Source organism: Labeo rohita, chromosome 22 (genome assembly GCF_022985175.1).
Source record: "Labeo rohita strain BAU-BD-2019 chromosome 22, IGBB_LRoh.1.0, whole genome shotgun sequence".
NCBI classification, from domain to species: domain Eukaryota; kingdom Metazoa; phylum Chordata; class Actinopteri; order Cypriniformes; family Cyprinidae; genus Labeo; species Labeo rohita.
In genome coordinates, this window is record NC_066890.1 from 37,267,612 (window position 1) to 37,411,790 (window position 144,179).

General features: G+C 37.9%; 6 protein-coding genes and 1 long non-coding RNA gene across 8 annotated transcripts in view; 3 read left to right on the top strand and 4 right to left on the bottom strand.

The window, feature by feature from the left end:
• Positions 1-18,398: 18,398 nt before the first annotated feature.
• On the bottom strand, positions 18,399-67,155 carry bcor (BCL6 corepressor). 2 transcript variants are annotated; one of them, XM_051094726.1, is made up of 14 exons: positions 66,335-67,155; positions 57,618-57,697; positions 53,823-56,828; positions 52,562-52,618; positions 51,948-52,155; positions 49,857-50,144; positions 48,361-48,750; positions 41,933-42,237; positions 39,164-39,442; positions 26,880-27,046; positions 26,055-26,200; positions 23,076-23,153; positions 21,979-22,129; positions 18,399-19,781 (listed from the first exon to the last, which is right to left on the bottom strand). In XM_051094726.1, the coding sequence occupies exons 2-14, from the start codon at positions 57,618-57,620 to the stop codon at positions 19,487-19,489; spliced, it is 5,373 nt and encodes a 1,790-aa protein (XP_050950683.1). In that variant the 5' UTR covers positions 57,621-57,697; positions 66,335-67,155; the 3' UTR covers positions 18,399-19,486. The 2 variants fall into 2 exon arrangements, with proteins under 2 accessions (XP_050950683.1, XP_050950685.1); XM_051094728.1 differs by lacking the exon at positions 52,562-52,618 and having other exon boundaries at positions 66,335-67,153.
• Positions 67,156-74,598: 7,443 nt separating this feature from the next.
• On the top strand, positions 74,599-82,777 carry atp6ap2 (ATPase H+ transporting accessory protein 2). The gene is made up of 9 exons (XM_051094893.1): positions 74,599-74,737; positions 75,625-75,755; positions 75,830-75,958; positions 76,276-76,371; positions 76,923-77,060; positions 80,777-80,830; positions 81,149-81,298; positions 81,671-81,790; positions 82,503-82,777. Exons 1-9 carry the CDS (start codon positions 74,686-74,688, stop codon positions 82,695-82,697), a joined length of 1,065 nt encoding a protein of 354 aa, XP_050950850.1. The 5' UTR covers positions 74,599-74,685; the 3' UTR covers positions 82,698-82,777.
• An 888-nt stretch (positions 82,778-83,665) lies between these two features.
• LOC127153673 (uncharacterized) lies at positions 83,666-86,414 on the bottom strand. Its single transcript, XM_051094891.1, has 5 exons — positions 86,322-86,414; positions 85,883-86,215; positions 85,529-85,663; positions 85,253-85,347; positions 83,666-84,953 (listed from the first exon to the last, which is right to left on the bottom strand). Exons 1-5 carry the CDS (start codon positions 86,347-86,349, stop codon positions 84,807-84,809), a joined length of 738 nt encoding a protein of 245 aa, XP_050950848.1. The 5' UTR covers positions 86,350-86,414; the 3' UTR covers positions 83,666-84,806.
• A 4,227-nt stretch (positions 86,415-90,641) lies between these two features.
• LOC127153674 (uncharacterized) lies at positions 90,642-92,415 on the bottom strand. Its single transcript, XM_051094892.1, has 5 exons — positions 92,388-92,415; positions 91,729-92,058; positions 91,421-91,540; positions 91,222-91,316; positions 90,642-90,812 (listed from the first exon to the last, which is right to left on the bottom strand). The coding sequence occupies exons 1-5, from the start codon at positions 92,413-92,415 to the stop codon at positions 90,732-90,734; spliced, it is 654 nt and encodes a 217-aa protein (XP_050950849.1). The 3' UTR covers positions 90,642-90,731.
• Positions 92,416-94,046: 1,631 nt separating this feature from the next.
• Positions 94,047-95,480, bottom strand: LOC127153948 (uncharacterized). Its single transcript, XM_051095268.1, has 5 exons — positions 95,431-95,480; positions 95,016-95,348; positions 94,754-94,855; positions 94,503-94,597; positions 94,047-94,411 (listed from the first exon to the last, which is right to left on the bottom strand). The coding sequence occupies exons 1-5, from the start codon at positions 95,456-95,458 to the stop codon at positions 94,322-94,324; spliced, it is 648 nt and encodes a 215-aa protein (XP_050951225.1). The 5' UTR covers positions 95,459-95,480; the 3' UTR covers positions 94,047-94,321.
• Positions 95,481-111,263: 15,783 nt separating this feature from the next.
• Positions 111,264-114,280, top strand: LOC127153975 (uncharacterized). The gene is made up of 7 exons (XR_007825387.1): positions 111,264-111,331; positions 111,477-111,509; positions 111,675-111,723; positions 111,805-111,880; positions 112,199-112,322; positions 112,414-112,497; positions 114,124-114,280. It is a non-coding gene; the product is annotated as an uncharacterized LOC127153975 (long non-coding RNA).
• Positions 114,281-128,588: 14,308 nt separating this feature from the next.
• Positions 128,589-144,179, top strand: part of LOC127153394 (GTPase IMAP family member 7-like) — a 16,561-nt gene continuing 970 nt past the window's right edge. Inside the window, exons 1-2 of the mRNA XM_051094452.1 lie at positions 128,589-128,595; positions 140,942-141,616. Coding sequence (XP_050950409.1) covers positions 128,589-128,595; positions 140,942-141,616 — 682 coding nt within the window. The remainder of the gene's footprint in view (positions 128,596-140,941; positions 141,617-144,179) is intronic.

Consider the following 144,179-nt stretch of genomic DNA (forward strand, 5'->3'; position numbering starts at 1 on the left):
AATATAGTAATAATAGTTTTTTGTTACCACCATTGTACTCTCTAACTTACAGTGGTATTGAAATTCATGTACTATGGTGTTTACATGGTACTCAACAAAACCAAGGTAGTACCATGGTACATGGCCAAAAATGGTAGTACCATGGTAATGTTTTGTATGCAAATATTTTTGGTCATTTACCATGTCTGTAAATCTGTAATATTTTATTTTGTCATTAACATGGTATATGAACATAGGAATCATGGTACATATCAAAATATCACAGTTTTACACACACACACACACACACACACACACACACACACACAAAGTACAACGGTACAGCATGAAATTGCATGGTACTTCCAAAAATACCATGGTGCCATCTCCAGTGTTTTTATATTTAACTTAAATTAAAACTATTTTAAATGGTAATTTTTGTAATGAAAATTAAGCCAAAATAAATTATAAATATCAGATGAGAAACTAAGCTTAAACTGATTTAAAAAAAACAAACAAAAAAACTGAATGCTAAAAAAAACTAATAAAATTGACAGAAGTACATGACACAATGACAAAAACTTAAAAAAAAATGTGATGAAAAATAAAAGTATAAAAAAAAGTTATTCCAAAATATCAACAGATACAAAACAAATAGTATAAATAATGCTAAAATAACACTGGTAAATATCACATGAATTTCAGTACCATGGTAAGTTCAAAAGTACCATAGTATTACCATACATTGGAAGTACCAGCATTGAACTTTGTGTTAAGTATCTAACTTAATATCACATTTACAAAACTAATAACAGTATAAGCTATGTTTCTTAAAAATGCATAAAAAATGTGATGTACATCTTCAAAAAATAATAAGAATTACAATAAAAATACACACCCTCATATCATTCCAGTTTCTTTCTTTTGTGTTTCACAAAAGAGATGTTTAGCAGAATGTCTGAGCTGCTCAAAAATCATGTCTAGATATATAAAATGTATACATTTCAAGTTTTGAGGTCATACATTTTGACTGGTCTGACCAAGCAGAAATTTAAGTTGCTATTCACTGAAAAACTACTTTTCCACGGTAGCTCTAAAATGCCGATTGGGCTTCTGCATATTAATGACATCAACGATGTCATCACGTACTTCGTGACTGATGTGTTTGAATAATCCGTCGCGATGACACCTGAGAGTCAATCCTTAAACATTCCTCAACCCTGAGGGGTTTCAAAAACTTACACAGTTATTGGAAGGTCTAATTGTGTTAAAATAGGTGGAGGTCAGAGGTCGCCGACCTTTGGAGACACGTCTGACGCAGGCCGTCGTGTTTCAAAGCATCGGACAATAATGAGTTCCTCCTCCCTGTCAATCAAGAGTGTAACACTAGTACACGGCACGCATCATTACACACACGTACACACACACAGGCTGCTTGTGCGTTTCAGCGTGAGCGTGCAGGGGACGTTTTTCACGCAGTTATAAGGAGCGTCTCTCGTGTGCGGAATAATCGAATCGCGCTGTCATACGGAAAGAATTATTCCCCTCGTATCGCCGTGCGGGCAGTAATTGGATACAATTTAACATTTGCAGCTGCTTGCCTGTCTGTTCCCCCTCACACACACACACACACACTGTCGTGCGTGGAGCATCGCGCAGGGAAAAGGAGAGGAATAATTTTTCAGCTCTCAGGAAGCACGCTCACCGTGACAAACGGATTAACGTGAGTGCTCCGTGTGTGTGTGGCAGACAGATAGAGAGCTATATAAATTATTATTTCTATAAATGTTGAAAAATGTCACCAGAATTTAGCTAAATGTGAAAATCTTATTGTGGGGACATCCTCAAAAGAAAACAAAAGTAAATAAAAAAATAAATTACTAAATAGTTTGAATAAATTACAATTTTTTTTTGTAACATATATATTTTTTCTATGAATATACTATAGTAAATATAAAAAAAATATTATAAACTTCATATAGTAAATATTATAAACAATTTTATACAAAAGGGTAAGTATTATTGATAAATTACTAAAACATTTTTTATGTTTGTATTTATAATAATATACAATTATATATATATATATATATATATATATATAATTTGTAAAATTAGCATTAATAAACTAAAATGTTTTATTTTTATTATATTTTATTATGTGCTAAACATGCAATTATATATAAATTACTAAAACTTTTTTATATATATATATATATATATATATATATATATATATATATATAAAATCAGCATTAATAAACTCAGTTTTTAAATAAAAAAGTTTAATACTTTTTTGTATTTTTATTATATTTTATTACATACTAAAGTTATTTACATTTGTTATGTGCTATAAGGATATTTATATATTTATTTTTTTGTGTGTATATATGTATATTTATTTATTTATTTATTTGTGTGTATATAAAATATTATAATAATATATACAATTTTATATATAATTTGTAAAATTAACATTAATTAACTAAATTTTAGTATATAATAAAATATAATAAGTTAAGTATTAATCTTTTTAAACTTTTTATATAAAATGAGTTTATTGATGCTCTCTCTCTCTCTCTCTCTCTATATATATATGTGTATATACACACACACACACACACATACTTTTATATTTAAAATATTTTATAAATAAAATATCAGAAAATATTAATATGATAAAATACTTTTCAGAAGACTTGAACATTCATGGAAAATAATAAATCTTGGTGCTTTGATATATATACACTACTTCTTTTAATATCTCTTAAAAAGTAATGTGGTGGTAAAACCAGGGTACTTTAAAAAATACCATGGTACATTTTTGAAATACCATGGTAATACAATGTGAAAATCATAATAGGCTACTACAGTTTTCCATCTCTTCAATGTACCTTTGGATAAATAATATAACTTACAAAAATTAACCATGGTTTTACTACAAAATAAACCAAAAATATAGTTAAGCCATGGTAACCACAAATTAATCACGTTTTTGCTAAAACTAACCATAGTTTAACCATGGTACTTGTAGTAAAACTGTGGTTATACAAATGGTAATCAATACGCCAAAAAACATAGTTACGACACTTTTACTACAATAAAAATCATGGTTAAACATCATAGACTATTGACTTTATGTAGCCTCGCCCCTTTTAGCGCTGCGTTTGTTGTCTTCTGTCTTCCGGTTGTGTTTCCACAGTTATCTCACGGATTTATGAATTTAAAAGCGTTTAAAAATCTTCCGGTCTACTGACATTTGTTAAGACATTTGCTTTAAACATTACAATGCTCACGACAATTTTCGTCAACTCTACAATACATTAATCCACCAGCTAAATGACTCTTAAGACAGTGATGCCAGAGAAATATACAGAGCTACCGCACAAACGGAAGTTCAACGACAATATTCTAAAGATGGCGACGCGCTTGTTCCTCTGGAGAATAAGGGCAATATATCAAAGTTAAAAGTACCACAGTAATATTACCTTGAATTAAACACCCCTTTGCATATATTGGACTTTAGCACTTTTGTATTGCTCTATGAATCTGAAGTAGCTATAGCTACAGAAGCATATGTGTGTGTATGTGCTGTATTCTCACCTCAGGTTTAAAAACATTTGGTCGCCAAAGGCAGCGGCGAGTTAAAGCGCTGAAGAAAGAAAAGAGAGATAGCGCGCGAGAGCGTGAGCGAGCGTGAGGGGGAAATTGAAAGCAGCAGCTGGCGGTGGGAGTGAGATCAGCCCGGGCAGGAAGCATTAAATCTGAGTCTTTAGGGGTTCTGCAGTCTGTGTGCCGCTCGCGTATATGCGTGTGAGTGGGACGATAAAGGAGCCTCGTAAACCGGCGCTTTAACGACACGCTGCGCTCGTTAAACCCGACAGCAGCCAGAGCGACAATCTGCAATCAGCTCACGTGCGCGCGCTCTAGAATCAAACCAGAGCCCTTTCTAGAACGGATTGTTTTTTAAACTACAATAGTTTGTGCTACACTGTTTGAATAAGTAGTGTTATGTTTTTAAATCATGACCACGGTTTCCATTACAAACAGTGACATATACCTTGGTATTTATATGGTACTCCAAGGCCCAAAAAACTATAGTAGCAACACGATACGTTTTAGTATGTGTTAAGTATCTAGTACCATGGTAAAGCCATGGTATTTAGACGTTTCTACCATTCAAAAGTATGAGGTCAGTAAGATTTTTTACATTTTTTTAAAATAAGCAAATAGGCTATATTTATAAATTTACAAAATATCTTAATGGAACATGATCTTTACTTAATTTTCTAATGATTTTTTCCATAAAAGAAAAATCAATAATTTTGACCCATACAATGTATTTTTGGCTATTGCTACAAATATACCCCAGCGACTTAAGACTGGTTTTATGGTCCAGGGTCACACACATATATATATATATATATATATATATATATATATATATATATATGCAAATTTTCACCTTACCATAGCCTATATATTAATATACCTGTCTGATACTAGTAATTGTAAAAGGTAGACTTCTGTTGTTAGACGTAAGTCATACAAGCTAATTATGCATTAGTATGGAATAAAAAAATTAAAAGCAGTTTTTATTATTATTATTACTACTACTGTGGGTAGATAAACCATAAACTACAATTTTCTAACTATTTTGTGAGATTTAGAACGAGAAGTGTCACTGAATGTGTAGCTAGGTCAGAAGCACACACGATATGACAAAGGTTTCTCAGCTCCAGTCAAATACTCTTATTGTTTATAGGGGTTGGCCGAGAAAAGCGCAGATTTTTAGAGGCGCAGGCGATGCGTGCGCGTGTGTGCGTGCAATAACACAGAGAGGCCTCTAATGCCGTCACAGGGGAGTTTCCAGAGGGACCGGCCCCTCGCGAAATTCATGTCAGTGCTCGAATTTACTGCCAAGCACGCGGTCCGCCCCTCCTCCTCCTCCTCCTCCTCTTCATCCCCCTGAGCGCTTTTCTTCTTCTCTTTGCTCTCGCCGCTCAAGTAGCCTGTAACGCAAACATGCTGTGGGCGAGAGGCGTCAGGGATTTTGAAACGGTTGGGAAAAGCTCTGGTACCAGTTTTGTGCACACAATGTCAAGGCAATTAACAATTAATGGGCCTCGGTTATGAACCAGGTGTCGCTGGATACACAACACTGACTTCCCTGTGAAAAATTGTGGTGACAGTTTATAAATGACACGCCATTAACTAACACTTTATCAATCTGAACCCATCAGTACTTGATACTAGTTTGAATATTAAAATTTATGAATCAAAGTGTCGTGAAATTTGAATGCAGCAAATATTGAGCATTTTAAAATGCGCACCTCCAGTCCTGGCATCTGATTGGTTAATACTGCATTCCAGCTGTGTGAAATGCATTGAGTCATTCATTCAACCGATTAGTTCAAATAGCTGATTGATTCAGTAAGGAAACCTCTTCAAGTATTGCTCCCAAAATAGTTCTGCTGTGGCTTTGTTTGTAACTATTTTCGTCATGGAAATACAGCAAAAACAAGAATTGTTGTGTCTAAAATGTAAGTCACTTAATATTAACATAACATCACATTTGCAATCATGCTGATATTTGGAGAAAAATGTCATTTTTTTGTCTGATATTAACTATAGCAGATAATATCAAAGACATATAAAAGTCATATGGGGCATTTTTGCCCCCTTATCTTAAATTTTATAGGAATTTTGAATGATTTTAACAAACTAAATTACGCATTAAATGTGAGAACTCTAAATGTGCTCTCGCAGTTGTCTTATAGTGTATGTGTGTACTCTTTGGGTGTGTTTTTGTTTGTTTTTTGTGATATACTAGATAATGTCAAATCGCATATTGTTTATACAACAGTTACGATATTATCATACACAATATCGCACACCACTATTTAAAACATACTTTATACTGTTAAACTTTTGTGTTTATCTGGCTGTAACATACCCCAGTACTCAAGGGGGAGAATGTCTTGGCTTTTCAGGTAAGTTAAACATATACAGGGTGGGTCAAAAGTAACTAGGCATTAAAAATTGGTATTCTATATCAATACCAGTCTATATTACTAATACAAATTTATTGAAACAAATTGTGCATATCGACGCAGGAAAAATTAAATCCTATTTACTATCGTCTATTTAGAGACTGTTTTCATCACAACTCCAGTGATACTACAAGTTTTGTAGCCATTAAATATTTTTTTTTGAGGTGGCTACTTCATACAAATTCATATGAATTTGTAAAAACATAAATAATAACAAATATAAACATAATAACAAATACATTATTTATACATATTGTCTGTTTTAATAGTTACTAGTTTTAGAATGTTTACAGAACATTCAAAAGTAACATTTTTGCAAAATGATACAATGGAATGTTCCATTCACATTTGCATTACCAAGAAAAAAACGATTCTAAAACATTTTAAAAATGAGACCTTTTGAACATTTAAAGAACATTCAGAAGTAACATTTTTGTAACCTAGGCTGTTTACATTAAGTAAACGTTTTCAATTTTAAAACGCTCTCTGTCCACACTAGGGTTGTCAAAAGGTACCGTGTTCGTTTGAAAGCCACGTGTGTCCGCGGATCCCTCATACATCTGGATATAGACGGATCCGCTGATAGACGCGGCTTTCAAACGCTCCAGTTGTGTTTATGTGTGAGCTCTCGGTGAGGAGCGTGAAGCGCTTATCATTGTAGCCAATCACAGTCATGCCTGTTGAGCGCGTGAACACTATGGCCAATCAGCGATGTTTAAAAATCGGCTCAACAGCGCTCAAATGTGAGCGGGAAAAGGACGTTTTTAAAATTTCAGGTCCGAAAGTACCGAACCCGGTACCTTTCGACAACCATAGTCACACACTATTTTTTCAAGCATTTCTTAAGTTTCGTATACACACCAAAATGTCGGATAACGTTACATTTGCTTTACTGCACATGCGTAAAGCATCAAACAGACAAGTTTTCACACAATTCTTCTAGCAGGATCTTATGATTTTATTTATGAAAGTATATCATCATTCACTGACGCATCCTGGTCACACAACTCACCATTATATGTTTGATGGAATCTTTGCAGGACTGTAATATGAAAACTGTACGAAAGTCATACAACTGTACAAATCTGTACCAACAGTGTAAAAGTGAAAAGCACATAACAGGCACAATGCCTGTATAAACATGGATATCTATCGCTATTTAATATGCGCCACATGACTAAACATGCGTCATTGTTTCCGATACCTCCGTTTGCAAAGTCCACACTACAATGCGCAAATGGCGTTTTCAAAAAGCTAAATTTTCCTTGACAAAAACGCTGTCTTAGTGTAGACGAAAGGCCAAGGTATGTTACAAGTCTAAATTGTTTCACACACACAAAAAAATGTTTGAAATGATGAAGCTTATCTTTAATGAAGCTTTCGTTTTATTAAATAAGATAAAATCATACAATATTGTGAGTATAATCACAACTAGTAAGGCATGACATGCAGTCTATATTCACGTTTTTGTACATTTTAATGCAGTACCAGTATTTTATCTCTCAATTCAAATCAAATTCTTATTTTAATATTTCACATTTGCTACACATCTGCAGCTGTAACTCGCAACGCATGCTCTGAACACACACTTGGTTATGTTCTTGGTAACCATCCCTCGTCAAAAACCTGACCTGCACATCAAGGCATACACACAGCAGGGAGAACCCTTGTGCTGTTGACTCTGCAGCCGCAGAATGGCGTATTTGCACGCTGGGATAGGGGTGGAGTGATGAATGTGTGTGCGCACGGGGCCCCGGTCAGGCTGCGCTACTCGGGCAAGACCAAGAAAAATAGTCTCCTGGGAGCACAGACTGAGAGAGAGAGAAGCGCAGGAAAGCAGAAAAATGGTTTATGAATTGAGGGAATCTTTCTAACAGCTGGACCTTTAACATCGGCCACGTGTTTTGAAGATCTGGATGCCCCGCAAATGCCCCAGGTTCTGTGTTTTTGAAGCTTCAAACGATAATGCACAGGTCTGCCTATAATCCTGCATAAACCTCTGGAAAAGCACTGGAGGTAGAGGAAACATCTCTGCAGAAATGGCCCTCTAAGGCTGATTGTTGAGATAAAGAGTAAAGAACAAATGATCTGAGCATTAAAAAAAAGAGTTTAAAATGTTAGAAAAAGTGTTATTTCAAATGCCATTCAGGTTTTAAATCCCTTCTTAGAGTAAGTGAACACCCCGCAGAGAGCCAAACGTGATGGAGCTTTTTGGGACCCGGAGGCCCTGACAGGTCAAAGTGTCAGCCTGCGTTCAGCATTTAAACAAAGAGAGCTTTTATTCTTCTTTTCTTGTGGATAGCAGCCCTGAGGCTGTTGGGATAGAGCTGGGATTAGGGTTACGGACACGATAGTGTTCAGAATGTTTACAGAATGTGTAGTCACTATTAAGCATGATAAACAGGTCTTGTGCTCTTAAAAATAAAGGTTCTTAAATGGTCCTTTGCAGCACTTGAACACTTAGGCATAGGATAAAAAAGTTCTTGATGTCACATTACAGGTTGTGCAGATACTGGCTTTTTGAAGCACTGGATTCAAAATTATTTTCAAAGACCTATAAAATAAAAAGTTCTTTGAGGAAACTCTGAAGAGGTTCTCCAGTGACATCAAGCAGTAAAACTCTTTTATTCTGAAACCTTTGCTGAAGAAAATTTGAGTGTTTCTAGAGAGTAAATAGTTGAGCAGTGTTTCTGGGGACTTATTCAGAGGTTGTTAGGATGTTATGAATGGTTTCTAGGGTTTTGCTAGATGATTGTTAGGTTGTTCTGGGTGGTTTCCAGAGTGTTTCTAGGTGGTAGTTAGAATGTTCTGAATGCTTTTTAAGGTGTTCTAGGTGGTTCCTAGGGTAATTTGGGTGGTTTCTAGGGTGTTGCTAGGTGGTTATTAGCAGTGTTGGGGAAAGTTACTTTTAAAAGTAGTGCATTACAATTTTAAGTTACTTCCTGAAAAAGTAACTAATTACGCTACTTAGTTACTTTTTTATGGAAAGTAATGTGTTACATTTTGACATACTTTTTAAATCTAGGCAGGGCTTGCTTCTTTGTTTTAATATAAAACAATTCTAATGGAAAAGCCCTTTGATACCAAAAGTGAAATGAATTCACCTCAGGCTGAAAGACAAGTACATTTATGCAGGAGATCACTCTTCAGCTATTAAAAAAGGAAGCACAAATGTTAGTTTATCTAAAGTAATTTTTGCTTATTAGTATGGTTGAATTGCATCATCGAAGGTCAGCAGCAAAGACGCTGGTTAATAAAATGGGATTAAATACATAAAGGATATTTGTTTTATTTAACATATTAAATAACAACAGGAGACTTGTCAATCAATAAATGGGGGGAAAGTATCTGGCGTTATTTATTTGAAAAAGTAACTCAGATATTTTCTTAGAAAATCAAAAGAAATGTGTTACTTTACTAGTTAACTAGAATGCTTTTTGGTGTGTTCTAGGTGGTTGTTAGGGCATTTTGGGTGGTTCCTAGGGTGTGGCTGTTAGAATATTCTGAATGTTTATTAGAGCTATGCTAGGTGGTTCCTATAGGGCATTTTGGGTGGTTTCTATGGTGTTGCTAGGTGGTTGTTAGGGTGTTCAAGGTGGTTCTTAGGATGTTGATAGGTGGTTCCTAGGACATTTTGAATGGTTTCTAGGGTGTTTCTAGGTCGTTGTTAGGGTGTTCTGGGTGGTTTCTAGAGTGTTGCTAGGTGGTTCCTAGGGCATTTTGGGTGGTTCCTAGGGTATTTTGGGTAGTTTCTAGGGTGTTGCTATGTGGTTCCTAGGGTATTTTGGGTGGTTTCTAGGGTGCTGCTAGGTGGTTGTTAGGGTCTTCTGGGTGATTTCTAGAGTGTTGCCAAGTAGTAGTTAGAATGTGCTGAATGCTGTTTAGGGTGGTGCTAGAGTTGCTTTAGAGGTTCCTAGAGCATTTTGGGTGGCTGTTAGAATATTCTGAATGTTTATTAGGGCTATGCTAGGTGGTTCCTATAGGGCATTTTGGGTGGTTTCCAAGGTGTTGCTAGGTGGTTGTTAGGGTGTTCTGGGTGGTTCTTAGGAAGTTGCTAGGTGGTTTCTAGGACATTTTGGGTGGTTTCTAGGGTGTTGCTAGGTGGTTGTTAGGGTGTTCTCAGTGGTTCTTAAGATGTTGCCAGGTTGTACCTAGGGTGGCTTCAAGGGTGTTGCTAGGTGGTAGTTAGAGTGTTCTGAATGCTTTTCAGTGTGTTGCTAGGTGGTTCCTATCACATTTTGGATGATTTCTAGGGTGTTGCTAGGTGGTTGCTAGGGTGTTTTGGGTGGTTTTTACAGTGTTGCTAGGGGGTTTCTAGGGCATTTTGGGTGGTTTCTAGGGTGTTGTTAGTGGTTGTTAAGATGTTCTGGGTGGTTTCTAGAGTGTTGCTAGGTGGTAGTTAGAATGTTCTGAATGCTTTTCAGGGTGTTGCTAGGTGGTTGTTAGGGTGCTCTCGTGGTTCCTAGGATGTTGCTAGGTGGTTGTTTGGGTGTTCTGGTTGGTTTCTAGAATGTTACTATGTGGTAGTTAGAATGTTCTGAGTGCTTTTTGGGGTGTTGCTAGGTGGTTCCTGTCACATTTTGGGTGGCTTCTAGGGTGTTGCTAGGTGGTTCTTAGGGTGTTGCTAGGTGGTTCTTAGGGTGTTGTAGGTGGTTTCTATGGTGTTGCTAGGCGATTATAATCCTCTAAATAGTTTCTAGGACATTGCTAGGTGGCTAAGTAGTTTTAAAGAGTATCTGGGGCATTGCTAGATCACTGTTTGCGTGTTCTGGATGGTTTCTAGAGTGTTGCTAGGTGGTAGTTAAAATGTTCAGAATGATTTTAGGGTGTTGTCAGGTGGTTCCTGAGGCATTTTGGGTGATTTATAAGGTGTTGTTAGGAGATTGCTTGCTTGCCCAAGTCAAAAGTGCTCACCTCCAAGTTTCTGTAATATTTTGGTCTCTAGATATGCCTCAGGTCTTTTCTTCACTGTCCTTGGAACTTCCATACTTGTTTTCTCGTCCACTAAGTGAAAGTAACAGCAATCCCTTGAAGAGGCCTCAAAATTTGTGGTATCATTGAAATTGAATACTCAGGTTCAAGAAAAATAAAAATAAAACTCAATAGCTTAATGCTGTATGCTGCGCTTGGGCTGTTGTTGAGAAGCTTTGTTTGAACACAACAGCTACGAGTTGAAAATTCTCTTTATAACTCTAACATGCAAGTACAAGGCAAGCAAGGCCGGAGAAATGAGAGGATGTTGTGTATTACGTTGTCCTCTCGCTATCACATCTGCTACCCCTCCTCCTCCTTTTTGGCTTGTATTCATCTGAGAGCAGTCGAGATTGCGCCAGTGGCTTCTTCAGGCGGCCCACATGACCGTGTTTATAGACGCGGTCTCAAGGTTGCTGCCCCTGACGCACATTCACACACATACTAGTCGTAAACGCGTCTGTGCACACACAAACCGCTCGGGAAGTGAGAATAAAACTGCACGGGCAAAAACAGAAACGAGATTTTCTTTCCCTCGTGAGATGAAAGTAGGGACGACACAAATCTTTTTAAACCGACGCAGCCCAGAAAGGTCGGGTAACATTCCAGTGGGGTAATTAGTCAGCGCGTGTGCGCGCAAGAGCATGAAATTGGAGTCTGTGCTCAGATTTGTCGATAGCCAAATGTGCTTGGACTGCACAGTCCGAAAACATCTGACTGTCTCGTGCACACAATTTTTATGCTTCAAAGATGACATGGAATCAGAATTAACTCTAAATACTTTTTAAAGCATATTCTTAGTCTGTGAACTGTGAAAAATTAATTGGTTTTCATGATAATTAAAAATAAAAAAATTGCAGCATTTAATCTACATCAACGTTAACGCTAACCTACATGCTAATCAAAATAATTTTTAGCAGATATACTCATAAAATGTATGCTCTTATTTCCTGGAAAATTAAGCACTGATGACATCATCCTGCACTACACAGATTTTCATCCAATCAGACGCTCTCGAAAACAAACATGTCCCTTTCTATATTACAAACTAGAACCGACTTGCAAATTGTAAATAATGCTTCATGGCTATGCTAATGTAACTAAAGGTTACTGCCGATGAGTGTCTTGATGAGCCCCACCCAAACTTCCTGTTTCAACAGGAAGTACAATCACGCAATTCATGCAGCCTCTAATTAAAAGGTCATTTTACCACAGTGAACGTCTTTTCTAAACACATGTGTAGATGTGTATATTGTGAAGATTGTTGTGAGCGATCCGTAATGGCGTACAGGTGGATCTCACTGAGCGCGTGCATGTTTGTGCGATAGACCTGATTTATAACTGCTGCTGGAGGCGTCACAGCGTGCAGAGAGTTTCCTGCAACCTGAGACCCGAATAGCGTGTGTTCTCTCTCGCTCTCTGTCTCTCTCTCGCTTTGGCCGCATGCCCGCGTCCTTGTTCCAGCTCGCCACCGCTCACGCCTTCAAGCCACGGCCACTGCCAGCGTCTGACTGCACGGACAGATGGCAAGATCACAGTTACCTACTGGAGAGCACAACTCCTACACGATCTGCGAGTGTGTGTGTGAATGTGTGAGATACAGAGAGGACTAAAGGAGCGGCTCCTGACAGCGTTAGGGGCCGTTCACGCAGGACACATTCTTTCGCTATGTTTGTTTGATGGTGTATCTGGAAAGTTGACATGCAGTAACAACAGCGTCCTGTAGTATGACATGATAAAATTATTTTGAAAATATTTTAAACTAAAATCCAGTGTAATATATATTCATTTATGAAGTATATATCTTTTCTGCTCACCAAGCCTGCATTTATTTGAGCCAAAATAGAGGAAAAGCAGTAATATTGTGAAATATTTTTACTATTTGAAATAACTCCTTTGTATCTGAATATATTTTAAAATATTATTCCTGTGATCAATATAGCATCATTACTGCAGTCTTCAGTATCACATGATCCTTCAGAAATAATTCAAATATGCTGATTTGCTGCTCAAGAAACATTTATTATTATTATCAATATTTAAAACAGTTGAGTACATTTTTTCAGGATTCTTTGATTAAGAGAGAGATCCAAAGATCAGCATTTATCTGAAATAAAAAGCTTTTGTAACATTATACACTATACCATTTAAAAGCTTGGAGTCAGTATAATTTTCTTTTATTATAATTCATTAAATAATTATAGAAATTAATACTATTATTTAGCAAGGATCATTTAAATTAATCAAACTTGATAATAAAGACGCTTATAATGTTACAAAAGATTTTTATTTGAGATAAATTCTATTCATTAAAGAAACCTAAAAAATCTACTCTGCTGTTTTTAACGTTAATAATAATAATTAATGTTTTTTGAGCAGCAAATCAGAATATTAAAAGATTTCTGAAGGATCATGTGACTTGTGTAATGATGCTAAATCACATGAATAAATTACATTTTTTAATATATTAAAATAGAAAACAGTTATTTTAAATAATAAAAATATTTCAAATATTTTAATCTCATTTTAATTTCAAATAAATGCAGGCTTGGTGATCAGAAGAGACTTCTTAAAAAACATTTAAAAATGTAAAAAACTACTAGTTGTGTATCCATCTATCTATCTATCTATCTATCTATCTATCTACCTATAATTATACATGCATATGAAAAGGTCATATATCATTGTCACACAAAGGACCAAGGTAATTAAAATTGTAAAAAAAAAAAAAAAAGAGGGTAAAAAAAACAAAACATAAATGAAATTAGTAAGCATAAATTAGTAAACATAAATTCTTATATGTAAAACTGAATAAATCTTGATGTTGAGTACAAAATAAAATAAATGAAAAGTTAACTGACGTGCATCCCGACTAGCCTGACAAATCAACCAATGGCGCGAGTTTAGGGCGGGACTATTGTTCGTCCGCCCAATCAGATGTACCTGAGTCAATTTTTATGCTATTCAGTTTTTTTTTCACACTCTAAATTACTCACTTTAACCTTAAGTAAACATAAATGATGTGATACTCCAGGCTTTTGAACCAATTCACTAAAAAGAACCGGTTCATAAGAGTCGTTTGTTCGTGAATCGGGCATCGCTGGTCGCGCAGCGGGGATAATGAAATAGAAACGTGTGTTGTCTATTTATTGTCTTTCTCTTATCGCATTCAATTCAGACTGAGAGCTAAAACATCATTTTATTTGCCGTAGCGCTGTGGATAACCGCTGGGAAAAACGTAGGCGTTCAAGAGCCGTTAACAGAACCGAATGTCATGAAAATCATTCGGTTCCACTATATTTTCTCCAATTCCGATTCCCAGCCCTACTCACACGACCAAACGCATCCAAAAATGTCAACCGTGTCTCATTCTTTGCGTATTCTCTTATCCTCATATGCCTATCCTTTGTGTATTCCCTAAAAATATCGTCATACACGCTCACCAGCCCCCACTTGCCGGCACGCACACACACTCGAGGGCAGCAATATCCTAGCAGAGATCGCGCTGAGCTATTAGAGCGCGCCGCCGAGGCCCCGAGAGACCGGCGCTCTCTGATTTCCTTTCGCAGCGCAGAATAATGCAATCCTTTCAGCCTGCCTCCCTCGCTCGCTCTCTCGCTCGCACGCTCTCTCTCTTTCTCTCTCTCTTTCTCTCTCTCTCTCTCTCTCTGAGAGCTGCATGCGGCGCTCTGAAAGGCCCTTCGCAGAATTAATTAGTGTAGAGGTTACCTAATCCGCCAGAGAGCGTTTTTCCTGCCTGCCCTCAAACCAGAAATGTGCGTGTCCACGCCAAACCCCTCTCAGAGATGGGCACAGCATTGACCCTTGGAACACACACACACAAAACCTTCCGACAGCTGCAATAAAGTGGATGCCCAGTCTGCCCCTGAATATAACACACCCAACCCACCGCTCTGCTTGAGGACGACACCGTTTACGTTGCCCTGAATATGCCTGCTTATAGTATGCAAAAATTAACATTAATGAGTTGTACTTAGCCTACTAATAGGTGACAATACTCATGACGTCTGAATTATGATGCCACGGGAGAGAAGCTGTCATATTCATAAATGGCAAAGAACAGATGTAGTTCATACACACATGCATAGTTACACAAATGGTCTCGAAGCAATATGCAGTATGGAGTATACATGACTCTGGATGCCTGAACAATGTAAATTCTTTCAGTTTTATTGAGAGTTTGCTGACAATGCAACAAAGTAAAATCCAGAGGTAAAGCCTTCATTCATTTTCTCCATAGGTCCATAGGCAAACTGACTTTTAACGATAACTAATAAACCTTTAAAGACAGACCTGTTGTGAGCTCCGAGGTTAGTAATTAATGGTATATGCTTTTGTTGAAGCCATCTGTTTGCATTATTTCATCTCATTTTTAAAATAAGCTAACTTTGTGCAAAACTACATTACCCATGATGCAGTGCAAAATTGGAAGGTTGTGACTGGCAAATGGCATCAAAATAATAATAATAAAAAAACTAAATCTTATGCAGGCTAAATTGTCTTACTGATTTTTTTTTTTTTTTTCATGTTTTATGATTAGGAAGCCCAATGTTGGATTTTAAAGCAATTTAAAACACTACCATGTATTGTATTCTTAGCTTTTCCACAAGAGGCGCTATAACCGGAATTAGCATAAACTGTCTACTGTCATAGCAACATTTTTAAGATAATTTTGATGAGCAAGTTAAGTTACACTTAGTTAAACTATCAACATTTATAATGAGCTAGCTGAGGTTTGCTGCCATCCACAACCACATAAATATTACTAAATATATGCACGTTTTTCTTCCCGTAAAAGTGGGCGCGGCCATTTGTAAACTTCACGGGTCTGGCTTCCGGTCAGCATCCAGGTATTTTTAGCTGTACAACAGCTGGTTTTGCTGCTTGATATTGCAAATTGGTATGTCCTACCATTATTTTTTAAATGTAATATCTTAATTATGAGCACACTGGTTTGTAGTGCAAACAGTTTTACCGTTTACTGCACATTGTTATTCTTTTCATTATTTCCCTATAGCGGCTAATGAACCGTAAGTCTTACCCATAGGCTTACTTCCGCGTTAAAGAAAAAGATGGATAAAATATAATAAAAATCGAATAATATTAAATGTAACAATTGCTATTATACTCAGAGTAATAATTCAAACATAATACTTGTGAATAAAATTTCAAAATATATTGAATAAAGTATCTTGTGTTAGTGTTGACGAGGTGTGAGGCGGACGCATCTGTCTCTCTCTCCGCACTCTGATAGTCGAGTCCCGTCAATGTCACAGCTCTGACTAATAGATAAAGAGCGGATTAACCGTCGTAACACGGAACCCGGGGAAGGGGGAGGGTGTAATTACCAAGCCTAATGTAATTTAATTGTTTTTTAATTAGACGGCCACATTTCTTCCCTGCAGTCCAGCTTCTACAGCGCTTGGCCGTATGTGGCTCTGTCCGCAGTTCTCAATTACGCTACACGCAACATTTGAGCTACATTTGACACATCAGAGAGCTAGAAATGGCCAATAAATCAGTGACATGCTCATCCGAGCCATTTCTATTCCCTTATTTATTTACAAGCACAACGTTTATCAATTCTCATAAGAGTCAATTAAGCGCAACGTCGTTTCTCTTTTGTGATGAGGTTAATATTAGTATGTTTAATAAGCAATACTATTAGGGTATTTTAAGACCTAAATATTACTGCATTTATAAAACTTTATTGAATTATTTAACATTTTTATAAAGCTGTTTGTCAAGCCACTGAACCATATTGTGGTAAAGTCACTGCACATTGCATTGCGTGGTTTGTTGCATTAAATAGCCTACACAGATTTCCAGCTCTTAACCACAACAAATGAACAGGTCCAGTGCAGTGTAAACATGTCAACATGTTTTCAATCGCTTCATATTGTGTTTAAAAAATTAATCGTGACCACTCAGAAACGTGGACAGTAAAAATAAAGTCATCTGTCTGTGTTTAATAAGAGTAATTAAGACCTACACCTCTTCAGTTCAACCAGTGAACGATCCCATCTGAAAATAGACCAACCAGCTCATTACTGTACTGTGCCTCAGATTCAACAATAATAATAATTCACCTAAATATTAAAACCATTGTTTACTCACTCATGTCGTTGGAAAAATTTAAATCAGCTTTACGCGCGCTTTTTCATACAGTGACAGGCAGTCATAACTGCTGTGAAGATCTAAAAAATGTTCTTGAGAAAATATTGTGTGGCCTACGTACAGAAGAAACAGCATATGCTAGCGACATGAAAGGTAAACAATGACAGTATTTGTTTTACTTTTGGCCCGTTTCAAGGTGTCTAGTGTAAATTAATATTCAGCATGGTTATATATTCGCTGATACTTATGACCATATCCACGCAGATGATACCCCCGGACATCTTGAACAATCTTCTTAATTAATGCTGCCTTAAAGGCTCTTAGGTCACACCACTTATCAATTTAAACCAGCGAAACAAACTGTGCGGCATCATATACTACCACGACAATTATAAACCTTTATATATGAATGAAGAGCCCCATTTCAACAAACATCTACTCACCTCTGCATAAATAAACAGCATCATTAATTTGGATTTCATCCACATCGTCCATACTTTTTTCTTCTGCCTGTTGTAGGTTTGATGACGTATTAAAGGATACTGAAAGCTGATTGGCTTGATTTGGTTACTTTTGATAGTGATTGGTTATATATGCAGAAGAAAGGACATGTTATGTTGCCGCCATTTTTCGCCCACATTTAGACGTAAAATATCTTGAATATCCGTTTGATTGGTCATCTTAGTGCAAGCTGGGTCTTTACATATAAACTACATGTACTCTTGTTGTTATAGTCATTTTGAGAACACATTTGAGCCTCTCTGCTTTTGGGTGAACTATTTCTTTACAAACAAGCCAGAGATTCAAGTTTATACTGCTTTAGTAGAAAGGAGTGTGACAATTACATTACAGTTAAGGAAAGTAAACCAAGCCCATAATGTCCGTATTGCTATCAGACCAACAAAAGCCTCCCTCACTCCCGCCTAAGGCCTCTAATTTCCGGCGAACTCTTCATTTCCTGTTTTGTCCAGCAGCACAGGATGTGGCTGTCTCTCTCTTCTGTTGTATATGGCTGATCTGATGGCAGAAAAGTTGCTATGGAATTTAGACCTTAATCTCCAATTATAGTGATACACATAGAGGTTTAATAATCTGTTTGTGCATGAATTAATCAGAGCAGCCCTATAATCTCATGCTCAATTCAGCATAACAACATGAAATTATATTCCCAACCCATTTTTACTTGTGTAGTGTAACATATTTCAGAGTCACACAAACATTTTTTGTAATGTTGACTAATATAAGAAGACCACAAGATGTACACAATCTTTTATTGCCATTTATTTAAAGGAACTTTTTTTGGTAAAATATAAATACAAAGGATAGCGTATGTAATTACAAAGTCCGAACACTTCTCCAAAAAACAATAACACACGTCAGAAACAAGTTACTGAAATAGTCAACCCATTATTTACAAGTTCAAGCATGTCTTTGCCTAACAAAGCGTCAGATTAGTATTTTACAATTACTTTAATATTTTACAAAGAAAAGCCACATTAAAATATCTTAATTTCTACTCATAAATAAGTGACTTAGTCAAAGCAACAGCTTGCGTACAGGGTACGAAATAGCTTTGTAGATTAGAGTTTAACACGGGAGACTGAAAAAATCCCACACTGGTTACTGGTCAACACCATAAAAACGTCTACTCCAGGCGAGGAAAATCGCTGACGAAGTGCGCTAATTAACTCTTGACGAACCGAAGGGGCTTCCGGCCTCTGTAACTCCTCTAACGTTGACATCACGATTAAAACCCCATTTCAACCCGATTATGTATTTACAACATCGTAACTCCAATTATAAAATAAAGACCTGACTAAACAAGACAAAAAAGGCAGCGCATATATATATATTTATTTATATTTATATATATATATATATATATATATATATATTTATATCTATATATAATACACACAAATAAAATACAGTGACTGTATATATACTTATATTCCTATTTAGAAAACATCTCTTTTAAATGAAAGAGTTCTTCATTGCGAGCATGGCTTCATATCTCAGTTAGCCAGAGATAGTGGTCCAAATCTCAGGTTCGTTCTCTTTCCATATCTGCAGAATGTACACTATGTACAGGTTTGCATCGTCACCAGGAGAATTAGTATGCGAGAAGAGCGCAAGAGATGTCTAGATGTTCTAAAACCTTCTCGTAGCCAAACAGAAAGATCAGCTGCGCTGGGACCCAAATTTTGCCTTTGGCTACCAGTCCAGAAGTTCCTTGAAATGTCAAGAACTGCCTCAGAATATCCTTTTCCTTTGCTTCTAGTTCTCCATGGGTCTCCAGGGGTCCATCCGAGAGTCAGTATGAGTGTGCGTGCATGTGCAGAAGCTCACGAGCGAGGTCTGGATACTGGCTCCCAGCGGTCGTCCAAGCATTCAAGCGACGACCCCAGCAGGGCCACCAGCTCAGCGCTGATTTCCACCAGATCCAAGAGTTCCTTGCTGTCGGGCATGAATCCCTCGAGCTCCTCCGGACAAGAGAACAGCTGACTCAGAGATGCCTGCTTGTAGAATTCCGCCTCGGCTATAGTCACTACTTCAATGTGTGTGAACGTGGCACGGAACGTTCTGGCAGACATCTTCAGGCGCTTGAGGACGTCTGAAAGCAGCAACCAGTTTCTAGGTCTGAGAAAAAGAACGAGAGAAAGATTAATTTGCGCCACTTTGCATGTTATTTTAGGCGTAGTTTTATTCATAGCATAATAGAAGTAAGATGCGCAAAGTTGGCGCGAATTAGCACCGTCCACGTGAGCACCAAGGCTAAATGTGTCAGAACATGTGCACCAAGTTAGAAACACCAAAACAAAAACGTACGTGCACATACACCGTGTCAAATGCTCGCCCCAGAACAGACGCGCATTCAGATAATTAGACAAAATTACACAAAGATTCTCAAGGCCTTCGCTCGCCCAGAAACACAATAGGCTACACACACACAAAGACCGGAGACTGAGCCTGTCAGACGCGCGCACACACATACACAGCGGGGAAAGCAGTAACAGGCAGCGCTCAATCGATGGCACTTGAGGCGGTCTGTGGCTCTTGCGGAGCGCGGAACGCTGAATGGAGTGGGAGAGGGAAAGAGAGAGAGAGAGAGAGAGAGAGAGAGAGAGAGAGAGAGAGAGAGAGAGAGCGAGAGAGCGAGAAGGAGAGAGGGCGAGCGAGAGGGGGGAGGAAATGTGAGGAGAGCAGAAAGCCATTAATACTGCATCAGCCAGCCGCGCCGAGCGAAAGAGAGCGAGAGGGAGAGCGAGCGAACGAGGGCGAATGAGAACGGGGGAGGGGAAGGCCAGAGACAAGCGCAGACTGAAGATTATACACAACAGTGAGCGCGGCAGCTGAGCCTGGGAGCGAGACAGCGAGCGGGCGCGCGAGGGAGGGGTAGCGAGAGAGCGGAGCGCGGTAACGGCAGAGCGAGAGCCTGTGTGGGAGGTAATTAGCTGTGTCTGTTTAGCAGCGTGTCACTAGACTGTCTCTCTCGCGCACGCTTTCGCTGTCCTCGCTCTGTTTAAGTGCAACGGGCCTCACGTCTTTGCTAACGCTAAACTAACGTCGGCCCTGGCTGTCAGTCTACAAGATCCACAGTCGTGCGGTTCTTAAGGGAAACACCTGTCAAGTAGGTCAAAGCTAACTCACGTCAGTTAGACTCTTATGTAAACCAACAATGGTCTAGTCACGATCAAATTTTGACTTGACTTAATCTCTACTGATGAATTCCAGGAAACAGTAAAAATGGCTTCGCTGATTCAACGAAACATCGCAAACAACTTGTAATGTCCTGGTTGCCAACAACATCCAACTCTCAAGGTCTTTGCACACCAAGTCCAAAATTCTCATCCGAAATTTTCGCATATTAAAAAAAATAAAATAACAAAATAATAATATAATAATAATAATAATAATAATAATAATAATAATACAACCTCACGTTGTGTCAAATACATTTTACACATTTTGTCCAAAACTTTCTTCTGTCATTAAAAAATAAATAAATAAATAAATAAAATAAAAATCGGATCCGTTTTCAAGCATTTGGGATGTTTTGTTTTGATAATTCTGTGTGTCAACCTTGACGTTCTGTGCATGAAGCATGTGGAAAATTTCAGACTAAAGGTTTTTGCATACCGCGTTTGAAATTCTCATCCTAAATTTTTGCACATTAAAAAATTAAATACTACTTCACATTGTATCACATTTACACACTTCCTCCAAAACTTTTATCCATCATAAAAAATAAGGTTCGATTTTCTGAGTTTTCGGATCCATAGCAAGCATTTTAATAGGAATGGATGACGAATATGAAAATGATGATCAGTGTCCTTCTTGTTGGAAGCTTTATGGCTACATTTGTCAATTGTGAGAATAGGTAAAAGTACAAACATAAAACAACTTTTGCACAATCTTCCATCTTACAATGACAACCGATAATTACCAACAACTTGCGTGAAGTTAATTTCTATTTATGAAATTTGTTCCATTCAGAGTAAAATGCCAATCCAATAACTGAATTTACTGGTGAACAATTAGCACGTCCTGGGAACAATCTGCACTTTAATTACTAAAATTTCCGATTACAAAAATGTCACTAGAATCAAAAAACATGATACCGATAACTATCAAATGTCAACAAATGATTACAAGCATCTTGCTTAGAATTGAAATATCCTTTACAGAATTCCACATTTACAATATTTCAGATTAGTACCTTGGCCAATATGGACCGATGTGTACATTCCCAACTCTACCGATAAAATAACTGGTTTTGTTCTAAATTTAATAGTTACAGACAGATGTCAGTCAAGACTAAATGTTGGACTCTTACCCCTGCGAGAGAGACACCTGGATGTTGTAGCATGGCAGCAGCGGCCGGTCAGAGAATTCGAACTCGAAAACTTCTCTCTGTTCATCCTCGTCTTCGCCGGGTCCAGGCGGGTTGGCTAGGATGTCGTAACCAGACGAGTCGTCGGCAGGCTCTGTTAGTCAGACGGAAATATATCGATTAGAAACGAGAGACAAAGTGTGAATTATGGAATCACACGCACACACTCTGAGAGCTAGCAATGGATTCCGCTCCCATGATATCCCTTCAAAAATCCCTCCCGCCCTCCCTCCCTCTCCCTCCCTGTCGGATTCACGCCGAGACATGCTTTCGCGGCGCTGCTCTCACGTCGCTCTCTGAACGCGCTCTCCTATTTGCACTCTCTTCCATTAAGCGGCACTGCGGGAAGAGCTGCGTGTGAAGCCACTTCAGTCGTTCGTGCGCGCTAGCGGCACAGCGTACGCCTCGGAGCGAAACAGGCGCCTCTACCTCTTTCTGTTACGCTTTGGGTTTTTCCGAGGCGGCGCAAAGCTCCCAAAAATAGCCGCACGGCTCCCTTCCACACCTCCCCTTCTCTCCCGGCTTTGTTATTCCAGGAATCCAAGGGAAAATGTGCAGTAGCAGTGGGTTTGTTTTCGGCCAGCTGGAGACAGGCCCGCTCACACACACACACACACACGCACACACAGAGCGATCTGCTGATATATGGCAGCCAGGGGAACTCTCGCTACGCAGCTAGAATTCGTTTAAAAAAAGAGCAATAAAAAAATGCTGCCATCTATTTCTACCCCCATGGTGCCGACCCCACCACCCAGCGGATGGGGGATTTTTATATAAATTCTTTCAAGCGAACATCAGAGAGGTAGAAGCACACATGGATGATTTTTTTTTTTTTTAATTCTAGATCAATGACCGTCTACAAACATTGATGATTCACACAGAGATTTACCTTCAGGTGTTTATCCGACTGTCTGTATGTTTCTTCCATTTCCCCCCCCCCCACCCACCCACCCCCCACATTGTTCCTCGCATCTATTACCGTGAGTGTGCTGTGCGTTTCTGCGAATATGTGTGTGTTCGAGTGTGAAAGTGGTACTCACCGCACACTGCGCTGCCGTAAAACTCCCAGTACACACCGGGGTCATCGTCCGCTCTGCCCTGCAGGTCAGCAAAGTAATCTAGAGCGAGAAGGAAAGAGAGAGATTAGACCATTAGTGATGTAAACAGGAAGCAACTAGAGATGCACTGACATAATTTTTGTTTTCTATTATGGATTTTTCCCCATAATAGCTTAAAATCATTACATTTGCTGATAAATCAGCAAAGAAACATAATATTACTAATAATTACTAGTATTAAACAAAAATAGCTACAAAAATATCAGATATTGCTCCAAATCTATAATCCACGCTAAACAGCTTACAAATATTGTAAAATTTAAATAAATAAAATTAATTTCTTAAGTAAATACATTAATATGATGATAGACAAAAGAAGATGCTACATGATAAATGTCAAAAAAGTGAAAAGCGGTAATGTTTGGCAGATGCCGATATAAAGACACATATATTGCGCAAATGCTAAACAGAACACATTCTCCAAGCGACAATAAGAAAATAGTCTCCTACGGACAGCAAAGGCTTTGACGCTCTGCAAGCGTTATGTGGTTGCACGCTCAGATGCCACTTGGCGCGGCGAAGCGCAGCCAGCGGCGACGGGAGCCGCGTTTGCCAGCGCAGCCATTAACAATTCCACCCAGAGAGAGAGAGGGAGAGAGAGAGAGAGAGAGAGAGAGAGAGAGAGAGAGAGAGAGAGAGAGAGAGAGAGAGGCGGTTGATTAGAAGGCTCCCACAGAGGGAAAACAAATTTGGGGAGGGTCTTTAAATCAGCGCAGCAGACAGCAGAACGGGACAAGCCTGCTGATTTACACACACACACACACACACACACACACACACACACACACACACACACACACACACAATATGCTGCCCTGCGCTTCCAGGCCGAGCTCTTTCCTGCCTCACGAACTCATGCATAATCAAACACACACGCAGCCAGTCAGTGTGAACCTCCACCATGTGACTGAGCTGCCCTTTAACTGGCAGCCCTGAAGCTAATCCACACACGCGCACACACACAAGCACGTACGTATTAAGACGGCTTTGGAGGTGAAAGAACTTGCGACTGCCGTCAAGAACAAACGCCGGCTGTGTACAAATTGTTTGGCGATGCCCTCTAGTTCAGCTCGAAACTTTCAGACCATTAATCAAGCCGTGCCTCGAAAAACACGACTACTGTCACTGAAAGAGAGCGAGGGAAAAAGAGAGAGAGAGCGCGTCTCCTTCGGACAGTCACGGCGAGGCTGTGCTCGGGCGAGAGGGGTCAGTGTTAACACAAACACAGGAAAGGCCGTCTCGGTAAATGCCACGTCTCCTGTGATGCCATCTTCACATGCACCCGGAGCACAGCTTGTCTTTTTCCATGCGAACGTCTAACCTTGAGCATTAAAACTTTGCTTTGGCACACAATGGGTGGCGAACAGCGCAATGACAAGGTCAGTGCTCCGCTAACGATAAACGGTAATGGTATAAACAACTCTTGAAAGAATATTTTGGGTTGTTTTTTTAGCATAAAAATGCGCACCAAACAGAATTGTCAAGAAAATCAGTAGTTTTGAATCAGAGTTTTGAAAACAAAGCATTTGAAGATTTAAAAAAAAAAAAAAAAAAAAAAAAAAAAAAAGATGGCACACTGACTTTCAATATGGCAAATGGCTTCGATTTCTTTCTCCAGCTTCCCTTAAGTGTCTATTCTGGTAGTATGCACATTTAGTGTGTACGAACTGTTGTGAAAAGTATGGATCGATTTATAAAAACAAACACACGTGTACCACTAATCACTGTAATTGTAATGCTATGTCACGACCAATTTGTATGTATTTTATGAGGCGGCTAATTCGTACGACCTCACGAATTTGTACAATTTCAGTGATGTGTAAGTTTAGGGGTGCGGTTAGGTGTAGCTCATTCGTACAAATTCACATGTATTGTGTAACTCGTAAAATACATGTTTTCGCTGAAATCGTATGCATTTGTACTAGTGAGGTTGTATGAATTCGTCCGAATTGCCATAGTGATATATTTACGACAGCAAATTTCAGTCACTTAACTGTAGGGGGCTCCAAAGTCACAAAAATATGTAAAACTACATACAGCTGCTTTAAATTTTTAGCGAATCATGTTTAGACCACTAGTGGCACCAAATGGAATTGCAGTTTCTTTTTGTTTGAGTGGACTAAAGCCCTGTTTATACTAGTGCATTAAAATGAAAATGATAATGATATGTTCAATTCTCGGACCAAGGACTGATGGCCTAAGAGTTTGAAATAATAATGACTGTTTTCAAACAAGTTTCCAATCTGTTTGGTGCTGCTAAGTCATTAAGCTAAACTAAGATTTCTAAAACTCAATTTAAATCCTCAAAACCATTCAGATGCTGCTGTTGAGGTGTAAATGGAAAAACTTTTCCCCCAAAAAAAAAAAATAAAAAAAAAAAAAAAAAAAAAAAAAAAAAAAATCACGCACAATGAAAAGACCCATTGTACTACTAGGTGTTCTTGAAATGCAGTTTATACAAAGCTCCTAACTCAAGAATTTTGGCCCTTCAAGAACCGCCAGCAAAAAAACAAAAACACATCAAGCTGTTTAAAATAAAGGAGTCAAAATGATGTCAAAAGCTTCCAAAACCATAAAAACAATACCCCATTTTAGCCTCAGATTAGGCCCAGATTACCGTTTCAATAATACAACCCAGCTTTTCCAAATATCGTTGCGTGCAACAAACCCGTACACCCTTCAAAACAGGCACGCCGCACAAGACCAAATAAAGACACGCACACGGACGAACACACACACATAATCTCCTTTCAGGGAAAGCTGATTTGCCGGTGCTAAAGGCTTCTCCTCCGCTCCAGCTGTTGCTTAGTAACCAGATAGCCAAGCAGAGCCGAACCTTCCGCTGCTACAGGAGGGAAATTCTGGGAATAGAGGTGGAAGAGAGGAACAGCGCGCTCTTACCAGACAGAAAACACTCCATTATGTCACTGTGGGTCATCTTCAGCAAACTGCGGCCAGAGTAGGTAGCTAAAGTCGGATCAGCGCCGTATGACAACAGCAGTCGGACCACATCTAGATGATCGTTTTCCACAGCATCATGGAGAGGCCTGTCGGAAGAGAACCCAGAATGTTTACTTCACAAAAAGACAGACATTTATAATGCCGTTTATAGTTATTTTATATGTCAAATTTTAATTAGATCATGAAAAAATAAATGAATTAATAAATATTCTTTAGAATAATGTGCACTGGCAAATGGTGTGCAATAAGACCAACAATCCATCTGCCAATGGTATTAAATACTAAAAACTTTATTTTTATCAATTTAACTTTCTTTGGTAATTGCAAGATTTTTTTTTGCTTAAACAGTTCAGTTACTTCACTCGTCCATAATTACCTTAATTTTATCTGCCGGCATTGCCCAATAAAACAGTCATTAAAACCTGTCACCGTCATTCATCTTTCCGACAGGAATCGGAACGCTAAACGAAATTGGATTTTTAAGTGTATAGCGAAGACAGGGATCTCACACGCCTAATCTGCTCTTCTTGCGGTAATTATCCGAGCTAAGATTCTCGGCCTCTTCTGTTGTTGTAAAGCCATTATTACCAAACATATAATTACTGACATTGAGTGTGCGCGCGTCAGCACGTGCGCGCACGTGTAATTATCCGCGCAGCGGCAGCACGCACATGCTCTCGAACGCAGTGTGACGAAAGCGCAGGAAGTCATAGAAACCGGTCCCGCATGCTATTTAGGTGATATCATGAATGCGTGCATGCTTACCTGGTGCCGTCCTGCGCGCTGCAGTTGATGTCGGCCCCATGCTCCAGTAAGTGCTGTACGATGGAGAGCCAACCGCGGGAACAGGCCTCGTGGAGTGCGCAGTAACCCGCATTATCCCGATGATTCACGTCACACACTTTATTCTCCAGACAGTACAAAACCACCTCCTACAGCGAGCGAGAGAGAGACAGAAGACGAGCGGTTACTATGGTGCAGTGAGGAATGAAATTCATTAAACACCATTAAAGAGCGCAGAGAAAGAGAGAGAGAGAGACGGGCCGAGAGCAGACAGACAGTTCCGCCCAGAGCTGATTATTGATGTGTGAGGTATCAGGGGCTTTACAGACGAATCCTGCCCCAAGCCTGCTGTTCACTTTCTATACGAGACGCCTGAGACGGCACTGTGTGTGTGCGTGAGTCTACAAGCAGCAGCAGTGTAGGAGCGACTTGAAAGGTGGGGGAAATGTGAGCGATGTTTGCCCGTGCGAAACAGGCTGCAACGATGATTGTGTTGGTCGCAATTTTTCCATATTTTCACACCTCCGAGATATTTTGGTGCCTAGATACGTCTGGAAGTCTCACCAGTGAGGCCTTTGAACATCAACACAAGCCAAAAGAACCTAACAAAATGCTAAGGAGGTTGTTATGCAGTTGCTAGGGTGTTCTGGGCGGTTGTTAGAATGTTAAGGAGGGTCTTAAATCATAAAATTCTAGGGTGTTTTGAATTGTGCCAGCCCAGAACAGTTTAGCAACCACATATGCAAACAACCACTCAGAACACCCTAACAACATTCCACCAATCGCTAAGAATGTTGCCGTTTTATGGAGTGTTCTGAATGTTAGCATGTTGCTATGTGATTGCTAAGGTGTTCTAACAACCACTCAGAACACCCTAGCAACTGCATAGCAACATGCCAACAGTTGCTCAGTATGCCTTAGCAACCACAAAGGACCATGTAAACAACCACTCAGAACAATCATTCAGAACATTGCTATGTTTGATATAGTGTTCTAAATGTTAGCATGTTGCTATGTGAATGCTAAAGTGTTCTAACAACCACTTAGAACACCCTAGCAACCACAAAGGAACATGTAAACATCCACTCAGAACACTCTAGCAACCACATAGCAACATGCCAACTATTGGTCAGCACATTCAATATCCATTGGCATGTTGCTATGTGGTTACTAAAGTGTTCTAATAACCATTCAGAACACCCTAGCTACCACACAGCAACATGCCAACAACCGCTCAGAACACTCTAGCAACCACATAGCAACATGCCAACTATTGGTCAGCACATTCAATATCCATTGGCATGTTGCTATGTGGTTGCTAATGTGTTCTAACAACCACTTATAACACCCTAGCAACCACACAGCAACAAGCCAACAATCACTCAAAATGTTGCTATGTTTGTTAGAGTGTTCTGAACATTAGGATGTTGCTGTGTAATTGCTAGGGTGGTCTAACAACCACTCAGAATACCCTAGCAACCACACAGCAACATGCTAACAACCACTCAAAACACTCGAGCACCCACATAGCGACTTGCCAACTATCGGTCAGGACGTTCAACATCCATTGGCATGGTGCTATGTGGAACACCCTAGCAACCAAAAAAAAAAAAAAAAACCCTAGCAACCAAAAAGGAACATGTAAACAACAATGTTGCCATGTGGTTGTTATGTGCTATGTGAATGTTAGGGTGTTCTAACAAACCTTCATAATACCCTAGCAACCACACAACAACATGCCAACTATCGTTCATTGTTGCATGTTGCTATGTGATTGTTAAGAGTGTTCTGAGTGTTGACATATTACTGTGTGGTTGCTAGGGTGTTCTAACAACCACTCAGAACACTAGCAACCTAGCAACCACACAACATGCCAATGGCAGTTCCAAAAACCCAAGCAACCAATTAGTAACATTCTAACAACCACTCAGAACACTCTAGCAAACATATAAGAACATACTGAATGGTTGTTGGCATGTTGCTATGTGGTTGCTAGGGTGTTCTAAGTGGTTGTTGCAAGGGTGTTTCAACCACTTAGATCACCCTAGCAACAACATAGTAACATGCCAAAGACTGCTCAGAAATCTCAAGCAACTATTCTGAGCGATTTTTGGCATGGTGCTATTTGGTTGTTAGGGTGTCGTGAGTGCTCATTCACCTGTTGCTATGTGCCTTGTTCTTTTTTGAGATAATTTTTATGCCTTTTATTGAGACAAGACAGCTGAGAGTACACAGGAAAGCTTTGGATGAGAGAGGGGAACGGGGAAAGGACCTCAAGACGGGATTAGAACTCGGGTCGCTGTGACGGCAGTGTCGATTCACTAACCACAAGGCTATCAGCACCGACATTTCTAGGGTTCTAACAGTTCTATGATTTGAGAACATCCTTCAGTTTTGCCAATTGTATGGTTCATCAGGCAAAAATTGCAAGAGATTTGACATCTGGCCTTATGGCATAGAAAGCTATCAACATGCATAATCCCATTCACGCTTCACGCCATTCCCGTACACTGATTAAGAACAATGTCTGGAAGAGGCCAGATTTACAGAGAGCCCTTGCAAAATTAATTGGAGAGTTCTTCTGCAAGCTCGGGTTTAAAGGAACTCCCACATCCATCACCGCAAGCCGATTCCTCATGCACGGCGGCAACAAAAACAAGCGTGCACACGCACACACACACACACAGATGGGCTGGAGAGGGGAGGGCCGGTGTCCGCTCAGCGCTCAGACGAATGAGGGCATTAGGATTCAGGAGGCGTAGCGCTCGCACTTCAACCCTGGCAGCATCTCAGAGAGCGCATTCAACCCCTCCCCCGACGGAGTCGCACAGTGGTACGACCTGCCCCACGCTGCTGCCAGCAGCTCTGCCTTGCGCTTCCCGCCGGCTCTGTATCCAGGATACGGCATGCCGCCGGCACGACTGAAAAAAACCCCAAGCCGTTAGCAGGGGCGCCGAGCCGTTAACGAGCCCAAACGGGAAACTCTCGCTCCAGCGCGGATGTTCGCTCCCGTCAGCCTGGAGAGGTGGACCAAAACACATGGAAGGTAAAACACACACACACACAACTACCACGCTCAATTACCGAAAGCGAGCCGCGGTTCAAGGGAGAATTTCTCTATTTCCGTTTATGTTTCCATCGCCTCATTCCCTTTCCAGTGAGGTCTCTCTCTCTCTCCTGCCTCAGGGAGTTCCTCAGTGGGGATGTTTGCAGGCAGGAGAGCTGAGTGTTACATTAAACAGACAATAAAGCCGTGTTACACAGCCTAGCAAGAAAAAGATTTGTCGTGATTTTCTCTTCAGAACTGCTCTTTGCTGTAGCGTTTCCTCCCCCGCTGTCCCCTGCTAAAACGACTCCCAGCTAACAACTGCAATCAATGCATCATTCAAGACACTTAACCCCTTCACAACAACAATCCCACAAAACAAGACGCAGGCCAGCTCGAGACTGAACCCAACGTGCAACCATTTTACCACAACCTCAAAGCCTAGTCAACTCAACCCACATCATAAAAAATAAAAGAACAAAAACTACAGCTCGCTTGGGGAGAAAGACACTCAGACAGGAAAAAGAAGGGGAAGCTTTACAAGGCAGACCTGAACTGAAACCAGTCTGGGTCACTGCTAGTCTGGAGTCAAATTCGGATGCTGGCAGCCCCCCTTAAAACCTGTGATTCAAGTTCAGACTCAAGTCTAGAATTTCAAGGGTTCAAGAAACGACTCTAAGGCAAGAATTCTAAGGCAATTTAAAAAGATTCCAGAACTCTAAGACCACTAATAAAATGTTCTGCTCTAAAGCAGTTTCTAATAAATTTGTAAAGTCCAATGTAGTTGAAAAGGGACTAGAATGTGACCCAGTATATGACAAATATTCAAAATCAGAGGTAGTTAAGAAACCTTTCCAGAATTCTAAGGCTGCTAACAAAGAGTTCTAAAATTTGCAGGCAGTTGCTCAATATTTGTGGAACTCTGAAACTCTTCATAAAGTCACAGAATTCTAAGACACCTTACAAGTAAGTATAGAGTTCACATGCAGTTGAATTATAGAATTCTGAATTCTATAGAAAGCAGTTGATATAGAGTTCTAAAATAGAGGCAATTAGTATAGAATTTTAGAACTCCAATGTAGTTTCATTCCAGTGGAGACATATAGAATTCTAAGGTAGATAAAAGAAACTCCGAAGTGGTTTATAATAAATTCTAAAAGTCCATTTTTGTTGAAAACAGCTGGCATTTGAGGCAGTATGACATTTTCAAATTCAGAGGTAGTTGAGAAACCATTCCAGAATGGGTTTTCATAAGACTTCCAGAATTCTAAGACAGCTAACAGAGGTTTAGAATTTGCAGGAAGTTGCTCAATATTTGTGGAATACTGACTCTAACTCTTCATAAAGTCACAGAACTCTAAGACAGCTGAAAAATAATTCTAGAGTTCACATGCCGTTGAGTTATAGAATTCTGAAGCAGTTTAAAGTTCTAGAACTCGAAAGCTTCTAAAATAGAAGCAATTGGAATTTTAGAACTCCAATGTAGTTTTAATTCCAATGGACCATTCTACGAGAGATATAGAATTCTGAAGTAGTTAAATTCTGGAACTCTAAAGCAGTTTATAATAAATTCAGTCAATAAAATCAATTTTTGTTGAAAAAGACTGGAATTTGATGCAGTATGAGACATTTTCAAATTGAGAGGTAGTTGAGAAACCATTCCAGAATGTGTTTTATAAAGAATTCCAGAACTCTAAGACATCTAATTAAGAGTTCTAGAATTCTTAGGCTGTTGCTCATTATTTCTCAAATTCTGAAAATACTTATAAAGAGTTCCCGAACTCCAAAGCAGTTGATAAAGAGTTTTAAAATAGAGGCAGATGGTAAGGAATTTTAGAATTCCAATGTAGTTTTAATTCCAATGGACCATTTTAGAATGGATTTTATAAACAGTTCCAGCATTCTACAACTGCAAATGAAGAGTTCTGGAATTCTCAAGCAATTTATAATGAGTCACAGAATTCCAAGTCAGCTGATAAAGAGTTCTGGAATTCTGAAGAGATACAAAATTATAAGACCTCTATTAGTTAATTCTGAGATCAATTCTAAAGCTTTTTGAACTCTGAGACAGAATTTAAGCAGTTTTATGTGAATTTTGTGCGAGTCTAATGTGTAGCGGTTGCTTAATGATCCTCTGGCTACGCACAGTGCTGACGAATGTTCTAATTTTACATGCAACTCAGGAAAAAACAGCCTTCAGACTGAGCAGACGTCACGTTGCATCGGAAAGTGAGCGGCTAGGGAGAGAGACAGACAAAAAACGGCATAAGAAAGAAAGAGCAGGATATGAGGAGGGGAGAGAGAGGGAGCGCCGAAACTCCCTCAGCGTGGTTTTAATTGAGAGAGCCATGGCTGGAGTGGGAGTTGTGATAACAGAGGGAAAAGGGTTGAGGTGGCCTCCACAGAAGAAGTGCATCATTAACGGATCAGGAATTTCCCTGACAGCCGGCCAGGACGGTACTGAACGTGCGGACGAGTGTGAACGCGTACGTGCACGAACATGCGATACATCTCACTCAGCTAGACCTTTGACTAAGCGACAGCTTGCAAACCACAGTGTGTTTTTACATGCCATTTAGGAACGGGTTTGTCATAGATTAGACCTAAATAAAAGACAGCAAAATTCTGAATATTTGTCAAAAAACTTTATCAAATGCAGTGATTAGTTCTTCCACAGAAAGCAATCATTGCATTAACCAATTGTTCTTTGTACAGGAAGTTACATGAAGTCAGCCAATCAGTTCTGCGCTTGCCGAATCAAGAAAACACTTTTCAGTTTCATGTGCAATGTGCATCAAACAGTCAGTGAACGGACTTTGGGCGGTCGGGAGGCGTCTGTGGCCAAGACTGCGAGATATAACTGCCGTCGCTCTGAGAGTTGAAGGTCTGTATCCTGCTATTTGCTCAGGCTTGGCAGACAGTGACAAAACAGGGCGCGACACACACGCCTCACTGACCCTCTGTATATACACACACATACACACACATACACACACACACACTTTCTGCTGGTTACTAAACTGCAAACATTCACACATGAAGACCACTGCTTTTAAAGGGATAGTTCACAAAAATGAAAATTCTGTCATAATTTATTGACCGTTATGTCATTCCAAACCTGTATGACGACTTCCGTGTTCCACAGAAGTATGTACCGTTCTGTTTCTGACCAGTCAGTAAGGGAACGACACTGACATCGCGTAAACGACGACAGAGCTTTAATTTGGGGGTAAACTATGCCTTTAAATAAACTCAACCTCAAACTCTCGCCTTTTTTCTTTTCTAAAATATGCAGACTGCAAATAATCTGAGAGGGAATTTGAATCAGATTAAATTGCAGTCAATGCATGCGACAGGGTTATTTCAGGTCACAGACTGTTTTGCGGTCGCCATCTAGATCAAAAGATCCGCTTGCACGGAATCCTTAGTACGCGGCCTTGAACGGACAGCCTGACCAGCGGACACGCTCATGCAGTCAACTGTGGAAAACACGCAGGTTTTTCCACTTGCGCACGGTTAATGCCTGAAATGAAAGCCAAAATGACTCAATCACACGCGCGCGCACACAGCGAACCGCTCGAAGGCGCCCGGGAGTTTCATCAAGCCAAGAACGGTTTGTTTTGAAGGTGCGAGCCCATGAGAAAATGGAAACGAGAGCGCGCGTAAAAATACGTGCCGTTTGCATGTTTACTGCAGTTGCGCTGGGACCGAGATGGAGTGCCACGTTTAAGAGTGTGAACTCTCGTTCTCTAGCGCTCTGAGACACACACACACAAACAGAGCAGCTGCCGCGGTCTGTGTTGAAAGGTTCGGCCGCGCAGTCATGTCATATTTCCGAGCTCTGGCAGCGCCGCGGAGCTGCTCGTGGCTTAACACACACATACACACACACAAACACACACACAGCGAGAGAGCGCGCTGGCAGCTCAGTGCGTTGCTCGCGGCTTATCTCTCACACACACACAGCGAGAGAGCGGCTTCCTGTCTGAGGCAGGAGCGCGGGAGGGGAAAGGAGGGGGGACGGAACGAGCGAAGACTAGAAAAACAAGCCGCTGTCGACTGACAGAAAAAACACACGCGGACGGAAGGTCTGTCCCCACCTGCTAAGGGCCGACGTGAGGGTGTAGAGGGGGAGGAGAACGAGCGAGCGAAAGAGAGCGAGGGAGAGAGAGAGAGAAATGAGGAATACAGGGTGGGAAGGATTACATTTTATCTCGCTTCCTCTGACACACACACACACGCCGCACGGATCGGCGCCGAGTGCCCTCCGCTGCGCGCTCTGCCGCTCCCCCACCGTATCTGTGGCGCACGCACAGCCCCGCGAGAACAGCCGCCTTTAACCGATGTCACCAAGCGCATTTATAAAGCCATTAGAGCAGAATTAGACCCCGAGCGCCAGCGGGGAAAATCACAAAGCCCTGAGACTCAGCGGTAACGAGAGCCCACGCTCTCGACAAGCGTTCGAGAAAATCCACCGCTAGCGGAACACTGTAGCGCTCTGCAATCGGGGGAAAAAGCTCATTAGAAAAAAAGCTGTTTAGCTATTAGTAAAAAAATAAAATAAAATAAAAATGCTTGGATGTTATTAAAATACAGTTCAGCTATCCATAAACAGTTTAGCTATTAATAAAAAATAGTTTAGATAAAAATATAAATAGTTTATATTTTAAAAAGTATATAAATAGTTTTAAAAAAATAGTTTAAAAAAAAAACAGTTCAACTATTCCTACAGGCAGTTTTGCTATTTTAAAACAGTTTAGCTATTCGTAAACACAGTTTATCTAGCCTATTTCTAAACACTTTAGCTATTGCTTAATTGTTGGTGTTTATACAAACATTTGCTATAACCGAAAAATTTAGCTATTCCTAAACATTTTAGCTAGTAGGCTAGTAAAAAGCTAAACCACGTTAACTTAATTTAATTATAAACTGTTCAGGTGTTCATAAAAACATGTTTATTAAGAAAATGTAGAAAAATACAATTTAGATATTAGCTTAAGATTAGTTGATCTATTCGTAAAGAACAGTTTAGCTATTCACACACAATTTAGATATTTTTAAAGTTTCGCTACACATACAACTATATATACAATTGACAAATGTGTCAATATGAACAGACAGTTTTACTATTAGTGAAAAATTGAGCTATTTGTAAACATCTAGCTATTCATAAGCTGTATACATTTTAGCTATTGGTAAAGGATTTAGATAACAGCAATTTGTTCACATATCCATCTTCTACGTCTCATAAAAGTGGGCGTGGTCATTTATACATTTTATGGGTGTGGCATCCGGTCTCATAGGCATCCAGCTATTTTTAGCTATATAAAACAGCTGGTTTTGCTGCTTGAATTAGTGTATTCCACTATTGTTTTAACGAATTATCTTAATTATGAGCACATTGTTTTGTACTGCAAACAGTTTTACAGTTTACTGCACATTGTTATTCTTCTTGTTATTTCCCTATAGCGACTAATGAACTGGAAGTCTCACCCATAGGCTTACTTCAGCCTTGAGGAAACGGGTGGATAGTTCTCATATAGTAGACATAGTTTATCTGTTAGTAAAGAACAGTTTAGCTATTTTTAAGGGTCCACTGAAGAGCCTTGAAACGCTCAGCGTTATTCTGTGTTTATGTAATTTCACATGAAATAGGAAGACAGGGCAGGGCATATTGAAAAGCTCCTCCCCTCCTCTTTTAAAATAGCCTCGACCCACGTTTACTGACCAGCCAATAAATTTATGACATTAAATCAACGCGATATGGCGCTAAAACTTGAACTTCCTCTTTCGCTGCTTGCCCTTTTTTTTAGCAAACATAAAACTACAACTGCCAAAGTGTGATTCATTATGCTCTTTTGTTTGTTTACCACTAGCACATGCTGATGAGGTTTTATTATTCTATAGTAACATGCGTCGTAGCCTACGAGTCAATAGGTGTCACCATCCTACAGTTTACATGCATGTCCTACCCACGTTTATTAGATCCATGTGGCACAGTGTGATCAGCAATGATCTTATAGGATTGCTAAAACCATGCAGTGTGAAGAAGGCTAAAGAGATTCCCCCTTTAGATTCAATATGAAACTGAACTGTTACTGAAGCAAAACAGTGCGGTCTAACCGTTTCTACTCTTAATCTCAGCCACATCGCGCTGCAGCCATTCGCATGACAACGCAAAATCTTCATTCGCCCCAATGGAAAGCATATTTACATTCAAGATTTCAAGAAGACTTTAAGCAAGGCTTAGCTCTTCATAAATGGTGTTTAGCTATTCATAAACAGTTTAGCTTTTCTTAAATAAGGTTTAGTTGTTTATTAAAAGTAAAGTTTAGCAGTTTAGCTATTAGCAATAGTTAAAGAAAAAAAAAAGTTCAGATATTACTTTAAATCAAACAAAGTACAAAATGCTAATTCTTTTATGAGAACCACCAGCCTTTTTTGTGGTTAGAAATGAAGAAAAACCACCATCCATTTCCGTGGGCCGTTAATGGCGGGCGTTAGTTTGGGCGACGAGAGATCGGGAGGTGCGCGGAACGGGCGGCTAATGGCTTAAAACAGCGCGTGTTTAGCACCTTCAGCCGAATGATTAATTAACGTGGAGATTACGGAGAGCACTTGTCAGATCACTGATTGGACCTTAATGGCAAAGAGCCATTCTGCCTGAGAGCAGAATTACCGAGTCTAGCAACCGCAGCAGAATCAGAAAGAGAGAGAGAGAGAGAGAGAGAGAGAGAGAGAGAGAGAGAGAGAGAGAGAGAGAGAGAGAGAGAGCGCAAAAGATGGATAGGGCTCTTTCACACACACGCATACGCACACACACATAACGATAGGTTTCAATCAGCACACAAAGGCCAGTTTTGTCTGAGTCATAAAAGAAGGAGGCAACAACCAAACACAAGTGTAAATAAGCAGCGTCGCAACGCAAGCGAGACGTCAGCGCCGGCGGAATGTAATGAAAGAGTGTGTGTGTTGCAGTAAAACTCTTGGCTTGAGAGCTAAAGGGAGGTGAAGAAACGCAAACAAGCGAACAAGAGACGTCGGGGGAAGGGAACTACAAACGTGCGTGTGTGTCAAAGCATGCGATGGCCACTTTAAGCATAAAACTTACAAAATACACAAACACACAGCAAGGAATGGAGCGGAATGGAGCACAATGGAACGTGGCATCCCTCCTTGCAAAAAAACAAACCCACAGACACATGTGGATGCACGTTATAAAGAAGCGGAAAATAGCAGATGGGAAAAACATGGGGGGAAAAAAATTTAAGCGTAAAACTAGCTTGATTCCGACACCACAAGAGCGTGTTCTATTCTGGAACGGCACCACTGCCTCAATGCTAAAAAATGCTCCGTAAAATGCAATAAGAAACTTTCCTTTTCAGTGGAATTCAAGGCACCGCTGCGGAGCGAGAGAGAAAGAGGGGGGTGGGAGGGGTGGGCCGGGGAAGGAGAGAAATCATGCGCTCGCAGCAGTAATCGCTCATTTCCTGTTCTCCGTGCCAGTCCTTTCAGACGCACTGCCGGAACTAATCCAGCTCCCCATTAATCTGCACAAATTGGACACGGAACGCCGCGCCATTCCAGAACCCGCGGAACCACCGTATTCCAGAACTGCGGAATACCGTCGAATTCCAGAACAACAGGGAATCTGCTAAACAACCATATCAGTGCTGATATTTAAAGACAACATGAAATCTGAATTTTAATTTTTAAAAAAAAGTGGCTAGTCTTATCCATAATTCATCAGTGCACATTGTTATAAAAATAATGTTTGTTTTTATAAAGTTTCATAAAATTTGAGATGAGAAAGCATACTAGTGCTAGAACCTTGCAAGGATGTTGCTAGAGCATTGCCGCACTCCTTCACAAAATCCAGTCAACAGAATGACCCAATCAAATTTTAATAGATAAATGCAGCGATATTTACTATACATGTTCAGTTTCGTTTATAAAACATCATAAATATGCTGCAATTTCACATTGTCTTTAAAGGGAACCCTGAGTATTAAGATTCATATGGATTTATATAACGTAAATGATGTCTCATACTAAAATATGTAGTAGAAAACCCATGAAAGACACTTTATTTTAAAAATCCACATCGTTTTATACATATTTTGGACTATGGGGGGCGCCATTATTTTGATTACGTAGAACCTACATAGAATACCATGCCACATTGTGCAGCTTTTGTTTGTAATTTTCAGTCGAAGGTTAAGAAGAGAAGCGATTCAAGTCTTCACTACTTTCCTAGCTATAAGAAGAGAAGAAGATAAAGGGAAGATGCCTGTGGACGAATAAAATTTTCTAAAGACCCACGTCTGTTTTCTCTTCATTTTAGACCACAGCTACTGAAAGAGCTTACAAACGGCAGAGACAAGAAACGCTAGATGCCATTCTGGCAGGATGTAAACATGCCAACGCTTGTCATGATGACGCAGTCACTGAAGGTGTTTCTCAGTGCGGATTTCACTCGATATCCAGGGGCGTTTAGACTCTTTGTAAGGGAAAATCGATGGTACAGCATTTGGTTTAAGCCTACGCTTATATCCAACACCACCTGTGCACACCGTATCAGTATTTTATTTTCGAAGTTCTACATAATCAAAATAATGGCACCCCCCATAGTCCAAAATATGTATAAAACGATGTGTTTTTTTAAATACCATAAATCTTTCATGGGTTTTCTATTACATATTTCAGTAAGAGACATAATTTACGTTGTATTAAGCTCAAGTCTTAATACCCTGGGTTGCTGCAGCATTACAAAGATGCCAAATGCTCTCCTGACATTTGTGTTAAACTCAAAAGACCGGCTACAAGATCAGAGACAGAGTGCAAAGGGTTAAGGTTTTCCAGTTCAGCGGAGAGAAAGAGCAAGGACGCGACGGAGAAAGCGGGAAAAACAGCGCGCATGTGAAAACACGGGAATGAATGCGAGCGAGAAAGGTTTGAGTGGGAGTGCAAAAGCCGAAAGGAGAAAGAGATGAGACGGCACGTATGTGTGTGCGAGCGAGAGGGAGGAAAAAACTGTGTGTGTGTGTGTGTGTGTGTGTGTGTGTTTGTGTGTGTGTGTGCATGCGCACGCCAAGCGATCGCTCTGTGCCTGTCAGGGGCTCTCGGATGTCAGACTCAGTCTCACGCAGAAATAATGAGATGCGAAGAGAGCAGGAGAGGGCAGCCGGAGAGAGAGACGGTCGCACACACACGCGCTTACCTCGTATCCCAGCCGCGCAGCTCGCTGCAGTAGAGTCTCGCCTGCGTTCTTGTTGACGATGAGTCGGCGCGCTTCCGGCGGCATGGGCCTGCTGACTGGCGGCTCCGCTGACACTGGAGGTGCGGGGGCGACCGGAGGTACTGGCACATCCGGAATGGCGCATGGAGGGGTCGGGGGCGCCACGGGTTGGTAGGCAGGAGAAGGGGGACGAGGTTTGACCGGAGAAGACTCGTAATCAGAAAGAGATGCTGGCTGCTTCTGGGCGGAACGTTTCACCACCTGACAAGGGAATAAAAATGCGTTATTTTACAAAGCCTCGGATATCACACTGTTTTTCAAGTCAACAGGGAAGGTGGACGTTCTTTACAAAGATAAAGACAGGGCTACGCTCGCTTGGTGCCGAGAGATGGGCAGGATGGAGCGCTAATTAATCACAGCGACAAGTTCATAGTCTGCGCTGCGGAGAGATTTAAGAAATTTTAATGTGAAATTGTAAGCTGTTCCTACATTTTTTTTCCACAGTAGTGGAACGCCAGTGCAGGAAACGCTGTTTCCCACCATAAACCAAGAACAAAAGTGTGACTGTCAACAACGGTTCCTCGCGCTCACACGCCCCGCATGGTCAGCAAGGTTATTTCTGGCCTGCGGTTAAACATCCCGAAACAGACTATTTGCACTAGTACAATCCGTAAACGCGTTTTTTAACAGAAAAAAACAACGCGCATGAGCGCTGCTCTGTTTTGGGCTTTAGGCTGCGTGCTTGTTTGCGCGCTGGATGGAAAGCTGCAGACGCCGATCCGTCAGCGAGTGTGTTCCCCGGCAGGGAAAGTTAAACAGGAAACAACGGAAGACTTTGGCTCTCTCCCACTCGCTTTATCTTTCCCGCCTTCCGTGTGCGAGTTCTCTATCTGTGGAGCGCAGTAGGGCGGGCGGATGAGAGCCATGTGTGTATGTGTGTGTGTAGGCCGCGAGTTCATGCGAGCAGACTGAAGGTCGGGAAGGGGGGGTGATCGGGGCGGGAACTCCACCCACCCCAGAGGAGTTCCACAGCGCAGCAGCTGTCAGAGTAAACACACACACATACAGCGCACACACATACACAAATCCGCCTGGTCCGTAATAGCGCAGAGAAAACAAGTCGCTTAAAATATGATGATATGACGACTGACATTTTCTTGTTTGTCTGAATGAGGACATATAGATCAAACAGACCAAGATCCTTAAAATGTGAGACCCTGGACCACAAAACCAGTCTTAAGTCGCTGGGGTATATTTGTAGCAATAGCCAAAAATACATTGTATGGGTCAAAATTATAAATTTTTCTTTTATGCCAAAAATCATTAGGATATTAAGTAAAGATCACGTTTCATGAAGATATTTTGTAAGTTACCCACCGTAAATATAGTAACTTAATTTTTTTTGCACCCTCAGATTCCAGATTTTCAAATAGTTGCATCTCAGTCAAATATTGTCCTATTCGAACAAACCATTCATCAGTGGAAAGCTTATTTACTCAGCTTTTCAGAATTTAATAAAAAAAAAAAAAAGACTCTTATGACTGGTTTTGTGGTCCAGGGTCACATATGTTGTTGATTTTTTTAATTATAAAAAAAAAAAAAAAATACTAGTTGATAATAGTTGCCAATAGCCTTGTGGGAAGCACATGGGCATATAGCGTAGTTGTGCTACCGGCATCCCGAGTTCGAATCCCGGCTCGAGGACAACTTCACTTCCTGTCATCTCTACACTGTCCTATCATAATAAAGCCAAAAATGCCAAAAAAAAAAAAAATTAAATAAAATAACATAAATAAATAAATAAATAATAATAATATTTATAATTGTTTTATAAATCATAATTGTAATTACAACTGTAAATCATAATACATTATTATTCATTAACAACAATAATAAATATTATAATTATAATAAGAAAAATTATATTATAATAATAATGTATATATTAAATTTGTATTCTAATATTTGTATTAATATTTATTTAGTAAAGTAAAAAGATAAAACATAAAAAGGGTAAAGGATAAATATACACATTTCAGCTACCACCAGACACACAAACTGTTATGAGTCATTTTTCCCAAATGAGGACGTCCCATATGTCCCCAAAGGCAGGTTTCGGAAAAAGTAGATCACTTTGCAAACCGTGTAAACCCGCACACACTGTATTGTGTAAACACCTACATAATATTGTCATAGGACAGTGTTTGTCTGCTGTAAACGCCATGGACTCAAGGTGTGTGTGTTTTGTGCCCAGCAGCACGACGCAGACTACGTGTGTGTGTGCTACATCTGCGTGCGAGATTGCAACGGGGAGAACGGCGGCTGTGTTATTTAAAGAATGCACAGCGAGTTCACTGGGGAATCATTTTCCTTGACGGAGAGAGAAAGAGACCAGAATTCTGACCCGGCCTTCACTCCTCCCCTCCCCCTCGGTTGCGTCTCTCCGCTGGGAGTCTGCCTTTCAGCGCGAGAGGAGGTCAAAGCAACCGCACTCTAAACACACACGCTATGACCCCCTCCCGTGTCCGTTGAGCCGTCCCAGAGAGCCGCGGTGCTTCCCTAATTGGGATGATTAACATTGTTGTGATTGGAGACACGTATTTAAACGGTTCCTCGCTGAGCCCGGGGAGAACGCTTGGGTTACGAGCCAAAGCAAAGAGCACCGCTAGCCTCGCGCTCAGACAAAGAAAGGACGGATAAACGAGCGCCTCGACCTTCTGTCATCACACCCACATGTGCTGCAGCTCTTACCTTGTGTTGGTGGGCGGGGCTGAGTTCAGGGCACTCCTCATTGGTTGACTGCGACAGCATCCTGCGCTCCTGTTGGCCGAGGTGCTTGGTCTTGCACTGCCGTTTGCCCTTTGGCTTTTCAGGGTCGCCGTGCCTGCGCAAACGAGATGGGAAGGTGCCGTCGGGGTCTGGAGAGGGCGAGGAGGATCCCAATGACTTGCGGTGCTCTTTTAATCGCTGCCGTTTGTCTGCAAGATGAGATGGGATAGCGGAGGAAAACTTCCGTATGGAATCACCACAAAAGCCGTCAGAGAGAACAGGAACACCTAGAGAGAAAAAGAAAGAAAGAGATGAATATTATGCTCACGATAACATCTGAAAAGCTGAATATTTTTGGCCTGTTTTTGCACTGATTGTGGTGGAAAAATGTAAAAATTCAGTAAAATGTATTAAAATTAGCTGAGAATTTTACAGTGGAATAAAAAAAAAAACTAGAAAAAAAAAGTTAATTTCTGCACTGATTGTGGTGAAAAAGCAAGGGAATTTAGCAAAAATATGAAAATTTGGTAAAACTGATCAAAATTATCTGTGAATATTACAGTAGAATGAAAAAAAATCAGCTGAATTTAACAAAATGAATTAAAAATGAAATATGAAAAATAAATGAATAAATACATATTTAAAAAATATTTATTTTCTGCACTAATTGTGGAGGAAAATCAATGTAAGTCTGCAAAATGTAAAAATTCAGTATAATGTATTACAACTGGCTGTGAATTTTACAGTAGAATGAAAAAAGTCAAATTCAGCTAAATGAAAGAAAAATCAAATATTTTAAAAGATAAATATTTAAAAAAAAAAATATTTTCTGCACCAATAGTGGAGAAAACGTATGTAATTCTGCAAAATGTAAAAAAATTGGTATAATTTACTAAAATGAGCTGTGAATTTTACAGTAGAATAAAAAGAAATTCAGCCGAATTCAGCTAAATGAAAGAAAAATAAAATATTTTATAAGATAAATAAATATTGTAAAAAATATTTATTTTCTGCACTGATTGTGGAGAAAAATCTATGTAATTCTGCAAAATGTAAAAATTCAGCAAAATGTTCTAAAATGAGCTGTGAATTGTACAGTAGATTAAAAAAATCAGCTGAATTCAGCTAAATAAAAGAAAAATAAAATATTTAAAAAAATAAATACTTAAATTTATTTTCTGCACCGATTGTGGAGGAAAATATATATAATTCTGTATGTAAAAAAATGGGTAAAATGTGTTACAAATTATCTGAAAGTACTACAGAAGAATTAAAAAAAAAAAAATCAGCTGAATGAACAAAAACAAAATACTTAAACATTAAAAAGGTAAATGTTAAAATTGACTGAAATATTACAGTAGAATGACACAAATTAAGTTGAATGAAAAAACAGACAATATTTAATGAACATTCAAAGAATGCGAGACACATAAAATACTACAGTGCAAATGTGTTTAAAAAATACTACAGATTTTTGGCAGCAAATTCTATGAATGTACTAAACTTTTTATTGTAAATTCTGCAGTAAATATCACAGCACATAAAACTGGAAGAAAACAACACAAATGTAAATATCAAGAACTGAAATTCCAGATTTATTTTTTGTGTGTTTGCGAGAGATTTCATCACAGGCAACACACACGCATATCAAACCGACAGAAGCTCTTGTTAGGAAAATCAGACTGACAGCGGCAGAATGAACGGCAGCAGGCTGACCGCCTTATGAGGGACAGACAAAGGCCGAAAAGATTTACCAAAATTGGTGCATCCTTTCCTTCGTCTGCTTTCTATTTTGCATCACGTGACCAGAGCTCGAGCAAAAGAGGCACGTTTAAGCGATAACATCAACCGGCAGAGAAGGACGGAAGGGAAAAGAGGGAAAACATGAAAGGAAGAGCAAGATAAGAGAGGGAAATCAAATGAAAAGGGAAGCAACAGTGAACAGAAAAGGAGAAATGACGGACGGACGTAAAAAGTGGAAGAATAGAGAGAGAAATGCAGCAGCGAGGGAAAGAGACGATGAAAGGGTGAGCGCAAGGCCGAGAGAGGGAGAGAGAGAGAAACCGAGCACGCTCCACATCTGTTCCATTATTCATCATATTCCCCGTTCAGTCGCGCGCACACACACACACAGCGCCAGCGAGAGCCCCACCGCGCAGAGGAAATCTCTCTCACACGCATGCAAGCAAGAACAGAGGACGCCAAAGACACAAGACCACATAGCCAACAAAAACACGCACTATCAACTATCAAAACACCAATATATATCAGCCAGGCCAAGTATCAAATTATCAAATTTGGGCAATAACTGGATTTTTGCTAACAAAAGTCATCACAGCCTCATTATTAGATAAATCTGAAAGCCATGAAACATAAAAAACAAGCTATAAGTGTTTGTTTTAACGGTGCATATTCAAAATTTCCATTTGTTTGTTAAACTTTCAAATTTGGTAGAATTTTTGGTAAATTAGTCATTTTTGTAACGTTTTTAGTACAATAAGAAAAATAATTTGTATACAAAATGTGTATCAGTCAGGCCAATTAATGCTAATAAAAGTTGTCACAGCCTTATTAACATACATTTGAAAGCTGAAAAACATAAAAATAAGATAAGTGTTTGTTTAAACAGTACACTAGTTATGTTGTTATGTTACACAGTTTCAAACTTGGTTGAATTTTTGGCAAATTTTTTAATTTTAGCAACGTTTTAGTAAAATTACAATTATTTGTATACAAAATGTACAAAATGTATATCAGCCAGGCCAAGTATTAAATTCTAAAATTTGGGCAATAACTCGATTTTTGCTAATAAAAGTTGTCACAGCCTTATTAACCGATAAATTTGAAAGGTGAAAAACATAAAAATCAAGATAAGTGTTTGTTTAAACAGTACATATTCAAAATTTCCATTTGTTGGTTACATTGTTTCAAACTTTAAAAAAAAAAATTTAAGCTTTGTAATATTTTAGGTAAAATAAGAAAAATCATTTGTATTTAAAAAAAAATTGACAAAATATATTAGCCAAACCAAATATCAAATTATCAAATTTAGACAATAACACGATTTTTGCAAACAAAAGTTCTCACAGCCTTATTAACATCAGTTTGAAAGCAAAAGAACATTGAACACAATATAATTGTTTGTTTTGACAGTACATATTCAAAATTTCCATTTGTTTGTTACATTGTTTCCAATTTGGTTGAATTTTTGAAAAATGTGTAAATTTTGTTATGTTTTTAATAAAATATGAAAAATAATGCATGTACAAAATGTACATCAGCCTGGCAAAGTATCAAAATATCAAATTTGGGTGATAACCTGATTTTTGCTAAGAATAGTTCTCACGGCCATTAACAAATACATTTGAAAGCAAAAAAAAAAAAAAAAAAAAAAAAAAAAAAAAAACATAAGTAAAGTGTTTTAACAGTACACACTCAAAATTTCCTTTCATTTGTTTTAAATTTGGTAGAATTTTTTAACATTTGTAATTTTTGAAACATTTTTAGTAAAAATAAGAAAAATTTGTATGCAAAATGTATGTCAGCTAGGCCAAGTATCAAATTATCAAATCTGGTAAAAGAAACACACACACAGCCTTATTAACATATAAATTTGAAAGCTAAAAAAAAAACATTTAAAAAGTTTATTTATTTTTTAAAAAGAGTTTATTTTAACAGTACATATTCAAAATTTGTTTGTTACATTGTTTTAAATTTAATTACATTTTTGGTAGATTTTTTTATTTTTTATTTTTTTAAATAAAATATATAAAAAAAATAATTGTATACAAAATGTACAAGTTTTATTTACCAGTTGGTGAATTTGAGTAAATACTGCATACATTTTTACATTCACTAAATATTTTAAAATAAATAAATAAATAAAACTATCCATTTTGTTAAATAATATTGTGTAAAAAAAAAAAAAAAAAAAAAAAAAAAAAACTAGTGAATTTGAAATTTTGCGCACCACCAAAAAACTATTTTGTAACTATACTTCTCACTTGCAACCACAAAATATTGTTTACATTCTCTCACCCTGCTATCAAGATATTGCCTAACTGAAAAAAAAAAACAACAAAAAAAAAAACAATCAGTTGACCACTACTACCAATATTCACAAACATTACACAAATTTACACAAATTTACACAAGTAAATTTGCAAATCATGTCCTTACCACAAAATTACATCCACCACATATCAGCGGTCTCTGCAGTGATTTAGTTTGGTAGAGATGAAACCGTCGGATCTAATAGATCGGACCCGAGACAAAATCACCTTAGAGAACCTTCAAAAGGCAGACCACCAACTGTGCAACTGTTCGTATTTGGTGTGTGTGCGTTTGCGCACAAGAACCCATCCTCATGGGCAAACTGTTCCAGCCTGCGTAAAGTGCTCCTCTCCTTCAACAGGCTAATTAAAGTCCTACCCCGAGAACCCTTGAGACCGGATTCACCGCACCTACCCCACACGCACACACATACACACAGAAGTGTGCGTGCTCTGCAACCTAAGTGAATCACTCAATTAGCAAAAGGGGAGCAAAGACCTTAATGCCTTTAAAAATCAACAGAACAAAAGCAGCGCGCTAAAAACGCACACACACACCCTGGGGGCTTACAGCGGAGAGTCGTGCATCACTGGCATGCGTGTCTTGTCTCTCACACCTCGTCATAGACAACACAAATTAGCCCGCGTGTGCGTACGAATTCCCTCGGCTGAAGAGCAAGTGTGTGTGCGGTGGGAGACGGATTTTGACAGGGACATCTGGGGGATATTAGCCTCCCATTAGCACGCAACTGGGCACACGCGCACACACAATAATGCATTAACTAGCAAACCATCTCTCAGCTTGAGTAAAACCAAGATGCATATGTGTAGGACATATTACCCACACGCACAGAGTGAGGGATAGAACGAGATAAAGAGTCTCGTCTCTCGTCTTGCTGCTCTCTAATCCTCCTGACAGAACGCCAGCACAATATCCAGCAGCCAAGATACTGACGGGCAGCCACGCACACACACACACACACACACACACGTACGTTGTTATTTGCACAGTTGTGGAATCTCATGGCTCATTACTCTGCGGCATGCGCTTTCTCGGCGATGCTTTTATACCAACAAGGAAGCGAGCGCCTGAGAGTGTGCGTGCGAGCGCGTGCGAGCGGGACTTGTCAATCAACAAGAATCATTATAGCTATCCCAAAGCCGCAGACACGGGGCGACGTGCTCTGCTTTCCTCTAATCTGCCTCTCCCTACTGCCTCGCTCTCGTCTTTCACCTCAGTTCTCCCCTCAGTGCTCCATATCCTCTTTTCATCTCTTTCAGTCCCTCTCTTCCACCCTTTCCCTTTGCTTTCTAACAGCCGTTCGTTCCCTTTCTCTTTGTGTCTCATTTGTTCACGCTGCTTGTGTCTCCCTGCTCAGTTCTCTCCTTCTGGGTCCTTCTCTGACCTGCATAACTAAATGAGACTTAGTCTTAGCTTAGAGCACCATTTACAAGCCAAATGAAAACAGGGTTTTGTAGGGCATAGTATGTAGAATAGAGAAAGTATTGTGAAAGGGCGTTGCTTCTATAGTATAGGAAGCTATTGCATGTAAGACGCATGTGTAATATATAAACTGTAGTATATACTTAGTAAGTAGGGTGTAGTGTACACTATGTAAAGTGTAGTGGTAAGCCGTAAACTATATTGGGTGTGAGAGGGTTGTTGTAATAGTAGTTTGAAGGATACAGATTGCAGTATGTATTGTTTAAGATGTAATATGTAGGAGTTGGGTGTAATATGTAGTTTGCAGGAAACAGTGTGTAAAAGCTAGTGTGCAGAGTGTAGATTGTAGTATATAGATACTACATAGACAATTGTGTAGAGTGCAATACATAGGAGGTAGAGATGCAGTATGTAGGGTATAGGGCAGGGGTGCTCAAACTTGGTCCTGGAGGGCCGGTGTACTGCAGAGTTTAGCTCCAACTTGCCTCAACACACCTGCTGGGAAGTTTCGAGTATGCCTAGCAAGAGCTTGATAAACTGGATCAGGTGTGTTTGATCAGGGTTGGAGCTAAACTCTGCAGGACACCGGCCCTCCAGGACCAAGTTTGGGCAACGCTGGTAGAGGGCATAAAGTGTAGTATGTAAGCTATTTGTAGGGCGTAGTATGTAATTTGTAGTATTCGCACTCTCTACCTGAACCGTTTGTGACTAAACCACTAAATGAGGACACTATTTAGTCATGCAAATAAAACAAGATAACAGACGGCAAAACCAATTTACACCATTGTCCCTTGCCATCTTAAGTACAAGGTCCTGTTGACACACATATCTTTTAAAGATTTTCACAAACAGGCTTTTTTCAAGCTCTGCTCTTCACCCTGCATTTAAATGAGAATGGGAACACGAAGACGTACCTGTGTCAGACTCTGCGTATTCCAGCTGGTCCTTAGTCCAGCCTTTCTCCACTTCGGCTTTCCTCTTCAGCCCCTTCTCTTCAAATCCATTTGCTTTGACCTTTCGATCCACAGCAGGGACACCGTGGGCGACTCTCGGGATCTCTGAGGGGCAAGGGTCAAGCTTTTCCCTCCTGGTGGTTTGGAGTGGTGGAAGGGAAGCTTTGGATGTGGGAGACAAACCCATGTTGGGAGCTCCGAATTGCGGCCTGTCATGGTTGAGCTGCCCCTGTCTATCCCACAGTTCCTGAAGATTATGAAGGTGGCGGGGTTTACTGAGCCGAAGACCCGTCAACTCGATACACACCTTCAGATTCTTCACCTCCTGCTCGGAGGGCTGCGGCCACACGTCTGTGGAGAGAGACGGAAGCGATCTGTTTATACCTTGTATTAACATTCAGCTTGGTGGATCTGATCTCAAGTGGTCAGCTGGGACAAATTGCTGTGTATACCTTTACTATGCATCTGAAATGTGATTTGCACAAGGGGAGGTTCGGATTTTGTGACTACATAATTTGCGCACTAAAATGTTTTCAGAAGATACCGGATATTGGATCCCAACAATGTCCCAGTAAAATGTCTTGCAAATTTTTTTATTGGATGAATTTAAAAAGCCTTGTTCTGTCAGCCTTGTGTGCAATGTGCCTACACATAGCGCCATTGCGCTTCGGGAGACCCAAGTTCGAGTCCAGGCTCTGAATACTGTCCTCAAAAAAAACTTGTTTAGGCATATGTTTGTGCATTTACGACGCATTAGGCTGTGTGCTACAAATGCTCTGTAGCCACTAACATCTCCGACCACCAGAAGTTGTTCATTCAATCAAGATGCATCCCTAGAATTTGATCATCATGCATCTCCAGAATCCATTTACAGCTGAATTTAACGATGTCCACTTGTGTCAATTCCAAGTATAAACAGTGTTGCACACTTCGAGCAGGAATTGTTTTCCAATTGTTAACAGAGTTGTTTCCTTCTAGAACACAAACACCCACCAGTTTGATAGCTTTTAAATGAAAGTACAGAGCTCAACAGACACCCACATTTTGCTGACAAAAACAAGCTTTCTGGGACACGTTTAAGCGATGCGAGTTTATACAAAGGTTGTTTTGATGTCTGAAAACGCCCTTTAGACTGAGCACAAAGAGAGAGTAGGGCAGAGAACGCCCGGCAGTTGTGTTTATTTGGACCATGTGACGGCAATAAACACAAATCAAGATGAATCGAAAAGGCCAGCAAAAGGATCAAAGACAGAGCAAGCAGAGGAAAAGGGAAAAGAGCAGCGAGAGAGTGAGACGTGTCAGATAGGAAGACAGGAGGTCGGCGATAAGATGAAAGACAGAGCAGACCATCCGCGACTTGCTGCTGGCAAAGGTGGCGGAATAGAACGGGATGAAAAGACGGAAAAAGAGGACAGACATTGAAGGACACTGGAAAGACAGACAGCCCAGATGTCTACCTGAAATCAGTCTCGCTCTCTTCGCCGCGATGCCATTATCGTCCTCTCCTCGCGTCCGTCTCTCTCCATCTCTCTCTTCCGCGGTGTGCGTGCAATCAGGGTGGCCTTGGCTCTGTTCCAAACCCAATGCACGTTTCCTGCCCGTCGCCGTGCCAACAGACCCCTCCTCCTCTCCTTTCACGTCCCTCGCTCTCTTCTCCTCCACTCGGCGGGACTGCGGGACATCGGCTGGTGGGCCGCACCGCTGGAGCACGGGAACTCTGTTGTTTGCACATGTCGGTGACACACCTGTGTAGGCGCATAAACACAAATGCATTAGACAGATACATTGCGTCACCGGCTTCAAGTTCAAAAGCAGCGCGACAAACCAGTAGAGGCCTTTGAGTAGAGGCCGCAGACAGAGAGATAGAAAGGAAAAGACTACAGAAAAACAACCCCGTCCCCCCACCCTGGACACTTGCGTGTTTGTGCTAACTACACCACACCCATCCCACACGGGGAGCTAGACGGCAAACAGGGACGCACTTGCTCGCTCTCTCTGCAAGCTTAAATTAGCCCGAAAGATCCGTGCCAAGAGCGCAAGCGGCAACCCAGCTCGAGTCTCCTCTCCCTCTCTCTCCCCCTTCCTCTCTCTCTCCTCGCACTCTCCTCCCCCTCTCCTGCTTTCTCCCGTTCTGTGTGTGGCAGTGAAAAGCGCTCCTTGAGAATGTCTCCCGGCAGCTAAGAGCAGCCGCGCAGATCAAAGACAGGCGCTAGGGGCTCACGCTCCATACCGCCCGCTTCTCTCTTTCACACACACACACACTCGCACCATATATAGCGTCACATGCACGTCCTAAAAAACATGCGCGCACACATTATGCAGCCTTATAAGTCACACATGTTTACAAAAATACACATTCCACAAAAATTATTAAATGGTGCGTAATCATACATACAAAATGACTTGATTAACGTGCTCTCGATGCAGAACAGAACCACCTTTATACTAGCCTGGATAAGAATGCAGCCCACCCTGCCCGGGGCTCACACAGACACGCACAAAGCATGTGACTAACACCACATGCATCCCATAATTCATGGCAATGTGTGCACCATAGCAACTCTGAACCAAAACAGATCACCATGGTAACATCATTCGCGTCACCCGGAGAGAGTTAATGTGGCCATTCTGAGAGAGCGAGACGGAGATGTTGAAGGACAGATGGGGCATAAAATTCAGGAGAGGAACCAAGGACGTGAAACATCTAGAAAGGACGCACAAAGTCAAATAATCAATTTTGTTCCTTAAATCAATTACTGGAACTGTATTCGACAGATGTGATCAACTCTACAATCAAATCTACAGTAGAAGGTTTTTTTGTAACATTTTTAGCCTCAAAGCTTCACAGGAACTGCCGGTCTGCCGAGCGCACTCTGTTTATGTAATCCAGAGCGCTGTTAATTGTCCGTGTGGCTGACACACATGCGAGCGTTCACGCGCACACACACACACATTCTGACCCACATGCACAGGAAACGCCTCGCCTCTGTGAAAGCCACCAGGGAGAGCGAGGTCACATAGCAGCAAAGTGTTGATTTGGAAATCTGATGGCATTAGGCCATTACCAAAGCTCAAGTGGAAAAAACAAGAGCCAAAACAGCAGAGAGAGAGAGAGAGAGAGCGACGGAGAGAGAGAGAGAGAGAGAGTCAGAGCATGTGCATGTTTATGTGAGCGCTTCCTGTTTGAGGGTGGCGGTGGCGGAAGCCATGTTTACCACGTCGTTTCCGCTGGTTTAACGCTGTTGCATGGAGCGCCACAGCGCAGGGACCGTCCCTAGTGACAAAGGAAGGAAATGCTGGGGGGTTGGGGGGTTGGGGGAATGAAGAACGGGCAAGCGCTTGTGAATCTGGGATGTTACAGAAGATCGCAGGACAAAAGGAGAGCGGATGAGTGAAAATAGGCAGACGAAAGTTAGAGGCAGCACATACGACAGCCGCTTCACGAAAAACAGAGAGCGTGGAACAAAGATAGCCAGAAACGAGAAAGGAGAATAAAAGGGAGCGCGAAAGGGATTGCGCTTATGTGTGTGTGTGTGCGAGCATCTTACCGTTGTGCTGCTCGGTGTGATCGGAGAGGGCCGAAAGGGCTGCGGAGGGCCTGGAGCTTGGCTGGCTTCGTTCCCAGTCTCCCGCTCCACGCTGGCTCTCTGCCAGCTCCCTCTCTCTCTCCCGCTCTCTCCCCGGTCCAGGCGCTGCAGACGACACACACCCCTCCTTTTCCTTCAGCTCCAGCTCCGAGAAACGCATCATCGCACGCTACACAGACACACACACACACAGCACAATCGTGAAACCAGATCCAGTGTTACGAGCACCAGCTGTAAAGCCTGTCTCTCGTGTGCTCCAGTACAACAAAAATAGAGGGGAAAAAAACAGAATAAAACTTGCATAAAATAAATCTGCAGTGAGAGTAGAATGAGAGTAATGCTAAAGCGCATTAGAGTAAATGCAGCAAAGGCATATCAATAACTTATAACAAAAGCTAACTGGTATAGGTGAAATCAGGGGATACTTTTATTCATATTTGACCATGCAATTTTCAGGGCCCCTCAGAAAGGGGGAAAAGGAAAGAAAAAAGTCTAACTTCACAACCGCCTGTGGGCGCAAAACCAAGTGTTACTCATTTCAACTGATTAGTAATTTAAAAATAAAATGAACTGACCTCCCAAAACGCAGCTGGTTGACTTAAATTACTGTCCTCTTGTGATAATCCTTCCATCTAAGCAATCAGAATGGGGCTCAATATCTTTTTCAATGATTTGAATTGAATATTTACACAAATTTAACACATCTGCAAGCAAACATTAACTTACCCTCATACACAAAAATGGGGGGAAATTCATGAAATTGTTTGAGAATGCTAAGGCTGTTTAAATGAAACTCCCATGTAAGATATGTGGTAATGCGTAGAACATACTGGCTTACTTAAAAGGACTTTCCAAATTGTGTGGGCTATCTGAAATTAGGGCATTGTCTTCCATCAGCCTCTCCCTTTGCTGCGCGACTATGTGTGTGTGTGTGCGCTAATGACTCTGCCAGTCGGCGAGCGCTCTGCTCGCTGCTGCTGGTAAGAACTCTAATCTTCCCCATCAGGAAAGAATGGGCCGGATTTCACTTAAGCTGGGAGGGCTGCCACTACGCACATGGCTAGTGGGGGCCTAGGGGTGTGCATGTGTTTGTGTGTGTGTGTAAAGAGAGGAACGGAGTGCAAGATGGAAGCGTGTAGGAAAGGGTGTGCGATTATGTTTGGGTATGCCCCACACACACGCACACACCGGTCTCCAGGGCTCACCTGCAGGTTAACAGTTGCCTGCAGCATTATGTGCTAGCAAGGCCACGGCATGCACACACACACACACAAACACTCAGCAGCTGAGCTTCCGCACGACTGGGCAAAGCAGCCACAGACGGCACTTTGTGTTAACTCTTTCAGTCGTTGACTGAACCACACACTCAAGCGTTTGTGTTCTTGTTCAAACACCCAAGTTCTCTCACGCTAACTGTAGAACTGCTGCCATTAAAGCCTGTTTGGCAGATTCACAGCAGGGGCCCCTAAAACTGCTAGAAAGAGAGAGCAGGAGAGGGAGTGTGGGTTACGGAGATCTGTAATTAGCAAAGCGTTCAATATAGCCAAGTGTGGAAGTTAGATACGAGTGCCCGTTCAAAGCCGGAACTGAGGTCAGAGCTATTTTTAAAGAGAAGCTGTAAATCTGGGGATGGCTGGGAATCTAATTCAATGACAGCTGCTAGTTGATCAGGGAACAGAAAATATAAGGTGTTCTCAAATTATAGCACTCTGACCTGATCTTAAGGTGTCTGAATGCTTCTCAAACTGAAAGTGTGATAATGACATGTGACATGGTCCAAAACTGCACAAACTTCCCTATTCATCCCAACCAACATGCAAGAATTGCAGAACTCACCTGCAAGGCTCGCTGTTCCCGGCTCAGTTTGCTGGAGTCCGCGTACAGCTCAGTGGTGACGCACTTGAAGCGGTCGCCAACATAGCCTGAGGAGTTGGCTATTCTCTTGGCCAAGCTGGATCTCTTGCTTTTAGACAACCCATGTCCTTCCTCCTCATCCTCATGGGACTCTGCATCTTCTGGTACATCCTTGCCCAGCTCCGCATATTGCCGATTAGCGTGGTGCCTATCGACTTTGAATTCTGCACCATCAGCTCGAGCCCTTTCACCGGAGGTTCTGGCACAGCGCAGTGTCTGCTCTTCCAACATGTCAGGTAGTGGGCTATGCTCAGGGGAGCTTTCCTCACTCTGGCTGTGCACAGGAGAGTCAGACTGCTTCTGTGGTCGAGGCGGACTGCATACCTCTGCCCGCCGCTCTGAATCAGTTGGCCAGGATACGGCAGGCTGGCCGGAGCGCAAAATCTGCATGAGCTCTGGCTCTTTCCCTTCAGAATTACTGCCACTCTCATTCCCCATCCCTGTCCCACTGCCGACTGGCTTAGCTGGCTCTTTGCATTTGGCATCGACAGCACTATGTTTGTCTGGCTCTGGACTGCCATCTGTGTCATCTTGGACCAGGTCGATGCAGACAATCTCCTCTTTATTCACTGTGTGAGGCTTGCTCTGAGACTTTGAGCCCAAAACTTCTTGCCTCTCTGACTCCCTCTCAGATTTGTAGCCTGGGTCTGTGTCAGCGATGCTTTGGCGTTTGTACGGAGCCTCGTCATGATGCCAAGGCTTGTCCAGGGGTCTGTGCCTCAGTTCCAGACGCTCAGTGACTTTGTGGTCCAGGGGCAGGTGGGGAGACATTAGTGGATGGACCATCTCCTGTGAGTCGTGGTAGGTCAGATATTCTCCATGACTGGGTGGGATTCCATATGGGATGCCAGGCTTGTGTGGCAAGCGGGCTGAATACAGACTGTTAGTGCCCAGCAGAACTGGATGAGGGTACACTGGCCCTTTTCCTGACAACTGCAAGTGGGAAAGGGAAAGACTCTCGGGTACTGGGTACGAGAGATATCTACTAGAATATGCTAAGCTGGGAGAAAGATAAGTTTCACCCTGAGGCATGTAGAGGTGGCTTGGAGCATGTCCATTCTCTAAATGTGATTGCTGAGGCTTGAAGCCAATTTCAGGGGTTTCAGGTTTTTTGAGTGTCTTTGAGGGCTTTGTAGCTGTTGGGGTCTTTTCTGGTGGGGTGGGAACCGACTTTGGCCATTCACCATTAATCTTGGGAGAAGGCGAGACAGATGATGGCCGAGATGGTGTAGTCACGACAGTTGGGGCAGAACATGGGACTGAGCCATTGTTTTGGTCATCAATTCTGGGACAAGAGGAACTTCTTGACTGTGGCACCACATGTTCAAGATTCTTATTCTTGATGATGCTGGAGCCTTTGTTTTGACTAGCGTCAGAGCTGATTGTCTGGGTAGGACTCGGCACCACCCAGGAAGATGGTAAAGTGCTAATTATTTCAGGCCTTTCTGGAGTTTTAGAAGAAGTGCTAACTGTGGAGGATGATGGAGACAGAGTTTCTTTTAAAAGCTCCCTGTTTGTAAGTCCATAACGGGCGGTAGAGGAATAGCCAAGCTTGGCTAAGGCCTCTAATTTTGGGGGATACCCATTGGTAGGTCCTTCAAAGTCCATGATTTTGGCAGACAGGTCTAAAGGCTTGTCTGCTGGGTCTTTGGTAATGGGTCCCTGTTGAGGTGGTTTCTCAGAAGACGTCTTAACAGGTGAGCTACTGCTCTTTCTTTCATTCCCCATACCTCTGTTGGACTCAATGGTTGCCTCTTTGGCTTTAGGCTTCTGGCTAGTGGGCCGAATTGGAGAGCGAAGCTCTTTGGACATGCTGCTGATGTAGACAGGGTGAGCAACCGATGGCGAAGATGAAGAGGATGAGGAAGGACTTCTGTACGGAGGCTTCTGGAACTCCATAGTGCTATCCACAAGAGGTGGGGGAGGGGGTGGAGGTGCTGCAGGTGGCTGAGGGGGGCGTGGTGTAGGGCGGGGCGGCTGCATTATAAGGGAAGGACATGAGTCTACTGAGACTATGGAACTGGAGCTGCTGCTAACACCAACGCTGCTACTGTTGCTGACATTACTGCTAGTGCTGCTTGTGTTTTTGCTGGATGGGGTCCGGATGGACTTGCTGTTGCTGGCACTGTTTCCACTGCTGCTGTGCTGCCTATCACTGGGTGACTGGTGGTGGGACTGGGTCTGCTGATGCATTGTCTGCTGCCCAAATGCTGAGGGCTCATGGTGGATCCTTGGCCCAATACTCTGTATCGTTTTGTCCTGGTGGTGCATCATAGGTGACAGTGCAGTAGGGGCAACAGTTGCAGTGGGGATCCTGAGAGGAGGAGCAAGGGGCGAAGATATAGGTGCAGGGGGATAGGGGGGCATGTAAAACAAACGCTCTGTACCAGCTGCACTGCCTCCTGCTCCTGCACATAGAGACTGGTAGGCCAGATGCTGGGGAAGGTAAGGTGGCGGTTGTGACAGGATCGATGCTTTATACATGTTCAAAGCAGTGTATTTACTGGAGTCTAAGAAGGGGTACATTCCAGCTTCATGATAGGGATTCATCCAGGGAACCCGCAGATAGCTGCTACCACCATTGAGACTCAATTCTGGGGGCTTATCTGCTTGTACGACCCGTCTATCCAACCCTAAAGCATCTGCACCAGACCCAGGCACAACCAGTGGCTTTTGAATCCCAGGTGGGGAACTTTTATAAAGTCCAACGTAACTGTTTGTGGTCTTTCTGCTGTCGAGAGACACATCTGGTTTGTAAAGCAAGTCAGGGATCCTGTCACCAACATAGCCCTTTTCTGTTGGCAGGGTCCGGATTCCTGGTGGATAAACCATCCCTCCATGAACGTGGAGGCTCTCCCGCATCAGGCTGGCCCGATCGATGCCAAGTGCACTGAGAGGGTTCATTCTGCAGGTTGTACTCGCATCCACCTGGGACAAAAGAGCAGAAAGTGGTAAGGGTGGGGGGAGAGGGAGTGCAAGAGCAGACAACAAACAAAGAGCAATAAGATTCAGACAACGAACAGACAAGTGAACAAAAGGCCAATACAGATTAACAGCAGGTTCAATCCATCCAATCTTTATCACCTTTCACTAAATGAGAGGGCAGATTTATCACTGAAATAAGACACTGCAAGTGATAACAACCTCAAAAATGAATCACAGCACATAACAGGCATCACAAGTGGTCATTTTATATAAACATCAGACTTTCTTATTAAAAGGTCAGAGAAAAGCATCTCGCTTTCTAATCACAAACTGATTCATACACAGTAATCTGATGATTTCCCCAACACCTAAAAGAAGCTAATAGGAAATTACAAGGACGTCACAACACATTGCACTAGTCAAGGTCAGAACAGGCGAATGCAGAAAACGTTTTTAAATGTCAGCTGCAGTGAGGTTATAGTGCGGGAAACGCAGCAGCTTTGATGTATGCTTTCTGGGCAGTCTGGCAGACAGCAGAGATCGGTCTTCCCATCATACGTGAGAGAGACCTGGGAGTCAAATTATGCCAGTCCTGGCTTGTGAATGCATTTGTCAACAATGGAAAATTCTAATGTAAGAAAACAGGTGATTACACTCTTTGCAAGCATGACAGCTTGATATATTTCAATGTGGGAGGGGATAGTTTGAAATCTGTCTCCCTACGAAAAAGCCTGTTCTACTAGAAGAGAATATCTGTTGTTTACGTGCATGTGTATTAAATTAAATGCTTACCATGCTTTGAATGAGGACTCTGTTTCTCTGTTAGTTCTCAACAGATTCCCTCGTCTTCACCATCCCATAAGGATAATTTTCTGTTGGAGAACAAAAACAAAGATCTTATACATCCTGCAAGTCTTAAGGCAGAAAATTTACCACATTCAATTATTTATTGATATACCATTTTCAGTTCAGGGTAAACACAATGAACCACGGGGAAAATGAACCTTGATCACTGAGCGGAGAAATTGGCATACGACCGCTAACATGAGCAGAGAGAGGGAAAATGAGAAACAACCTCTTCATAAGGCCTTGGCCTGCTTTTCCACCTCCACATGCCTTCCTCTCTACGAACGGTCACTAGGCCACGTGGCTTGTTATCTCAGAGCAAGTGCTCTGATAAGGAATCCCTCTGCGTTCTGTACTCATACAGAGCAACGCAAAGAGTGGAGTGAGTAGGGGGGGTCATCATTACAGCGGAGAAAGCAGCAATCAAAACCCGCCCCCTCCCCCCTAAATACTGCCGCCCAACCCCGCGGCTTGGCAAGACATTACAGCGGAGCTTTGTTGAGTAGGCGAGCTGCGCCTCTGTTATTGATGGCTCTACAGACCCCAGATTTCAATAACGCAGACCCAGAGCTTATCTAGAGACATGGCCACAGTCGCTGCTATTGAAGGAGTGAGACAGTTTGCCCTCTGTCATCAATCAAACCAACCTACACACATACACACACAGATGTGCATGCATCACTTCCATAGCAACCTGTGTTGCATGACAACTTCAATGCATAAGCAGAATGCATTAATACAATTAGAATCTATCACTAAAAGCAGCTGCATTTATGCAAAACAGCGAAAGACCCATTCCTATTCAGGCCAAGCACATGCACATGAGTAACCCTCTTGCATTTACACGCGATGTTGAATTATTGTTCTATAACTACACCAGCATTAAGCCGCCATTAAACTTAATAAACGTAAATTCAGCCCCTGTTCCCGGAGCGTGTGCATCCCTTCCCCCATCCTCCCCTGCTCGCAACGACTAATCCGACCCTGCCTTGGGGAGCGCAGCAGAAACCCACTCGCCTTGGCCATTCAGTCACGTTCTCTGCGCTCTCATTTTCCGTCCCCTCTGTGACCCGCTCTTTCATTGCGCCAGCGGGGGCGAGGACATTATGCATTTGAGGGGCGCTTCGGTAAGAGGGGTACTCACCCCCCACGGAGGAAAGAAACCTCCGCTCTCAAAGACATCAATCACAAGCCAAGCTCGCCGGGCGCTTTGTCTGCCATTTAATGCAGGTGAGCCAACACTGAATCGAGCTGCATGGGCTGTTTTAACTTTGTTTCTAATCACCTTGACTAAACAAAAGACTATACAAAGGTTAAGCTTTGCTACGTATTTTACGTTCTTTAGCCCCGCCATTATTAAATGCTTGGAGCAGCAACGGAATTGGTTTGTGGTTCCTGTCATCGGGCGCAAGAAAAAAATGCTGTAAATATGCAGCGCGTAATGGTCGGCTCACTTCAAAGCTAATAGACCGTGCAGGTAATGGGCAAAATTATAAAGCGAATAAAATTACCTATACGTATACAAATTTAAATTATAATTTATACCCTATATAAAAACCAAGAATGAATTACTAAAAAAGACAAATATGCATATTATTTGCCATTTGGCGTACAAGAATAAAAAGGAGGACCAAAACAACACCACCGCTTAATGTGTTTATATTTTACAAGTAAAACGAATTATTTTCAATGACGTTTGCGTGACGGTATATGACACGGATAAGCCAAAGGCACCATCAGGCGTGAAAGCTGCTGCATCAGGCCGTTGTTGTTGATAGAAGAACACGAGATGTTGTTATAAAGTGTGCGGAGCATGAAAGAGAGTGTTAAATGTTTAGCTCCTGAGGTGTGAGTTTTTGCAGTAAGGGCTCAAGAGTAGAGAAAGGAGGGCCGCTGAGATCTCCACCTAGGAGCCCCAAAGGCCCCGCCATCAGCTCTCCAGCTGTGGCAGATCGCCAGGCCTATCGTCCGCCGCGCCGACACTCTCTACTGCTTTTAAAGTGGCAGTAAAATGTTTTATAATATCCGTAAGCTGGAGATAAAAACAAAGCCGAATTAAGGGGGAAATACAAGGACAAAAGCTTTTCGAAATGTAGTCCTACACTAAAACGTATCTCATGCCTCCGTGACTTATGAAAAGAAGGTATGTGATGCAGCCCTTATGCGAATAAGATATTTTCATTAAAGCGCGCCGTTTCAAAGAGAACTGCTTTGCTGTAAAGCATGAGCTTATCTTTATTACCTTAAGGCCCAAAGCGTCCAATGTCTAACTGAAAATGAACGTGTCACACTCCAAGGTGCTCCGGGTGAAATAGCCGTCCACATAACTGACACTCGTACATAAATTAACCTAGATTATCACATATTAGCACAGGCCGAACCCAGACTTAGTGTGTGAACCAATTTGACACTTCCTCTGGTGATTTGGGGTATTTCTGCGATATTTTCTTTTTAAAACTACTCTAAACTCTGAGCGCAAATGCACTTTTGCAGCAGCTTTTTGCCAAACATTTATTATAAAAAAAATAAAAATAAAAAAAAAAAAACACTGAATTTTAGGGGAGAAAATACTTTTTTTATAAAGACTTCCACCGCAACGTCATTTAACGTCGTGTTGTTTAACAGCATTGCGTGATAGAAATGACGTTGAACATTTTTTAAGTCCTTTGCTGCTAATTTTATACACTGCATAATATGCATCTTATTTATGTGGCCATGGACAACAAAACCTGTCATAAGGGTCAATTTTTTTTTATTTAGATTTATACATAAATAAATAAGCTTTCTATTTATTGCTTTGTTAGGATAAGACAATGTTTGGCTAAGATACAACTACTTAAAATCTGAAATCCGAGGATGCAAAAATAAATAAATAAATAAATAAAATAAAATAAATAAATGTTGAGAAAATCGCCTTTAAATTTGTCCAAATTAAGTTCTTAGCAATGCGTATTACCAATCAAAAATTAAGTTTTGATATACAAAATATCTTCATGGAATATGATCTTTACTTACTATCCTAATGATATCCTAATTATTTTTTTGACTCATACAATGTATTGTTGGCTATTGCTCCTTATGACTGGTTTTGTGGTCCAGGGTCACATATGTAGAATTGTCTTCAATACACACATTTAAACAATATGTTCACGCTTTACAAATACATCTTGACTAAAGATTTTCATATTTTCATACAGTAAATATTGATATAGCCTATATATTGACTGTGTGATGGTTAGCCTAATTTTATTTCTCATTAAGTTTAAGAATGAAAGACAAGGTCTGGGACAAATATTTATTTCATATAAAGCAAATATAAAATCATCGATTGAGTTGCAAAATAAATAGTAAAGTTTCTAGGACAGTACCTGCCCTTCACATAACAAAATGAAATTTAAAATTTTAGTGATCTCTAGTTTCAATCAATCAAAAAAAAAAAAAAAAAAAAAAAAAAGTTATCTATATCTTTTAGTTAAAGTGTCAGTCAACATGCATGTTTTGCATCCCTATACGACACAAGACAAAAACTTACGCGCTCCTGCATTAGCTGGTCAATTATGGAAAAAACTGGAAAAAAAAAACATTCCGCGGGCAGGGCGCGGATATTTAAGATGCAACGTGTTCAAAAGTGATTATTTGCCTGCAGACATTCAGCTGCGAGAAGCGATACGAATTGCTGCGAGCCCCACGCGCTGGCAGCGCACACATTCCGCGTGCGGCCCCCGCAGCCATTCCTTTCTCTCTCTCACCTCCCCGTCTGCCTCGTGCGCTCTGCGCTGCTTTGAAATGGTGGGTTGCGTGCGGTGCACTCTAGAGACTACAGCGCTGGCTCTGGCTAACTCTCTCTCTCTCTGTCTTTTCCCTTCTTCCTTGCGAATACAAATCGATACGAATTGGGTTCTCTGAGACTTGCAGCTCTAAGCTTGGACCCGAGAACCGTTATTCGGAACTGGCTCCGTTTAAAAACCCGAGTCGCGCTGGATTCCGTTAAGGGTTCTTGAACTTGCATCCTCCTGCACTAAAACACTTTAACGGTGTTTATTGCGCTAATATTCAGAATATCAGAATATCGCTACTGAGTTTGCAGCGCGTAACATTCAGCGGTTATAGAACGATTCACTATCGAATGACTCTTTCCACAACCTGTTCTCAGAACGAAGTACTCTCATGAGGCGGATCTTTTTAGTGAATCAGATGCACTAATGATTCGAATGGACCTGCTTAATCTGATTCAGTTACAATTAGTCATGTTCCAACTTCAACTCGAACTAAGAAATGTTGTTCAAGAGGTTCATTAGATGACAACATGTAAATAAGAACCGCAGTTTTCTCCCAAAATGTTTCAGAAGTGCTAAGGAGCAAAACAGTTAGCCTACATCGATTCCCGTACCCTATTTAATCCCAGACACCCCGACCAAGGCCGTTTTTAGCTCCTACACAAGATAATGAGCAAATAGCGTATTAGATTATGTACCTCGTTCAGTTTTATTCATTAATATATATCTTGCTATCAGACGTGTTAGGTGACACATTTTGTTCCGCTGTTATTAAAAAAGACCATATGTAAATGCATATAAATTATTTAAACGTCTAATATGGAGAGCTAAATGTGTGGATGAAGCCACAAAGGATTTCATATATCTCTTATTACTTTTAAAGCATGGTTCTGTTTTAATTGAGAACGGTTTTATCATGTTTCTTTCTTATGATGACTTTTGCAGCTCATTGCGTTGCAATCGTTTATCTCTTTCATTCTACACAATAATAAGGACAGACAAGGAGTAGTAGCTGTTTATTAAAGCACCAGTAGATAACCTAGATGTTTGGTAAAGGACTATGAGGAAAAAAACACGTTGTTTTGTGGAAGTTGCGGTTCTCCTTTTCGGTTCAAACTGGAATCTAAAGTGACGATGGCATTTTCAAAATATTTTTATAATCTCCAATACGGTGTATTTATATAAATATCCCAGGTTTTAACGTGTGGGGAAAAAAGAAACACTGCTCAAAGAAAAGAAAACAATGTATCTATGGGTAGGCGTCGCTCCGGGAGCGCGCAGCGATCCGTGCACGCCGGGGCTCCTGCTGCGGCACAAAAGCTCGGTGAAGCGAAGAGAAGAGCTCTCCCGTTTCAGCGCTCGCCGTCCCGCGGGACCGCTCGGACCGAGAAGAAACTTCAATCAAACCGTGACGTCTCCAGCGGGAGCCAAACTCCGAAACCTGATCCGAGCGCATCTCTCCACCCTCACACGAACTAAAGCGCTGGCGAATAAAACCAAACGGGCTGCCAAGACAAAAGCAAACTCTGGCAATACGATTTAGTAAAGAAAGCAACTCTGTGAGGACGTCTGCTCGCTGATACTTAGGTGTTAAATAGAAAATATTTAATATTTAGCCCGAATGTTTTGCAGATTGTTTTTATAAGATGAGGATGCATGGATTTGTTTTGAAGGGTGAGCAAAGGGTCCATTTTTTATCCATTTCTTCACATTCGTTTTTAAAACGCAAACTGAAATTCGAAGAACAGAATGATAGTTGTTCTTGTAAGATACACACGATATTACAAAGCGCCACAAAAAGATGAAAATAAGTCTTTTGTCCCAAAGTACTTTATCTTTTATTCATATTATTCTCTATACACCTTGAGGCCTGAGCACACTTGAAGCACATTATAAACAGACTAAAATATTTCTTCTTCATATAGCGTTAACCAGCAAATGTTGACCGCAGTGGGCTGGCCTCTAATGTCCTGTCATAGGATATCTCCTTAACCTCTGATGCAGCCGACCTCTCTGATGTGGCTCATTTTGGTGGTCTGATTTCTGCCAGATTCATGGCCAACATCAATCACTTAAAATATTCTGTGAACTGTGGCACCGGTTTAACTCAGGCCATGACTTGTCGGTCTAAATTCCACCCGCGGGTATATGTATAGAGTATTACAATACGGGGCAGACATGTCACACTTTCTCTCTTGCAAATCTGACGCTGACATCGGAATATAGGCTGGTCTGTCTCCAGCAGACAGGCTCCGTGGGTGAAGAGACCATGCAGGCGTGAGCTCACACTGAGCTGACGGGCTATAAATAAACAAACCCGGAGAGCTGGGGGTCTCGGCAGGGCGAGTCGGGGGAGTGGACGAAATAAACGGTGGAAAACAACCAGTATTCGTGCCAGCTAGTATACAAACACCGTGTAATCTTTAATGGCATCAACAAAAACGGAGATTAAGAACAAAATAAATGCGTGTGCAGAAATATAGCGGGGGTCTGAAAAGTCTTCAAAGTCTAAAAAGTAGGGGTCATTAAGACAACCAACAACTGAACCGTATACAGAGGCTTCGATTAGGTTGTTGAACAGATTGGAACAAATAATGAGCAGATTGTCAGCTTTTATGTAACATTAAATCAGTCATTAGTTCCACTCTATAAAGTTTGCAATGTTTGATTTGCTACGAAGTAAAAAGTCTTATTCAGTTGAACGCTTCAGTGTGTGTGTATATATACGCACTCAGACGAATTAAGGTTCCAATTAGAAGCAAAAAGGCTTTTATGATTGCATTTTTTTTTCACATTTAAGGCCAACAAAGAACTTTTCACTGTCTAGTTCTTTAGAAAAAATATCTAGGCCTACACGAAATAACCCAAAAAGTAATAGCCTACATTGATCTAAAGAACCTATAAATATAATATCAAGCGCTCTTTTAATCTACAAAGAACCAATGGGCCAACTCAAAAACTTATACAGTCCAATGGGTCTTATTGGGAGAACAATGTAAGAACATGTTAAAAAGTGTGCAGCAATACGCGTCAGATTGAAATGCACTTTTAAAATTGACAGTGCGATTGAATCAGGCTTGAAAGACTGGATGCCAAAAATCTGCGGTAGCCGTTTAGGCAAGCCTATGAAAATATGGATGGATCCAGGGCTTTCTTTCCACCACGTTTCATACGGATACGCTCTGACATGTTTGATTAATAGCGTCCACAGCGCTTTAATTATGCAGAATAGCACGTCGCAAGCATTTAGAAACGAGACTCCTGTGAAAAATTAACCCATGGGTTTGACTACAAAAAGCAGGCCAGTAACTAGGGGCCTAAGTTTGCCTCAGCAAGCGTAACTAACAACAGTTGCCAGCAATGTGTCTTCGCTTTAGCGAAACGTTGTGTGTCTATTTCCACTAAACACTAATTATTAATTTATAGCTTTTATCAAGAATGACTTAACACTCATTAAGTCAACCTGGCGTTTGGTGTCCTACTTAAGGTACAGTGAAAATGGTTCATTGATCAGCCCTTGTGGGATTTAAACCTACAAACTTTCGGATACCATCACAGCTCTTTAACAACTTGGATACAACCCTAAGATTTTCCTACAAAGAATGCATCAGGGTGCGACAACACAGCACTGTCTGTTATTAGGGAATGGCACGACAGTCTGCGTGACACAGTTGGTGAAATATTTGAAGTGGAGAAAAATAGCGTCAATATGGATCTTAACGTCCAAACGGCCGCGCCTGTCGAGGACAAAGAGGTTTCTCAAACTTCAAAGCTCTATAATACATTATACACAGAACTGTCAATGTCTTCACTTAGTCGGAACTGACCAAGTCATTTCCTCCCGTCCCGGACACAACCCGACAAGCGAATAACTTTGAGCGCAAGAAGGTCGCGAAGTGTCTCGTCAACATTCGTGCCTATTAACAAAAGGACTTACAGCGTCTCCACAAAGCGATCATACTGAGGACTATTTCGCTTCAATGCCTAGCACAGGCTCCATAGGAAGTCTTTCATTCATTTTATATGAATTCATAGGCTTCTTTTTATCCGTAATGTTTCCGTTCAGTCCGCTCACAAAGCTCACTGGAAAAAAAGAAAAAAGAAATGGAGGTGACCTCCAAACGTGTCTATATACACTTGTTTGGAGGTCACATCCAGTTCTTCTTTTCTATGAGCTTTGTAAGGCACCAAAAGGAATCAATTATTAAAATTTTCATAAGGTTGGCAACCGTCATATGAAAGGGCGAGGCTCGCGAAATCAATAGCGTTCGCGGTGTATCCCGATCGGAAAAAGAAAGTCCACGAGCCACCGCGAGCGCGCGCTGCCGTCTTATTACTCAATACGAGAAAATTAACACACGTGAATTTCACAGAAACCAACAGTTCCACAAATCTACGATTTGATTTCGCTATGAATAGACCGTGATGCACAGTGAAAAAGGTCAGCTACCAAAAAGGAAAGTCCCGTAACATGGGAAATGGTTCGTTAGCTCGCGAAGACAGATCGGGGACTGACAGAAACATGAAATTATTTGAATTTATAAAATTAAAGCAATGCCCAATATTCGCACACAAACACAAACACCCAACAAGAAATGTCAACAACATCGCCGCGATCCCGACACCACGCAGTCAGCTAGGAGACAATGTGCTGAAAACTTATCAACAAACACAAATTTCACACCAAAATGTCAAAACAGGAGTCTATATGTAGGGATTCGTGGTTTAAAATAGTTTTAGGTATCAAAAACAAACCCATCTTTGGCTTTGCCAAAGGTCCGTACGAAACTGATCGGACGCATTTGCCTACACTGGACAATGTAACGGAACAAACATAAGCAGATAAGGCATGGAAAATGTCAGTAGTAAAGCTTAAAGTGTTCTTACCTGAATGTAGTGATGATTGTTGTTCATGGAGTCTCACGGAAAGTATGGGCTTTCCTCGTTAAATGCACGTTTTCACTCTTTTAGTTTTTAAGATATGCAAAGATTCCCGTTAAAACAAAGAGGATCAGATGCTCCTATTGAACGCTGCATTACTATGTAGCCTATATATAACTCAGCTCAATCTGCTAAGCCTAGTTTTCTCTTTGTTGTCAAAGCAAGTCCTTCAGAAGTTCAAAGTATCTCCGGACTTGCCGAATATGAATATCCACTCCTGGAAAAGCTGTGAACACGCATAGGAGATCCATATACATCCATGCAGAAGCAGTCAAACGTAATTCCTTTGATTCACAAGAGGAGGATGGCTTCAAAACGAATCGCGTGAATGCACAGGTGGCGAAAAATCCCCGGGGCTCTGGCTGAACTGAACTCAGTCTGCTATATGACGCCTCGCAGCGCCATGTTGGGCTCGAACGAGACAACGAGCGATCGAAAGCCACGCCGCGAGAACGGCAGCAGTGTGTTTGCTCGTGTGTGCACGAGCCGGTCCTCACACGCACATTTACGGACCACTGGCCAACAAAACCGCCACACGAATTCCCTACTCTCTCTGTAACCTAACGGACCGATCGCGATAAAAATTTTCCGTCTCTTTGTCCCGGTTCCGATACGCGATATCCCTGGCGCGCTGAATGCTTGCGCGACTGCTGCTTGTGTGTGCGTGTCTCTCCGTAAGCGCGTGCAGCGGGGAATGAAAGCTGAGCGCAAGACGCCTGTCTCTCCCTCGCTCGCTCGCTCGCTCTCTCTCTCTTACCCAGAAGGCCAGTCGGGGGAACAACCGCAATTACCATAAACCCAGTAGGCTGCGCTCCCTCTGTACGACTCGATGCGCCCGTGTAGAATACAGCGAGAGGGGGGTGTTTCGCACAGCGTACGGGCTCCGTAAACAAAATTAATCGGCAGTGCTGCTGAGAGGCTTCTGGAAAACCACAAAACGGTATTTTTGGCTTATATTATAAAGAGGGAAGGAGGTGGTAGGTGGATTTATAGGGTGCTTTAAACCTTATAGATGGCTCAAATAGATATAAATGTAACTTTTTTAAGCAGGACAAATTTGTATTTCATATTTTCAATGCAAGCATTAAAATCCCAACAGAACGCTTCAAACACTTGGAGTCCATTAAACACCCATTTCTGAGCACAAAAGACGTACTCAAAATAAAATAACTGCAGTTCTTGACATTTTTATTGTATAGCATGTACAATTGTGATTGTACTTCTGTTGTCAAAAAGTCAGAATAAAAGTCATAAATTAGTTAATGGAATGTGATCACAAATGCACTTGCATTAAAAACTGAGAAAATGACAGACCTCGCTGGGGCCTAGAAATATAAAGTTTTGTGGAAAAAAGACCATGTCATGTTAAAAAAAAGGCTAAAAGGACAAATAAGCTCTCTTAAAATATGTTTAATTAAAGTTTTCACAAGAAAACATAATTAGTCATAACAGAATTTAAATGTCCTTTGTAAAGATGATGAAATTCCCAGGATGTTTTAAGGGCTAAGACATTTTTGTAAACCTGGGAACAAATTTCTCTGAACGTTCAAATTATATGAACTATTCATCCTATTCAGCAAAATGACTTCCTACTGCAATGATTAGCCTAAAAGTCAATGTTCCAAGCAAGCTCCCACAACTAAATTTGAATGTCTGGAAAACATTCCATTTTTAGATCTTTAGAATGTTTTAGAACATTGATATGTGTAGCTAGGATGACGTATATTACATTTAAATGAGAGCTAGTTTAAGCAGAATATTCGTAAATATGACTCATGTTTGTGGCCATTCTGAGCGAGAGGCTGTTTTTGTCGCGCCGAGAAGAGGAGCAGGATAATCGCGCTAGCTGCGTGTGTAACAGGATTGCTCGGGGCTTTGACGGAGGATGTATTGGCCACCGCCTGACGGGCAAACCCTTCCCCCACACGCAAGCATCATCCCCGGGGGAGGCGACCTGGAGGTCACAGCGCTGGGGAACGGGCTTAAAGAGCTCGGGAACGTGCACAGAGTCCTATATTTTCACAGGCGAACGATTGGTGCTTTAACAAATTTGGGGAACGTAGTTAGTGTAATGTAGAAACTGTAAGCGGATGTTGGAAAACAGACTTTAATTTTACTTACGTATATCATTAGATAGTAAATGTTACTAACATTATTCAAAATGAACATATTTAATTCTGTATCCAGAGAGATCGCACCATCCAGAAACGTTTTACACTCTGACACCATTTAAAATCTTTGATTATGTCTGATATTTTGACCAAACTCCATTGAAGTTTGATCAGAAGTAACACAAGTGTTACTGGTGTGTTGAGTTTTGGATGGCCAATTTAGAAAACCTAAAAATAATGTACGTTAAATAAATTCTTATTGTATCTTATTATATTTTAAAATATTGTATTGCGAAATCCTGGTGTTAACCAGTAGCAAACGAGTCACAAATTCAATCAAAACAGACACTATTTGAAGACTATAAAATGTACAATTCTGAAGGGATAATAAACGACAACGATAATGTTATCTACTGATAAGAAAGAGACATTGCATCTTTCAGAGCAATGCTCAAATATGTGACAGTAAGAATGTAGCTTAGATTATGATATGTTCCGTCTAACATACGTTTAAACAACGGACACTCCCGAAACTTCTAAAATAAATCCCGAAATAAACAGGTCATTAGGCCTAATTTAACACGGCGAGGGCTTTAAAGGATATTAGAATTCTTCAGATGACACAAATGCTCCCCATTCATTAAAATCTAAATAAATAAGAGGCGAGTGTGGTGGGCTTTTGTATTGTTGTTTAATCTGATCTCTTCAAGGCCGCCCTATACCTTCCCCCATGCAGCCTTCATTTATACATGCAAGGGGTCTCTCTCTCCCCCCGTCCCACCCTCTCCAGCTCTCCATTGTGTTCAGTGCCCGAGGCTCTGTGCTTCGCGTTTTCTCGCGGAATAAAGAGACAGAGGAAGGGGAAGAGACGAGTGAGTGGCCATCAGCGCCGGTGTTAATGTCCGCTCATCCAGACATTGTCACTTGCAGGCGTGATCTGTCATTCAAACCCGTCAGACCAGCAGAGAACGGGCCGAGTCACCGTCTGCACTTGTGAAAACGGTAGAAGTGCTCCAGAAATACGTAATATCTATCTATCTATCTATCTATCTATCTATCTATCTATCTATCTATCTATCTATCTATCTATCTACCTATCTATCTGTTTGTCTATCTATCTGTCTGTCTATCTATCTGTCTGTCTATCTATCTATCTATCTATCTATCAGATTTGACATAGTACAAACAATAATACAAAAAAACCCTTTAATTAAAAGGCAGAAATTGTTGAAAACAAGTGTTGGCATAGACAGACAGACAGATAGATAGATAGATAGATAGATAGATAGATAGATAGATAGATAGATAGATAGATAGATACAAATAATGCAAAACCAAAATTGATTAGCTTGGTATAATTGGCTTAATTATTATAACTTTAAATAAATAAATAAATAAATGTCTACTTATGTTATAATAATAATAATAATACAAAAACACAGTTCATTAAAGAACTCATCAAAAGGCTGAAATTGTTGAAAACAATGTTTTATTATGAGGTACAATGTTGTATTATATAACTTCACAATAACTGTAAAACTTAAATAAATAATAAATAAGTATTCAAATTTTTGTTTTGCTTATTTAAAATAATAATAATAATAATACTAACAATAATACACTATTATTAAGGGACTACTAATAATGGCCTTTTTAAAATAAATAAATAAATAAATATGTTTATTAAGAGATGTCACATAGGGTAACTAAGATTTAAAATATATTTATGATTAATAAATATCTCTAAAATATGTTTGACTTTTTCAATTAATAATTATTATTTACCTAACTTACACTTCTCATAACTGTAATTAATAATTTACATGCTCAGATGGATGACACGGAACTCCAGGCAGACGTTCTGCAGTGTTGCCCTATCAGGGTCATCGTGTCGGCAGTGTCCCGTTGGGTGGGCCGATGGCTGGGTCAGTCTAATTGTCTGCTATTGAATTACCTAATGGAATGTGAAAATCAGAGGAGGCGTGTCACGGGGTCGCGCTCAACAGTCAGAGCGGCGGCGCGCTCCAGTCCCGCTGCTCAGGGCGAGAACGGACCTCAAATCTCCTCCGCGGGCGAGAGACGGGAAACGGATCGCTTTTGAAACGATCGTGTTAAATGGATTAGTTTCTGATGTTTGTTACTGACTGAAATCGCAAAGCAAATTATGTTTGTATGTGTCGTATTTTAGAAGGTTAATTACACGCTAAACATCTTAAACTAGCATTTTACTAGTGCTTTTACAAGTATAGTTAGAAAAATTCTGTTTTTATATGTATATATTTATACATGCAGCCTTTACGTCATTGACTAAAATAGCATATGCACTCAAAATATACACTTTCAATTTTAATGTTTTTGATGTAAACAAAAAAAAAAAAAGTTTTGCATCAACTCTCCATAGCCTATTTTTTAAAAGTAGAATATCATGAATTTAATTAACAAACGTCTGATTCTTCATTAGTAGAATCTGATGATTAGCCCACTGCTCGCCAAGATATGAATATTTTTATATAAATATCTATCAAGCATGCAGCCTTTTTACTTCAGCTTCAACCCACTTTACTTTCAAGATATTACTCTTTGACTTATTGGTTTATTTTCAAATATCATGAGTCATATTAGGCTTCTCGGCCGAACATATGGTGATGGTCTGCGTTAGAAGACACGTGAAAATAATCTCATAGGCGCTGGGAAGTGATCGCTGGTTTGCGGAGATAAACGCGGTCGATACGAGCGGTTAATAACGGAACAAGAGCTCCTCCAAGTGGATACCGATGATATTACAAGAACACCAGCAAGGTTGAAGAGGACGATCAACGATGTGGGGCTTGGGAAAGCAAGATTATTTTCCTCAGATTGTATTCAAATAGCTGATAATATACACTACCAGTCAAAAGTTTTTGAACAGTAAGATTTTCTAATGTTTTTTGAAATCTCTTTTGCTCACCAAGCCTGCATTTACTTGATCCAGTATCACAGCAAAAACATTTGTACTATTTAAAATAACAGTTTTCTATTTGAATATATTTTAAAATGCAATTTATTGCTGTAATTTCAAAGCTGAATTTTTAGCATCATTACTCCAGTCACATGATCCTTCAGAAATCATTTTAATATTCTGATTTGCTGCTCAAAACATGTATTATTATTATGTTGACTGAGTAGAATTTAGAGTAGAACTGAGTAGAATTTTTCAAGTTTCTTTAAAGAACAGAAAGTTCAGAAGAACAGCATTTATTTGATATAGAAATCTTTTGTAACATTATAAAAGTCTTTATCATCACATTTGAATCTTTCTATTCATGAAACTCAACTGTTTTAAATATTGATAATAATAATAATAATAAAAATGTTTCTTGAACAGCAAATCAGCATATTTGAATGATTTCTGAAAGTTCATGTGACACTGAACACTGGAGTAATGATGCTGAAAATTCAGCTTTGATCACAAGAATAAATTATGTTTTAAAATACGCAATTTACAACATTACTGCTTTTGTTGTATTTTGGATCAAATAAATTCCGGCTTGGTGAGCAGAAGAGAATTACATTACACATTACACATTATACTGAAGTTACTAGCAATTTGTAGATCATATATATATATATATATACAGTGGGTACGGAAAGTATTCAGACCCCCTTAAATTTTTCACTCTTTGTTATATTGCAGCCATTTGCTAAAATCACTTAAGTTCATTTTTTTTCCTCATTAATGTACACACAGCACCCCATATTGACAGAAAAACACAGAATTGTTGACATTTTTGCAGATTTATTAAAAAAGAAAAACTGAAATATCACATGGTCCTAAGTATTCAGACCCTTTGCTGTGACACTCATATATTTAACTCAGGTGCTGTCCATTTCTTCTGATCATCCTTGAGATGGTTCTACACCTTCATTTGAGTCCAGCTGTGTTTGATTATACTGATTGGACTTGATTAGGAAAGTCACACACCTGTCTATATAAGACCTTACAGCTCACAGTGCATGTCAGAACAAATGAGAATCATGAGGTCAAAGGAACTGCCTGAAGAGCTCAGAGACAGAATTGTGGCAAGGCACAGATCTGGCCAAGGTTACAAAAAAAATTTCTGCTGCACTTAAGGTTCCTAAGAGCACAGTGGCCTCCATAATCCTTAAATGGAAGACGTTTGGGACGACCAGAACCCTTCCTAGAGCTGGCCGTCCGGCCAAACTGAGCTATCGGGGGAGAAGAGCCTTGGTGAGAGAGGTAAAGAAGAACCCAAAGATCACTATGGCTGAACTCCAGAGATGCAGTCTGGAGATGGGAGAAAGTTGTAGAAAGTCAACCATCACTGCAGCCCTCCACCAGTCGGGGCTTTATGGCAGAGTGGCCCGACGGAAGCCTCTCCTCAGTGCAAGACACATGAAAGCCCGCATGGAGTTTGCTAAAAAAACACCTGAAGGACTCCAAGATGGTGAGAAATAAGATTCTCTGGTCTGATGAGACCAAGATAGAACTTTTTGGCCTTAATAAGCGGTATGTGTGGAGAAAACCAAGCACTGCTCATCACCTGTCCAATACAGTCCCAACAGTGAAGCATGGTGGTGGCAGCATCATGCTGTGGGGGTGTTTTTCAGCTGCAGGGACAGGACGACTGGTTGCAATCGAGGGAAAGATGAATGCGGCCAAGTACAGGGATATCCTGGACGAAAACCTTCTCTAGAGTGCTCAGGACCTCAGACTGGGCCGAAGGTGTACCTTCCAACAAGACAATGACCCTAAGCACACAGCTAAAATAACAAAGGAGTGGCTTCACAACAACTCTGTGACTGTTCTTGAATGGCACAGCCAGAGCACCACCAACATTTACCATCCAACCTGACAGAACTGGAGAGGATCTGCAAATCCAGGTGTGAAAAACTTGTTGCATCTTTCCCAGAAAGAATGTCATGGCTGTATTAGATCAAAAGGGTGCTTCTACTAAATACTGAGCAAAGGGTCTGAATACTTAGGACCATGTGATATTTCAGTTTTTCTTTTTTAATAAATCTGCAAAAATGTCAACAATCCTGTGTTTTTCTGTCAATATGCGGTGCTGTGTGTACATTAATGAAGAAAAACAATGAACATAAATGATTTTAGCAAATGGCTGCAATATAACAAAGAGTGAAAAATTTATGGGGGTCTGAATACTTTCCGCACCCACTGTGTGTGTGTGTATATATATATATATATATATATATATATATATATATACATGATCTACAAATTGCTAGTAACTTCAGTGTCACTAAATCAATAATCATTCTAATTATACATAACTGTTATACAGTAGCCTATTATTTAAGTATTTCATCATAAAATAGACCTAAGGCAGGTTAGATGCCATACTGAATTTAACAAGGATGAAAACGAGGCTGTGAAGTTGCTATCTTTTACAATGTAACGCACTGAACAAAGGTCCGAGATCACATAATTTCACAACCCACAATTTTCCAAACGGTTTTATTACATTTTTGTCTAATTCTAGTCTACTTTTCATCAGTACAGTCCATTGAACATAGTCTACTTCAATCCCTCACAGCCTCGTTTTCATTCCCGTCAGAAATTAAACAGGGTGCTACAAGTTAAGTGTTGTAAGCTGAGTAAAAATATGTGTAAAACCTAGGCTATAAAAAGGTTATTACATCATATTTAATGTTACAAGAAAGGTCAAAATGAAGTCAGGGAGACACGTGAAATGCTCAGGACTAACCAGTGGCTCATGATGACTAAAATCCTTGAAGACAATTGCAGACATACTGCAAGTCACATGTCCTACTGGGCTGAAGGTCACCAACCTATAGACAGACAGACAGACAGACAGATAGATAGATAGATAGATAGATAGATAGATAGATAGATAGATAGATAGATAGATAGATAGATAGAACAGGTTCACTTCACTGTTGCTTACTTTCAAAAGGTCTCGTTTGGTTTTTAATAATTGTACTTTAAAATCTATTTTAGCTAGCTAATTTACATTAGCGAACATTCGCTTGAATTAAGGTTATATTGAGATTGAATAAATTAAGTTTAAAAGTCCCTCAGTTGCAGCCAAAGCGCTTGAGGAACAGTAGTAACGTCATGACGCACGACGTCGACGTCACGCGGTAGGCCCGTGTCATGTGACCGGTATTGCAAGGAAGCCAGTCCATCAGAAAAATCCTCCCGAGATGAATCGAACAATTATGAACACCGTGTTCGCGTTTTTATGCGTTTTATCAGGTAAATCGACGTTATACTTTGTCTTTTAGATGTACGTGCTTGTACTTCGTCGGGTCGGTGTGTTTTTAGCGTATGTTTATTGAAATAATGGCGACTGCAGTGAGATGCCATAATCCGCAGTCATGTAACGTTAAATCGATCCAATATCTCTCGTTCATGCAATTCAATTAATCAAATTCAATTAAGTTATGACAATTTGCTACGATGTTGTGTTTATCTTGCTTTATGCTGTTAAATAAAATCGGTTTTGCTATTAAATGTTGGTAGTGAATGAGGAAGCCCTAGCAGGTCATGTGACAGTCATGGTTCATTTAACAAATCCAACATTGTTGATCTATATTGTGGTTATGATAGTATTATTATGAGTTTTAAACGATCGTTGTGTTAGGAAAGGACTTTGCAATCTTTTAGATACCCAAATATGATCGGTCTTGTGTGACTTATTGATGTTTGACAATTGCTTGTTCGACAGTTAAATGTTTTTATGTATAAATACGCAAAAATAAATAAATAAATAAATAAATAACAATAATAATAAATAAATAATAATAATAATAATAAATACTACAAATATGTGTGTAAGATTCTTTGGAAAAATATTTAGGTTGTTACATTTTGTTGTTTTTATTATTTGTATGGATATATTCCCCTTTTATGTTTATTGTAATTAAATGTATTCATTAAGCTATTTTAATCTCTGTCATTAATTATTTTACATGGTTTAAACTGTTTTTCTGTATGCTTTTCACAGATCTGAAAATGTCTGAATGTCATTCCATCAGACTTGTCGAAACAAGTGTCAATTATTGCAAAAAAATAAAAATAAAAATAATAATAATAAAGTGTGAGAATATATCAGCATTGTTTACTGTCTTATTTTTCATTAGGTGTTTTGGGCGACAGTTTGACTGTTCTGCGCAGCCCGCAATACGTGACTTTCCGTGATGGACAATGGCGCATATCGGGAGAAAAGATCCCTGATTTAGTTGCCCTGACCATGGGCTTCTCCATCCGTGAGGTATAACATCTATTTAATCGTGTAATGGCATTTGTGATGTCTTCTCTGTATTAAGCTTGTGGTTTTGCTTGCAGGATCTTGATTGGCCAGGTCTGGCCGCTGGCTCGCTGTTCCAACGCCCGCGTGCGAACGCTCTGATCGTCGTGCGCGGTTTGGACAGCCTCGACTTTCCGAAAAACATTTCCTCTTACCCTGTTGAAAATGTGAGTGATGCATTCTCACGTGCATGAGCTATTTTTAATTTCTGTGGTTTATGAATGCAGTAGACGTCTTTGTCTCTCGCTTTTTATTGCTTTTATGTTTTTGATTCAACATGTTGGTTGTCAGTTTAACTGTTAAATAAATAAGCAAAGTAAAATAACTCCCCTTAGACCCTAAAAACAGAAAGAATTGTTCCACAGCTAATTGAGGATGTTTCAAGATTGAGTAGCCGTGTAGTTTCCCTGCTAGACTTCCCTTTTTCTATATCATGAGACTACTGGCACTTTGTCTCTCTATCTATCTCTCTGTCTGGTTTCAGCCGGTTCCCTTCACTCTGGACAGTGTGGCAAACACAGTGCACACTCTGTTTGCCGACAGCACACCTGTGGTCTTGCAGCTCGCCCCTAGTGAGGAGGTAAGACCTCAGCGAATCTCTGGTCTATTATGACTCAAACACTAACCACATAAGTGATGCTTGCAAACACACAAAGTGTTCTGCAGATAAGGATGCATGTGAGATGCTTAAAAAGTTGAAATGAGACCTACTTCAAAGAATATTTATTTGGACTGGCCTGTTTTTAAAAAGGCAAGGTAGCAGAAATATTGTACATTTTATCAAGTATTAAGTTCAAAGATTGTAGTTTTTAATGATTAAGTTGTAGCTCTTTTTTTTTTTTTAAATTGTTCTTTTATGTTATTATTTGTCTTATGTCTCTTTTATTAAATTGTCTTGTGTAATAAGACACTAAAAATAGAAAGACGACTTGCTGACGTGTCTGAAGTGCTTATTATGTTAATTCCAAAATAGTTTACATTTATTATAAATTGTTTATGATTAGTAAAGTAAATACATTTTTCTTTAACAAACTGAGAAGTCTAAGTTGTTTTTTTTTGTGAAGACAAACCCAGAACATTTATTTAATAACCGTCTAATATTAAGTAATGTCTTGATTGTGTGTGTTTCAGAGGCTGTATATGATGGGAATGGCCAACACTGTTTTTGAGGACCTGCCTGTGACTCTGCAACAGATCCGTGGACGTCTGTCCCAGGACGGATCCGTCCTCACGTCCCTTCCTCTCATCTCTCTCAGCCGTAATAACGAGGTGAAGACATTGTCATGTAACACTCACAGTGTTGAGCTCTAATTTGTCCATAGATGTCAAATAACTAATTAAAAATCTGTCTACAGGGTTTGTACAAGGTGCTTAATGTGCTTGAAGTACTTGAATTATTTTTTATTTAAGGCCTGGAAAACATTTGAAAATAGCAATATTCCTGAAAGGGAATTTAGAAAAGTGCTTGAATTATTTAAAGACAAATAAGCACATATCTTTTCAAAAAACATACCTTTTTTTTTTTGCTTATTTCGGTTAATGTCTAGCAAGCTAAGCCAGTAGTAGTACTGACAATGTCAAATAAGCATTACTGAAGACACGAAAAGAGGAAGAGAAGAACCAAATCAATCAAGTTATCTTTGCTGGAAACTTGTGACTTTGATCATTCATTTCAAGTGATGCACTAGCAAAAACCAGATCAAATTAAGTGTGCCATTTCTTTTTGAATTTCGACGTTGCTTGTGAATTTCCGATCCAAGTCAAATGATGTCCAGTCCACACTCTGAGTCCTGATCTGAAATGATGGTTTGGGATCATTATTCAGATCAGCACTTCAGAGTGTGGATCACGAATCATTTGATTTAGATCTGAACTTTCAAACTGATCATTTCACATCATGATTTTAAAATTGGGTGAAATGGACCTTTTTGAAACTTAGAATTAGTTAAACCATCGTGTCGCAAAATGATTTGACTGTTTTGAAGCTCTCCAATCGTATCGTGAATCAATTCAATCAAATCAATCACTTGCTTTGGATTGGAACTTTGTGCATTGTGAATCATTTGATTCATATTCAGACTTTGGAGCGCGTATCTTGAATCATTTGATTTAGAAAGGAAGGGGTTTGTGAATCATTCCACGAAGTGAATGATACAAATTAAATGATTTACAATGCCTGATTTGAAGTCCCGATCCGAAACAAATGATTCGCAATATGTGAAGTTCTGATCTAAGTCAAATGATTTGTGCTCGATGCTCCGAATCCTGATCTGAAATGATGGTTTGCGAATCATTATTCAGATCAGGACTTTGCAAGGAGTACGCAAATCACTTGCTTTAGATTGGAACTTTGCGTATTGTGAATCATTTGATTCACATTGGGACTTCGGAACACGTATTGTGAATCATTTGATTTAGATCAGAACAGGTTTGTGAAACATTTAGGGAATTTAATGATTCAAATCAATTTTGAAGTCCCAATCTATATTGAATGATTTGCAGTAAACAAAGTTCTAATTTAAGTCAAATGATTTGCGCTCAGAGTCCTGATCTGAAACGATGGTTCACATATCATTATTCAGATCGGGACTTCAGAGGGTGAATCTTAAATCATGTGATTTAGATCGTAACTTCAGAGTGAGTACGCAAATATTTTGCTTTAGATCTGAACTTTGCGTATCGCGATTCGCAAATAATTTGATTAAAATTGGCACTTCAGAGCATGTATTGCGGATTTAGATCGGAATGAGTTCGTGAATCATTTCTCGGATTGAATGATTCCAGTGAAATGACTGGCAATGCATGATTTGAAGTCCCAAACTAAATATTTCGTGAAACCATGATTCATGGTCTGTGCTCTGAGTCATGATTTGAAATGATGGTTTGTGAATCATTATTCAGATCGAGACTTCAGAGCACGCAAATCATTTGATTTAGATTGAAATGGGTTAATGACTGGCGAAATGTAATTTGAAATCCCAATCTAAATCAAATGATTCACAGTCCGTGCTCAGAGTCCTGATCTGAAATCATAATTCAGATGGGGACTGGGAGCGTAGAGCGCAGATCACGAATATTTCAATTTAGATCAGAACTTCAAAATAGGTTTGCAGATCTTTTACTATAGATCAGAACTTTGCCTATCGCAAATAATTTGATACATATCGGGACTTTGGAGCGTGAATCGCAAATCATTTGCATTAGATCGGAACAGGTTTGTGAATCAATTTGCGAATTTAATAATTTAAATCAAGTAATTTGAGATATGTGATTTGAAGTCCCGATGTAAATCATATGATTCGCAATACACAAAATTCCTTTCTAAGATTTGCGCTCCAAACTGTGAGTCCTGACCTGAAACGATGGTTCGCAAATCATTATTCAGATCAGGATTTCAGAGTGTGGATCACAAATCACCTCATTTAGATTCATCTCATTTAGTGTGGATTGAAAATGATTTGATTCACTTCGGGACTTCAGAGTAGGGCTGGGCGATAATTCGATAATCGTAACGAAACAGCGCAACTCATTTGAATCGCGCCACATGGACCGTTTATCCACTCGGACGAAAGTTCAAACTGAGCTCACTAGAGAAGATGCATTTATGCAGCACGGACGCGCCTGGAAAAACCGAGCTTGTCGCATCTGTTATGAGCACAGCTGAATTCACTTGAATTCAGCGATGAACACAAATGACTCTGTGATTCAAACTAGTTTAAAACTGTGTGCAACGAGACAGTCAGAAGGCATTTCAATCTACACGTCGCCATCATTTACCATGGATTTACTGTAGTAACACTCATTGCAACGTGGTATTGTGGCAGCAATGTGGGATATTCACATTGAATTTTATTACATGAGTAATGGTATATAATTATAGTATGTATGTATTTGAGATTAAGCTATAGCATGTGTGCATTTATACTGAATGTTTTTAGACTACTGTTTTTCATACAAATAGGCTACCTATAAAACCATGTAGTTATAATATTTTACCATGGTATTGAGGTACCATTATGTGTGGTTTTACTTTTGTTTATCATGATTTAAAATGCATGCTTGCTACTATGGGGAAAAAAAAAAAAAACTGGGTCAGACTAAATTTAACCATATAAAACTGAGGTTGCTACAATTTTTACAAATGTTACTGATTGATAATTAACAAAATTTTACCTCTGCATCCTCAAGCTACTATCTAAGAGATAAAAAAGTGATATTATTATTATTATCCGACAATCTTGATTTGAAACATATAACTCATTAGAACATGCAGAAATTATTTTTTCTATTTAGATATTTATTTTGTTAAGGAAAATTAACGGTCTGGTTTCTACTTTCACTTTGGAGCAAAAATCTGACTTTAAACTTGAAAGAAATAAAGATTTGACATTACTCGTGATAATTATCGATATCGACTAATATGAAAAAAATTATTGTGATAATTTTTTGGCCCGTATTGCCCAGCCCTAAAGTAGAGCATGTATTGCGAATCATTTGTTTCAGATCAGGATTTCGGAACAATTTCGTACATGTTATTTTCTGATTTTTATTTTTTTCATTAAACAGTAGAATCATCAAACCATTAAGACAGTACAGTTATCAAAACAAAACAAAACAAAAAGAAGAGAAAGTGTACACAAATACAAATCCCTTCACTTTATTATTGCTGTTTTTATTAGTATGTTTTAAATTATCTATCTATCTATTATCTAGATATCTATCTATCTGTCTATCATTTATTTATTAGTCTGTACAGTTTTCACACAACTTTATACAGACATTGACTGTAACAGTTTCAGAAGCATTTTTCGGTCATCATAGGAAGTGGCTTCTGCCTTACCGAAATGATCGACATGTGAAAGTAGTTGCTGCAGATAGAAGCCATTGTTCAGTAGATGCATGTTGGCTTTTGTTTCCAACCCTAAACTAGGCGTTGGCGTTGGTTTAAATATATCGGTTTTAATGTGGTGGTCTGTGTGTTTCAGGCTGATCTTCTGTTTCTGTCTGAGGTTCAGGTGCTCTATGACATCTCAACTCTGGTGAGTTTCTCTGTCTGCTCGGAGTTGATACGCTTTATGACAGTTTGCCCCATATTAATCAGCCGTGCAAGATTTTATAGGTTGATTTTAGTTTAAAATCCTTTTATTTGTTATTTTTAATCTAGCTTTAATGTTTGCACCTGCTTGATTGTCTCATGTAGTTCATAAATATATAAAATAAAAATATTAACTTAGTTTTTTCTACTTATTTCTGCAGATTAAATTACTGTGGCAACTTTCAAAACATAAAGAGAATTTTCTTTTTTTCACTGATAATTTATACTGTATTCATTGTATCTTTGTTGTTTTTTGCTACAGTTGCAGAAACACAAGCATCTGGCCAAAGACCCAGCTCCTGACCTGTACTCTCTAGAGCTTGCTGGGTTGGAGGAAATCGTCCGCCGCTACGGCACAGACTCTCCTCAGTTCATCGACGCTACCAGAATCCTAACGTCTGCTCTGCAAAAGGTATTGAGCCTAAAACATGAAATTTTCCTATTAGAAACTAGTAGATTTTTCTGTGATGATGTGACTTAAATATTTCCCATAGAAACAAACAAAAACTATTTTTAAAAGAAAATGAACCCTTGGGACCTAAAAACTTAAAACGCTTAATTTTTGCTTGATTTTAAGCTGAAATGTGACACTGGAAAAAATTGTGTTAAAATACAATTAAGTCAATACAAGTCAAAAACACTTCACATTTACACTAATATATTTTTATATACATTTCTCTACTTGGTTTCAGCTACAAAATCTGTTTTTGCGCTAATAATACTAAATAATACATAAATAGTACTGCTATTATACTAAAATCTGTTTATTTGTGCACATATAAAGTTCGCAGATGATGTCGCCAACGTCTATGCAAACAACGCGGTTGTTGAAGTCGTGACGGTGAAGACGTTTGAAACCCCTCTGACCAGGAAGTCACGCTCCATCCTCGAGTCCAAGCCGATCGTAAGTTAACTGCAATAAGCTTCTCTATAAGCAAACATTTCCATAGAAGAATCTTGATGTTGGATCGGGTCCACATTTTCAGCATTATTCTTATTCGTCAGGGTACGAGAAGAAAGAATCGAATCAAGACCACTTCTGTAAGATGTTTAACGTTAACTGCGTAGGCAGTAGTGCTGTCAAATGATTAATTGCAATTAATCGCATCCAAAATAAGTTTTTGTTTACATAATGTATGTGTGTATACTGTGCATATTTATTATCTATATAGAAATACACACACATACACCCTATATTTTGAAAATATTTACATGTATATATTTATATTCATATAACTGACATTATATATAAATATTTATAATATATAAAAATTTTTCTTAAATATACATTCATGTGTATGTATTTCTATACATAAACACTGTACACACATATTATAGAAACAAAAGCTTTCATTTTGGATGTGATTAATCGCAATTAATCGTTTGACAGCACTAGTAGGCAGAAGTAGTTAGTTAGCAAGCTCTAGCATGTGTTTTATTCATTTTTAGAAAAAAGTAGCGTATGGTTTTATCTTAGTCACCCTTCACTTTTTCAACCCTTAACCTGTCTGTTTTGTTCCAAAACAAAAAGACTGCTACGGTACAGTAGAAACCCCCTTCGCTAACCTACATTTGAACGTTGACCTACATGTAATGCTAGCATGTGGTTGTTTCAGAGTAACCCAGGCAGCCCCTACAACCTGGCCTACAAGTACGACTACGATTATGCAGTGATCTTTAACATTGTCCTCTGGCTGATGATCGTGTTAGCTTTAGCCGTCATCGTGATTTCGTACAACCTCTGGAACATGGATCCCGGTTATGACAGCATCATCTACAGGATGACCAACCAGAAGATCCGGATGGACTGATGTCGTCCGCCGCGTCCCATTCCATTTTGTGTTTTGTATTCGAGTACATTTGAATGTGTTTTTTTTTTTTTTGATGTGTGCGCACCACAGAATTGCTTGTAAAAATGCTTCGTCTTATGACACAATCAAACAGATATAAAGATTATTTATTGATGCCTGTTGATAAATGGAGAAATAAAATTGTGACGTTTCTTAATCGTCGTATCTTGTAGATTTACATAATGTGAATCTACTGAAGAGGAAAATCTTTTGTTGGGATGTAAATTTAACTATTTATTGTTTGTTGTTCACATCATTGTGCTGTTTTCCTTCCTGAACACTGGATATGGTGTAATTGCTCCATTCCCATGTACATTTGTCTAATAATATAAATGTCGTTTTCATTGAATATAAGTATGAAGTAGAAAAAAAGACATTATGAGTGTGACTATTTGTTGTGTACAAGGCCGTAACCTGTTCTTAAACATTGCGGGAACCATTTTGGAATAAAGGATACAGAAAATTAAACGATGAAGGAAATGCTAGCTCTAATTATAAATGGAAGGTAATTGTTTTGAACTATTTGCAAGTTATGTTTTAAAATATTCACACATTCTTTCATTGTATGCCTAATATGGCGAAAACGCAAAAGGTGTCTTATCTCCTCAGGTTCAGTTACGAATTAGCCTACATGATCACAAGTGAAACCAAACAGTCATATTTGTGGGGAAAAAAAACTCAAGTATTTTGCATCACAGTATACTACTGTAGGTCGTAAAAAGCTGTAATGTTTAGCTACTTTCATCTTACCTTGCTCTTTTTCGCCGTTAAAAACTGAAGTGCCGCTTGAATTCGCGCTCTGCTTCAATGACGAGTAAACCCCGCCTACTTTGATTTGATTTGTCAAGACTCATATCAATCTCGTCAAATGACACTGACAAGCATTGTTGCCAAGTCCGCGGTTTTCCGCAAAATTGAGTTACTGTTGCTGCTGGTTATTTTTCATGTCTGCGGGTTGAAGCGATCCCAATAACGCAATATTTAGCCCCTGGCTTGCTAATTTTACCAGGGGAATCCTGCTAAAAACGTGTATTTTAACCCCCGAAACGCAATTTGAGTAGCAATTAGGCGGGTTTTCTTGTGAAAACCTGGCAACCCTCTTGCTGAGGTAGACTAGCGTAAACATCCTAACGGACATGTTTCCCTCAGTGTCTGTGTTGGTTACGGCCTTTGTGTATATATGCTGTTATGCTTGTGTTATCATGAAAATGTACAAATGTAATTGTAACCTAAATAAATAAATAAAAACTCCATCCGTCTCTTAAAACAAGTTTTAATGTCTTTATGAGTCATAAGTGGATGTTGCAACACTTTACTGAGGCAAACAACGAACAGGAAGTTTAAATCACTTCTGATGAATTGCATCGCAACAGTTTTGAACCTAGACCTTTCATCTAGATTTTGACCTTAATGCATGTAGACATTTCATGTACTCAAGCTGTTTGTTCAGAAACAGGAAGTAACACTTTTACCAATCTGTTCACATGATACAAACATGGTAAAACTTTAGTCAGCGTTGCACAACACATGTCTAGACCATGTATTTTTCTTGCTTTACTGAAGTTGTACCATGATTAATGTTTTGCACTTTGATTCAAGAACTTCCTTTAGGGAAATTTGTTTTCAGACCTAATTTTGATGGGTTTCGGGTACGTGTCAGCTGGTCACCAGTCACCAACTAAATCATCCAAAACCAGCATGGTTAAACACATAAAATTAAATAAATTACAATCATTGGATTCAAACTTAAGTAACATAAGTCATTATCAACTAGTTATGTTTGTTTACATGAATTAACATAGGCCAGGATTCAGGATTCCAAGTATTGTCAGTATAATTTAATGTTAATGTATTGAGTCTTACTGTAAACTTTAACCACATCAATCCATCAATCACAATTGATCTGTTAATATGTCTAAGGTACTTGGTAACAACACACAACCAAATTGTGTATGTTATAAATAATCAACAACATGGTTTCACTTAAATGGCGACTGAAACATATTGACCTTTATAAAACATAACCCCACAAAAAATTAACACACCCACAGAAAGTTTCAAACTACCTCATTAACGACTTTGTAGTCTGCAAGATGTGTTGATTTCTGCTTGTGTTGATCTAGGATTTGGCTTTGGCTTCTGAAGAAGTACGTAAGTGCCATTTGTCTGAATGGGATTTTCTTCTCTGGAATATGTAGGTAACTCGATTTCAGAATACTACGAGAACAACAACAATGAAATTAGCCATTTTATAAACCTCTTCACCACACATGCGAACACATTTGGTTGATAACATTTGTGAGTTTGTAGAGCACCCAGTATAGTTATTTTAGCTAACTGTATGTGTTTCACAGTGTTTTACAAACTGTCATGAATTGCCACCATTATTTCACAACTAACAAGTTTCTTAATACATTCAAGCTACAAGAAAAACACTAGAATAACTTGAGGAGACTTTTTGTACTATGAACTAAAATAGTGATTAAACCATTTAGCAATAGGCTTATAAGTCTTACCTGTGCAGCGTTTAAGTCCTCAAGCAGCACTGTTTCGACATTCTGGGGTTGTTGTTGACTTTTTCTTAGCTTCTTAAGTTTGAGCATTAACAGACCTAAAGTAGCACATTAAATTATGGTTACTTTATATAATCATGGAATGTATGCGATGCAGCAAAACATGCAACAATAACATGAAACTCTTTCTAAAGGAATACTACATATACACACACACATATATATATATATATATATATGTGTGTGTGTGTGTGTGTGTGTGTGTACTTTTTTACTCACCTATTATTGCAATAATCAGCACAATGTTTAATAGCAAGGATGTGAAAGTCAGGATATTGTTAATCTCGGGTGTATTTTCACATTGTGGTTGTTTATGATTGTTGCATTCTGTTTGATTTTGATATTGGACAGATTCTGTTTAAATAGAAGAAGTTTTTCAGTTTTGTGTTTTCATGGCCAAATATGATTAAAAGCCTCTGATACAGGTTTAAAAAAAAAAATACAAACATATACAAAAAAATACAAACTACAAAAATTTGTTTAACATAAATTTTAGCTATAAACATAGTATATAGCCTACATATAACAACATTTTTGATGTGTTAATCATAAAAGTGATTTAGAAATATTTACCAGTGGTGTAAAGTATGGTGCCACTGCTCAGCTGTAAAGGTGTGCCTGTTTTTGCACAATAATATATTCCTAATTCATCAGTACTTACATTACTAATAACTAAATGGCTTAGAATTTGTAAAGAATATTTGTCTTTGAATCTTTCGTCATATAACTGAGGTGTTGTAGAATCTGATGTGAAAGTTCGCAGTAGCACCACTGGAGAATCTGTCAGTTTCTGGAAAACCCAATAAATCTCTTTTACATCAATCGGACAGTCTAAAGTCACGTTTTGCCCTAAATTTACCCGTTTATTATTTAAACACTCAGTAGTTTGACACCACACCAGCAGAACTGTGGAGATAAAACACATATAGCCTAGTAAAACACATAACTCTTTAAACCTTTAAAACTATTCAGTCATGTGAAGATCAAACTGCAATTATACAGAGTAACTTACAGAAGAGTAAAAGCTGTGCCGTCCTCATTCTGTTTTGCTCATATGCAGTATGATGGTAAACTCAACTGCGAATCTGAGCGGAAGTGTTACCACAGATGTGCAGAAAAAAATAGTAGGAAACCACCACACACCCTTGAAAAGAGGATGTTAAACTTGCACTGACCAGACTGTTTACTGCTATTAAAGCATTTAAGAAGGTAAAAGTGCATAAGCAAAAATGTTTATTTGAAGAAGTAGGCTAATTTTAGCTGACAGTAGGTTTTACTTTCAATTAATTAAATGGCTATAGTGGCACCAAAACTAAATCTAATTTCGAAGCTGATTATTTTCAGACAAAACTGTCTAATGTGTCTGGGTGGGTTTTTTTTTTTGGTTGTTGTTTTTTTTTTTTTTTTTTTGCTGACCTAGTTTCATGTTAGCAAGTGTAGCTTTCGGACATGTTTGTATGTACAAGTGTAATTATGCCATAGTCTTTTTACCCACCATTGCTATTTCATACGGCCTCTGGAACATCTATACAGATAAGTTACAGAATAGCAGAGAACCTTCTGACAATGTTCTCTTAAAGTTGTGAACAAACATTCTTCCATTAATGGAGTGTTCATTAAAAGTTATCTGATCTTTAATAATCTCAAAACGTTAGTATAAAAAAGCTATATCAAGTTTCAGTTGGAGGTTTGTCTGATGTTTTTATTTATTTATTTTAATGTTACTACTTGCTCCAGGAAGTTCAGAGAACATTCAACACTTCCAAAAATGTTGGCAAAATCATAAAGTGAAATAATCCCTAAAAGTTTGTATAACCAAGAAAAAATAAAATAAAATAAAATTTTAAAACACTGGATATTTTGAATGTTCAGAGAAAATTGAGAAAAAAAGTTTTTGCAACTTAATGGGAATGTTAGCAAAACATTGTCAAATTATAGTTTAGGCTACACTCTTAAAAATAAAGGTGCTTTAAAAGGTTCTTCACAGCGATGCCATAGAAGAACCATTATTGGTGCCACAAAGAACCATTCAGTCAAAGGTTCTTTAAAGAACCATCTCTTTCTTAACTTTTTATAATCTGAAGAACCTTCTTTCGCTATAAAGAACCTTTTGTGAAACAGAAAGGTTCTTCAGATGTTAAAAGTTCTTTATGGAACCATTTAAACAAAAAAGGTTTTTCTATGGGATCGTGAAGCACCTTTTTTAGAGGGTATGCAAGATTGTATCCCTCAGAATCTTGTCTTGAACCTGTGCTTCTTTTGACTGCATGAATCCTACAAAATGTTGTTAAATATATAATTACATGAATTTTCCTTCTATAGGTTATGTGTTAAGTTTGCTAGCATGTTAAACCCATCTGGATTTACAGGATGATCAATCAGAAGATTTGAAGGAACCGATTGTTGTCACTCCGAATTAGGCTTCATTTAATTTCTAAAACCCATATCTAGCTTTACTTGATTTGACCAAAGAAATAATACAGAGGTATATTTTGGCATAAAAACATAGACTACTACACAAAATAGATGGTCACAAAATAATAGCTTAGCCATAGGCCTACACAAAACATCAGAACCGAACTTGTGTAATTCTAAATAAAACTTGTATTACATCCCAAATACATGAGATGATTTTAACATGTTTATTTAAAATATAATGTAGTTTAAACTATTTTTATCGATAAATCTCTGAGCTTACCACGGCGAGGCTAATCAAACTGTACTACTAAAATCAGCTGGTAGAGGGCGCCGTCAACATTTAAAGGCAGTTTGGTGCTACTTTGTTGCCGCTTAGCATGCGGAGATTGCTGTGTTTGCTCTGTTTTGTGTACATAAAACAAATGTATATAGCAAATATCTGAGTCGAAAAACAGTAAGGTAGTGTACTTTTCAGTAACGTTTTCACAACTTAATGGGAATGCTAGCAAACCGTTGTCAAATGTTAGCCTACGCAAGATTGTATCCCTCAGAATCTTATCCTGACCTGTGATTCTTTTAACTTAACGAATCCTACAAAATAATGGTAAGTGTTGAATTACACCAATAAATTACTGAATATTCTTCTGTGGGCTATGCGTTTGCTAAACTCACCTGGATGATCAATGAGATTCAAAGGAACCGATTGACGTCACCACAAATTAGGCTACATTTAATCTCTAAAACCCATATCTAATTTTTGTGAGTTTTTACCAGATTTCACCAAAGAAATAATACAAATGTATATGTTGGCACAGATATATACACAAAATAGATATCTACAAAATAACAGCTTAAGAGCATTGCACAAAAGCTTCAGAACCGAACTTGTGTAGGTAATTCGAAACTTGGTGTATACATCTCAAACACATGAGAAGATTTTAAAACACTTACACAAATAAAATGCAGATTGATACATTTCCAGATGAATCTGAGTAGGCTACTAAGTTTACCTCAGTGAGGCTCATCAAACTGTGCTACTTACATCAGCCAATAGAGGGAGCGCTATCACCATTTAAAGGCAATTTGGTGCTAAAATACTTCCTCTTCGCTTAACATGAATAGATAATGCATTGCGCAGTTTGTATACATATAAACAAATGTATATATTGTATAAGATATCGGAGTCGAAAAACTTGAAGGTAGTCTTTTCATTTATAAAACAGACCGCGATCTAAGGAGTACGAGCGTCTCTCATCATGTATAAACTGAAGGCAGACGACAGGTCAGGTCAGGTAAAAAAAAAAATCACTTTGCCCGTGTATAATAAATGATTTATTCTTTGAAAAACAAGAACACACTGTGGGCAAAATGACAGTCTCAGTCACCATTCAGTTTTGTAAATGAATGACTGTAAGTCAGTCGCTAACATTGAGCTTAGGCTAACTTATCTCTTTAAATTGTGTTCAACGGAAGAATGTGTTTGTGATGCAAAATCGAATCCACGTCAGACGGGTGGGTTGGAGAAGTTACAAATTTATTCAAAATGATTCAGAAATGTAAATGAGTAACAGAATTATTAATAAATTAAAAAATGAGAAAGTAAAATTAAGTTTCAATAAGAATGTTCAATCCAATCATTTCACAAATAACTTGCATAACGCAAACTCAATAAAAGTCATTCTTAATCAGTCCAAATCAAATTAAGTTAATATAAATCTAAGAAATCCATAAATTGTATCAATCATAAGTCTTACAAATCTTACAAATCTGAGAAGGTTAAGTCTATAGAAGGTCTAGGCTCACCTGTGAGCTTCAGATCAGAAAAGAAGAAGAAGCAGAAGAAGCTGCTCAAGTTCTTTGTCTGCAGGTGCATTTATACTCTGTATTCTCGAGGGTTTGAAACCACCCAAAAGAAACAGTTTTCCTGCTACATGACAAACTGTGATATATAAAAAGGTTAATGATGACTACATGATCTTGTGATGTCTGAAAAGAATAATTGAAGAGTTTAGATGCAAAACCAGCTAAAAGTCATCTCGGTCAAAAATGAGATAATGATACTGAGTGAATGCTCTCGACACATATTATACATCCATCAAATACTTTTTCTTCAAACTCGCTAAAATACCAGCCTCAACCCAATCAGAAGTACCAGTACTTACATAGAAACCTATACATCTGAGCCTGATAAAAATGCATTTTTTAAAGAAAGACGTCAGATGGATTTAGCTGGTTTTGCATCTGAACTCTTCAATTATACTCTGTGGTTTTTACACTCTCCAGAAGTGCAGAATGTACATTTGATTCATATATCTAAAAACTGCTGAAACTCAGACATGTGCAGTTTCTTAATATTAAAAATAACGGAGCTATGCACAGGACGTATGTTAGGCCGGAATTAAAACTAGACATAGCTAACCACAAGGACATAGGCCAAGTACAGACTGTAAAGACTGTCTATATACGTGCCAAAACTAGTCACTCAAAGAGCTCATTATGTTCAGTACATTTAGTATATGATCCTTATGTTGTTGTTGTTAATACAAAATATTGTCAGAATAATTCATAAACATTCGCATTAGTTTATAATACATAACTCCTTATATAAATATGTAAATTTTAAAATCCCACATCAGTTTGTAACAGCACAAGAGTGAATCAGTGAATGCTGACATAATTATTTATTTTTGGGTGAACTAATCTTTAAATGTATACTTGAGTATAAATGCATTTATCAATAATAATAATAATAATAAAATAATAAAAAATCGACACTACTAAAAACAACTAGTAATTAACATTTAATTCTTAAGAATCTACTTTTCAAGACAGGAACAAAGAGAAGCCATGCTGGAAAGACTTTAAGAAAAGAATTTAGCATTAGCCTAAATACAACTCTAAAACACCAGTCAAACTGAAAAAGCAAGCCAAGAATATTTTACCTTGATTATTTAGCAGAATACATTTCTGTTAGACTGATTGATTTACTCTTGATTGTATTTGTCTAGGTTTTGTTTTGGGGTTTCTGATATGGAACAAATATGATGTTGGTCGGGCAAGATGGACGAAACTCCACTTCAGAAAACTACAGAATGGTAAAAACAACAACAAAACATGAAATTAGTTGCTAATTATATATATAATACACTGACTGAGCATACTTTATAAGACTTTAGAACGACAAAGAAAAGCTGCGTAATTCATTACACACATTTAGGTAAAGAACATCAGGTAATCTGAAACAAGCAACAAGCAAGCTAACAATATTATTACTATTTAACAAAATCTATTTCTAATAGACTGCATACTCTTGATTATGTTTGTCTAGGGTTTGTCTTTGGCTTTTGAAAAGTAACAAAAGCGTTATTGGATGGGCGGGACAGGCGAAACTCAATTTCATAAAACTACAAAACAAAAGATAAATTAGCTTCTAATGTCCATTGAGAGATATTTCTTCATGTTAACACATTCATTTGATAAGATATGTGTCATACCTCTTCATCGTTTGTGCTGTAAAACTGCTCCAGTTCCTCATTTTGACATTGTTGGTGTCTTTTCTTACACGCTTGAAGTTTGAGTTGTAATAGTCCTAAAACAGCACCATAATTTCCTCATTAAACATTTGAATCACTAGTATAACATGAAACATTTAAAACAAAGATATATTATACACAGAGAACCCTGAAATCTCACCTATTATTGCCAAAAACATCACAGTGTTTGGTATGAAGTACAAAACTATCAGAGATTGCTGTGTATTTGGGCATTGCAGGTTATTTTTCAGTTCTGTCTGATTGTGATCTCGAGCAGCTTCTGTTAAGACAGGAAATACAAGTGTTTTTTGTTTAGAAATTTCAAATATGCATCAACATCATATAGAAATCGGATAGAAATAAAGGATAAATATAAACAATGTATAAGCATGGTAACTGCTTTTAGATCATTCATAGATATAACAACAGATCAAACTGATTTGTCAAGATGATTTTATACACACTTACCAGTAGTGTGAAGTCTGGTGCCATTGCTGAGCTGTAGAGGTGTGCCTGTTTTTGCACAATAATATATTCCTAATTCTTCAGTAGTTACATTACTAATAAATAAACGGCTGAAAGTTAGTGATGAATATTTGTCTTTCAGTCTTTTGTCATGTAACTGAGCTGTTCTAGAATCTGATGAGAAAGTTCGCATTATCAGCACCGGAGAATCTGTCAGTTTCTGGAAAACCCAATAAATGTCTTTTACATCAATCTGACAGTCTAAAGTCACATTTTCTCCTAAAATCACATGTTTATCATTTAAACTCTCCATAGTGTGACACACCAGTAGACCTGCACAGAAACACAAAGAACATTGTTTATTCTGTAAGTTAATGACGATCACAGAGAACAACGCAGCAGACTGTATACCCTGATTGTTTGCTTTATTTCACAAAACCACAGAGTGTTGTTGTTACTATGAGTGTACACAAATAAAAGTGAATTCCTTACAGATTTCATTGATGTATTGCTCTTATCTGTACGATCAAAAATGACGGAGATTGAAGTTCTTTTTGGCTAAAAACCGCGCCGGCGGTTTTCAATTAACATTGTAAACAGATTCACCTGTTAAACTACCCGATTATGTCAAAATCATTAAATCATAAAACTGAGTAACTTACCAAAGAGTAAAAGCTGCACTGTCCTCATTCTGTGGTTGTTTAAATTATATACAGTAAATAGTTTGAAACAATTTGAGCAGTAATGCTTTGGCAGAATAAAAGAGGAAACCAGCAAACACATGATAGTGATGTAGTGGAATAGATATGAAGGCGAAGATATCAGAAGCCCCTGCACTGGCGTTTTCCACAATGTGAGACTTTACACGAACTTGACATATGAACCAGGCCAGAGTTGAAGCCAAATAACCCACAACTGTGAAAAAAAACAGACTCAGAGCAGACAACTGCATAAGACAATGAAGATACGTTAAACACACATAGTAACCAAAAGACTCACTAGAACATTTAGCACTACACAAGTCAAGTTTTATTCATCAAATGTGCAACACAGCCTACTGATTAACAATACAATATGTTAATAAATCAATTACACACTTTATAAACATACAATCTGCATAACAACACCACACACAACACAAACTTTTTTATATACAGAACAGAAAACCTTCAATATTTTTGCAATTGTTAAAATATTTAATTTCAACTAATTTGTTTTAAACCACTTTTACAATATATGTTTTAAGGAGGTTTTGTGAGATTTCATCAGATTTAGCTCACTTCTACGTGAAAAAATTGTCCCCAAAATATGGTTAAGTATAGTTGTACACACACACATACACACAAATGAGCATTTGTCCACCTTATTTTCAGCATAAGAGTGAGCACAGGCAGCATTTGTGATTAGAATGTGGCAGGTTTCCAGATATTTAACCTGTCTAAAGCAAGTGTGCCTCACACAACCTGGAAAATGAAGCCAAAACATTTCCATCGCCATCTGGTGGCTGGCTGCAGTACAGGTCATAATTAAAATTCTGCCCTCTACGTGTTAAAAAAAAAGTGAGACAAACTAAAGAAATCAGATTAGACTTCTAATGATTTTTTTCCTAAAGATGATTTCCACAACTAGTCCAGCCTATCAGGACACATGAAACATTATGTGTCACCTCCATCCTGTTCTCATGATGAAAATGTACCTGTGGGAACCGGTACATTTAGTGACATATTCGATGTGAAATGTCCACTGAGTGGCGCTAAAACAATGTTCGATTTTTTTCCCTGGAACAGATTAACGTACATATGGTATGATTTATGTGACTTTGGTTTTGGACGTGTACGGCAGTTCTGACTTGAAATGTCCATTGAATGCTCCGTGATGTTTTAAAATAACGTACCATCTGCACCACACCTAAACCTACCCAATAGCCGAATGTGACATAAAAACGCAAATGCAAGCATGCCGTTTTAGCTTGTTTTCGATCTCATTCATCATAAGTCATGTTTTTCATGGGATTTGTGTCCGGATTCTACATCCTAAATCCAATTCTGTACAGGCTGAGCTACAGAGCAAGTTACCTCCGGAAAGCAAAACATATCCCTGCTGAAAAAAACAGCATATGCTGGTAGGTATGTTTTGATGCTGGAATGCTGGTTAGGTAGGTTTTGATGCTAGCATGAACCAGCAAAGGACCATCATAAACCAGCAAAGGACCAGCTTAAACCAGCATCAAAACATACCGACCAGCATATGCTGTTTTTTTCACCAGGGATGGCTGTAGTCATAACTGTGTATGGAAACAATTACAAGTGCTTGCTGTTTTACAACCTCTATTGTTAATTTCTGTTGGAAACTACAGTGAAATGTACTTATTGATACGTATTTCATGCGTTGCGAGAAAGTTCCCAGGTACGTTTTCATCAGGAGATTGTCTAAGTCACCTTACTTGAATATATTGCTATTAAAAGGTAATATTGATAATATTTCGTTATATGTTCAGGTACTGCACTTAAACAACAATCAAGCTAACAATATGTTTTTCTGTGATTATGTATTAAAATATTCTTGTGTTATACTGTATGAGACGATTAACTTTTGATTATATTTGTCTAAGTTTTGCCTTTGGTTTCTGAAAAGGAACAAAAGTGTTGTTGGTCCAGTGAAACAGATGAAACTCCACTTCAGAAAACTACAAAAACAAAACATAAATTAGCTTGTAATGTCCATGTAGAAAGATTATATTCACTAAACACATTAAACGCTGAATAAGAGTGTCGAACCTCTTCACTATTTGCGCTGTAAAGCTGCTCCAGTTCCTCATTTTGACATTGTTGGTGTCTTTTCTTACACACTTTACGTTTAACCTGGAATAGGCCTAGAATAGCACCAACATTTATGATTAAATACTATACAATTCATTGCTAAAGAAATATAGCAAAAAGCATCAACTTATACACAAGCATTTAAAGGAAATATTTTGTATTATTATTTTATATATGTTATGTAGTTATGTAGAAGCCTAAATTTTCACCTATTACTGCAGAAAACATCACAGTGCTCAGTATAACATATAAAACGATCAAAGTCTGCTGGGTTTGACTGTTCAGTTCTGTTTCATTCTGATCTTGAGCAGCTTAAGAAAAAAAAATAACAGGGTTTTGTGTTTAGAAATCACAAATATGCATCAATATTACATAGAACTCTGACAGAAACAACATTTGTATTTTGTAACATTAATTACAACAGATCAAACCGATTTTTTTTTTTTTAAAGATAATGTTATATACACTTACCTGTGGTGTAAAGTCTAGTACCATCACTCAGCTGTAGACTGCTGCCTGTTTTTGCACAATAATATATTCCTAATTCATCAATAGTTACATTACTAATAAACAAACGGCTCAAAGTTAATGTTGAATATTTGTCTTTCAGTCTTTCCTGGTAGAAAAGAGATGATGTAGATTCTGATGAGAAAGTTCGCAGTATCACCACTACATAATCTGGTGGTTTCAGGAAAACCCAATAAATGTCTTTTACATCAATCATACATTCTAAAGTCACATTTTCTCCTAAATTCACCTCTTCCTCCATTATAGTCTCAGTAGTTTGACACACCAGCAGCAGATCTGTACAGAAGCACACATTTACAGATTTAACACATGCTGGTCATAATAAAAACAACACAATCTTGCATGAACCTAAACTTACAAAAGAGTGAAAACCACATCGTCCTCATGTGGTTGTTTGATTCATATGCAATAAGATGGTTAAACTTACTGTGAATCTGAGAGGAAGTGTTGCAGAACTTAAGTAGAGAAAGGAAACCACTCCCTTAAAAAGAAGATGTGGTTGAACTTGAAATGACCGGACAACTTAGTGTCATTACAAAAAAAAAAAAAAAAAAAAACCTTAGAATGCAGAAACACATGTAAGTTAGTAAACACATGTGATACATTAGTGACCGGCAACCACTTTGTTGCAACCACAACCGTTTCTGAGGAACTACATTGTTTGGCGGAAGAATAATGTTTGTATTAATATCATTACACTTTTTGTTCACTTTTGCCTGAGCAACACTATTTGCTCTGTTTTATTTTGAAATCTTTATTTCTGAAACCTTACTACGTATATGGAATAACTGTTTTATAAAAGCAATACGCCCTGTGAAGCCGTGGTTTACAATGAATTTATAACAGCTTTATGCGTCATGCCTAACAACGCCCTTTAGCTGTTATAAATTTATGGTAAACGACAGCTTCTTGGGGCTTATTGCTTTATTTTACCCTCGGAAAGCAGTTTTTACCGGGGACCCCCACTGAAATGTAGTTGGGCTAGCCTTCAGAGGTTTAAGTATTTAAGATCCACTTAGCTTTCCACTATCCACTTTTGCGACGATTGTTTTGTACTGGATTCTAGGAAAACTAACAGAACGGAAAACTGGTAAGATTTTGAAACATTTTAACCTAAAATCAATATCTTATATATATATATATATATATATATATATATATATATATATATATATTATATATTTATATTCATTATTTATGGGGAAATGTTGTGGTATGACTGCACTGCACTGCATAAACGTGCGTCTAGTTTGAAATTGCCGCTTCAACTGCTTTCCTAACGGAAGCTTTGCGTTCAAATGTTTCAACTCAGATCAATATTTTATGTCTAATTATTTACTTTTATGGCAAGAAGCCGTGTAATAAGCGGGACAATGTACATCCAGCCAGTTGCTATCGCAAAAAATAAATAAATAAATAAATAAATAAATACAGCCCTTCAGTCTTATACAACAGCCCTGATGTACATTATCCCTTACTTAATGAATCAGATTTTATTTAGAAACTCAGAAAGAGGGATAAAACAACCAATCAAAAACATCACAAAATTGATTTATTTCAAAGAAAATTGGTTGTGGAAAAACATTTTGATTTCTGGCAGATTTCAGTCATTTTTATTTTGAACAGACAAGAGCAAATCATATACAGCGTTTAGCTGAACTTCTAGATATTCAGGATCTGTCAGTGGGAACTGAGGAGAAACCACTGGCTGGTTTCTATTTTGATAACCTATTTAAAATGTAGTATTCCTGTGATGTAAAGCTGAATTCTCAGCAGTCATTACTCCAGCCCTCAGTGTCACTCTGATGTGCTAATATAGTGCTCAAAAAACAAGTCTGTTTTGACAATTTTACTGATAAACTTCCGCTTTACTCAAATAGTGCTACTAATATCAGCAGATAGATGGCGCCCTTCCCACGTAAAGGTGTCGTGTGTGTCTGGTTTTTCTGTATTAAACTATTTACAGTTTCTATATACATGATGATGGGAAGTGATATCTGATTTTTGTGGTGGTTTGTTTTTTACTATGGTTCATTGTGACGAAAACATTTAAAACTATTTATGCCCCTTTGCCATTTAACATCACTATATATATATATATATATATATATAAACACAAGAATAACAAAGAATGAAGTCACTCAAACATATAGTATTGTATTAAGATTTTATTTACAATACTTAATTATCACGACAAAAGTACAGAAAAGTCAAACATCAGTAAATCTTTAACAATGGAAAAAAATGAAACTCCACTTCAGAAAATAACATTTGTGCTGTAAAGCTGCTCCAGTTCTTCAGATCATTCATAGAAATAACAAGATCAAATTTATTTGTCAAGATGATTTTAGTGGTGTAAGGTCTAATACCATGACTGAGCTGTAGAGTTGTGCCTGTTTTTGCACAGTAATGTATTCCTGTTTCTTTAATAGTTACGTTCTAATAAATAAACAGCTTATTGTTACCATAATCAGAAGACTGGAATGCAGTGATTGTTGACTTAACATTCAATTTTATTTCTAAAACATATCAAGCCTTACCAGATTTTACAAAATAAACAATTTAAATATTTATTTTTACACAGAGGTATATAAGAAATAGATGACTGCAGAATACTATGTAAATACATTGTACAAACAGTTAGTCAGAACAGAACTAAAAAAATGTGTAATTCATTTTAGTTTAACATTTTCATAACCAAAAATATAGAATTTAGATCGTTCAGCTCACATCCATCTCATCAAACTGTACAACTTATACCTGCAGATAGATGGTGCTGTCACCATTTAAAGGCGGCGTGTTCCATTTTTGATATTCCAAGTAATTTCTCCTATCCTAAGTTGTTTTTAATGCATAAGCTCTATAATTATAATGGAAAAATCTGTAATACACAAAATTAGTCACTAGTGTTTGTCTGTTAGGTGGGTTGTAGATAAATTCTGTGATAGATGCTTTTTCCCACAACAGTCAAGCTTTGACCCTTCTGTTTTTAGCAATTTTAAAATGTTAGTTTCAATTTGTTTACCTACAGTAAATGCTCAGTTTCTTTTAGAATTTGGCTTTATAGTTAGTCTATAGTATTTATAATATCTACACTAAAAAAAAAAATTACTATAGAAGTCTAGATCAGCCTAGATCAGCTCTTTAGTCATGAGGATCCTGTCACCTTAAGTATTTCTTCATTAAAGTATTTTTCATATGCGGTTAATTTACCTGAAAGTGTAAGTAAATCTCTTTAGTTCACAAGAGAAAGTTGTTTTACTTACAAACAAGCTCAGCACAATTCCAGTACCCACTGTTACTACTTTTAAACATTTAAACACATTTTGTTTCTCCTGTTTTTTAATTTCTGCACATTTGACCCGTCTTAGTTGCTTCTGCCTTCTGTATCTTTGCCTGAACTTCCGTCAGCTTATCACTGGTGTAAGAGCTTCCTCTATTGTTAGTAGCCATTGTCTGTATAGTGTTGATTACAGTATCTTCTCCACCTGGAGACTGTTGTCTCTGTACTCATCGTGTGTGTTTCTCCAGTATTTATTATCAATAACATCACAGCCACCTCCACACTGATCAGCAAAACTCTTCAGTTTATCATCCTGCTGAACAGAGTCTTCAGTGCATTCATTCTCATTGAGATCTTCACCACGAGTAAAGACGACCATTGAGTACTTCGGAACTTCAAGCAGATCCAGCAGTTTCTCCACTGCCTCTTCTTCTTGTTTTGTGAAACGACCAACTCTGAGAACAATCATGAAAGCGTGGGGTCCTGGAGGACATTCAGTGATGCATGACCTCTTCCTCACTACGTCTGATATCAAATAGTCTAGGAGTGTCAATAACAGTGAACCTGTTGCCCCTGTCATTTCTTGACTGACATTGTAAAGTTGTTCTGTTGACTACACTGGAGACTGGTGACTGACTCGAGAATTTTCATCAAGTATAGTGTTTCCTGTGGTGCTTTTTCAATCTCTACTTTTTTTTTTTTTATTGTACTGCAGTTGTTACTGTGTTTCATAATATGCTTGATGAATTATAGTGAACTTCAGTTATGTTTTCTAGAAACGTTCAAACATTAGGGTTGAAGCTTAAAAGCTCAAAGAGGTTTCAGAGTTTGGTTATGTTTTTTAAAGTCACGTTTTCTCTAAATTTACCCATTTACTCTATGAGTTATACTCTCAGTTTGACTCAACGTTATACACAAATTTACCTTTGTAAAACAATTCAGTCAAATCATAAGAAACTGAGTAACCTAACCATACAGAAGAGCACTGTCCTCATTCTTGATTTTTTTTAAAAACCAAATGAAGCAAAGCCTCTCCAAGTTTTGCAGATTAGCTATGATTTTCAAGTTGTTTTCAGCTTGGTTGCAGTCACTTCATACAGTAAACACATACTGCTGGACATGAAACATCACAGTTGGTACAGTATTTGACTTCAGGTTGATTCCACCAGTGATCTTCTGGTCTTAATTACCATTTAGCATGTTCTTTTCATTAGACTTTGTTTCTTCTGATGGTAACTTGGCTTATATCTCATCCTCAACCTCATCTTTTTGCAAATTTTTACTGTTTACTACATGAAGCCATCTGCAGGGTATACAGTCAGGTCCATATATATTTAGACACAGATTTTAATAATTTGGCTCTAGAATAGATGTAAAATGAAACGATCAGGGTGAAAATGAAGTGCAGACCGGGTTTCCTCCTTTGCGATGCTTTGCTAGGCCTTTACTGCAGTTGACTTCATTTGTTGTTTGTGTGTGGGTCTTTCTGCCTTTAGTTTTGTCTTCAGCAAGTGGAATGCATGCTCAATCAGGGTGAGATCAGAAGACTGACGTGGTCATTACAGAATATTCCACTTTTTCACCTTCAAAAGCTCCTGGGTTGCTTTTGCTGTATGTTTTTGGGTCATCGTCCATTTGTACCATGAAGCGACACCCAATCAACTTTGCTCCATTTGACTGAATCTGGGTGGACAGTATATCCCTATACACTTCAGAATTCTTCCGGCTGCTTCTGTCCTCTTTCACATCATCACTAAACACCAGTAACCCAATGCCACTGGAAGCCATGCATGCTCATGCCATCACACTGCTCCACCATGTTTTACAGATGATGTTGTATGCTTTGGATCATGAGCTGTTCCAAGCCTTATCCATACTTTTTTATTCCCGTCATTCTGGTACAGGTTGATCTTAATTTCAGCCATCCCAAGAATGCTCTTCCAGAAGTGGTCTGTTTTTTTAGATGTTTTTTTAGCAAGGTCTAATCTGACCTTGTTTGCACCTTGTGGTGAACCCTCTGTATTTGCTCTCGTGAAGTCTTCTCTTGATTGTAGACTTTCTACCTCCTCCTCTTGGCTGGATGAGAGGATCATCCAATCATCCACTGTTGTCCTCTGTGAACGTCCAGGTCTTTTTATGTTGCTGAGCTCACCAGTGTGTTTTTTTGTTTTTCAGAATGTACCCATCCATGTACCCAATGATATCCACTCCTAATGTTCCTGCTATCTCTCTGATGGATTTCTTTTGTTTTTGAAGCCTAGCAATTGTCTGGTTTTCTTGCATGCAGAGCTCCTTTGACCGCATGATGTGGGTTCACAACAACAGCTTCCAAATACAAATGGCACACTTAGAATCAACTCCAGACCTTTTACCTGCTTAACTGATGTAGAAAAATAAAGGCATAGCCCACAACAGTCCAACAGCTTTTGAGTCAACTGCCCAATTGCTTATGGTCCATTGAAAAAGAGAGGAGGTACATATTAAAGAGCTGTCATGTCTTAGTTCTGGCAAGTCACATGAGTCAAGCTCACATCAGCTGACTCTCAGCTGATCACATCTTCCTATAAGAATACGACACCTATCATGGCATTCCTATATATGCTCTATTCAGTATTATTCGGCAGCTTTGTCGCTTGCTCAGGAGCAAAGCAGATAGTCGGCAGTTAGATCGCTGTCTCCATGCCTAGACAATTAAGATCCAGCCCCGGACACCAGATCCCGATAGAAAATATCAGTTTGTCCAGTATCAGAACAACTCGTCAGCAGAGAGGTCTAATACCCAAACCCTGTTAACAGGAGGTCTTGTCTGGTACCCAAAATACCCAAAACACTATTAACAGTCTTCTATCAGCCAAGAAGTTGACTGAGGAAAAAGCCAATGAAAGTGAAGAGCAGAAGCAGGAGACGAAGTAATGATAGTAAAAAGGAGCAGAGTTTACTGAATAGTCTTAGTTGTGTATGTCTCAATGCTCAGACTTCGTCTGGAGAACACAAATTCAACAAGTATTGTTATATCAAACTGGTTCACAACAACATCCCATAAACCTTGAGTTTCCATAAACATTCCCTTGTATCTCTTATTCATTAAGACATACAGCCCTTGAAGCTACACAGTCATAGGACTAATCAACAGTGGAGAAAATACATAAAAAACAACTATAATATAATATAAGTGACTAATCAATTAATGAATCAATAAAATGAATATATAAATGAATATAATGATTATTATAAATGATTAAATGAATGAAGAATAAATGAAGAATATATAAAAAGAAAGCAAAACACAACACAAATGTATGGTTGCTCTGAGGCAAAACACACACAGTTTGCATTTGAGGATCGTTCGATCCTTCATTCCCCCCCAGATGTCATGTAACCAATGCAAAATCTCTGCCATAATATCTGATATATCTAGTGTGAATGCTACTTGTGTCAATTCCTCAAAAACTATTCCAGCTTCAGGAGTTCAGTCACGTTCTGCTGCTCATTAGTCAATAATGCAACGCAGTGCATTTAGTGTAGACCGCAAATATTTAACATCAAACATTACAAAGACTCACTTTGCAAAGCAAAAAAAGACTGTCTGAACTGTATAAACAAGGCAAAGGCCTTGAGTCATGATATGAGTTGCGGAGACTAATACCCCTCTCATAGTTATTCTGATTTTCCCGTTCTTGGATTAGCATAGATGTCACGAACCAATGCAAAAACTCCGCCATGGTATCTGATATATCTAGTGCGAATGCTACTTGTGTCAATTCCTCAAAAACTATTCCAGCCTCAGGAGTTCAGTCATTGAGCCCCGAACTTAACAAATTGAAGAAAACTGTTTAACACTGCAGTTTGCAGATGAGCTGCAATCCAACTACCCCTGTAGTTACATCCTCAAAAGAATCGATTTTGCGATTTTGTTCTCTATAAGCGTTCAATCAGGATTTCGCAACAGGGGTTCGTTTCCCACAGAGTTTCTCACCAGATTTGAGTTCTTGAACTCGAACGCGAATTCGCTGTGTTGATTGATATAAGCTGATGGACTCGGAAGTGACCTGAGCAAGCACTGCTTCTCGCAACGATACATCATGATGTAAACACTTTGCCCGCGATGCCCGCAATTTTCGCTGAGTTCTGCTAATGTGCCTGCATCACGAGGTCTGCTTTCTCCGCTAGAAGCAAGGTATCAAGAAGGGTTAAAAGCATCCACGTAACAACTTTCACCCTTTAGTTATCTCTGAATATCTTCACGAATCTAAGCTATTATTTATTTCATTCTCATTGCTTAATGGTATGTTGGCAAATATGATATCGTTAAATATTGCTTGCATTTTAAGGCTAGTTATTCAGTAACGTTTGTTTGCTAGGCACGCTGTTGCTTAGGCTTATTGGTTGTATTATGACATGCTGGTAATATTACTAGTTAAACTTACCACAGCGAGGCTTGTTTTTAAATCTGTTGTCAAGGCTGTCGGATGTGAAACAGGCTTGTTGTTTTAGTATTGGGAATGCAGTTTCATTAAATTTATCCAATTATTATTTCCAAAACACTGTGTTTTAGTCAGTGATATGCTGTTGATTAAAACTATCTAGTGTATCGGTAACATGCTTGACATGATATTTAATGCGCTGTATTTAGATTTTGCTACTAAAAAAAAAAAATAAAATAAAAATATAAATTATTAATGCTAACGATTATGTGGATAATGGCAACATGCCCTTTGCACCATATGCTGTACTGCATTAAAGGGGCATGCTGCTCATCTCAGCTTCTTAATAAAGAAGAGCACCCTTCGCTGCTTTTCTTCTTATGTAAAGGGCATGCTGTCCCAGTCTATGCTATTTCAGGTCTTGCTTTAACGCTATCACGATATTGGGATTTTGCTTGCTTGTTAACATTTATCTAGTGTTCAGCATCATGTTTGTATGTACCTGCTGGTACGCAAACAAATGCTGAGCTTTGCCATTTGTTTAATTCTACCCCAATTTAAAGCAACATTAAACTGAGTATGTATTTCTGATAAGCAAATATCGCTTTTAGTATAAAATAGGAAATTTGAGTGTCGTAAACGGTCAAATGACATCAAATTACCTCATCTTTTGCATCAAAACTGACTGCATCCACAAAAGCAGCGTGCGTATGATAGGATGCCCACAAAAAAATGCTGCTTTAGCAATCACGCTGCTGTTCATTGTATTTTTAGAGTAGATTTGTAGCACTTAATAGCATGAAAAACAAATATTGACTCAGACTGTAAATAGAGATCGATTTAAGAAACTCTTTGATTCAGAAACATGCCCTGTGTGAGTTATTGTTTTTCATGTTTAAAATACAAGTAAGAACGCTATTTTCTCTGAATATCCAAAAGTTTGCGAATGTTGACTATTTATAACAGTTCAACAAAAGGTAATATTAAGTGAACATTTTGAATAAAGCCTACATTTTAAAAATAATACTGTCAATATTTTTTGTTATTTTACAACAACAGTAGTCTCAACGAATAACTCATTCATAACTACAGCCGCTTCCTTGCTGAATAAATGAATAATAGAGGCGACGCCTCGCTCATTACAGTGACTTGCTGCCACCTACTGGCGATTTTAGTGTAAATCTACAAGTATCGTTTAATTTGGCCATCATTTATTGCTTTCGTTCGTACATTAATAACACACTTAATAGAATGTTAAGAATATGACATAAAAGATGACATACAATATAAAAAAAAACACTTTAACTCTAGCTTATTCAGGTTAGGGGCCATTCACATATTGCGTCTTTTGCGCGCTCAAGTTATTTACGTTATTTCAAATGTAGACGCGCGGCAGCCACGCTCATAACGGAAGCGACGCGGTGCAACGCGTTCGGTTTTTTCAGGCGCGTCCGCGCCGCTTCGAGATGAAAACACTTCAACTTTTCAGAATGCGCAAGCGCACGGCTAGTCATGTGACAAGAACCAACCAATTGGCTTCATCCTTTCTCGTAACAATTGAAAGCTCAGCCAAGATGGAGAAACAGCTGATCATAGCTGTACATTTTAAAATAAATTTAGTAGCAGAGCTACAGCAAGTGATTCTTAGTACTGGAAATCCATTTGTTCTTTGATGAAACTTCCGCGTCTTCATTGAGAGTGCGGATCATGGTTGCTTAGCAACGGCAGACGCCACAGAGCGCAAGCTACAGAGCGCTTTGGAAAAGAGGAAAAATCGGCGCGCCTAGCATTTTCCATGCGTTTTAGGCGCGATATGTGAACGGCCCCTTAGAATGTTAAATGCCGCAGGCAGGTACTACATTAAAGGGGTTTGCTGCTCTTCTTAGCTGCTTATAAGCAAAGCACCCCTTTGCTGCTACCCTTCTCGCTAAAGGGCTGCCACCCCAGTCTCTGATATTCCAGAAGGACATGCTTCTTTTAGATATGTCATCAGTTGTGTTTGGGGTTTCTGGCCTGTCGTTTGTGTTGGGGGGGTTATTATTGCTGCTCTTCCTGCTCATTTATGATATGCTGCATGGATGGGCAGGGAGTTTTTTGCTCAATACAGAACCATGCCACCAAACCAAACTGTATGCTAACTGTCTATCATTTTGACTACAGTGGTCCTGACAGAAATTAAGCATATCGCATTAATTCTGGCAGGTCATGTGAGTCAAGCTCGCATCAGCTGACTCTCAGCTGATCACATCTACCTATAGGAATACGACACCTATCATGGCATTCCTATATAAGCTCTATTCAGTATTATTCGGCAGCTTTGTCGCTTGCTCAGGAGCAAAACACCCTCCTCCATCCCCAGCTCCTCCTTTTGCCACAGTCAGGACTTGGCTTCTGATATTCCTCATTGAATCAGACTCCTTTTATCTGAATAATGTCTTACACTTAAATATCATTAAGTACATTAATGATATCTGCTTTGTTCTGTTCGGTTTACCCAGGGGGGGTTATTACTGCTGCTCTCCCTGCTCATTTATGACATGCTGCATGGATAGGCAGGGAGTTTTTTGCCCAGAACAAAACCATGCCGCCAAACCAAACTGTATGCTATCTATCATTTTGACGACAGTGGTCCTGACAGAACTATAAGTTAAAGCTCATAGTGTGCCCATATTCTTTATATAACTGTAACTTGAATATGTTTTGGTCAGTAGCTAAAATATAAAAAATTGTGCCTGCGCCAAATATATATGGACCTGACTGCATATTACTGTGTGTATATATATGCTGCATATTTGAGCATTTAACTTTATTACACACACACAAGTGCAAGGTTCAAATAAAGTTAAATGGTAACTTTACTTAATTCGCTCTGTACTTTGCACAGTGACAATAAAATCTAATCTAAGGTGAACTGGTGTGAAATAACTATGGTTGTACAAATGGCTTTTCTCTCCTTCTCATCTCACTAACGCAGGGCCAAAGACATGATGATGTATAAGTAGGTCTGATCTACATTCACAATGTCAGTTTTTGGGATTGACAACCACTTTAACTAACAGGCGTGAGTTTTGAAACTTGCAGTAGCGTCTCGAATACTGTCTGTATGAAAGTGCAGCAAGAGTCAAGACCGTATTTCTTACACAGCAACAGTAAACAGAGTAATATGTTTTGAGTAAGCTGGTCCTTGACTGGTCATGAGCTGGTTTAAGATAGTCCTGAGCAGGAGCTAGTAAGACCAGCACAGCTAAGGACCAGCGTACACCAGCTCAAACCTGCAGGCATGCTTCAAACCACACCTAACCAGCATGCTGTTTTTTCAACAGGGAACGAAGATGACAACGTCCATAAAACTAAACAGTCTCATTACATTTGATGTGAAAAGAGTCCTATTGAGACAGCAGTTTTGTATCTTTTGTATATAGCCTATCTGCGTCTCTGTAAGGTACTGAAACCACACACGAAAACGCACTATGCACAAATTCAAATTGGAATCTTTAGCTAGTTTAAGTGAAGACACAACACTTCATGCTATGGGCCTGTGTGGTTGTTTCAGTAGGAAACTGATCCAAAACATTGCTCTAAATCTACCAAGGGATTCATGCGCAGACACAAACATACACATTCCATAAATCTATGGAATGATTTGAAGTGAACAGTCCAAATTAACTGCAGCAAGAATTCAGGGACTTATCAGTGGCTATAAGAAATGTTTACAGGCCGATATTTTAGCAAAAGGATACTTAACTAAATATTATTATACTCAGATTTTTTGCACCTGTCTGTTTTTATTATAAAATCCACATTGTGTTTGAAGATGATTAAATCATTCTATAATTGTGGGTACATCTCATATCCGTGAAGTATAGTTTTAATTTATTTTTATCAATATAAAGCCCCAGTGCTTAATTTTCTAGTACACAATTATATTTTTCCCAATCACATGACTAAATGTTGAAAAAGCAATCTTTTGTTCAAAAATGATGTTCATATCACATACATCCGTGGTATTCAGCTGTCCTATTTTGTGACGTTGCTCATTCTACTCTGCATTTAAGCATGAAAATTACAAATATAAATTAATTTCATAGTTTTGCCTTCAATTAAATTAGGTTATCAAAACATTTGGGTGTGAACTTCAAAAATAATAAGTGTTTATTATGATATAACTTGTTTTATTTGTGTCCGAAAAACAACTGTCAACTAAGTTACCCACTACACTGTAAAAAACAATTTGTTGAGTCAACTTAAAATAATTTGTAACCTGCCTTAAAATTTTAAGTTCAGTCAAAAAAAAAAAGTTTATTCAACTTGAAATGTTAAATTATACTAAGTGGCAACTTAGATATTTGAGTTGAATCAACTTAAAATTTTAAGGCAGCTGGGTTACTTACCCATCTGTTAAGTTTAGCAAACACAAATATCTAAGTTGTTACTTAGTACAACCTAACATTTCAAGTTGAATAAACTTATTTTAGTTGACTGAACTTAAAATTTTAAGGCAGTAGGGTAACAAATTATTTTAAGCTGACTCAACAAATTGTGTTTTTTATTTTTTACAGTGTAGACACCCTCAAAAAGGAATGGTTTGTCCCATTCTCACATAATTTGCACAGTATGATGATATTTCCTCTAGAAGCACATGGATGAAACACTAGAAGTTATGTTCCCTCTCTTTCCACTAATATTGGTTGAACTAGCAAACCTGTGTCAAGAGTGGATTATTGTATTATTGCTGCAGATTTTAACAAGACAATTTAACTAAAACTTATGTTTTGTTTATGAAATTATATTTCTAAACATACCATATGCTCAGTAGTTCTAGGCTTTTATGCTGAGTATAGGCCCAAAACACTAAAAATGTCAACTAAGTTACCTGTCAACTGTGTTACCCAGAAAAGGTAACGAGGTGGACAGTAGCAAACATATTTCTACAGATCACCTTGATTTATATAGCACTTTATACAATATAGATTGTTTCAAAGCAGCTATGTCATGTTTGGGTTTTTGGGAAAGAGGAAAACCTTTTTCTTCACATTGTCAAATTCTAAATGTACCCCTAATTATAGAATGACCCAACAGTTTTTAAAAGTAATTCTGTATGCCATTCTGACAAAAAAATGTGTTATTGTGGGTCATCTGGTTACTGGGTGTGCTTTAATTGTTTTACTAAAGCAATAAACCCATAATGTATATCTTTTTGAACTCCGGTCTGGTTGTACATGTTTAAAGTACAACGTCAGCACATTTATTATCTTTGTTTCACCCCAGTTCATCTTAGATTAGATTTTACTGTCATTGTATAAAGTGCAGAGGGAATGAAATAAAGTTACCATTTAACTTCATTATGAGTGTGTGTGTGTGTGTGTGTGTGTGCACCTGGTATTTATCATGTTATGGGGACCAAATGTCCCCACAAGTATAGTAATACCAGTAAATTTTGACCTTGTGGGGACATTTTTTAGGTCCGCATGAGGAAATAGGCTTATAAATTATGCAGAATGAGTTTTTTTGAGAAAGTAAAGTGTGCACAGTCTCCTGTGAGGGCTAGGTTTAGGTGTAGGGCGACAGAAAATACAAAAAGGTGAGGTTGAGGTTGAAGTTACTACCAGAACAGACGAAGGCTAATGAAAAAAAAAATGCTAAATGGTAATTAAGGCCAGAATATCTCTAGTGGAAGCAAATGGAAGTCAAATACTGTACCCTCTATGATGTTTCATGTCCAGTAGTGTGTGTTCACTGTATGAAGTGACTGCAACCAAGCTAAAAAAACTTAAAAATCATAGCTAATCTGCAAAACCTGGAGTGACACTGAACCTTGCTTTGTGCAAGTCACTGTTTCAGTCAAAAATATCACTAATTAGTGCACTGTAAAACCAAATAGTATTCCTTGCTATAAAAATACTAGTAAGTTTACTCTATTTTAACCAAAATGTTGAGTTTACTTATAATTTCTAACTGTTGCTGAAATATTAGAACAGATAGTTCCCATAACTAATACAATTTAAGTAAAATTACTCAAAATGTCCAAGACATGCTGTTACGCATGCGCACTGGGCGACAATTGCCCCTCCCACAAATCGCAGAAGCACAACGGCTGAGGATTCAACGTGTGTTTGCAGAGAATCTACTTCGGTAAAATCAAGGTAAAAGCTTTTAATTTAAGTCTCATTTTCTGATTTTTTGCCTGCTAGTCCTTATGATGGTTAGATTTTATGCACTTTGTTGATGCTTGTGGAACATCTTAGCCCATTCAAAGAACTCAAACACGGGTTGACCCTGCACATTATTTGAAGCGATTTCTGTTCAAATCAGTTAATGTTCGCTTCATATCTGTAAAATTATCTGCCTAGTTGTCTATTGATTACTATGTTATCCATTTGTGCTAGTGATAAGTTAGTTACGAGAATAGGAGTAATTTGAACGACGGTTGTTTCATGTGACGTTTTGCAAAATTCAAAATTCAGTGAGAAGTAAACAAAACACTTCAAACGAAGAGATCGTTTTTAATTTCGTAAACGCTTAGCATATGCTGTAGAATATTTTATTCTGCGCGGCACATTCGAATGAGGAGCTCAGTGACACGGCCGCATTCACGCTAGAGAGCGCGCAATCCGGTCAGTGTACAAACGGATGGAAAAGAACGCTACATCTTCAGACGGGTTCTTTTACAATAACTCTGTTTAACTTGACACGGCGATTTTGAAAGCAACTATGAGTGCTAAACTGTGGTCAAGCCGTAGCATTATTTGTTAGAAATACCTGGTTGCGACAATATGCGTGCTTAGTATGATAATTACGGTAATGTGCAGGTATTACTGTGCGTTCACACCGCCGCCGGCGAGAGCGTCAAAGTGGCCGGAAGTCATTCATTTTCAATGTGAGCCGGCGGCGAGAAGCGGCGCGGCGCGTTTTGGACGGTGTGGGCGTCGGGGAGAGTTGAAGTCAGGTCAACTTTATGGTAATGAGCTATGACGCGGCTCGGCGGCAACCAATCGGAATGTAGAAGTCCACCGCTTGAGAGGTTTCCAGAGAACGCAGTCCTGTAAACTTTGGTTCCGGCTACATTAGTTCCCAACGCTTGTTTTTCAGCGGGAATGCAATTTATTTGCTCAAAACAACACCGATTTGACCAATTGCAACCAAGACGGTTTGCAATGTAGGCTGCACACAAATTCATGTTAATGTTAATTAAAGACCAAGGCTAGTAAATGTCTCCTATTATTTTGAAATTAGACTAGCACTTAACCATGAACACAAAAGCCACACCACACAAATGACTTTTAATTGGTTTATTTCGTTAGCAAACATGTAACTACAATTAAACTACATTTCTTATTTTCACGTTTAAAATATTTAATGAGGTTAACTTACACCCTACTTGTGGTTAGTCTGCACAAGATCGACATGCTTGTTTGCTTTGCGGCCGCTTTAAATACAAGACCAAGCGTTCGATCGTCAGAGCGTCAGTGAATCTTTGCACAGCGTTGTTGGCAGCGCGGCCAGAGCGAATTTTGACGCTCTCGCCGGCGGCGGTGTGAACGCACAGTTACTGTGCGTTCACACCGCCGCCTAACATTAGCGTCAAAACATGGCCGGAAGTCATTCATTTTCAATGTGAGCCGGCGGCGAAAAATATGCGCGGCGCGTTTTGGACGGTGTGGGCGTCGGGGAGAGTTGAAGTCAGGTCAACTTTATGGTAATGAGCTATGACGCGGCTCGGCGGCAACCAATCGGAATGTAGAAGTTCACCGCTTGAGAGGATTCCAGAGAACGCAGTCCTGTAAACTTTGGTTCCGGCCACATTAGTTCCCAAGGAAAATGGAGGAGAAGTTGATTATTGCTGTGGCGGGTTTCCCCATAATCTATGACGTGTCCCTGTTTGCGTACAGGGACATAAATAGAAAAAATTATGCATGGACCAAGGTGTCTGAGATTGTTGGTGTTCCTGGTAAGTTGCTGATGTGCATTAACGTTATATATTTTTTTGTAAATAAGCGGGAATGCAGTTCATTTGCTCAAAACAACACCGATTTGACCAATTGCAACCAAGACGGTTTGCAATGTAGGCTGCACACAAATTCATGTTAATGTTAATTAAAGACCAAGGCTAGTAAATGTCTCCTATTATTTTGAAATTAGACTAACACTTAACCATGAACACAAAAGCCACACCACACAAATGGCTTTTAATTGGTTTATTTCGTTAGCAAACATGTAACTACAATTAAATTACATTTCTTATTTTCACGTTTAAAATATTTAATGAGGTTAACTTACACCCTACTTGTGGTCAGTCTGCACAAGATCGACATGCTTGTTTGCTTTGCGGCCGCTTTAAATACAAGACCAAGCGTTCGATCGTCAGAGCGTCAGTGAATCTTTGCACAGCGTTGTTGGCAGCGCGGCCAGAGCGAATTTTGACGCTCTCGCCGGCGGCGGTGTGAACGCACAGTTAAGAAACAACACGCATTCTGAGATTGTCAACGAGTCTTTAGCAGACCCATCACCCCCACCTCCTCAAGAGTATATATAAAATTGAAAGTTATTTAAATGTAAGTTAACGATCTTAGTTTTAAAATACCAGATGTTTCCATTTACATTACATAAGAAAAAAAAACACTCTATACATTTGGTTTTGTTTGTTCAGTGTTCACTGATTTTGTGATTGATGCGATAACACTTTTTTTATTATTTTAGAATACCAACTGATGACTGCTGTGCAGTGGAAATGTAAGTTCAGATGCTTTAGGTTATGTTTGTTACAGGTGCTATGTTTGTGACATAACATACATTCTTTACATTTGTGTTTACTTTGCAGAGAGGATCTACTTAGATAAATGTAAGATGAATTCAGTAAATGAGACTTAAAAGTGTTTATTTCATTTTCTTCCACAGATCGATCATCTTGCTTGAAAAAACCTCAGTATATCATCAGGAGCAACAGGTATTAATTTTGTGCTCCTTGATATGTTTTTTCCCTCCAAAAATGGACAGTCTCTGACTTAAATTTTATCAATCACCAAAGGCCACATATTCAGCTAAAAATCTTCTTTGCTGTACTGCTGAAGAAAATACTCATCAACATATTGGGTGGCGTAAGGGTGAGTAAATTAATAGCTAATTTTTATTTTTGAGTGAACTTTTTCTTTAACTGAGCCAGATGATGTGTCACATTTTATTCCATTTGCATACTCGTTTGACAAGTAACAATAAATGTCAGTGTCCTTTCAAAGACTGTAAATTTAATACAATTGTGTATTTAATACCCTTGATGACTTTTCACTGAAAGATTTATTTTCCTCATCAAAACCAGTTTTTTTTCCTTTTCAAAAATTTTCAAAACCCTATTCCTTTACAGAAAGTGTGTTTATGGATTGTGTCCTTCAAAATGTTAATAGCCACACAATGTTTGTTCTTAGATTTTTACAGGATTCAGTCGCATATCTCAGATCTGAGTTCTGCGCAGCATTGGACACAGACACTGCACTTTTGACATTTTCTAGAAAAAAAGGATTTTAAATTTCACATCAAGTTCATTAAAAGGTATCTCTTTCTCATGTTGACTGTAGTTGTCATCTTTAAATCATGATTTGCTTATGATTGTTATCCTCAGCCTGTCTCTATTTTTTCATAGTCATCTGATGTTTCCACTGCAGTACTTCAGGGCCTTTCAGTCATCCTGGAGGATGACCCACAGGAATTTTACAGGATGTGTTTCGTAAGTATTACTGGATTTTCTGCTCTCATCATTTTGTTTTACTCAATATGAATGTAGTTCAGGTTATGAAAAATTGTCAAAGGTTCTGTGTATTATTATTATTATTTTTTTTTTAGTTTTGCAGTAGATGTTATATTTGTCTTTTGTGAAACAGTTTATTACTGAAATTGGTGTAAATGCTTTAAATTCATGAAATTGTGTTGAGTAATCACAAACATCATTACACACTTTAAAATAAAGAGCCTAGTTCACCCAAAAATGGAAATTAGCCTATGATTTACTCACTCTCAAGGCATCCTATATATTATCGCTGAACGATAAATCACATGTGATTGTCATGCGCATCTCGACAGTAGAACTTCGACAGGTTCTGTGATTAGTAGTAAATCTCCATCACGTGCATTCAGATGGAGCGGAATTTAATACACAGAGCCTTAGTTCGCTGACAAGCTATGCAATATCGCGTTCACAATCGAAAGCGATTCATCTGCGAGTATGAACATGATATTGTGTAGCTTGTCAGCGATGTAGGATGTACGCGTGCGTATGCGCCGGTGATTAGTGACTGAGCGAAATGAAACACCAGTAACGAATTAGAAGTACAAAACAAAACAAAAATCCATAAAGAAGAATGTCGGAGAATTTCAATATAAACCAAGAGGAGACCGGTTTTCTTTTGCTAAAGTAAGGAAACTTTGCTTCCTTTACTCCTGTAAACAAACTCGCATTTCAACTAGCATATTTACACCAGCTCATGCACTACACAAACGTCCTACAACATCCACCCGGAAAGGCTTGCACGTATGACAGTTAGTGGAAGTGAGAGAAAAGTGTTTATAACGTTTTAAATGTGTATATTTTTCTTACAAAAATGCATCGATCCACTACAGAAGGCCTTTATTCACCCTCGGAGCTGTGTGAGGCACATTTTATTATGGATGGATGCACTTTCTTGCACTCCTTTTGAACTTTTGAACAGAAACATTGCCATGGAAAGCGTGGAAGAGCCAGAACTTTTTTATTAATGTTACTGTGATTGGATTGGTCTGAAAGAATGAAGTCATACACATAGGATGCCTTGATGGCGAGTAAATCATGGGCTAATTTAAATTTTTGGGTGAACAAACCCTTTAAGATAAAATCATGTAAATGATGGGTGTGATCCATCACTCCATAGCAAGAGAGAAAATGCTCTAAATTCTTAGCATATTGTAAAAAAAAAAAAAGATCTGTAAATTCACATCTATAATGTTGAAAACAATAAAATGTAGTCCATGGAACTTGTGTGTAATATTCCAAGACTTCCAAGACAAGGCATGCAGTAATAGTTGACACAAATGATAATTTACACTTTTGCTCTGTGATTTCAATCATGTATTGTGAAATGTCACTATCAGACTATAAATCTCGTCATCTCTCTTTGGTGATCATAATTTAAAGCTTAATTACATTTCCTTGTACCTGATCTTTGCACAGATCATTGTACACTCACTCTGGTCATCAATATGAATCAATTTGCTTATAAATTAACAGCATTAAAAGTTCCTTGTCAATGTATGCTTTTAGAACATTTCCAGTATTGAAATGAAGAAATTCACACTGTACCTATTTTATTTCTCTACTTAGGATGTGAATGCAGACTTCAGTCAAGCAGTTGTAGACCTGCTCACAGTTCTACCAGAGGACATGCCCTCATTGTGGATGCAATAAAGGCAATCATGGAGGGAAGAATTGTCATGGATGGGTTTTACAGGCCTGTATTTTATTTTTGCTGTTCTGTTTGCATGTCATTCTGAAAATGCTGTATTTTTAAGTGTTCCAGTAGGTCCAAATAATGTTATGACAACAAAGTGTTGTTTAGTCAAAAAGTCTGTAAAGAGTATTATAAGAACACAGATGTTTTAAAAGCTAATTTTTTATAATTGTGATATTCTTAAAGTTTTCTAGATGTTTTTTACAAAAATAAACTGTTGAGAATTTCAAACTTGTGTTAAGTTCATTTCATGCTGGTTGAACTAATAAAAATACGTTCAGTTTACTTAAAGAAAATGTGGAAACCGATTGCACGAAATGTTTTAAGTTCCCATAGCTTAAAATGGCAGATTAAATCCATGTTGAGAATAATAGCATTTAAGATGTTTGCACAACACAAAATAACACTGCTAGTTAAATAGAATTAACAGAGTAATCGTACTATTAAATCTTAAGTAAGATTAGTAAATGTCCTGGAGTATGTTAACTAGAAATGACATTAATCTAACTTGATATTTATTAGTTAATTTACTCTGTAAGAGTTTGCTTTCTTTACTTTAAACTGATTATTAAATTAACTTTAGTTTTACCTTTAAGTTTGCTTTAACAAAATAAGGCAATCGGTTTCCAAAGTTTTTTTAAGTAAGCTGAACTTATTAGGATTTACAGTGTGTGTTTGCTGCGCTTTTTATTCTACGGTAGCATTTCCACTCACTCTCATAATTAACTGGTCATAAACAACCTCAGTATGAGGACTTTTAAAATCTTAAAATAGTTACAATCCAAAATACTGTTCATTTTATATTTTAAATTGTGTTTCTGTCAGAGGTTGATGTAATACTGGAACGAAAACCTGTCCTACACCCTAAAAAAGATGGTTCTTTAAAGGTTCTTTACATGCAGTAATGGTTTTATTTAGAACCATAGCATCCTGAAATGTCGCAGTATGGACCTTGTTTCTTTGTATTCTGTTTCCCTTTCTCACGGGTTGTTTCAGTTCATTGACCTCGTTGCTGTTTCCCCTTGATTGCCTTATTTAGTTCACCTGTGTTAAGTCAATTAAGTCTTTAGTCCCTCATTTGTGTTTGTGTAGACCAATTATCTGTTTGTAAACATTTGGGATGCGCGCGCAGCATGGTCGCAGAAAACCCGGGAGAGATAGCCTTTGCGGCTAGAATTACAAGGATACGGCAGATTTAAAAAGAGTATAGATTATATTGATTAGGTGTTCAAAATGTTATTCGCATATTACAAGAGCTTGTCACCCAGCGATAAGCACTGTTATTCAACGAAATTGGCGTTAGATCGTGAGATAGTCTTACAGATCCGAAATAGGGATGACGTTATTATGGGCGGTTCAGTTGGCAGTCTATGGAGCTATGGAATAAAATAATAAAAAAGGTAAATTTGATTTTATATTTCAAAATCCTGACTTTATTTTCGCAATTCCGAGATTATATCTCACAAATCTAGAGAAAAAACAACTCGTCATTCTCTCTTTTCCCCTCGGCTTATATCCCACACTTTTGGCCTTTCCCCCTCAGAATTAACAAACTCATTAGTTTTGTTAAATCGAGTTATGAAGTCTGAATTAGTAGATATAAACTTGCATTTGTGAGGGGAAAAAAAGTCAGAATTGTGAGATAAAATAAAAATAAAAAAAAAGTTTGGTAAATCGTTAATAGTAATTGGTTTAAATAAAATGTCATGCTATAATGGTAGGGCTAATACAGTACATCCCCTATGAACAGCATATGTGAATATTACATAGACCTATTGTTTAAATCAAATTTACGCTTTAAAAGTAGAATAATCATAGCAGTTTTCATCCATGGTATGTCCGTTTAAACATCTGCATTTAGCTTCAAATGGCATTTTTGACTACAGTATTGTATAAAAATTATTTTCATTCTGATTTTGACGTCAAAAGGCACAAAAATATTTTTGCTCTTATTCCATGGAGTTTACGCGTTTACCTCCACTTTCTATCAGTGTTTTTCTGCAACCACTATGCGCGCGCAGCTGCAAGTGACGTCACTGTGACGTCTACTCGAAATTGGTCTATAAAGCAGGGGTGCCCAAACTTGGTCCTGGAGGGCCAGTCTCCTGCAGAGTTTAACTCCACCCTCAATTAGACCAAAGTCCCTTTAGGGCAAGTCATTTTACTCTGCGGCCATCTTTGAAAGGCATCTCAGGCTTGCAAGTGCAGCTCCTATCTCTTTGAATGGGCAAACATCAAATTCTCCAAAAGTGTTCACCAAGCTTACGATTCAGTTTCATTTTATTTCCAGTTATTGTCCATGCTGTTGCATTGATTTAACTTTGTTGGATTGATAGCCTTGCCTGTTTGGATTTTTATTAAAGACTGTATGAAAGCACTTGAGAAACAGTGTCTCTTCCACGGCTCGGTACACTTTCGACACGTCGAAGCAAGAGACTCTACGACGTTCATGTTACATTATTTGACTGATTTTTGACTGACCGCATTACAAGAAATTAACGTTTATCTTTTGATAACCGCTGGCCCACTTCAAAAACGAAACTAAAAATAAATCATCTTTGAGAGCAAGGGGGCCCTACGCAGCTTGCGTATTTTGCGTATAGGGAGGATTGGCTCTGGACATGAAGAGGCTTTTTATGCTGAAATTTTTCTTTGTGTTAGGCTGACAATACATGGTGCAACTTTTTAAGCAATGTTGCCATTAACGGGCAACCAGGTGAGCCACAGGGCCCACAGCAATTTTAAATGATCCAGATAGAAATTTGTTACCCATTCTCAATACGAAAGTGCCGAAGCAACATTGCTCAAAAAAAGTTGCCCCTAGACTTCAAATTTTGCACAAATTTTGCTTAGACTAGTAATCCAAGTACACAGACTGTCAGCACACTCTCAACAGGTATATGATTTCATTATGAAATTTAAATACAAATTTAATTAAAAAATTTTTTTTTTTAGTTTTTCATCACATGTAAGTGTGAGCAGTTCAGCTAAGCTGTGGAAACATCTCTTCTCCACCAAGTAAAAGAGACAATGAATTTATAATTCATATTGTTAGAATTTTGTTTTTGTTTTTTTTCAAATATTACTTGGGTTTGTGTATAAACATACCCAGTCACAAAAAATATAATAAAGCTCTTCCATGACTTTATATGACTTTTCTTTTAAGATTGTGGAGGGCTCACATACTGTCCATTTTTGCTTTTGGCCTGTTTGTACATAAAAACATAACTCTGTAAACTAAACTTTGTATTTCGTACATCACATCCTACATGACATCCTACAATCTCATCATCTGCAGAAAGAAATCGCCACTCAGTCACACCAAAATGAGCATCATGGAGGATTGGGAAGATGTTTAACTGGAACTTGGTTTTTAATACGCTAATTCATGTTCTAATTTCTTTTACTTAAGGTATTTTTGTTCAATATCCATTGTCATTTATTAATAAATTATGCTTATAACTGTTGTTAGAATACTGCCCTTTTTTCTACAATTTCATGTCATAAAAAATAAATAAATAATAGAAGTACCTAACTGACACGTTGTTGTTTTTGTGTTCAAAACCCTAATAAGACCAGGCAGATAGAGGAGTAAAAAAAACCCAATATTAATAAATAATATATTCAAATAATACTAATGTTAATGATAATAATATACTAATATTAATGAAAAAACGGCATTATAAAGGTTATTTATAACACCATTAAGGTTTTTACAATTTTGCATGGTTCTTTATGGAGCCTTATAAAAAAGGTTTTATTTAGCACTGCCAATTTAATTAGTTGTAGAATTAGTGAGGAAAGGATTGTTTCCACTTGCCCCCGCCTCTTCTCGATCATACCAGTATAAAGGTGCACCATAAAATCTCAATATCTTCATGCTTTCATAACTTCTGCAAGAGAAGATATTCACATTAAAGCGAGGGAATTTTTCTGTTACTACATGTTACAATAACTATTACATATATTTACAAACTGTTTGCATGCTGTTTTGAATTCAGTCTGTGGCTAAGTGTTAAGTGTTCCTATAATTTATTTTAATGTACATTATGAAAAGCTGTAAATATAAATCATGTAAAATACCTAACAATCATTTTCTGGATCTTCAAACTTCTACAGCTTCCAAGAATCTCAGAAGATAGAAAAGAATGGCAGGTAAGTCATTCGGTATGAACTGTATTAAATGTAAATTCAAATCTGATCACATATGTTTTTTGTGTAAGAAAAACTAAAAGCTCATATACAATTTCAAATGGATGAGTAGTTTAGTGTCATGCTTTATTTTAGTGAACAAACAAAACATCTCAGAAATAATTTCACATTTCTGTATTTAAGAATAAAAAAGCGTGCAGCATATGGAAAAGCTGATTAAGACACAAAAGCTGCATTTACGTTTATTTCATTTTTCCCCGTGTCTAATTAGCTTTTTCGACTGCAAAGGAGATACAATGTTATTCCCAACACTCAGACACTGAAAAACATCACATCTGAGGAAGACATTTATTGCTGTAAGGTTTTACTGTAAGTTTACAATGTTGGAAAACACAAAAATGGCTGTAAACGAACAACATCATGCTGTATTTCTACAGCGCACATGTACTATGAAGGCACCCAGCATGCATTTTTTGATATGGTTTTATCTGTTTATCATTGTTGTTTTATAGACATTGATGGTAAATGTTCATGCTTAATGCTAAATTCATTATTAAAAAAAAAAAAAAAAAAAAACTCTCACCTTGATTAACTTTTTCAGGACTTTAATTGTGAACTTAAAGGTGCAGTAAGCGTTTTCTGCAAAACGCTGTTGATATTTGAAAACACCAAAACAAACGTGTCACAAACATTTGTGTCTCACCAAACACTAAACACAGCTCCAGTTGCATAGGATTATTTTATGACACTTTTGCATCCTCTTAAAAAAAAAAAAGTAAAAAATAAAATAAAATAATAATAAATAAATAAAAGAAAAAAAACTTAATGAAAGTCACAATTTTCTGCCATAAGAAGTATGAGTGTGGGCGGGATTTTTTTCACTTATTTATTTTTCTTCCCAAAAAGAAGAAAATACACTTTAATACAACATCAAGGTAAATAATTACAGTTGTTTTTTTTGTTTTGTTTTGTTTTTTTATGAACTGTCCCAGAGACAGTGTGACAAAAACTTAAATACTTAAACACTTAACAGATAAAAACTGTGTTTGCTTTGTTTTTGTTTTTATGGTTTTTCAATCAACTGCTCAAGGTTGTCACTGTGAATTTTATAGATTGCGGTAGACTTCCGCAGACACCACCCCAATAAAGCAATTTATGGGCTTTTTTCACAAGTAGGATACACTATTACTTTTGTTTAGAGTTAGATGCATAAATACTATGCTTCTTTTTTGTGAGATCTGTTATAGAAACTAATGTAAAATTATTATAGTAGAAAAAGTTACCAAAAAATTCTTTCAATCCACGTTTTCATTGTTACACGCTATGTGGCGCTATTACACATCTTCTGAAATATAATGTTTGCATGAAGCTAGGTTTTTTCTTTTTTTTTTCTTTTTTCTGTTGATTCCTTTGATACATTGGTTAAGTATTTCCTTTTACTGACCATTTGATGAGACAGGACATTTTTTTTTTTTTAAATTTCAGGCCCTATTTGTGAAAAGTGTCTGATAATGAGTAATAATTAGTTCATCAGAGTATTAAGAAAATGTATAGCACTGCCAAATAAAATGTGTGTTATATGTGTTTTTGTGTATGTATGATGAATGAATGCAATAGATTTTTTTTTATCTTTATCTAAATATGAAATGCTTGCATGCTGGACACACAAAATAAGTCTTTAGAACAACATCAAGGTGAGTAAATAATCACAGCATTTCCAGATTTTATTTGTTTGTTTGTTTTTCTGTATGAGAGAGTACTAAGGTTGTGAACAGGTAAATAAACTGAAAGCAAATGAAGACCATGGTTTGCTAATGATTGCCTGTTAGTGTCAAAATAACAGTCCAAAGCAAGGGTTCTCAACTCTGGCCAGCGAGATCCATTTTCCTGCAGAGTTTAGCTCCAACCCTAATCAAACACATCTGAACAAGTTAATCAAGGTCTTTAGGATCACTAGAAATGTACAGGCAGGTGAGTTTAATCAATGTTGGAGCTAAACTCTGTAGGAAAATGGATCTCGCAGTTGAGAACCCCCGGTCTAAAGTTACTTTTTACCCTTAATTTACCCATTTACGGTATCAGTTATATAAATACTCTATACTCGTAACACAAAGCCAGGGGGTCCGCAAAATAATTTGCAATAACTGTATTTTTCGGACTACAACTCACATTTATTATCTTCTGAAATGTGCTGTGATTTATATTCCAAAGTGACTTTTATAATGCATGTAATGTCAAATAAGCAAAACGTAAACACTTAAAAGCGGGCACTTGATGGTTTCTAAACAGACTATATTTCTCATGCTGTCTGACATACAGACAGTATCGCTGGGTTTTTCTTCATTTCAGGAAGAGATTCACAGAGACAGCAAGCGCATTTTGTTTGTTTTCTAGCTTTATTTTACAAAAGTACAATGTTTAACTGTTATTTTGAAGGTACAAAGGTGTCGAAGGTGTTTTGAATGCCAATAAAAGTAAACGATATGGAGTGAGGGGAAGTAAAATACATGTTTATAGTGCGAGTAATTATTGTTAAATATCTTAACGTTAATTTTATTTATCAGTATTTACATTATTCCTGAAAGTAACAGTACAATGAAAATTTGTATAAAATATAATTGGAATAAAATGTGGTAAATTTAATTATATTATGCTGTAGTATTAAAAAGTATATGTCACCCTGGATCACAAAACCAGTCATAAGGGTCAATTTTTGCATCAATAATAAGCTTTCCATTGATGTATGGTTTGTTAGGATAGGACAATATTTGGTCGAGATACAACTATTTGAAAACTTAATTTTTGATTAGTAATATACATTGTTAAGAACTTTATTTGGACAACTTTAAAGGTCTTTCTCAGTATTTTGATTTTTTTTGCACCCTCAGATTCCAGGTTTTCATATATTTACAGTAGGAATTTTACAAAATATCTTCATGGAACATGATCTTTACTTAATTTCCTAATGATTTTTGCCAGAAAAGAAAAAATCTATAATTTTGACCCATACAGTGTATTTTTGGCTATTGCTACAAATAAACCCCAGCGACTTAAGACTGGTTTTGTGGTCCAGGGGACCATTTGCACCAATAAAACAATCATATTATGTTCATCACCCACCCACATTAAACTTTAGTATTAAACACTGTAATAATTATGAGGGGGTCCTTGGAAAATCCTCTCCCCTGTAAGGGGTCCCAAGGCTCCAAAAAGTTTGAAAACCCCTGGTTTGACTCAATATTCTAAACAAATTTACCTTCGTAAAACAATACAGTCACGATGAAGTCATAAGAAACTGAGTAACTTACATACAAAATAACCATAAAGAAAAGCAAATACTGCACTATCCTTATTTTTTTTTTTTTTACTCAAATGCCTCTCCAGTTTTGAAAGTTAGCTATGATTTTTCAAGTTGCTTTCAGCTTGGTTGCGATGCACTTTGCACAATGACAATAAATTCTAATCTGAGATAAACTGGGGTGAAACAAAGATGATAAATGTGCTGACATTTTCCAAAATGTGTGACTTTGTACATGGACCAGATAAATCAACCAGACCAGAGTTCAACAAGATGAGTGCTTGTTGCTTCAGTAAAACAATTAAAGTAAAAAGATACATTAAAACACACATAGAAACCAGAAGACTGACCATAACACTCAGAATTACCCATTTCAAGTTTTATTTGTCAAATATACAGCAAGGCATACAGAAAAACTTTTGAAAACATTTGAATTTGGATATCAGTAATGTGCAGTTTGGTACCCAACTTTTCAACTGTTACTATTAAAATAATGAAATGAAATTAAATATTGTATCTCTGTTTGCAATTACTGTACAATGTTTTACAAATGAACCAAACAAATAATCAAATAAAATACTGAATGGAAATAAAAACGGTTGAATTCTCATTTTTAATGGTATTTTACAATTGCAGTGATTTGTTTAGGCAGCTTTACAGCATTATGGATAGGTGTCTCAAATGTACTTTTTTTTTTTTTTTTTTTTTTTTTTTTGAGTTTATGAGCTAATTGTGGTAAATATGACCTACTTATGGATGTTAATAATTATCAATATTTTAGTAGACAAGTAAAGGAAAAGCGATATGAAAAATCACTTCTTTTCAGTCCCTAGTTTTGGTGTGGTAATGGAAAAAGCAAAAAGTGTGTACCCGGGCTACACTATTTTAAATTCATTATAATTAAAAATGACTTGAAAACCACAAAAATATGATGACTTCACGTTGAATGTCAACTCCGTCATTGGCCCACCACCACTGTCAGACAGAAAATCTTATGGTGCTGACATCTGGCAGTGTTGACAATTTAGTATATTATATATATACCTATTTTATTTTGTTGGTATATGCTTCCCTTGGGTTCTATCATGAGAAAATATAATATTTCATATCAATGTTGATATGAATGATGAATGCTGTCGATACTCAGATTTACATCCCTCTTCACTCTGATAACTCTTATTCTGACGTTTTCAAATGTTTCAAAGATATCAAATGCTGGACTGCAAGAAACTTTCTCCAAATAAATGAGAGCAAAACTGAGATGGTCCCTGGTGCTGTCTCTGAAATCACTGGTAATCTAGAATTTTTTTTTTTTTTTTTTTTGTCATCAAACACTGAACCTTTTGCTAAAAACTTGGGTGTGGTTTTTGACACAGATCTGATTTTTAAAAAAAAAAAAACATAAGTGCTGTGGTAAAGAGCAGCTTTTACCAATTATTATGCCATTTTAAAGGTTGCTAATATTGTTTTAATAGACTCCCAAAACAGGTTTACATGTATGCAAGGTCAAAAAACACTTTAGTTTTCTCCAAAAATAGATTTAATTTTACCCCATTTCTAAATTATTCGTAAACGACTCGTGCGAAGCAGTTCGAAGAATCAGTCTCTCTAAACCCCTCCTTTCCGTGAGCCCTCACTGCTGTGATTGGTCAGATGGCGCAGTCCTTTATGATTGGTCTACCGCGTACAGCGTGTCGGAGAACGAAACGCCCACTGCCATAAATGATTGACAGCCCTGGATACTTGTCAGTACATAGAAAAGATGGCATCGAGTCTGATGATGAAACGGCTAAAGTGGCTGATCGACAAGTTAGCGCGGTCTACCGTGGAAAGTGCTCGCAATTTGCTTATGTAATGGAACCGGGCACACCTCTATGTTGTAAAACATTGTATAATGCAATAAGGCGGCTTTCACACCGAGCGCGGAAAGCGCTGCGCTGGTCGCTGGGTTCAGTTCAGCCCTACAGAGCACAGCGGCCAAAAGTTCATTTGAACAACTCATTTGAACTTTGTCTGCGGCGTGTGCGCTCCACTGCGCGTGCGCTTTGGTCTAACAGAAACAAGCTGTCCTCGTGCGGCACAAGCAATTTAAATGAATCGGTTTCATAGCACAGCGTTTTCCGCATTCAGTGTGAAAGCCGCTTCGTGCGCCATCCTTTATCATTACTCCAACTAATGAGACAGACAGACAGTCAAGCTGCATCAATCACAAATTGTCAGACTACAGTCCACAGCTGAACAACAGAACTACAGAAGCCTGATTTAGCCGGTTAGCAAGACATGTGCAGGGTTGTTACACAACATAACATACACAACTACGTATTTTGAATGATTGCTAGAAAATACAATCCATGTAGATTCATCTTTTGGAAGTGAATATAAAACAATTTTACTCACAGTGTAGGATACAGCGTCTTCTGTATAATATATGTGTAAATTTCCATGTGACATAAACCACATGGAAATTTTACTGTGTTTGTGGGCGGACAAGATGTTCACTACGTAGAACGTGGGCGGACATTATGCAAATGTGTTACTTTGTGACGTATGGCCTTAACAGAAAAAGATTCGAATTCCTGACGACTCCTTCAGGCAAATGTGAGCCGACTCTTTTGATAGACAGTAACTTCATTTATCGTGCAGTGTCGGCTTCACAACTTTGCAGATAGTTTATATTCACATACAGCTACATGACATACTACATGAAAGATCATATTTGAAAAGGCATAATAGGAGCACTTTAAGGCAAATAGCCAGATTAAATCCTATGCTATCATTTAGGATTTGGAGACCAAGGCATATTCTCTGACTGACCATAGGAATAGTTACAGAATAAACAGTGAATAGGCTTAAAGGGGCCATACTCTCTTTACTACACTATTTTATATAAATAATAGAAGTATTTAATGATATATTTGGTAATGATAAAAAGTTTTATTCTGAATATAAGATTGATCTGAAGAATGAATTCTGTATGAGATGCAAGTAATCACACTCAGTCAATCTCTATCTCATAATACTCACACAATAAAATAAGCTTTCAACTTCAATAAAGCAATACAACGCTCCTTCGTTACTAGTTGTAAAGTGATTTTACAGAAGGTTTTTTTTTAGTTGCTTCTTATTTATTTACACATTTGTGCCTCTGAACTGTTGTAGAAATGCAATATCACACTATTTATGTGTCTGCATGTGTGTGTAATAATACATGTAATAATTAGTCAGGCATTTGCAAGATTGAGGATGACAAATAAGGGCAAATTATCATGGCAAGAGACAAACTGTAATGAAAAGAAACAAACATTCTAAATAGAAATTAAGGACAGATTATCTCTTGTGGAAGCAGATGGAAGTCAAATACTGTATTTACTGTGATGTATCATGTCCAGTAATGTCCAGCAATCTTATTGCTATATGACGATGATTTCGCCATGCCTATAAAACCTTTGAAATCGCAATCACATCGGAATATTTAAACCTGCTTTCGCGCAACCGCTGATCCAGAGAGAGCTCTGGTCATGTAAATTAAGATTTATATTTGAACAAGCTTCACGAGCAGAATACCTAAAAGGTATAGGCTGTGTTGCAAACATTAAATAATCACTAAAGCATTGGGATAAATGTTCATTAGAGCCCTGCACGGGCCTCATATATATGCCCTAGCCCCGGCCCTTCTCCGACATCTTATCAGAATTATCGACCCGAGTCCGTCTTTTCCCCCCCTTCTGCCAAAACAGCTTATACTACTGTTTCATCTGTTGCAATAGTTCAGTTTTGTATGTAATGGCAAAGTGATTTTATTTCGTTTCATTCTTTTGTTAAGTTAATTTAGAAAAAAGTTTGGAGCATTTTTGTTCATTAAATATAGCCTAAGTTTTTGTTTTTTAAAGTAACGACCAAGCGGTCAGCATAAGACTGATCTGACACAGTCTGTTTGATCGATTTTGCCTGCTCAAATCATCACGACTTGCTTAAAATAAAATCTATAGATATAGGCCCAAAAGAGTTCAAGTATAAAACAATGTTAGTTTCAACATTAAACTTAGAGAAATGTGCGTTATTAGACGCATACCCAAATTTGTGCGGAGAGTGGAAGCCGATTTGCAGGACATTGAGGCGCCAGCGCGATGACTTGCATTTTTTTTCACTGGAAACAATTTAAAATATTCCGTCGTTTTTGCTCATAATACATCATTCGGAACTGTTAAGGGTCTACTTTTATTTGTGTGCACTCACGATATCAACAAAACGTTGCAAAAGGTGCTTTTATTAAATAAAGAAAACAAACATGATGCGCTTTCTGTTGCCTCAACAGGAGCGATTCACAAAAATGAACCGAAACTCAGCAAATACTTCACAGACATGATATATCTATAGAAAGCTTGAAATTATTACTTAACGAAAGAAAACACAAAAACAAAAACTCTTTCAATATGTAATCTGTAAAAATGCATTTCTCTAAAGGCGCGTCCAAAGAGGAGATGGTGAGTCAGGATCGGCAACTTCATCCTTGCAACACTGACTCAGAAAACATTGGTTTATTAATAAATTCAAATATCTCCTTATTTCCCCCGACACATTCACTGTAATTACGTTTGCCGTGCTTTGTGGCATTTCAACCTATTGCGTGCGCTTGAACGCGGATCTCTTCCAGCTGCGCTGATTTGCTGCTGCTGGCGGAGACACTAAACGCTTACCGACCCGGTCTAGAAAGTGAAAGCGAAAGCGAAAGTGAAGTCTGGTGTTGTTTCCACCAGCGCGGAAATTTGTTTTCATCACCATAATTGGTGTATATAAAAAATATCAAAATAAGGAAAAGCCTAAAACAGACCCGAGGCCAGGCCTGCATTTAAACTATAACGTGAAAATAGTCCCGAAGCTCGGACTTACTAACATTTTAGATATTTATAAATGGACTCATTTATAAAATTAAATAAAACATTTTTTAACTAATAACTATACTATTAATATTGTTTTTAATATTAAAAATGTAGACTAGACTAAATGTAGACCGAATCCCCGCACACACACACACACACATTCCCGGGCCCCCCTTCTTTTGGTACGTTCCGCGATCCATGCATACAGTATAAAAGACCTCAGTGCACCTTAACATCATCATACCTGCTACAAGTGTCATCATAACTGCTACAAGTGAAGATACTCGCTTTAAGGTGAGGGAAATGTTCTGTCATTTTTCTTTTAAAACATGTTACATGTTACAATAACTATTTTACAGTACATACATTTAAAAAATGACTTCTTATGATGAAAATTTTATTCTATAACATTCTACATAAACAGAGGTGTACTGTATTTTAATGAGAGCAGTAACTTTAAAGGGACTTGTGCAGTGGGGTGTAAATGTATCCTTTTATACTAGTTAACATTTTGTCTTTGATTTGCTTTTATTGTGTTAATTGTTTTAGAATTCTTACAATAAATATATTCACTCACTATATTTGTTTTCATAGCCTTCAATTTGCACATTATGTGGAGGACAACATTAATCAAGATGTTGAATAATATTTTTTTAAAATAAAATAAAGATTTACAATCAATGAAAGAAATATCCAACAGATTAATTCATTATCAAAATAATCTTTAGTTTCTTCTCTAATCTACTGTGCACCTCTTCTAAAGAAATTATGCCTGTGAGGGCATGATTTATAGTGCTTTTAGAACAGCTAAGAGTGATTGTTAGGAACAACATGAAACAACATTTTCTAAAATCACTGTAAACCACGCCTTATCAGATCTTATTGCTTCTATAAAATAAAATGAAATAAATAAAAATAAAATAAAATAAAAATATTACATATACCTGACAAGGTTTCATAAAGTAAGAATACAAAAAAAGCAATTATTTATAATAAATAAATAATAATTATTATTATTATTATAATTGTGGTAGTAACAAACTCACATTTTTAAATAACATCACCAGTGTGGGAGTAACTAGTTACATGTAACAGTGTTACATGTTATTTAATAACAAAATAAATGTAACTGTAATATGTTACAGGTACTGAGAAAAAAAAAGTAAACTTAAATTACAGTTACTTATGAAAATGTTAATGATTACAAAGGGGGCTACATCTACTTTTTTTAATCAGAACCTTAAATGTTCTTAAAATAAGAAGATATTTTAAAATCTAAGAGTAATCAGTGTTGAGTACTACTGTAAGGTTAACCCTGCCTACTTTAAATGTTTGAAAATGATTAACAGTTGAAAACATTTGTTAGAAATTTAGAAAAGTAATCAAATGTAAACAACAGCATTACTTTAAATAATTAATTGAAATAGTTACATTACTTATTCCATTTTAAATAGGGTAACTTGTAACATGTTACCTATTACATTTTCAAAGTAACCTTCCCAACACTGTTAATCACAAATAATTACAAATTATAATATAAAAATCCTTTTTAATACTATGTGGGTACAGGTTTATACATCAATTTAAGTGGAAAGCTGAAGATGAAGGAATTCATTTTTAAGAATGTTGTTAAACTTAACACCAATTTTGTCAATCCTTAGACATTCATCATTGGATTAAGGTTGTTGAAACTCCGTCACTTTCAGTCTACAGCTGACAGGTATGTTTCCCATATTTGTAATCCATTTCTTTTTGCAATCTAGGAGCTTGTTTATTGATACAGAGCATGTCATCCATTCAATTTGAATAATTTGAATCTCATAATATTTAATGTTACATTATTATAATTATATTACTTATATTACTATATTATAATTAATATTACAGTCTATAATTGCTCAAATGCAGGTGTGTGCTAAGCATTTTTATAAAATCTAAATATTTATAATATCTAACCAGGATATTTAAACATCTACAAGATCTTCCAGGAACAGAGGACAGATAAAGAATGGCAGGTACGTCATTCAGTTTGTATTATATGGAATGTAAAAAAAAAAAAAAAACATGTTACAAAACAAAAACATGTTATTTGTAAATACTCAGTACATATTAAGCAATCTGTAATAACAAAGCATTAGTGAGCAAGTAATAAAAACAGTTACTCACACTTGTGTCAGTACTCACATTACTGTCAGATCCAATATAGTCCGTACAGTGTCGTCTTTCAGTTTCAATCTTTCTGAAAATTCTGTATCGAATTGTGCCTTCATTGTCAAAAAAATCCACGGTAAAATTAAGTGAACAAAGGACCAAGTTCTTACTGGCATGGTCTGGAGATTCATTAAAAATAAAGTTCATCCACTCTTTACTAATGCTGGGATCAGAAGGAAGGCAAACGTAAAGACCACAACTTGGCGCTCAGCGTCTTGAGTTCTGAAACTTACAAGATGTTTTTATAGTACAATGACCTCTTATATGCCAAAATATCAAGGGAATTTAAGTTTCTCAGTTCATGACCCCTTTAACGTGTTGTAACAGATTGCTGTAGCGCCTCAGTTCAAGCGGCGTGTGAACTGATCATCTCATCATCTTTACTACTAGTTATAGCATGAAATAAACAAGAATGAACATTAAAAGGTATCTTGTTTCAACTGCAGAAAGACATCAATACACAGTTTTTCAAGTTCAATACTACTATATCTCCTGTCTGGTTTGTTTGTTGGATAAAATGGTGGATTCTGCGTTATGATTGGTCAGATAGCCTGTCAATCAAACTCCTTGCGAAGGGTGAATTAATGCACTTCCTTTTATCTGATGCGTTCCATTTAATTAATGTGTGCATTCACTCACTCAATGTCTAAAGCAACTGTATGTAGTATTGTGTATTTTTGAGTCTTCTGGTCCACCTACAGTTAAGTGAGTGCATGTGCTGTTGTATATATACCACTAGCATGACAACAGTGGGTAGCTATACATGTGTTTGTTGACTAGCTAAATGATTTCAAAAGCTAAGATGAAAGACATTGAAACATTTGTTTTACTTATTTAGAAACATAGTTTATAACTTATCTAAGTCTTGCTTGTCTTTGTACTATTTGAAATAATAATAAAGATCACTGGAAAACATCGGCTGTGTACAAACATCTAAAGATGTCAGTAAGATGTCAGTTTTACATACATTCTAAATCATAAACATCTTAAAGACATCTAATAAGCATCTATTTGACAACCAACAGAAAAAGTCTTATAGATATATATTATAGATATATATTGCAGATGAGGAAACACTCTAAAATATTGCAGATGTAAATGCAGACATCAAATAGACGTCTCCATGATATATGTGTGCTATCAGGGTTAATGCAAAAAAAAATTCATTTACACTCAAACAGAGTACTGAACTAACTTAGAATGTTCAAACAAAACATTCTTGAGCAAATATATAGTTCACAAATTTCTGTAGAGATAAATATTATTTTTTTCCTATTTATGCCCAAAATAGGGCAGAATGCACATCACTGATAGCTAAACACATCTAATCTTTTTCATATTGGATGCCAGAGGGCGCCCTTCCACGAAAATTCCACATAAGCATCACAGACATAATAGAACTCATGGCGCTCCGGGAAATCCCTAATATGGGCAAAGGCATCCAGCTATTGCTATGACACCAAACACACGAATGACAATATATGGTTAAAGTATATTTATCCATATTCATTTTTCAGAAGTCAGCCTATGGATGAGGCTTCTGGTTCATTATCCGCTATAGGGAAATAACGAGAAGAACAACATGCAGTAAACGGTAAAACTGTTTGTACTTCAAAGCAGTGTACTCATAATTAGGATAATACATTAAAATTATATGGTAAGACCCACCAATTTGCTATATCAAGCAGCAAAACAAGCTGTTTTGTACAGTTAAAAATAGCTGGACATGGATGAGACTGGAAGCCAAACCCATAAAATGAATGGCGCCCAATCTCACGATAAGAAAAGGGTGGATAAAACAATGCAAATCGACAAAGCCTTTATTACAGTATAAATATATTTTCTGCTTCATTCTGTGATAAAAGCCACATTAGATCACAAAAAGAATGTTTTAGCTAGAGTGAGAAAATAACCAAACAACGCATTCATAGAGAGGGATCTTTCCGCCAATAACGATAGCATTAACGATGCAAAGGAATCATTATGGACCTCATTAAAAGCCGATAAATATAGCTACACCATGCAGGATATTCTGAACAAACCTGCCAGATTTTACAACTTCACGATGCACTAAATCTGGTAAAATGCATTTACATTTATTTGCATAGTCTAATAAAGAAAATAAACTAATCGCTTTTCAGTGTTGCACTATTATAACCAAACACACATGATTCTGATGAGCTTATGAATGTAATGGCCAATTAGAGATTCAGACAGATTAATCGCTGATACATTGGAGTTTTGTTCAGTGAACATGCTCGCTGACTGAATTCTGCACTCTCTCGAATATAAAAAAAATATAGTATTCTTAAACTTTTTAAAAATTTTCAAGATCGTGTCAAGTTTGTATGTTCAGAACAACTATGGATGCCCAACTGCTTTGGATGCTTGCAGGGGATTCAAGGAGATGTGACAATAAGAGCACACGTGAAAAGTGTCAGAAAAGACACAAAAGATGTGTTTGCATGATGACAAGTTCAAAGAAGTATTAAAGTATCAAAAGCCTAACCATTCTAAAGAAGATGAAAGTTCAAAGAAAAAAACTGAAGACAGAGAAATAGTTGCAGCAGCAATTTCTAATGCAGTCCAGGTAGAATGCAGGTAGACTCAAATATGCAAACATCTACAATCATACCAGTCTGGGTCTTATCCATAAAACAGCCAGATCAAGAAGTGCTTGTCTATGCGCTCTTAGACACAGAATGTCAGTCTGCAGCTATCCACGATGTCGTGTCTGTGTTGTCGTGAAGAAAGCTACACAGTCAAAACGACGAAACTCTCTTCAAAGGCGCAAAATAACTGAGATTTAAAGTTGTTAAAAGAAAAGCCTCAGTTAACTATTGGCCATATATAATACACTAGTACGCATCATCTTCATTTTATGCTTTGAACTTCTCTATGCGGAGCGCTGTGACTCTGTATTGTTTCAAGTGCATCATTCTGCGCACGGGATACGCCAGCCTGGTCTCATTGTTTATACGTAGGTATTTATACGTAACGTTTGGAGGCACAAAACGTACATTTTTACATTTTAAACGAATCCATATGAATATTGAAATCGCTGCATTTCATTAGTATTGTTTTTGGTTGTCATACCAATGGCCTTATGTTTTCAGTTGCACTTTTAAATAGTTTAATAGTTTATTTAATATGAAATTATAACATTTCATTCTGTTCTGTGTGACTTCTGCTGCCAGTACGTTTCCAAGGATAGGTATACATAATGTTAAACAAGACTACACTTTACCCCTTAACCCTTAAAATAAATAATAGTTCTGCAATCGTTTAACCATCCATGTAATATTTACCTAGTTTGCTGTGGTGGGACACAAAAGACGTTTTCTCTAACATGCTGTGACTAAAAATAGAACCATAAAATACACCGAACACGCATCATAATTACAAAATGAAACAATTTTATTTGAGCGCTATAATCCAGATCTTCAGAATCTATACGAGTGCGAGGAACAGACCCAAAATAAAGACTTTATCCGGCGACCTTCATCTCCATCCGAGCAGTGAGTCCAGTAACAACAGCAAATAAACCCGCGCTGAAGTGCATTTTACAAATTCAAATACTGCCGCATCAAGAAACGACAGGTTTTACGGCAGGAAAATCGAACGCTCATTGGCTCTCGCCTGCATTCGTCACAGATTACGACATGCCGTGTTTCTGGTGGGAAGTGTTTGGAAGATGCGTGGGCGCCTTCTTCACGGAGTGGATCAGGATAATAATTTGGATGATATTTTTTTTACCGATTAACTATTTAAATTTTCCTCTGCACCTCAAACAAACCTACAGTATTCATTTGTTCAGTCATTTGGGTTACTTTTGGTACTGCTGTACGTTTTTGCAATAAATAAATGTACAGAGAGAGTTATGATTAACGTTAGGTTTAGAGGTAGGAGTGGGATAAGTGGCTGTACAAATATTTTAATGCTGTGTTGTTACTAAAATGGTAATTTCCCTGCATATTTTTGGTCAGTTACGTTTCATATCTTTTTATATTCTCTATAAAATGTGTAGGTTTAGGTTTGGGGGTAGGTTAAGAAGGCTCAAAATCTAAATCGCTTAATAAAATAACAAAAAAACGCATTGATACGAATGAAGTAAAATATAGGTAAATATTTTACATTTTTTAACTAAAATTACTTAGCGATTTGTACGTTTTAAACGTTGAAATACGTCCAAATTGTACGTTTTAGCATCAATAAAAGCGTACAAAAATGTACGTTTTGTGCCTCCAAACGTTACGTATAAATACCTACGTATAAACAATGAGACCAGGCTGTGTGTTCAGTGATTGGTTGCCTCGGACTCGGCGCGGCAAGCCTCGTCGCACTGTTAAATACAGACTGAACGGCGGCTCAAAACTTCCAGCTGCTTCACGCAAACTACATCCCTCGACTGTAAGAAGCAAACCGCGGAGCTAATGTAAAGGTAAAGACCAGAGTTATAACGAATTTGCGCGTTCCTAATGTATGGCACGAGTCGTACATTAGGCATGTACAAGTCTGCTATTGATTATCAAACTATGCACGCTCTCGGGGCTTTGATCTCTAGTATTTTTGTGTGAAATTTCAATATATTTGCATAGTTGTCCAAATTAATGTTCTGTGAGTGTTTTATAATGTATGCTCTGATGAACTGCCTTGATCGATGTGTTTCAACAGATTTAGAATGTATTTGCTGCATTTTTCATTGGCATGTTTATTTTTTAATGGATATAAACAGTAGATATTCAGTCAATTCGGTTCAAAGGGACAGGTTTAACATGCAGTAAGAACAAAAAGGCAAAATACATATTTTGGTTAATAAAAAAGGTTTATTAACCAGCAAAAAGAAAGGTATAAGAGGAAATGTCAGGCATAGGGGGGCCTTGCAAAATTGACCAGAGAAGGAGGGGGGCCCCAGAGTGAAAAAGGTTGGGAACCCCTGTTCTAACCAATACACGATGCCGGAGCAGGTATGTAAGTTAGACAAGAATATCTCCGATTGAGCGATTGAGGTGTTGTGTTGCTGGATGTAATAATGAACATAGTGGTCGTCATTTACTCCTGACATCTGAGCCGCTGAAGATGCAGTAGATTACGTTTGTTTGTGAAGGGAATGCACCTCCCGATCTACATATATCCGTCTATGTTCACGTGAATCATTCATGATCCAGTTTAACTTACAGCAGAAGTGAGTATAAGGTTTTTTTTAATGAATCTTTATGATTGCTTTTCCTAATAATGTGCTAGTTAGCAAGTTTAGTGGCTAAATGCCGCTAAAGTAAACAGATTCGAGGGGCGGGGCGAGCAGAGCTCATTTGCATTTAAAGCAGCCTGGACCAGAATGAGATGATTTTTGCAGAGCTTATTTTGGCAAGGTGAAAATAGTGTTGTTTTACAAAACCATTGAGAATTTTTAACCAAAGTATATTATAGACTTTTCATTAATACCCTAAAGAATCATATCAACTTGTGGAAAATGGGCATCCGATGACCCCTTTAAACATGGTGATCAAGTGGTTACGAAACAATATCGAGAAATTAAGCTAACCAATCAAGGGCTGTATATATTTAGATAAGTTTTCAGAGAAAAGTACTTTGTACTTTTACTTAATTACTTTTTTAACACCTTTACTGTTTTGTCTGTCATTAGCCAATATACAGTTTATTGTAGCTATATGGGTGATCAGTTTTTCTTGTTCTTTAAAACATTTGGCCAAAATCTCATGATATAAAAAAGATACTGCTATGCACAGGATATTTAAATGTACAAAAGTATAATGGGTACAATTAGATGGTAAATGCTAAGACTCTTCTCCACTCTTTAAACACACAAAAACATTAGCCTTCGTAGACTATGTTTCTTGAGAAAAGAAAATGCTGTACTTATTCAAGCACCAGCTCTGTATTTACCCTTGCATTGTGAAGAAGTAGACGTCTGTCTTCAAACTTTGTGTCGTGGCACTTCATTCAGAATGGAGGCGGGGTGGAGTTATTAAGTTTGACTGACAATTTGAGGATCCAATTGGGTTACAAGATTTAGTCACAAGCTCTTTTGAATGCTTTTCATTGTTTAAAAATGAGTAAAACCCACAAACTGACATAACAATGACCAATAGCACTGATTAAAAAAGTAATAAAATAATAAAAAAAATAAAAATAGAGATAGGAAGTTTTTGATAATTTTCCACGGCACACCTCACAGTCTATGGCACAGTGGTTGGGAAACATTGGCTTGTTTAACAAAAAATAGATAGATAGATATCCTGAAATAAAAATTTCTCATATTTTGGTCATATTTCCCATCCCTTGTCTGCCTGCCCATATTCCACCATGAGAAATCTGGTCACCCTATTCTGGCAGCATGTGAAGGCAGCGTCAGTGAAACTCTGTAAGGCAACATTAGCCTTACAGAGTGCCAAGAAGCTCTTTCAGAACGGCAATTTGGAAAACAAATGTGTGATACTTCTTTGTCTGGAGCTGACATACACAAACAAAGCATTGGTATTGATCCTAAGCATATAGGGGACTTTACCGATTTTTTTTTTCCCAGTATGTTCCTTTTGATTATGAAAATGAACTACAGTGTTGTCAGCGGCTCAGACGAAGGGAGTCTATGGAGACTCCTATGTTCATTTCTGCATCCCAAAACACAACTCTTGTAATGCCTCTTTGGCACTGACATTGTACATCTGTGGCCATTTTTGACAAGTGTGACTTTGTGCAATTTTGTACAAAATAAAAGCATTTAAAAGCAAATTTCCCGATTAAACATTAAAGCACACTAGTGTGAGAAACAGTGCAAATATAATTCATAATTTTTTATCTCATTTTGTGAAAATTATTCATAAAAAATGCTTTTTTTCACTCAAAAAATGAGGTGCCTACACTGTAAAAAAAACAATTTGTTGAGTCAACTTAAAATAATTTGTAACCTTAAAATTTTAAGTTCAGTCAACTCAAAAAAAAAGTTTATTCAACTTGAAATGTTAAATTATACTAAGTGACAACTTAGATATTTGAGTTGAATCAACTTAAAATTTTAAGGCAGCTGGGTTACTTACCCATCTGTTAAGGTTAGCAAACACAAATATCTAAGTTGTTACTTAGTACAACTTAACATTTCAAGTTGACTAAACTTATTTTAGTTGACTGAACTTAAAATTTTAAGGCAGCAGGGCAACAAATTATTTTAAGCTGACTCAACAAATTGTGTTTTTTTATTTTTTACACTGTACTTTCGGATAAATGAGGCTTACAATTAATCAGGTGCAAACAGACAAACACAAAACCAGTTCTAAATGAAAGAAAACAAGTTGACAAAAAGATTGAATCCAATATTTGGTGATAATATAGCATAATGAGAGATTTGTATGCAATTGTTTGGAGTCCGGTCATATTTGCCTGGGAACACCACAAGTATGACTTTGTGCAATTTTGTACAAAATAAAAGCATTTAAAAGCAAACTTCCTGATTAAACATTAAAGCACACTAGTGTGATAAACAGTGGAAATTTTCATAATATTTTTTTATCTCATATTGTGAAAATTATTCATAAAAAATGATTTTTTTCACTCAAAAAAATTAGGTACCTTCTCTCAGAAAAATGAGGCCTACGATTAATCAAATGCAAATAGAAATACAAAACTAGTCCTAAATGAAAGAAAACAAGTTGACAAAAAGAATGAATCCAATATTTGGTGATAATATAGCATAATGAGAGATTTATAAGCAGTTGTTTGGAGTCCAGTCAGTTTTGACCAGGAACAACACAAGTGTGACTAGGTGAAATAAAACCCACAAAAAATGATGAAAAAAATTCTGAGAAGTACTTATACCCTGTGTGAACAAAGTCAGTAAGTTTGAGTCCAACGCAATAATGTTAGCTAGTATTTTAGGGAAAAAGAAAATCTTCTCTGGGTCAGTTTGATCCGAATACAACCAGAGGGTTAAATATATATATTAATCAGCCCCCCTAATATCGAAATCCTAGAGTCGCCCCTGATCAGCCATAAGCAAATGTTGAACAGTTATGTAATTTACATATTTCTGTAGACAATACAACATAGATGTAACTCACTGGTCCACTCTCTCCTTAGGTACAAATGAAGTGAGGATTGTTGTTCTTGGCACAATAGGAGAAGGAAAAAGCAGTACTGCAAACACCATCTTTGGGGAAAAAATATTCAGTGAGCTCACATCTCCAAGTGCTGGAACAAAATCAATCAAATGGCATAAAAAAATTATAAATGAGACAACTTGGACAATTGTGGATACACCAGGATTTTTTCATTCAGAACTTACTCATGAGGAACTGTATAAGGAAATAGAAAAATGTGTCAGCATATGTACACCAGGACCCCATGCTTTTGTTCTTATTTTGAGAGTTGGGGCATATTCAGGACAGAATGTTGATTCAATAGCAGAATTTAAGAGATTCTTGGGTGAGGATGCTCTAAAACATACAGTCATTTGCTTTACTCATGGTGATGAACTGAATGATGGACAGACCATTGATGACTTTGTAAGAGAAAATGCAGAGCTAAAAAGACTGGTTGATGTTTGTGGAGGTGGCTGTCATGTCATTGATAATAAATACTGGAATGAGCAGCCAGACGAGTATAGGAACAACAGAGTCCAGGTACAGAAACTACTGAATACAGTAAAACAGATACAAACCAAAAATGGAGGAAGTTATTACACTGCTGAGATGCTGCAAGAAGCTGCGAGAACAATGCGGAGTACGGGAAGTGCAGCATGGTGTACAGCACATCTGAGAAATATAACAGATTTTTTCCATAGGAGCATTTTAAGTAGTTTTAATTGGATAAGACAAATACTTAATAACGGTTGGAACTAGAACCGCACTTTAATCATTAAAAGATCTTGATCTTGAATATTTAAACACCCACGCAATCTTTTTCCTAAATGGCAATGATTCACCCAAGTCAGTTATGGTACATTCACATGGGGCATCGGCATCGACGCTTGACCGATGCTAATTCATCCAATAACAAGACCGGTCTTTATGAATGAGAAATGCAAATATTATTACTACCATTTTTGTAAATGTAATTGAATATACATTTTTAAATAGACCGATGTGATTATTTTTATTTAGTTAATTATTTTTAGTTGTCTGTTTTTTTTTTTCTTCTTCTTAGGAATCGTCGGAGAAGGGTGATCCCTATTAATAAATCAATCAATAAATAAATAAACAAATAATTAGGATAAATAACTGATGATCAATATTTTCTAAGGTTAAGCATCTCTTTTTCACTGACCATGTGTTGAAAAAGGGGTAGGGGGATAATTTGAGTTTGACACTGTTTGTGAATTGTGTATTACAATCCCATATATATATATATATATATATATAGCCTATGTTTCTGTACATATTCAATCCCATGAATACTCTCATAATAGGATGGGAATAAGATACGTTGAAGGGTTGAAAAATTTGAGGGCTTGACATTAGATGAAAAAAGATTTGTTGTTGGAGCAAGTTATTACATTTTGATGGAAGATTTATTTTAAAATAATAATCAGTGAAACAAGCAAGATACATCCATAATAAGCATAAAAAATGAATTTCTTTTCTCTAAATTCCAGCTAAAGAATGGAATACACTACATGGCTTTTAAAATCTGAACAGATTTTCATCATGCACTTGCCGACTGTGTAAATAGTTACAGAGGAAACCTGCACTGTAAAAAACAATTTGTTGAGTCAGCTTAAAATAATTTGTAACTTGGCTGCCTTTAAATTTTAAGTTCAGTCAACTCAAAAAAAAAAAAAAAGTTTATTCAACTTGAAATGTTATACTAAGTGACAACTTAGATATTTGAGTTGAGTCAACTTAAAATTTTAAGGCAGCTGGGTTACTTACTAATCTGTTAAGTTTAGCAGACACACATATCTAAGTTGTTACTTAGTACAACTTAACATTTCAAGCTGACTAAACTTATTTTAGTTGACTGAACTTAAAATTTAAAGGCTGCAGGGTAACAAATTATTTTAAGCTGACTCAACAAATTGTGTTTTTTATTTTTTACAGTGTGGGCATCGTACACTAAAAAAAAACTGCGTTTTTAATCAAGACGGCTATTTTGACATACTTTGAGTTGTATTTGTCTGTTTAAGCAAAAGAAAACAAAAGTGAACTCAACTTAGTATTCACACACTCTCAGGGTGGGCACACCAGATGCATTGTGTTCTCAAGTTCAAGACAGCAGTCTGAAACTGTGAATCTAATAGCCATACAGGTGAAAAGTTTACTTTAAGAATGCAAAAAAAAAAAATGTAGCTAAGCATTTTGCTGTAATTTAATGGAAAACAATGTGTGTTTCTGTGGTGTGACAGGATTTTGAACATCTCTGTGTTTCTCATTCAGTTTACAACATACTGCTCAAACATACTTCTCAAAAGTATGTACTTTTTCTGAACAAAAAGCTACATACTTTTAGGACATAAAATAAGTAGGCAAATTGGGATGCAGCAATGTCATCTTCATGTCAACTTAAACAACTGCACTAAAGCACTACTGAGTTCCCATAAAGAAACTGATGAAGGGAAAAGTGATGATGTTGGATTTATGGATGTTGTTTTATGTTGGAAGCATATTCTGTATATGGTTAATGTAAAAAAGGGAAAAACATCTGGTGTACGGTTGCAGAAGAGCAAATTGTTTTTGAGATCAAAAGAGTTGTTTTGAGAGCAAAAGAGTTTTTGACAATGTGATATAAAATGTAGAAATTTAATAACTGTTATGTATTTTTTGAAGCCGAAATAAAGAGGTGTAACAAATCACATGGGTTCTTCTTTTAAACAAAAGAAGCCTCTACTTTAAAAAAAAAAAAAAAAATTGTAGATTCAACATTTTGAGCAAAAAGCTTAGAAAATAGAAAGTAGATCGCTTCTATCAGTACTCCCAAAGCTTCACAGTCCTTTACCCCTTCCTGGATTGACATTTCATTTGGTAGCATTAGGAAGTTTTCATTTATATGCTGTTTATTGTTGATGATCAAATTATTATTCATATGTATCTGCTTATATGAGATTGCACATTTCTGCGTCATCCTCACCTGTGTTTTTGATCGGGAGATTCTCGACTAATTTTTGAGATGCACAATAGTGCCCAGAGTGTATGTGGAACCCTGGAAAATTCCATGTTTGGCAGGCAAGCGTTGTATTATAAATAATGGAAAATAATTATAGTTAATTACAATGTTTGGAGAGCAGCACTATACTGTTCTAGTCTTTATATTATTTACCGTATATTTCAGTCTTAGAGATTCTATTTTTGAGTTTACACTGCAAAGACATGTCATAAAAACTGCTGATTTTCATGCACAACCAACAGAAAATAAGACGTGCTGAATGTCATGACGAGCAAACTAAACGCTTACCTAAAACTTCTATAATATTCCTCCACTGACTTGTCAGGCCCTAGCATTTCATTTAAGAAATGTATATTTAACGCACATCCTGATTTTGCTGAGTTAAATGTGTTCCTGGATCAACATATTTTGTTGACCCTGGAACAACATTTTAATCCAAAAATTTAATCTTGACCACATCCCTACACCTAAACCTAACCTCACCCATGAGTAATCCCTAAAAACAGAGGAAATGATAGATGAATGACATTGATATACAAGCACCAAACAGTGATTGTAAGCCTAAACTTTACAAAAACTATAAACTGTTTTTTCAAATCTGATTGGTTAATCACAATATTGTTCCAGGGTCATCAAAGATGTTGATCCAGGAACATGTGGTACTTGGTAAAATCAGGTTCTGCTATATTTAACATCTAACCACCTAGTAATATTTGCAACTCTGATTGGTTGTATCTTTCTTTTTTAAATGACAAAAATAAATATAAATGTATATTAAATTTTGCACGTTACGCAATATTAACCTAAATAAATGGAGATTTCTGATTCTCGAGATCAGGTAATGATATGCACAAATTACTTTAGATATCCATATCAAGATCTGCAAGGAAAAGCTATTTTAATAATTTTTAAATGATAATAATAATAATGCACTCTAATTGCCACAAAATATTGTTTTGTGTTGTTTTTGTTTTTTGGGGGGGCTTTTGTTTTACGTTTTGGCTAAATGTTCTAATGGTCATATTCTGTTAGTAGGACACCAGGAGACACAGTTCAGGATTGTGCTTTTGGGGAAAAGTGGAGATGGAAAAAGCAGCACAGGAAACACATTACTTGGTGAAAATGTTTTCATCACCTCAAATTCAGCAAATTCAGATACCTCCAAATGTCAGACAGAAAGTGGCAAAGACAACAAACTCATTGTTACCGACACTCCTGGACTCTTTGACACCAAACGTAGAGAGGAAGATGTGAAAAAAGAAATATTGAGATGTATCATTGAATGTGCTCCTGGACCCCACGCTTTCGTGATTGTTCTCAAACTTGGTCGTTACACAGAACAAGAGCAGAAGATAGTGGAGAAAATACTGGGTCTTTTTGGAAAAGAAGCTCTGAAGTACTCAATGGCCGTCTTTACTCGTGGCGATGATCTTAATGAGAATGAACACATTGAGGACTTTGTTAAAAATAATGAAGACCTGAAGAGTTTTATTGGTAAATGTGGAGGTGGCTGTCATGTTATTGATAGTAAATACTGGAGAAACACACAAGATGAGTACAGGAACAACAGGGTCCAGGTGGGGAAGATAATCAGCACTATACAGACAATGGTGACTAATAATGGAGGTTATTACACCAATGAGATGCTGAGTAAAGTACAGGCAAGGATACAGGAGGAAGAGAAGCTACTAAAACAACAGGCAAATACAGGCAAGTCTGGCAAAGAAATCAGTGCACAGGCAAAGGAAAATGTGTTTACTTATTTCTTATTAGAATTAGCAAAAGTGGGTTTTGAAACGCTACTGAAATGGCTCATAGGCAAAGAAAAGTCTAAAAAATGATTCATGGCACCTGTTACCACAACTTCAATAAATGGATGGTTGTAAGTTAAAAAATTATAACTGATTGATTTAATTAAACCTTTTAAGTTGCAATGATTTTAACTGAAATACACAAGAATAATTGATTCCAGAACCAAAACTTACATTTTTGGAACATGTTCCCCACCATTTACTGTTTTCCTAACCCCACTCGGTGGCTGTAGCTCTGGTGCAACACTCTTAAAAATAAAGGTTTATTTTTAAACTGAAATTTGAACCAAAAATTTGTAAACCCAGGAATTTATGTATAGGACAGGGGGCATAATTACTTTGAAAACTTTTTTTTTTAATGACTAATCACACTATTTTATGTATTACTGAAATCTGTATTTGAATTGTTGCGAACACTGTAAAGTAAAAATAGTTTTCTAAAGACAATTAAAAATATATATTGGATAATTCTTTCTTACTGGACATTATTTAACTCTTATGCACCTTTTTTAAATGTTCCCTTTAATTAAATGCTAGTGTGATGAAAAATTCACACATTTAGTGTATTCAGTATTTTCAGGGTCTCTGTAGATCAGGGGTGTCAAACAAAGCCCTCCAGGACCAGAGTTTGACACCTCTGCTGTAAATCTTGCATAGAAACTGCAAGTGGGGGCGATATAATCAACACTTTTTTCAGAACACAAATACACAGAAATTAAGTTACACAACATGGAATGCTCAGACTCTTCCACCCCCAAAAATCACTGAATGAGATACTTTATTCTTAATTTCTACACTTGAAAGAGATATTTTGAATTTGGACTGCAGTAACGTTACGTTACCTATTTAAACCGCTAGTTGTCAGTAATTCATACTGCATTTCAAGCTTGTATTTTGGCAGAAAAGGCAGGAGAACTTTTATTCTGAAGGAAAACTCCAGCTTCAGTGAAAACAGGCTCACAAAAACACATCTCACTACAAATCTAGTGAAATGCTATAATCGTCTGCCACCAAAAAAAGCATAACTGGTGGCTCACAGCACATGCAATAAAGGAGTTCACTGCATTCATTCACTGTGAACGGAGATGTTCTGAGGTGTGGAAAACACCGGATCACAAGCTGATTGGTTATCAGTAGGGGTGTGACAAGACACTTATCCCACAAGACGAGACGAGACACAAGACTGGGTTCACGAGAACGAGACGAGATGAGATTTTTAAACTTTTCTTAAGAAATCCTCAATGATGACATATATAGGGAAAATAGTCTTTTATTCAACTGAAAAAAGACAAAATGCAAAAAAAAAAAAAAAAATTAGGTGCATTTTGAACTTTATGAAATGTTATTATGAATTATTGCATTAATAAACATGTAAACAAGAGCTTCACGATTCTGGATAAATTAAGAATCCCAGCTGTTTTTAATAAATTGGAGATCTCGATTCTCTCATGATTCTGGAGAAAAAAAAAAAAGATTAGTAAACTAAACAAAATAATGTAATTTACTAGTGGTTCTGACAAACTGTTCATTGCTCAAGTCTTTTAAAAACATATATTGTCTGACTATTGAAATCTCCTGAATGAATGATTCAATGACACACTTTTTTTTTTAAACGTGCAATTGTCGCAACCTCCTGGCGGAAGAGGATAAACGTTACTATACATACAAGTGTTAAGATACTTTCGTTTTGATCGCAGCTGTAGACAATAAGTGTTTATACCCAAACTATAAACTTTTATCCCAGTACTTCTATTATTTAAATGTCTGTAACGCAGAAATAATGATTATAATGTGGTTAAAAAGACTGCTTGTGTTACTTTTTCTGCATTCACATTTACCCCGACCCTCCGATTCATTAACATGGGCAGCGACAAAACGTGCTTCTCACGCTCCACTGACACTTGCGATGTGAAACAGTCGTAATGGACATAGCTAAATCGTTGTCATTCAGTAATAAGATCGCGTGGGTGTTTGAACCGAGATCTCATATATTTTAAGGATTAATTGTGCAGCTGAAATGTTTTAGAAATGCTAAATGTTTTGCAAATGACACATCGAATCAGGATAACATATCAGGATAAAAGAATCAAAGGCATTTGTTTTCCTGTCCCAAACCCATCTTCAGTAACAAAAGGGCCATTTGGAATTCCTGAAGGGACAGAGATGCTGATAGTGATTGAAGGCCAAGATGTATACATTTGGGGTCTGCTAACTGTCACATCTTTAACAATCTGGGGAAAGCTGTAATCTGCAGACTGATCAGTTTGAATAAAAGATAAAAGAAAATTTTAACTCTCTCTCTCTCACACACACACAAACACACTGTCTTTCTCTCAGGTAACATTTTACATACATAAGTACAATTAACTGTATGTGTTTTAGGATCCTTCGCCTATTTTGTACCCAATTCAATTGTAAGCATAATGAAATAATGTTATTAAACCATATCAGTTTTAAATTAT

What these genes read in the sequence shown, in the direction of transcription:
- LOC127153673 (XM_051094891.1), bottom strand. Translation starts at nt 86,349, where the DNA reads ATGAGGACGGCACAGCTTTTACTCTTCT. An exon ending in GCTGATTATTGCAATAATAG is followed by an intron (nt 85,348 to 85,528) that starts GTGAGTAAAAAA and finishes GTGCTACTTTAG; the next exon opens with GTCTGTTAATGCTCAAACTT. An exon ending in AGGACTTAAACGCTGCACAG is followed by an intron (nt 84,954 to 85,252) that starts GTAAGACTTATA and finishes TTGTTCTCGTAG; the next exon opens with TATTCTGAAATCGAGTTACC.
- LOC127153674 (XM_051094892.1), bottom strand. Translation starts at nt 92,415, where the DNA reads ATGAGGACAGTGCAGCTTTTACTCTTTG. An exon ending in GATGTTTTTGGCAATAATAG is followed by an intron (nt 91,317 to 91,420) that starts GTGAGATTTCAG and finishes GTGCTGTTTTAG; the next exon opens with GACTATTACAACTCAAACTT. An exon ending in ACAGCACAAACGATGAAGAG is followed by an intron (nt 90,813 to 91,221) that starts GTATGACACATA and finishes ACCATTCTGTAG; the next exon opens with TTTTCTGAAGTGGAGTTTCG.
- atp6ap2 (XM_051094893.1), top strand. Translation starts at nt 74,686, where the DNA reads ATGAATCGAACAATTATGAACACCGTGTTCGCGTTTTTATGCGTTTTA. An exon ending in GTTTTTATGCGTTTTATCAG is followed by an intron (nt 74,738 to 75,624) that starts GTAAATCGACGT and finishes ATTTTTCATTAG; the next exon opens with GTGTTTTGGGCGACAGTTTG. An exon ending in TGGGCTTCTCCATCCGTGAG is followed by an intron (nt 75,756 to 75,829) that starts GTATAACATCTA and finishes TTTTGCTTGCAG; the next exon opens with GATCTTGATTGGCCAGGTCT.
- bcor (XM_051094726.1), bottom strand. An exon ending in TCACACCGAGCAGCACAACG is followed by an intron (nt 50,145 to 51,947) that starts GTAAGATGCTCG and finishes GCGCCTACACAG; the next exon opens with GTGTGTCACCGACATGTGCA. An exon ending in TTACGGCAGCGCAGTGTGCG is followed by an intron (nt 22,130 to 23,075) that starts GTGAGTACCACT and finishes TCTGACTAACAG; the next exon opens with AGCCTGCCGACGACTCGTCT.
- LOC127153948 (XM_051095268.1), bottom strand. Translation starts at nt 95,458, where the DNA reads ATGAGGACGATGTGGTTTTCACTCTTTT. An exon ending in GATGTGGTTTTCACTCTTTT is followed by an intron (nt 95,349 to 95,430) that starts GTAAGTTTAGGT and finishes GCTTCTGTACAG; the next exon opens with ATCTGCTGCTGGTGTGTCAA. An exon ending in TACTAGACTTTACACCACAG is followed by an intron (nt 94,856 to 95,015) that starts GTAAGTGTATAT and finishes TTTTTTCTTAAG; the next exon opens with CTGCTCAAGATCAGAATGAA.